We start from the raw sequence: 122,500 nt of genomic DNA, 5'->3' as shown, positions 1-122,500 counted from the left end.
TGGTGGCCGGATGTCTGGTGAAGAAATTGGGATTGACGACGTCGATGTTTCTGCGTTCGTCAAGAGGATCCGTCAATTCATCTAGAAGGTTCTGGCGCATGATGTTGTAGTTAAGTTGTTGTTGACCACGAACATTGAGGGTGAACCCACGCACTTTGCAGCACACTTTACCATTTTTCGTCTTGTATCCATAATTCTTTGGTCCTGCTGAGGTGAAATCGATGATGTAATCGCCATCGTCCAATTCGTTGGTCATTTCACCTAGAAAGTCTCCCAGAGGAATGTTGGGTTGGCCAGGCTTCAACGAGAAAATGACAGAGTCAGTGTCGAAGTATAAGACTTGTTGTTGTAGCTGCTCTAGATAGGAGTACAACTTTAAACGGGCCCAACAGGTAGTGAAGGCAGCAATGAAAATGTTGACACGTCCGTTGTCCGGCTGGTTTTCTCTTAGATTCGAATAGACCACTTCCAAGGAATCTTGTGAACAAATGCGGACCGTATGAATGTCTGTGAAGGTGTTTGACACTAGAGCAAAGAGATGAGCGGGTGTGGTGACTGCCTCAGTGGTTTTCTTGTGAAGATTTTCGCCAAACTTGCCCCAAAAGGAATTTAGCATTAACTTTGCCGTAGCTTTACGCCCTGGATTTTTTTCGATGAGGAGAGGATCTAAGGTGATGCCTTCTTTGTCGAAGTAGTCACGGACGTATTGCTGTTTCTGTTCCTCAGTCTGCGCCCATCCAGGATACCCGGCTGATTCTTGTTTTATTTTTAACCACGTGTTGACATAGTCAGCAAAGAGCCCTTCTTGACGTTGTTCTTCTGGAAAATGCCAGACCTCGTGGATGTGTACGATGCGGTACCCGACCTCTACTGCTTTGACGAGTTCAGGGGTGCACCACGTACCCCTAAGAAGTCGTTCTTCTGGCGAGTGAGGACAACGATGAGATTTTTCCAAGAGGTCCTTGGTCATCTCCTCTTCCATGCAGGTTCTGCAAAGAGGTAATGTCAGTTTACCACGATGTCGGAAGGGCAAGACGGGATGATACAAATGATAGGGAGAAATCACATCTACTTTTGCTACACCAAAGTACGCATGAATGTCTTGGTTCCCCGGGTTGGTGATGATGATGGGATGACCAATGGGATACTGTTGTGTCTTGTTAACCCACGGGTACAAGGAGGTCACGTCCACGTATTTGATTTGTTCACCCTGGGTCTCGTTGGCCACATGATGGAGGCGAACGGCGTTGGTACGTCCCCCAAAGAAGGCATCTCTTGGATTAAGAGGTTCGACCATCTCGTACGATGCTAGGAACTGTTTGAGATCTTCATTGCTTTTGACTTCACGATCCCAATCACATTCCCACATGATTTGAAGGTTGTACCCGTGCTGACGCAGAAGACGGTGTTTCTGTTGAGTGACTTCATACAATTCTTGGATGGTACGATCAGGATGGAATTTTGAATGTCGGTCACGATGATGGGGATGGCAACGAGGACAGCCGTGCCATAGACATCCGTGAAATTCATAGACAGTGTGAGTCTGTACATCGAGGCCATCTACCAGGAAGTGGAACACTCTCTGTTCGCCGCCATTGCTCGCATTTTGAATGCGGTCTGCTTGAGGCTCGTCGTTAGGGGAAGAGGGACTGTGACGACGAAGAAGGTGTTCCTGCCATGCTAGCCACTTGTACGCTTTTACGGATTGGTTGGAACGAGCTCCTTGCCATCCTTGCATGGGTTCTGTGGCTATGCTGTTGGGAGTCAGGAGTTTCTTCCGCCAGAACCGATTGCACGCAGACGCTATGGTTACACAGTTCTCGATGGGGTCAAATTCGGCATGTTGCTGGAATTCTTTTCTGAACTTTTGACATCCGGCTTTTAGGAGTTTGACATCTGACTCACAGTAGGCTCTCATTTCTGTTTTAAGATTGAAGATATAGTTGTTTCTGACCTTCTCTGCATACCACTGCTCAAATTGTGCCTTCTTTTTAGCCGACATGCCATCAGGATCATACATCTCAGCAGGAGGCATGGGTCCTTCATAGTCTTGATTTTCACGCGTGTTGAATTTGTGAGGAAAGAACCCTTTGACTAATTCTTGGATGCCAAAGGTAGAAGGGAAGTTAGCAAGAGGAAAGGGAAGGAAGCAGAGTGAATCTTTGAAGGTCAATCGGTCTGATTTGAAGGACAGCACTTTGGTGCCGACGGTGATCTGATCCGTGACTTCCCGATGCTTCGCGTAGCAATGTTGCAACAGGAACATCTCGTCATATCCTTTGAGGTTATGGAAGACACCAATCACGCTCCGATCGTCCCCGTCTTGATCAACAGCCAAAGATTCCAACCATTCAAAGAAAGGCTCTGTACAGTCTGCACCATAGAAGAATTCTATGTGGTCCTCTTCGTCGCTCTCAGCGCTAAGCAAGATGGGAGTTTGCACTCCCTCGTCGTCCACGGAGGCTTCATAGTCACAATAGACTTGGAGGGGTGGATCTCTCTGTACCCACACTCTGGTATCTGGATCTTCGGGATCGGGTTCTTCAAAATGACGCGTCCCCACTTCGTCGCGCGGCACCCGTTTCATTTTGGGATCATCCTCCTCTTCTGGAATGGTCTGGATGTAACATTGGTGAGAAGCGACGTGCACATGTTGTTCACAAATGGGGCATTCTCCCCAACCGCACTTGTGTTGTTTAGGTTTACTTCTAGATTTACCTGCATTCTCGACTTCATACGTCTTGCAACACTCGAGGCATTTTTTGTAGGTGAGACAGATAGAAGGAATATTTTTACTGTGACGATGAAGATGGTAAGAGTAACAGTCCTCACCAAAAAAGGATCGATGACACAGACGGCAAAGAGAAGAGGGTGAAGGGAATTTGCCCGGACCCAACGGTCGTTTAGCCTCTGTGAAATCCGGACAGTCCTTTCGATGACAAGATGGACACCATTTACCATCGCAGGGATGATGTGTAAAGTTGTCTTGATCGTACCCCCGATTACACTCATCACAGAAGTAACTCTTGGACAAAAAACCCGAGAACGAGTTACACCCATCGTAATGGTCATCTTCTTTGATGATACGAATGATCTTGTCCGATGGTGTGGGTCCCACGTAAACGAGCATGTGTGGTGGAGTGACCGATAAGACTTTTATTTGATATTCAGGGAGAACCGCTTGGAATTTTTGGAGTTCAGGAATGCCACATGGTCCCTCGGGTACCCCTGCCAACCGGTGGAGGGCCTTGGCTTCCCGCTGCTGGACAGGATAACCCTGTTTGAGATTATGGTAATGACGATCTCGGGTATTACCGTTTGCATCGATCAAGGCTTTCATGGTCACGATGGCCCGAGCACAACACAGTTCATCTCTGCTCTTCGTGGTGATGCGGGAATGTTTGACAATCCCACGTACAACTGCACTGCTCGGTTCGTAGCGTTTGCCATGTCCACTACCAGGTGCAGGGGTGCGTATGAACGTTGTCTCCATCGTGAATGAGTCATCTGCTTCGAAGGCTTGATTAGAATTGAGTTTGTTGGCCAGGGCTTGAAGGTAGGTGTCTAATCGTTCTGACCCCTCTTCAAATTCACTCACGGTAAACGTCGTCGATTGAAAGGCATGGGTGAATGCATCTGATTGCATGGTGAAATGCAACGTGTGATGAGGTCTGACGGTAGGGTCAGCAACGATCTGGTCAGCAATGGAACGTCGTAAAGCCTCCGTGATCTCTCGTCCCAAGTCGTCAGTGGGATTGGCATCCCTGTGTTGCTGGATGCGTGCCTCAAAACGCTGTTTATTGAGAACGTTCCTCCAGTTTCGTCTAGCACTCACTGGGCGAAGCTGGAAGTCCAACAATGGTGTGGCACCTCCTCCAATCATTATCTCATCCTGAGAGTCAATGTCACTATCATCAAAGGGACGCTTGTTTGAGTAATATTCGTCCATGAGGACATCATTAGAGGGGTCAAAGATCCACTGATCGTCATCTTGTCTCTTGTTGGAGTAATATTCGTCCATGAGGACATCGTTAGACGGGTCAAAAACCCACTAATCGTCATCGTTATCCAAGTAGGCATCGTCGAAGAGTCGTTTAGTTCCTAAGGGAACTGGCTTACGCCCCAGGGATCTACTTCGACGAGGTGCGATGACCAGGGGAAACGATCGCCGAGGGGATAGAGATCGGCTCCGGCGTAAAACACGCTGATGTGGCTGTGAAGTGAACATGACTGTCTCACGACTAGCAATGAAAGTGACTCAATGGTACACATGCACGACTTATCTTACTTAGATGATGTCATATCTGACCAATCATAACAAGATGTGACCAAATAAGGAAATGAGTATACACCAATCACCATCTAGTACTTTTACAAAGCACGCGGGAAACACGTTCATCCACCTATGTACTATCAAACATGTGAAACTATAGCATGTTGTAAAATTCTGTATCATAAACCGTGGGTACCACATTCAATAATAATAATAATAATAATAACATTAATGTTAAATAAAGGGTAACAAATCCCAGTAACTTACTTGTTTTGCCACAATATCTTCCATTACGAAAACAGATGTTAGCGCTCAATACACATCCGAGGAAGTAGAGTGAAGTAACGGGTCTCGGATGACACTTATATACCCTTCTATTCGCTCCAAAGCATCGTGGGACGGTGACCTCATCGGGAACCAATCCTAGACTTGCCCCAGTCCCTTCTCGGTCGAAGGGTTAAAATAGGGGTAAGGGGTACTCCCCTTTCCAAAGCATCGTGGGACCGTGACCTCATCGGGAACCAATCCTAGACTTGCCCCAGTCCCTTCTCGGTCGAAGGGCTAAAATAGGGGTAAGGGGTACTCCCCTTTCCAAAGCATCGTGGGACCGTGACCTCATCGGGAACCAATCCTAGACTTGCCCCACTCCCTTCTCGACCAAGTGATAAAATAGGGGTAAGGGGGTACTCCCTCTTAGTCGCATGGGAAAGGGGTACCCCCGAAAGTCAATAATCACACAGAATTGAAAAAGAAAAAAACTATTTTTTTAATCACTCGTTTGCATGTTTTGCAATGAAACTTTTGTACCAATACCAAAAAGCATGACATTCACTGATAGGACAATGATGAACAGTGTCATCGGCATGAAAACCGCAACTGGGTAACAATTTCTCTTGGGGAATGATGTGTCTGAGTTTTGTCGTATTTAGGACATCCTAAAGTTTCTAGATCGAGACAAGGAATGTTCAGTTTCATTAACAGATCTTTCTCCACATGGCCTCCCTTGTATCCCACCACTGTTCTCTCGCCATTACTGCAATCTTTGTACATCGAGTATATGTCCTTGATCAGTTCACTGAGGACTTCAGGTTTTTGGAAATGTTCGGCCTTGAGGGGTTGATAGGTCAATCCATGTATCTTCCTTCTCACAAAATTCACAGTTCGTTTGTCTTTGTTGCTCAAGTTCTTGTACGGTACGGGGATGAAGAAAGCATGGCGCCCGTGTTCTCCGTTCCAAGTGTAATAAGCTAATTCTCTGACGTGAAATGTCTTGTTGAGAAAGAAACCTTCTAAATCCAAAATGAAGCAGAGTTCATCCTGTAACACCTCCATGTTTAAAAATGAATGAATGTTCACTTGCAAATGGGTCTTTATGAAATAGTTTGACCAATCAAAGCTTGCCACGTCACTTTACTCGTCCCAGATCCAATTCCTTTCAGAGGAGCCTAACAACCCCCATCGTCGCCTTTCCATGACATCATTAATCAATCCTCCGTTCCTCTTCTTTTCCTGCTGATACGCGCGTTCTCGTTCCCGTTCCTCAAGATTTCCATTTCTCATTTTCTCTGCATACTGACGTTCCCTCTCTTGCCCTTCAGCATACTTTCTCTTTCTTTTTTCTTCTCTTTCTCGAATTTCGGCCTTCTTCCTCCCGAAGTCTCTTTGCTGGGGTATGAACAACTCGTGGGGTCGTGGATACTCTTCTTGGATGCTACCCCCTTCCATCCAAGCTTTGGCTTTGCCTCGGGGTTCTTGATCCAACCATTGGAAGAAATCGCACCAACGTTTGGGACATTTTAGATATAATCTGCCTGGATTCTTCTCTGACTGGGACAAGGACATGATCAATGGACGATGGCAGTAACACTTTATGATGTGTCCAGGTTTGGCCAGGTAGAAGTTGTGGAGTTGATGTTTGGCCGACTCTAAGTAATTCTCTACATTGTCCACACCGCAGCTGACAAAACAATTTTGGACGGGGCACTTGTAGTACTCCCAATGGCCGTACTGAGTGTTGGTCTCTTTCTTTTGTAAAGTATCGTTCGGATGCACAGGGCAAGAGTACAGGATCTCCGTGTTCCCTCGGATCGGTGGTGACGGATTTCTGAAGGTTTCTGTAGAGGTTTGAGCAGTACTAGAAGGGTCTTGTTTCCACTGCTGTGCGAGTCCGTCCAAAAAGACGTCAGGGTCAAAGATTTCCCCTTCCTCTAGGACTTGCACTTCCACTATTTCCCCATTCTCTACAACAGGCGGAACTTCGTGAAACGTCTTTTCAATGTCTATGGAGTGAAAGGAGAAAAAAATAAAATGTCATAACCCTAAAAGCGTATTCTCTCTAAGCATGGCTTTGAGTATGTGAGTCACTATGCGCACACGTCTGGGTTTGAGTTCTTGTCGTCTCCAATAATGTCGTCGTTTTTGCTCCTTCTTTTGTTCTCTTCGTTTCAGTGCAAAAGGTGTGTTTCGTTTTGCACAATCTTCCTCCAAAGTTAAATCCAAGAAATGTGTTTTTTTCGACAGATTTCCATTTGTGTAAAGGTTTCTGGCTTCCACTTTGAATAGGAAGGACACATTCCTTGATGACGAAGAAGATTGTTTCTTTAAAATACCCTTTAAGGGAGTGTCTTTCTTTAACCATTTATCCAAAGTGCGTTGACTGGTACCTTCGGGTTCCTGCTTGATCTTCTTGGTCTTTGGTTTCTTTTCTGCTTTCTCTTTCTTGACTACCCTCTTTCTCTTTTTGGTGGAAATCTGATAAGTAGCTGGTGAATATGGATTGCAAGAGTAATCTATCATGGCGTCTTCTTCTTTCTCTTGTTTTGGTAAGCACACACTTCCTTCACTCAACATGTAGCGAGTAGGAGATTCGTCTTCCATGTTTCTGGCAAGCTCGACTGACATAAGTTGTTCTGGCACTACCCTCAACTTGCGAATGATGTCAAGTGAGGGGTGAACGACTTATACCAGTGAGACAAACCAATCAGCGAATGCCACGTATCATGACGTGATTTCGAATCTGACCAATCACATCACTTCATGACCATATTAGGAAGGGTGGCGTGATCCGACCTTTGACTTTCACGTGATTCAGTACTTTTCCAACGCGTGATTTTCGGATCTGACCATTCACATCACTTCATGACCATATTAGGAAGGGTGGCGTAATCCGACCTTTGACTTTCACGTGATGAGGGTGTGCGGTGTGATCTGTGCTCTGACTTTCACGTGATTCAGTACTTTTACCTTTGACGTCATTTGCAGATCTGACCAGTCACAAACACTTCTGAAGTGTATACAAAGAGCGCATAGTTCTTTTTTTTTCAGTTGATCAAGTGACTCAAGAACCACAGGACCATCGACCCGTAATCATCATCATAATCTTCCACCCTTTGAAACCAAAACAATGTCTTATTACACTAATAGCAATGAAATCAAACTTCACGTGGATGCCATTTGTGAAGTGGACCTGCAACCCCTGGAAACCTTGGATCCAGAGTCACCCCCCGGAGATGTGATCCTCTTTGACATGTTGTTCTATAAACTGTTGGCAGATGATGAGTATTGGACAGAGACCCAATTGCTGACCCTGAGACCCGAATGGCAACAGCAAATCTTACCCCTGCTCAAGACGTGTCAACGCGAGGTGTTTCTCTTCACCTACGATTGGTTTCACGTTTACTACGTGAAAGAGAGGCAACACTTCATGGTGACCAGGGCGTCACCCCCAGTCTTGGACGTGGAGGGAACTTGTCTCTTGACCACCTCTCCTCTGAACTTCAACATGATAAAAGCCCTGAGCGAGCTCTTGGAACCCATTCGTTTCGGACAACAATTGGCCAATTGGACTCTGAGCAAACTGAACAAGAAAGTGAGTTTTGATGTGTGCTGTGATTACAAAGGTATGTGCGAAAAAATGAAAGATCTAGCTATTTCACTCGATCAAGAGGTCACTCGGTGGAAGGATCGTTTCTTCTTCGATGCCATGGACGCCGAGGATGAAGATCTTTGCGAGGACTGTAAAGAAAGCATGAGGGATGCTTTTTATGTAAATAAAGATAGGAACGATGCCTTGAACTGGCGACCTGGCCAAGGGAACTGTGTGTGGCGTAACTGTAGATATTACAAGCAAGATTGTATGGATTCCGAAACTATGTAAAATTATCTATAAGAAAGCGTAACGAGTCAATAAAGCAATCATTTTGAATCACCATGTCTGACGGTCAGTATTGGTCTAGTCGACTTTATTGGTCGAGGATATGCGAAAGATGCGAGCGTATCGTTAACAAATATGGAAAGGATATAGTCCTTCCTACAGATCCCGTTGACGATCCCTTGAGAGAATTCGAAGTCGTTGATGTGAGTAAAAACGTATTTCGTTTCGTGGTCTTTATCTTGTGGTTGAAACATCAATCTCAGTCATTTGAGTGGTTTCTGACCATTCGTGAACGTTACCCAGACCTCTGGAGGCAATGTCTTTACAGACTGGCGGTGCTATGAAGAGTAAAAAGAAAAAGAAGAATCCCTATGCAACTCTGTTGACGACCTATCGAGATCCGACCTCTCCTGGTAGTTTGGGGGGTGTGGCTCGTTTCGCACGAGCTCAAAAATTACCCGTCAGAAAAGTTCGAGAGACATTGGAGCGCGATTTGGATTATACCTTGCACAAACCCCGAAGACGACATTTTCCGACCCTCCCCGTGATGGTGTTTGGTATCGACGAACAATGGGTAGCAGATCTGATCGAAGTGATCAACATTGCCAAATCCAATCGTGGTTACAGATATCTGTTGACGGTGGTCGACGTGTTTTCCAAGTACGCCTGGGTTGAACCCATCAAGACCAAGAGTGGTCAAGACGTGACGATCGCATTTGAGAAGATTTTGAAACGAAGTCAAGGTCGAAAACCTCAGAATCTTCAAACGGACGACGGCAAAGAATTTTACAACAAATACTTCCAAGCCTTGATCACACGGAAAAACATTCATCATTTCTCTACCAGTGGAGACACCAAAGCCAGCGTCGTGGAACGATTCAATCGTACCTTGAAAGAAAGAATGTATCGATATTTTACCATCAAGAATACGTTGACGTTCTTACCCGTGTTGCAGGACTTGGTCGTGGGCTACAATCGATCGTATCATCGCAGCATCAAGATGGCCCCCGACAAAGTGACTGCAAGTAATCAAGAGGAAGTGTGGAACAACTTGTACGCCAAACGTTTGAACGCCAAGCATCTCAAGCCAAAGTTTAAAGTCAATGATCGCGTGAGACTCAATAAGAAGTTTAGAACCTTTAAGAAAGGCTACCTACCAGGCTGGACGGAAGAAGTGTTTATAGTATCCAGAGTCATCCCTGGAAGTGTGGTCACTTACAAAATCAAAGAGATGGATGACACACCTTTGGAAGGTACCTTTTATTCTCAAGACTTACAGAAAGTCACCGTATCGGACGACGATTTATATCGCGTGGAAAAAGTGCTGAAACGAAAAGGAAATAAATTGCTTGTACGTTGGAAAGGTTGGTCAGATAAATACGACAGTTGGATTGACAAGAAGGACGTGAAAAAGCTTTGAGGATGAATGAGGAGTTTTACATCACCTTGCCTAGTCACAGCAACCGCGCAGAGTTTGCACAGAACCAAAGCAATAATTTCAAGATTCGATTACCCCACCCCATCAGGTTGCAAGGGTCGAGTTGGAAAGTGGGGTTGATTAGCATCTCGTTACCAGATGTGAAAGTGCATCTCCCCAAGTTGGTCGAAGGCAACGAAATCCTGTTTACCATGGACTGGATCATGAAATACCCTTCTGGTTCGTTAAAGTTTGGTAGAGCTCACTATGACCCTAACGATCTCCGAACCGTGGTTGAGTACATTGATGGTGTTGGTTTCATGAAAAGTATGGTGACATTTTTTGAGCAGCGGCGCATCTTGAATTACCAAGGACCCCATCTCGGTAGTAGCTATACAGCATCCGATGGAAAGAGAATGTACGTGAAATTTCGTTGGGATGGAGACGATCTACTGACGGATAACAAAGCGACACACGTACGCTCCAATGGCTCGCCTGCATTGAAGATCAATAAGATGTTGGCTTTAAAGATGGGATGGTTGAAGGAGAGAAGCCCTGAAAAATATGACTTGGGACCCAATTTACGTCAAGAGTTTTTTACCGACACGGTACCCAACTTAGAAACGATGACACACGATCTGAAAAACGATAGGGGTGAGCCTCTGTTTTGGTTGATAGCAGAAGACCTTTTTCATCTGAGCATTACTTGCGATTGGCGCTTCACGAATCTCAACAAAGCCTTTCAAAACGTGGTGGGTTCGACATCACGTTCCTTGTTCATCTATTCCGACGTGGGAGGAAGTTCAATGGTTGGAAATCAAGTCACGGATCTGTTAAGAGAGGTCAATTACCGACGCACAGGGGATGGAAGTCACTATTTTGAACCGCTCCACGTTCAATATATTCCGTTGCGCAAGGCCCAGTTGGACATTATTGAGACGCAAGTGTCGGAGACAACGGGTGAACTGACCGAATTTGGTGAAGGAAACACGATTCTCACCCTTCACTTCAAACGAGCATGAAAGGTGGAAGTTTAACACGATTCAAACCTGACCCACAAGACGGAGGTGGCTTCGTTCAAGAACTGCTGAAAGCGAGTGTTATAGGAGGCCTGAAAGGGTTAAAAAGCGGTCGCGGCGTTCGAGATCGCATTCGAGAGGCGAAAGAGGGAGCAACACGGAGCGCTAAACAAGCAGTGAAACGTAAAGCTTACGAAGTCCTAGATAGAAACATCAAGCGGAAATTCAACGACATCTTCGGCGACTAATGAATCCCATCTACTCCAGAAGCTCGAGACTCGTCAAATCTAGAAAAGGGTTGTCAACGTCACGTCGTGAAGGGTTCTCAAAAAGCTCCAAACGTCAACGAAAGGTACAAAAAGGCGGATGGATTAGCCCTGAGGTCAGTAAACCTGTTGGCTACGATTGGGATCACATCTTAGCGAGAAGACAAAGAAGAAGAAGAAGAAGAAGAAGAGGAAGAAAATGACGGATACCTTGATGGACGGTGGGTTGTTACATCCGGGTTCCAAATCAGTCCTGAATCCTCAACTGAACCTGTTCACCGTTCCACCCACTGATCTCAGCATATCCAGTTATCGCATCGTACCCATTCAGACCTACACGACAGGCATCAACCCCGTGAAATTCCAAGTGGATCCTCAAGAAGATTACGTAGACCTCAGTCGAAGTTTCTTTGAGATTGAGTTGGCACTCAAACTGGCGAATGGTGATAACGTTGTGGAGGCCACGAGACTCTGGCCCACGAACAATTTGGCCCACACTTTGTTCAAGCAGATCAGTGTGAGACTCAATGGTACCTTGATCAGTCCTCAAACCGACACTTATCACTACAAAGCATACCTGGAAACATTGCTCAACTACAACAGAGATGATGGAGAAACCGTGCTAAAACCTCAAGGTTGGTACAATGCCCTTGATTTTCCAGCGCAATTGACTGTGCACAACACAAACACGGAAGGAGATGGGCATGAGGCTTTCCAAGCATTGCCCTCCAACCAACAAGCTTCAGTGCAACTCATGAAAGCAGAACAAGGCAATTACACGGATGGAAAACGACACGTGCTAAGGTTCACACCCCACATCGAGGTGTTCCACTTGAACAAATTGTTGGTACCTGGCGTGCAGATTGGAATCCAGATGTACTTCAATTCTCCCAATTTGTTCTTGAATGGTGTGAACGTAGCTGGAAGACTGACACACGAAGAGGTGAAAGTGAGAATGTACCTGTGTCAAGTAAGGCTCAACCCCAGTGTCTACCGAGAGCTGATGACGAAAATGAAGGTCAGCAGAACCATAGTGGCTTACCCGACCGTAAGAACTGAGATTAGGACCTTCAACATGCAAGGGAACCAGCAAAGATACGAGTGCAACAATTTATTTCAAGGCAGAATTCCTAACAGAGTCATCGTTGGACTCGTGCTTTCAGAAGCCTTCAATGGCACTGCGGCACGTGACCCATTCTGTTTTCAAAAGTTTGGTGTAAGTAACATCAGGCAACTGGTCAGAGGAGAAGAGTACCCTTCCGAGACCCTGGAACTAGTGCACAACGACGGTACCCAAGATCTGAGAGGTTACTATCGGTTCTTACAAGCCACAGGATGTTTGTGCAAACATCAAGGTAACATGGTCAGAAGCGAAGACTGGGGTCAAGGCAAGAATTGCACACTGTTTGTATTTGACAATGCAGCCAACGGATGTTTGGACAGTCCGGTGTTGAACCCCAAGCAGTCAGGAGAGTTACAGATTGTGCTGAACTTTGGTGCCCCACCAGGTAACAACATCACAGTCATCTTGTACGGAGAGTTTGAGAACCTCTTGGAAATAGACAAGAACAAAGCCGTGTTGTACGACATTTACCAACGCTAATGGAGAAAGTACCCCTTAATAACGTACAACTGGATCATTTGGCGACAGCGGATGCCATCTTGAAACCCTACTTTTACGGGACGGTGGCTTGCGATCGATTACCTCGTCGACCGATCAAGAAAGAACCTCGTGGGTACATTGTAAACACAGATCCGCATGATAGACCGGGCCGACACTGGCTGGCGCTTTGGACCCATAGTGGGAATGTGTGCGAGGTGATGGACAGCTACGCCCTACCTTTAGAGTCTTACGGGACAACAGAACCCCTGCAAGACTGGTTAGAAAGTCAATGGAAACATGTCAATTACAATGGACAGTCTCTGCAATCGATTTACAGTAAAAGTTGTGGTGATTACGCCTTGTTCTATTTAAAAGACAGAGCGAGAGGTCAAAGCATGAACGAGTTCTTGAGGCGTTTCTCGAAACATAATTATGTAGACAATGATCACAAAGTAGGCCAGATGTTAAAGAAGTTGGTCGAGAAAGAGTTAGAATGGGATAAAGTGTGTAACGTGAAACATGACCAAGACACTTCTCATTGCGGTGTGAGACATTTAGTGTAATGATTGTTGGTTTGACATTAAAATACGATTGAAAACGTGTTCTGTGTGATGATCTTGTAGTACAATGGTTAGTATTCTCGACTGTCACTTGATTCCTCGCGGGGTCAATTTTTCCATGTGGTAACAAAAGCTGCATGCCCATGCCCCTTTGGTCATTTGGACTCATGGAACGACGCAAGGCTTTTCGATTTCATACCCCTTCCAGTCTGTTGGTGGTGGGTCCTTCAGGGTGTGGCAAGACGGTGTTCACCACCAAACTTTTACTGAATAACCTCGACTTGTTTCATACCCCACCCTCCCAAATACATTATTGCTACGGGGTGTGGCAAGACGGGTTTCAACCCATGGAAAAACAGGGGATTAAGTTTCACGAAGGCGTTCCTGACACAGATCAATTGAAAACGTGGTTTCCTAAAGGCGGATTACTCGTACTGGACGATCTAATGGCTGAAGGAGGAAACGATAAACGGGTGTTGGATCTGTTCACCAAACATTCTCACCATCAGAACGTCACAGTGCTCTACTTGTGCCAAGACATGTTTCCGCCAGGGAAATATGCCAAGAGTATTTCCAGAAACGCACACTACATCGTTGCCTTCAAGAATCCACGAGATCAATTAGGCATGAGAAATTTATTGTTACAGGCGTTTCCCACTCAATGGCAAGTTTTACAAGACACGTTTCAACGTTTGACAGAACGTCCGTTCGGATACATGGTCTTGGATTTACATCCTGGCAGTTTGGACGATCAAAGGATTCTCAGCCACCTTTTAAAGGACGAAGGATGTATGCGATGTCACAAATTCATCGAGACATCGTGATGAGTCCTTCCCAAGATTCAATCACTACCGTATCTCTAATGAACGGATTCAAGAAAAGCGCCCAGTTGGTAAACAAAGATTTGCTGTACCGATTGGATGGGTTGTTTTCCTTTTACCATCGTCAGTGGTGGTGTCATCGCCAGATGTTTTACCACTTTAAGTGGTGCCACGGTTGTTTGAACGCTTTGGCATTGATCATCGTGGCAGCAGGCATCATCGTAGGATCCGTCTTGGAAAATAGTCTCCTGATTGCCTGTTTATCCGCAGCTGGAACTGTGATTAAGGGGTGGAACGACTTCAAAAAGTTTTCGTTCAAAATCGACATGTGTCGCTTTGCCTACACCACTTACGACAAAGCTTTGATCGAATTGAGAACCTACGTGCGAGGACTTCCGATGGAGGAGTTTGACGGATTCTTGATCAAGATGCAAACCTTGGATGACACAATCACTGATTTCACACCCCCTGTATCTGACAAGTGCGTGCAAGAATACGAACAACGATTTCGCTACGACCACGTCGATAAAAGCGGGAGCACTGACGTGTGAGTGGTAGTATGTGTCATGAAGAGCAAACGAACAGTTCGTAGAAAACCAAGGAGACGAAGGAAGGCACAAAAAGGGGGATTGTTACCATTGGCAGCTCTCATTCCAGCTTTAGTAGCAGCAGGAAAGGCGGCGGCTCTAGGAGGAATCTCTGGTGCAGCTGGTTACGGTGTGAAAAAGGGTTTGGAAGCTGCTTCGCGTAAACGTCGACGATGAAAAATAAACCAAAGACCAAGAAAAGAAGTAAACAGCGGACCAAGAAAAGAAGTAAACAGCGGGGTGGAGCACTGGCACGACGTAAACATCGATTGGTAGACAAGATCGCCGAAGGAGCCAGTATGTTCTTATCGGGACCCTCACCTACCTTTGCTACGCTGGCATTGAAATTAGCGGGTCAGGCAGCAAAAGGAATCAGAGACAATGTGAATCATTATAACAAGAGACAACGTGGTGGTGCACTGTTTACTGTTCTCAAGAATGCAGCCAAGATCGGGTACAAGCTCGGAAAGGACAAACGGTATAAGAGAATGGGTGTAAAGGGTATCACAGGCAGTTACAACAGACGTCCTGCACCTTGGGAAGTATGATTCGATTACGCAGACAACGCCCTTTCTTGGAGTCTATTCTCAAAGAGGCTAATCGGAACAGGAGACAGGAGATGTTAGAACATGCTAATGCAGATCAAATCAACGCCGTGAGCGAAATGGTTCTCAATCTACTACGAAACAGAATTCCCGTACACCCAATCACTATGGCGAAACTGCATCGCTATAAGACAACGCTACGCGAGGTGGGGAAACGCAGAAACTCAGTCAAGAGGCGAAGAGAACATCTCAAGGAACAAAAAGGTAGCGGATTCTGGCAAGGTTTGAACGGTGTGTTCCAAGCATGTCGATGTTAAACACCCGAGATGCCCACGGTTATCCACTGCAAGGTTACGACTTCGTCCCCAAACCCAAAGACACCTTGAGCGAATTGGTCAAGTTATTACAACAAGCCAACGAAAGAGTGGAACAATTGAAAGACAATGTGCAGTACTGGAAGAGGAAGTACGAAAACCTCAATCAAGAGTATTTAGCTTTTAAGTTTGAGGACTTGTGTGAAAGGTGTCATACTATCAGAGACACCACAGCACCCGGAGATACTATTACTCTGTGTGCGAATTGCAGTCGAGATAAAGACACAACAGCCCATTTGACGTTCAAACTCGAGAAGAAAGAGACTGAACTCCGTTACTGGCAAGACAGCTACGAAACGCTACTCCAACAACATTTCGAGAATGACAGAAGAAGTCATGATGGTACCCACGAAAGAGTTTGACCAATTGGTTCAGTATTACAAAGGAGAAATCACCGATAATGCCTTGTTGAACAAAGCAGGACGTTTGGCCGCCGAAAGTCACGTGATACTCCGCGATAAATCGATTCCAGATTCGATTGCCATCAAGAAAATTAAACCTCTAGCTCGTCAACGAGGTCGTTTAACCAAACGTATCAGACATATTGGTCCTTTGCCTAGCAATAGTGCTGATGTCGGCGAAGAGGAAGATGAGGAGGAAGGAGCCCTGGTGAAAGGTCCGTTGGAAACCATGTTCAAACAATTGATTAAGAACGCTTCTCTAGGTACGAAGACACCAAAGATCAAGGAAGAAGCTACACCGTCTACGTCAGGTGTTAAAAGGAGGCCACCCGCTTCTAAAACACCCATTCCTCCACCTGACTCGGAACTGGGAACGCTCCTACGAAAAGCCGACATTCTCCTGGGTAAAGACAAGCGCAAAGGCAAGGGCAAACGTAAAAACGAGGCCGAACGTTTAAAACCTACAAGTGGTTGGGAAGACTGGGCCAAAGGAAAGAAACTGAGAAGAAATCTAAAACACGATTATGACTCGTACTAGCAAGACCCGACGTAGTACACGCATCAAGACCCGACGACTTATTAAGCAACGCGGGAGTGGTGTCGACATTCAGAAATGGCTGGGCAAGACGGGAATCGAATTTCACTGGCCTGGGTACCAGTACATGGGACCTGGGACCAAATTGGCCAAGAGACTGAAACGGGGCGATCCAGGCATCAATCGTTTGGACAAGATCGCTAAACAACACGATATCGATTACAGTCACGCTAAGAATTTGCAAGACAAGTGGAAAGCGGATACAAAGATGATCAAGGCCATCGATAAGTTACCCGGTAGCAAAACAATGACGGAAAGGATTGTGAAGAGAATCATGCAGGCGAAGAAAAAGTTAAAGTTGTAATCAATTTCTCCCTTTGGAGTTCGTGTTATTCAAATAAACGTTATAAAGACTCAGACGCGTTGTGTTGATGCCTTGTTTTGTTTCTGTTTTGCTTTGATGCGTTAATGAAGAAAACACTTTTAGTCCGAATTAAATCTTGTTACCTGAAAATGTCCTTAGGTCTATAGTTATCATTTTACAAAATATGTGGATTTACCACGGGAGTAAAAGCTTTAAGTTAAAGCGATAACATCATTTGTTAACAGACAATTATTTTGAGTGTTTACGTACGTAAAACGAAAAGTATTTTGAACTTCAATTAACTTTAGTCCCTGTGTGGTTTGATTTCTTTGCTCTCTACAAAAAACAAAGAGGTGCTAATTTTTTTCATGCAAATTCAGCATTTCCAAGTTTCTTGCTTGGAGTGAAACAATGCCATATAAGAGTCAAGCGACGCGCATCGCATCACTCTGCATCTTTGTATGTGTATAGAGCGCCGTTTTATATAATGGCCGTCAAATTTGAAAACGATTACGTTATGCTCTCTCAAGAACGTGCGGAGCATATCACCGAAAGGCACGTGGATTTGGACAAGGAATTCGGAGCCTCCAAATTCCGGCGGTCTTTTAATCTCACGTCAACTCTGGCCTTTCTAACGCGGAAAACTTTCCTCGATAGTGACGATTACGAAATTATCGAGGAAGGCTACAAGGTAGGTCATGGGTACTATTACATGTACGTCTTCAATATGAAGAAAGTGATCGGAGTCTGTCCGTGGGGTTTTCCTACGAACGAGATTTGCGTGTACTTCTCTTGGAAGGAGGCGTGCGGAGATAAATTCCGCATCATTACGGCGTATCCGTTTTCCCGTACGTATCACGTCTTCTTGAAGCGGAGAAAGTTAGGTATACCGACCTTCTAAAATCCTAGATACTTTATGTAAGTAAAAATCAAATTTATTTTTGATACAACTTTGCATGTTAGGATGACTTTGAACGGCAGGCCTGTAATTTTTGGCTAATGCTTCGATGGTCTAGTGGTTAAGTGGTTATTTATTTTTATTTTTCTTATACATAGTGTAAATAGTTTTACCCCTAGCGAGCTGGCGCGTCTTTGGACGGATCGCTTAGCCCGCGGGACAAAGTTCGATTAGGGAAGGGTCGGGACTTTGAGTTTTTGTACATAGTTTTTGGTAGATAGTTCCCGGCCACAAAGAGTCGAGGTGGCGCCTCGATGATACCCACCCCGGGAGTGCCGATCGGTCCGGGATTTCATCCACGAGCCAGGGTAACCAACCCTCGGGGAGTGCCCCACTTATCGACACGCTCGGGGTTTAGTGCTCTCCTTAAGAGAGGGGGACTGGGGAAGCCACTGTTTTTAATTCATTCTGATTTCTTTCCTCTGATTGGATACCGGTGTGTCGCCATGGAAATCCGTGAGACCGATCCCAGTCCTCCGTCGAGGTTGGTGGGCTGTTTTCCAACATGGCCGACTTTCGTGAGCGCCGCCATCTTGAATTCTTAATTCGGCTCCTGATTAGCTGAAATTTGTGGCGGCCATCTTGGAATTGGAAAACAATAGCATCCATTGTTCTTAATTCGGCTCCTGATTGGCTGAAATTTGTGGCGGCCATCTTGGATGTGGAAAACAATAGCATCCATTGTTCTCCAAACAATAGCCTATTGTCTTTCTCGGCTCCTGATTGGTTACCGCACATATGAGCGTCCATTACTACTTATGTATTTTCCATGCTCCTTGAATTTTTTGTCCGCCTCGACTTTGCATTCAGTGCACCAGTTTTTCCCAGGTTTGTAGTTTAGAAAAGATTTTCCCACCTGGTCAAAGACCAGGTACAGGCGGTTTGGGATCGGTATTTTGGCCAGCTATGCCCCCATGACGATGGACATGAACATCGTTTGTCGTTTCGATTCATCTCGTTCCTGTGCTTCAGACAAATCAAGGATCCTGATGGAATCCCCACGGTCCTTGCTAAAATTTTTCCAGCTCGTCTGAGCGAAGTCGAATCACTGCAATTGTCTTTTTCTTCTCCCATTTTTCCTTCTTTTACACATCGTTTGTCGTCCGTTTCCGGCGTCACGCATCGTATGATTAATAAAAACAAATAAAAATATACTACGCCGTCGGCTCGTAGCATGACACGGGTTTTAAGACTTGTAAACTTTTTTGGTAAAGCTCAAAACAAAATGGTAAATCAACAGAATACCGGTAACTTAATAAACTTTGTGTCTGAAAAGTCTTAAGTTTTCCTTTTATCTGCTTTCTTTTCCTTTTACAGATTTCTATGAACTTTTCAATTTTTTTTTTCGTAAATTTTGCGTGACACCGGTTGTTTCTCATGTTTTCCTTTAAATTTTTTCGCGGGAAATTGACGCGCGGCTGCCAAAAAATGCATCAATTTGCGCATGCCCGACGTTTGACCGCTGTGTTGCTCCCGTCAATCAAGCTGACGCGAGCACGTGCTGAAGATCATGCCATTTTTAAGTTAGTCACGCACTGATCACGTGCTGTTGTATTCGGCGCGCGGGCAACAACTGTGCAATTGTATCCCGGTCGGGATACATTTGAACTTGATCAGAGGCACGTGACCAAGAATCAACAAATCACAGTGCTCGTTCTGTTGAGTGAAAGTCTGGGTATATAAAAATGATTATTATTCAAGATAAATAATGATAATTGAACTGAGTGGAGTGCAATTTGGTCTGAAATCATACGCGTGATTTCAAAATCGAACGAGCGCGCAGCGCGAGTTCGATTTGAAAGCACAAGTATGATTTCAGACCAAAATTGCACTCCACTCAGTTCAATTGCCACTTTATTAGATCCATTTTGAAATCGCACAATTTTATCGCCTTAATTTTTAGAGTTTTGGTGTATTGTTCCAGTAGCCGATTTGTTAAAAAAAAGTGGAACCGGAAACGCCTTTACGTCTCATTTAGTATGCAAAACGATGTCATGTGACGAAAACTCATCCGAGCATGACAAAGAAACAAGCGGTTCAGTCTGCTTCAGGTATAAAAGTTCAATTCTCGTCGCCTGAATCAATGATGGAAGCTCTTTCCTTCTTCTGTGGTTGAGGCTGAGACTTTTCATTGTCTTTGGAGAAGGAATTTGAAGGTGCATCCTGCGTAATTCTGCGATGGATTTCTTTTGAGTTGTTAAACTCCCTCGAGTGCACGATGCCCAGTGGATGGTACGTTTTTTTTTTTCATACCGTTTAATGGCATGATTTTAAGGGAGTCCAGTTCGTTATCACCTCCGTTTCTTTTTGTGACCTCGGCGAAGGACTCAATACTCAGGACCTTGTCAAGTTCTTGCGGCGCCATGCGTTTCAAGATATTTCCAAGATGGCGGGACTAACACCAGCTTCGTAAGACGTTCATTCATTCACTGTTTTGTGGAGCGGGGCGTATTTTGACTATGTTTATTCACAGCGACAGAGTTGAGCTCTTTTGTTGCTTCGTTTGAAACTACCAGAAACCTGGAAACATCTACCTTCTTGAGATGGCCCTGAATTTGTTGTTGTGTGGTTTTCGTTTGTTTATGTTTTACTGGACTCGGTATCATACGGATTTTGAGCAGATGTTAAAGAAAAATCGCCAAAATATTCGTCAAAATGGACACTGAAAGTTGGAAACTTCCATTAAAGTAGGTGTTCAGCCTGAAGGAGCTGATAATCGTCATTTAGAAACTGCAATTAATTACATTCGTCAAGTTTTTTGGAAAAAAAACACAATAACAACAAAGTTTTGGCAATACTAGTTGCTAAATTCTCCACACAATGGCTTTTTACCTTTCATTTTCTTGAAATTTTATTGTTTACTTTAAACTAATATTGAAATCTGATTTGTTGTTTTGTTTTACTGTCCCATTCTCAATGGCTGAGAAAAAGATGCGATTTAGCGCAAAAAATAGTGCGATTCGTGAATAAATCGCACCATTGAGAGCCAATCAGATTGCAAGGATAACCAGTGATTTCAAAATGGATTTAATAAAGCCAAGAAATGAATTTAGAAGCCAGAAAACATGTAAAATTTCAAAGGCGTGCGGTGTTCAAGTTAATTATTCACGCTAAAGCGTAATTTGAATATTAATTTTTGACGACAGCATTGCAGTCATAGCTTTATCTGTCCTATATGATTATCAAATTACCAGAAATTCACCAATAAGCATTTCACCATACCGAAGGAACCTAAGAAACAAAATGAGGAACTCTCCATAAAAAATATGCAAAGCAACGCATTTAGAAGGGATTAATAAGTAAGTAATTAGCAAGTGCTTTTCACGCAGCTGGTGAGAGTCGCAAGCAAACGTGACCAAATTTAGAAAACACGCCGGCAGTTTCTACAACAAAAAGTCGTTCACCGCAATTGGCCTCAGTGTGCGTGAATCGCCCGGGAAGAAACTTTCAACAAACGCCAATGTTATGAAGACTTTAATAAGCTAATCGTTCGATCGATCAACGAATAATTATAAACCATTTTTCCACAGTGTTTACTAAACATACTAAACAAGCGAACATTCTCGAGTTAATCTTCACTAAGCAAGGTTTGTTATGTCTCTCTAACCCCTGATGTTCCTCATCGGTACCTCTTAAACAGTGTGTGGACTTTTTTCCCCTTTTTAGGCCAAAAGAGGTAATATAAAGGACCTTCCAAAACTCGCGCACGCACAGAGCAAGTGGCGCACGTACAGACGTTGTACGCACAAGCACGTGACAACCAAACCTTCTCGGCTCGATGGGCCACCAAATTAAATTCTTTAAGGTATGGGGCTCCGGTGCGCGGAAGCTCCGCTATTATTACATGATCTGCCTAATGTACTTCGTGCACGTGACACTCGCGCGAACGACGTCTTCTATTCGAAGTTTTGTTATGTACTAAGTATAGCATTCTTTTTTATATCATAAACAGGTTAATAATACACACGAAAAAAATTACTCGATTCTGATTGGCTAAGAGCAGTGCAGTTCAAGTGTAACACCAGTGCAAATTACACATCGAAATTCTGGATTATGATTGACTGAAAGAAAACAGGAACTTTTCAAAGAAAATGATATCACGTAAAATGATGACGAACATTTTGTGCTGAAACTTTGAAAAAGGTTTTCTCAAATGAGAAAAAAATGGCTTCAAGAAAGATCTTCCGGCACTTCCTCAGCGCGAATTTTTTCATGTTTATATTATTAATAAGTAATCATACGGTTTTTCTCGTTCAATCTGGAGTTAATTTGCAATTGTGAGTTTTTTAAAAAGCTGAAATTACACTCGCCGAAGCGGCTCGTGCAATTTCAGCTTTTTAAAAAACTCACTCGTGCAAATTAATTCCAAATTGAACTCGAAACCGTATGATTACCTATACAAATTAGCTACGAGTCTCCGGGATGTTCTAACGTTTACAGCGCTTAAGATAGTTGGTTGGTGAAAGTTTGGATAATGCTCTCCACTGGATAAATCACTATGTATTTAGTGCTGGGATGGCAAAGTTTGTGTCGTCAACCTTTCTCCAGCGATTTACCCGTTGGATGGCGTTATCCACACTCAGAAAGGGTGCCGTTTAGGCATTATGCAAGATATTCAGCCTTCTGTCCAGGAAGTAGCAAATGTTTATCATGCCAGATCGGATGAGAATTTTGCAAACAATCTGTAGTGGAAATGCTATACACGGTTTCCTTAGCAATCGATTTGATGGGTGTTACTAAACTTTTTGAATAAAATGAAACTTGTCAACACTATATTTCTTCAGTCAAATGACGTGTCTTCTCCATATAGTCACGATCCTCCGTCAATCGCTCTACGTCACCACGTCAAAATTAACATAATCCTTGTCATCATCAACTTCCAAATTCACATATGTCTGCAAATCAAAGAATAGATAGATAAAGAGATTAGACCTTCGACCTTTATGTGTCTCTGCTGATCAGTGTAACGGTTAAGGGAGTCAATGTTGCGAATTGTATTCAGTGAATTGCAGGCTCAAACTCCAAATAAACGAACTATTTAATGAACCAGCCACGTAATCCGGAAAATACAATAAACGACTAATCACAATGGCTAAAAACGGTGAAGAAGCTAGACTCAAAACTCCAAAAACAGCGACAAGGCTGGGCTAAAATCTAAAACACGGCAAGAAAATACAACAAAGATGAAAATCTGCAAAATTACGACAGCGAAGGTAAAATGTACGCGCGAGCACATTCTGAGCCACGATTGGCTAGTTAAAATCACCTGAAGTTACGCGCGCGGACAAGAACTCGTACTAAGGCGAGAGGGGTGAGTTCAGAGTTCATAAAGCTCAAAACAGTCAACAGAAGTGATGATACAATTGTATCGTTCTTCTCTGACTGCCAATGCTTCATTCTGGGCCGAAATTCGTCAGTTATTTCAAACTGTTTCGGATAGAGTGGTCGAATTTTTGTTCCTGATTCAGGCCGAAGCTTCTTATTTGTTTAACACCTAACATCGATGTGCAAATGGGCAAGCAATCGTTGTTTTTGACAGGCCGCGTTAAGACTAAAGTACGTTGTTAGTGATTTGGTAGCATAATGTCACCTCAGGCCCAGTGAAAATTGGCCGCGAACATCTAGCTCGACTTTGTCTTGGTAGATATGCTTCATATTTATCCCCTCCTCTCTTACCCCCCAAAAGGAAAGGTTTATAGACACTGTGGATAAAAGCCACACAAATTGCTCAATAAGACCACAGCTTTAACAGTGAGTGTCCATTTCTGCTGTGTGTGCTACACTGACACATGTTAAAGAACTTTACAAACCTTGTGGTCATCCAGAAGTCTTCTGACCGCAGAGCAAAGCCATCGGAACGTTGGTCTCTTCTGAGGTTTTTCTTCCCAAGAATCGGTCATGATGGAGCACCTGTAAAGCAGTTATGTATACACGTTATTTGCCGGCCGGGAGGTCCATATTGGGAAAAACTGCGCCCAAGGGCATGGCTTTTACCAATACGGGCCGAGCAAGGCCGGCAAATAACGTGTCTATTTTCTCTCTACGGTATTGCTTTGAAAGCAACTTTTGTGTTCAATTTTAATTAAAACCGTTGAGTTCAAATCTGGCGTACGCCTGCGTTTGACATTCGGGCAAAAAAGCCGGTAGCGTTTGCAGAGATTGTAGGGCTGATTTTAAATAAAAGTGACGCAGTGTGGGGAAAAAGTACGTTTAAAAAGGTTAGTTTTCGGCCGAAAATGTCGCTTATGTGAGAAAAATAGATGCTAATGAAAAAGAAACGCGCGGCTTGAAAAATCGAAAATGGCTTTATTTGCTGCTTTCTTTGACTCTTTGTAGATTTTTTACATTATACGCTGTTTTATGGTGTAACAAAAAGCTCGAAACGTTGCCAAACTTGGGAATTTCGGAGTGGTCCGTAACCAGGGTCCGGATAGGATAATCCGGACCGCTGGAGCGCGCGCGATTAACCAATCAGATTCAAGGATTTTGGACCCGGACCGCTGTGAAGCTGGAAGACAAAATAAAGTGTATTATTACGACTGTATTGCCTTTCTCTCGTTCTCTTAAGAAGGATTTGCGACCTATTTCTGGGTTGATTTCGAAAGCGTACTGAAACAATTTTAGATGGATTTGGAAATCTCAGACTAATGGTTTTAGAGCCAACCGCATTTGGACAGAAAACACTGAGGATGAAGATGGAGTAGAATGTGCATGGTAACACTCGAACACGCTGGTTTGCAGTTTTTATTTCATTTTTCCTGGTTTTCCCATAATTATAGTTCAGTCAGTGAGACGAAACGACCCTCGCTCCTAAAACGAACTTTAACAGTGAGTGTTTAACACTGTCAGTATCAGCATTATCGCATTTCGTTTCTTTTCTTTTCTTTTGGTGCGTTTTGCATTTTTACTGATTCTTTTTCTTAAAGATTTACCACTTGTCAAATTTGTTACTGAAATTCCTCTTTGCTATTTTGTATTTACTATCTGTATTAATTTTACTATTTTGTAATGAATAAGTTTGCGATAAAAACTGAACTAAAACCCACAATAAAAATGATTTAAAAAGAGCTACTGTTCTTCAATGTTAACTAAAAAAAAAAATTTATCTAAAAACTTTAACTTTATCAGTTGTTTGATCAAAAGAACCAAATTTAAAGTATAACAATTACACTTCTTTCGTATAATTTTTGGTTCTTATAGCAAACATTTGTTCCAATCAGCCACGTTTTCTCTCCCGTCTATTTTGCGGCTTCCTCTTCATCCATGCCCTTGTTGTGACGTTGTGAATTCATAGCCTTGATACTCTTTTTCATTTTATTTCGATGTCCAGCCAACTTAATTCCTATTTCGTTTAAATCCCCTTCATTCAGCTGAGCGACCTTGTTGAGGGTGTTGACGCCATTAGCTTGGAATGTTTCCAAATACTTCTCCATGTTGATGTATTTTAGCCAGTCGTCCACGGACTGAAATTCTGGTAAATTGACCTCGATAGATCTGAAAGTAATAAAAACAGGTAAAATTATAAAGAAACGACTTGACTGGGCGTCGTCGTTGTTTTATTGTTGTTATTGTGTCCTTGTCGTTATAATGGCTTTGATAGTGACTGACTAGCCTGCGAACGCAGACGTATTTCCGGCTGTCGCTTGTCTCCGCCGAAAATAGGGTCCGCGAACCCGAGCCAGGAAACGATTTCTGTGAGATAATGACTTTTGTTTCTCTTTGGCCAATCAGATTCCATGATAGAATGAAACTCGAGAGCTCCTCGCGCAGTAGTTCTGGGGCTACTTGAGCTAAACTGTGATTGGCTTAAAATTCCTGCGTCACAGAAACCGTTTCCTGGCTCGGGTTCGCAGACGTTATTTTCGGCGGAGACAAGCCACAGCCGGAAATACGTCTACGTTCGCAGGCTAGTGACTGACATGTAATACCAGTAGGCACTGTTATTGTAACAAGAACGAATCTAATAGTGACATTTAGCACCAAGGTTTTCAGCGGAAATCTCAAACGGCAAACCGCTAGAAGTCACTTAACTAAGCGCTGCGGTCACGTTTGGAGTTCTCTACGGGGGTTTTCGACGCCGAGAAGTAGATTTGCGCGTAAGTGATTTACCTGAACATTTTTTTTATCCCGAATTTCTGTTTATACCACGTCGTCAGTAAGAAATGTAGTAAGCCAGTAGTACATGCTTAGATATAATTTTTAGCCGATGAGTAAAAACAGGACTTTCTGTTGCCATTTGAAAATCAAACACTGCTGTTGTCTGGAAATTGAACATGGCGGCATCTTCAAGTGAAATTATTCTTTATGTTTTTGTAACTAAACAGATAGAAGTCACAAACGTCTAACGCCAAACCGGCGCCTAACCCGAAACTGCCGTTTGCTGTTTGCCGTTTACATGGAAACGTTGGCATAGCGTTAAATGTCTCTAATATTTCCAGAACTACCCTAGCTTTAGTTTAACCGACTCAAATTGAGATCAGTGCAGGGTAAATAGTTATCAAAGGAGATTTTCTAAGGGTCTTAGAAGTGCGACCTCTCTTCCAGTACGCAAGGAAAACAGTGACGAGAACAGTGAAGCGTTTTATAGTATAAATTTGGTGATTACTGTATTTTTATGTCTCTCTTTATTCATTATTTTTTAATGCATTATGGCCAAGGTTGAAGTTAAAAGTTAAGTCTTCGTCATGGCAGTGGCCGATCAGGCCGGAGTTTATTCCGGTTTCTGATGCACCACTACTCCCCCACGGATGGGATGCGAGCCCATCACAGGGCCACCTCCAGTGTAAAATTCATATATTCATATTAAATAGTACTTACGTATCTGGGAGAGACGATGAGACATAATCCTTTAGAAGTTCTGGGGATCGAATTAGTGCATCAAAGCGACTAACGATCTCAGAAAACTTGGGTCGTTTACTTTTGTCTTTTCCCCAGCAATCCAACATTAAGGAATACAGAACTTTCGGGCAGCCCTTGCGATAGGAAATAACCAAGAAAATTAATTAGTTAATTCACAAACCGGAATTGAAGTACATAAAAGTAGTTATACAAAAACTTACAAGAAATCATCAGTTCAAAATCTGATGTAATTGGACGCATAAAGTAGGGATTCATGGGCCATTGGAAAAAACCTCTTTTTTTGTGGTGGATTCTCATTAATTTGTGGTGGATTACATCGACGTCGATAACGTCAGGATCGAGGTGTGACTCATGAATAAACTAAGCTAATTTGTGCAACAAATTATTCAGGGACACTTTTAAGGATAGACTACCTGGTGTAACTCATCCAAATCAGCAGTCCTTAGATTTTTGCTTTCAGTTATTTCTATATTGGAAGCAAACATGTAGTCCTTTTGCAACCAAAAAAAAACGATAACTTCAACACTAGCAGCACTTCATATGCGATGCGTAAAATTTAAAATTTTAGAAATCGCAAAGAAAGCGTAAAACAGTGGAGGTACAGTCGTGCCCTTTCTACACGTCCCTGACTAACTTCAGCGTTTACACACCCATCAAATGTTAAAAATTGCAAAACAAACGTTAACCAATTTTCCGCACCTGAGGAGACTGCAATCTGTATCCAAATTGTACTCTGTTGATAACCTGTTTAAAAAGCACGATAAACGAGTTAAAGAAGCTACGCATCTTGGAAAGTATAGCCTAAAATTCTCACGTTCGTCGTTTGCAATCCGTGGTAATCCTTAACCATCCTTGTTCCTCGAGCTGTATTGTTAATTGTTATTATCTCTTTGATGTTTTGTATCTTAGTAAACTACTATATTTTCAGGTTCCCTTCAATTTAAAAGTACTTTTGTACGTGGCCAAAATAACTCAAAATGGTGTGACTGAGTTCCTTTCAAAGACTTCAAAGCGCTATTTAAGGTTTTAAATAGTCTGGTCCTTATTGATTACTAACTACTTACTAACCGAGAATGAGGTTTTTACGGGAAAATCTCAGACCGAGACCTTGCCGTATCGACCGAGCGACCGGCAAGGTTTGAGATTTTCCGAGCTTTAAGATCTTCTCGTAAAGACTGAACGATCGAAGTTAATAAGAAGTTTATTATATGGCTTTTTGCTTGGTTCAGTTTTTGCAGACTCGTAATCGGCCCGTTGGCATTACGGGAGAATAATGCCCTAATATTAGCCAATCAGAGGGTGTTATATCGGCTACAAACGCAAGTCATATAATAAATTTCTGTAATGACCATAGCCTTCATAAACACACAGCACCTTGTTCCAGTGAAACCAAGATAGGAGACATTATTTCAAGTTTAAGCTGTGACGTTTCATTAATACTTGAGTATGTTAAAGTGTGGAATCGACTATAGTAAAACTCCAGAATAACGTATTGCTCTGTCTACAGCAAAGACTTTAAAATCAACATTGGTAACGGATTAATAAGTAGTAACTTATCTTCTCACGCTCATTGAAATGGGAAGGAATACGTTTCTAAATAGTCCGAGTTTTATACTGTTAAACAACAACTACAGTCAATAAGTCACTAAGTAAGTGGCCAGTCAGTCAGTCAGTCAGTCAGTGACTCAACCAGTCATCAGTCAGTCCATAAGCGTACGGGTAATTTTTTCCAGGGGTAGCGGTGAATCACTTTCACGTGCAAACAATTTTCGCAAGTTGCCCAAATTTCTACAAAACAATCGAGTACAAATGAGGGCCACAGGATTCACGAACATTGGCCTGAATATGCAGTGAAAAAAATTTTACATTTCAATCCAGAGTGAGAGCCAGTTCTTGTATATGAATCTATCATATAGACCACCTTAAGACACTACTGTCTCTGTCATTGCGAGGGCCGAAAATATCGATAATACGATCCATGTCATTGTTTAGTTCAGAGTTGGCCGTATTCCTTTTAATGTTAATCAGTGCGGATGTTACTGACACGCTGTTGCCCCATATGTTGTTGCGGTGGTCGGTTTTCATTCTGCGCAACGCACTGAATGATCCGCGCTCTGCAGAACATGATGCAGCAGGTATCACCACAATAATATTCACCACATTGGAAAAATCTGACAACATATCAAATATTTCGTTCTCATGCTTTGTCTGCAGTATTTCTGAAACAGTTGTGAGTGGAACCAGCGCTCACGACGAAAACTCGCGTATATTTTCTGCTCGGCTTCCAGAATCTCACCGTCGATTCCGTAAAATTTAGCGATGTGGGGGAAGCTTTCTTTATCAGGCGTTTCCCTGTGACATATATCTCCCAAAGCACACAGTATTTCCTGGTCGTTTCCACTGAACCTGATCTCAAGCTCAGAAAGCAACTTATCGAGGGACCCATAAATGCTTAAAAGTTAAGTTGGCATTGAGAATGAAAAAAATTCCGGATTCTTACAAAAATAAAGCTTTTGTCCAGTGACAATTTGAGACACGAAAAAATAAGGGGTGTTAAGAAAATGCTGATTCGCACTATTTTTGAGTATTAAGTCTCACCTTATTGTATACTGTTACCAGTATTGTTATTCTCTGTTTGTCAGTAGCATTGTAATGTTTCGAAACAAATGGAAGCGTTTTAAAAACCCGTTGCCCAAATTTCTCTTGTTGCTCCAGCTCTCAGCTAGAGAGTCCGTCAACCAGTCAGTCAGTCAGTCAGTCAGTGAGTCAGTCAGTCAGTCAGTCAGTCAGTAAACCAGTCATCAGTCAGCCACTCAGCTAGAGAGTCAGTCAACCAGTCAGCCGGCGTGTCAGACAGTCAGACGGTCGCCGGGCCAGTCAGTCAGCCAGCCAGCTAGCCATTCCGTCAGCTATTTAGTCAGACAGTTAGTCACTCAGGGATTCAGTCATTTAGCAAGTTAGTGAGTGAATGAGTTTGTAATTGAGTCAATGAGCCTGGGCGACAAGAATTCCCTTCACAACGCTATCTCCTCGTTTCAAGAATTTGTTGCAGCGAGGTTACACATCACTTACATCGTAGTTGTTCCATTCTCCATAAGGTCTATCACAGAAAGTCATGATCTCCCAGAGCAAAACACCAAAACTCCACACGTCACTAGCAGAGCTGAACGTTCGATGTTTAAGCGCCTCGGGTGCGGTCCAACGAACTGGAATTTTACCTCCCTTTGGGGTAATCAAAAGAAACACGATTTAATGTTAAGATGCGAAATACAGTATTTACTAAGGAGCGTGCGAGAAAAACAACTTATCACCGACGAAAGCAAGAAACAGTTACTGTTCGGGTTTCAGAAAGGCTTATACAAGTCAATCCCGCAGAAAGGCAGTTTAAAGGTCATTACTCTTGACAGAATCAGGCATTATACTGTTAGGTAGTTGTCTCATTTTCTTATGTGCGTGATTTATTCAACAGCAAATGTGGAAAGTTTCTTTTAAACAATTAAAGTGGCCACGACGAGGAAGCTTGATGATCTCATTAACACCCCCATGTTTCCTTTTTTCTTTTTAGGCAGTTGATGTAGGGTCTTCTCGAGGTTTTCCACTGCATTACAACAATCCAATACAAATATTACTACAATAATTACAAGAAAATATATGGAAGATCATATATCTGAACTGCGGAGAAAGATTATGATGAACGTGTGACTGATAATAGCAGTTATATAAATACACACAACTTGATCCGTTGTGAAATCATAGCCTGAAAAAAATTCAGGCTTGAATGGGATTCGAGCCATGACCTCTGCAATACCGCTACAGTACTCTACCAACTGAACTATCTAGCCAACTCGGTTTCGCGGTTTTGGTTGAAAGACTTGAGCATGTACCTGAGTCTCGTAATCCAGTGGCTCTTGATCGTCTTGAGCATGTAACTCTCTTGAAAGACCAAAATCAGACACCTTGCACAACATGTTTTCACCAACAAGCACATTACGAGCTGCGAGATCCTAAACCACAGGAAACATTTAAAACAGTTAAGTGAGTTTAATTGATAAATTAGGCTTAGATTAAACTTTGACTGAGGGATATCAACATTAATTTGCCCAACTATATCACCATGCTACGTACATGATACGACGATTGCGCTCGCCCCCCCCCCCTCTCCCCCGCCCCTTCGCCTGTTAATTTTGTTTTTCTGATATGCGCAATACAGACTTAACCTTTTATCAAGTATTAAAACAATCCAGTCTACCTTGGAGACTCACAAAATCCTTCAAGGCACTCAGATAATGACTGCAACTTTTTCGTGATGTAAAAATGGTGATAATATTGAAAGAGGCTCCCTAACTATTTTACGTCTGTGTCGGTTCAAATGGCCCATCAGGCAGTTTATCCCAGTTTCCGTAGCATGTAGCGACTAGGAGTATTTCTACTATCACCTGGGGTGTAAGTCCTCTGGGGATGTTGGTCCATTGCAGGGCTACCCCCAACATTAAATTAACCGGTACCTATTTACACACTTGTGTGGGGAGAGGCACTGTAAGAGTAAACTGTCTTGCGCAAGAACACATCGCAATGACCTCGGCCAGGACTGGAACCAGGAACGCTCGATCAAACACCAGCGCGCTTACCATTAGGCCACCGCACCGCCCATTCCATGGGTACTAGCAATTTAGCTAAGTCGATCGCAGGACTGATAGTTATTAGTACACTATCTTTACCATGTATATACTTACCCGATGAATAAAGTTCATATCGGAAAGATACACCATTCCACAGGCCACGCCCCTAGCCATTCCTATCAACTGAAGGCTCGTCAACTGTCCTTTACGTTTCTACAAAGAAGAAATTCGACTTTTCTATCAGTTCATTTATTAGTCACTTTGAGGTCTTTCAGAGGAGACGTAAGTCTAATCTTATTTACTTCTTTTTAACTGTTTAAAGTTCCATCTCACCCAAACAAAGAGGATTGGACTTCCCCGGAATTTATGTGATGCAACAAAAATACCCAGCAAAGACACAAACATGAGAAAGATCTTCAGTAAATGTACCTGTAAGAAGTGATCTAGTGAACCACTCTCCAGGAATTCTGTGAGAATCATCATCGGCCTGCCTACAAATGCAAATTGATTATAAACTGATTAAATAAATAAATAAATAATAAAGCTAATCAAGAGAAGATCAAGGTACGATCTCTTGGAGTAGTTTGATTTATTTATCGATTGTTTAAAAGTTTGATTGATTTACTCATTGATTGGTTGACTGACCGCTTGATTGGTTGGTTGGTTGGTTGAATTGAACTATTTTTTGACTTGTGGATTGGGCCTGAGAAGAAGCTAAAGAGGACAGGATAGCCCGTAGGCAGAGAGACTGCACCCAAGTTCTTAACTTGGAGAACGGACAAATGAAGATGATTCATCTGGGACAGATGTACGCCTCCTTTGCACCAATTTTCTCGCCCAACATGTCGGGTTTTCTTAAGGGACACTCCTGCGCTACAGCGTTGATCAAATTAACAGATGATTGGAGACGCGCACTTGATGAAAAAAAAGAAGTGGGTGTAGTTGCTATCGATCTCTCAAAGGCCTTCGACTGCATTTGCCACAATCTGCTGCTAGCAAAGTTAAAAGCGTATGGCTTGCAAGAACCAGCCCTACAACTTTTAAGATCATTTTTGCATGACCGTAAACAAAGGGTAATATGCAATAATACGTGTTCTAGCTGGTCACTTTTACAGTGCGGCGTCCCGCAGGGAAGTCTCCTTAGCCCCTTACTGCTTAACATCTTTATGAACGACATGAACGAATCTGTTTCCGTCTCTTCCCTCCGCCTCTACGCGGATGATACAACCGAATATATGGCGGACGAAAGTCCTCTTGTGCTTCAACACGTCTTAAATCAAGACATGGAAAAACTATCTACCTGGCTTAACTACAACTATCTTCAAGCCAACGGGGACAAGACACAAGCAATGATTCTTGGGAATTCAACATACAATTACGATTTGGAGTTTGATGGTACCTTAATCGATATCAAAGAACATTTAAAGATCCTTGGAGTATGTCTGGACAATAAGTTATCTTTCAAAGAACACACAAATGTAATGCTGAAAAGAGTATACGCTAAGATTGCCGCACTTCGTCGCCTCAAGCGCTTAGTACCCATAGATATTTTATTACTTTTATACAGGAGCTTTATAATACCGCATTTTGAGTATTGTAATTCTTTACTGATTGGTATAGGTAAAACGCTCAACAAAAAAGTGGAAGACGCTAACTACTACGGTCTACGAACAGTAATGAACACGGGGAAAACTTCTAATTATGAGTCATTACTCAAACTGCTGGGCATGAGAACGCTAGAACATAGACGTATTGAACAATCTCTGTTAATATTTTTTAAGTGTTTTAAAGAAAATGGCCCACGTTATATCACCAACTTATTCAAGCCCCGGGTCACGCCATACAATCTTAGAAGCAGCGGGCTAAACGTAGAACAACACCCTTACAATAGTAGATTCTTCCACGGCTCGTATTCTTATATCATCTCTAGAATTTGGAATCAGTTACCGCCGGCAGCAAAAAATGCAGCAAACGTTCCAGCTTTTATCAATCATCTTAATACAATAAACTTTGGTGGCTGCCAATGCAGTTCTTGTCTTAAATGATTCCTTTACATGTTGTATTTTTATCGTTTTTTAATATTGTATTTTCAACGCATATTTTTTAAGATATTAATAGTATGATAATTTTGTATTTTTTAATATATAGTTTTTAAATCTTTTTTTTAACATGTATGTCAAACACTTTTATCATGAGCCCCTGGCTCAGGAGACTTGGGCAACCACTCCCCGTGTTCTTGACGTAAAATAAATTACCTTGCCTTACCTTACCTTACATTTTGACATGCATAACAAAAGAAGAGAGGGAGGGGTGGGAAATTGCAGCAGGTTTCATTTTCCTTGAATTATAAGAACATACAGGTGATACATAGTTGATACATATTATGAACCTAGTAAATGGCCCAACTCACCATGACTCTATAGCTCACCGGTTAGAGCACCCGGTCGGTATCTGGGAGGTCATCATTTCGAATTGATTTTGGGACTCAGATTCTTACGTTGTTTCACGCACCCCATGCTTTAAAAATTTACATCTTTCTCTCTCTATATGCCACTTACTTTGGGTAACAACTCCTATGAGTCCGATAACATTTGGATGATCAAACTGACACATGATGGATGCTTCTGACAAGAAGTCCTTTTGGTTTTTCTCGCTGGAACCGGGCTGGAATGAAAGAGAAGACCAGAGTTGTAACATCAGTTTAACTTGTATTGTTTTTTACATATATTCTTACGAGCCTTGTTTTGAGTACAGGAATAATCTTTTGCACTTTAGTTGTTTGAGTGTTTAACAACTCAGCTTTTAGTTTTGCTACAAAATTCTACCAAAGGATTAAAGCAGCAAAGAGATCAACTTGCCCTCAAGACTTTGACAGCGACAATCTTCTTGCCTTCTCGAGTCTTAAGTATGCCTTTGTACACGTCTGCAAACTCTCCTGAAATACAAAACATGAGGATAAGCAATCGAAACATGGACGGGCAAAATAACTGAGATACCTGGCTATGGCTCGAACCCGGACAGCGCAATCCGGAGACTAGCGCACTAACCATGAGGCCATCACGCCTCCTTCGCCATTATGTGGACGACCCAGTAATGGCTTACAGTGTATAACAGCTCAGCCAATCAGGCTGCAGCATTTGCATTAGTGTACTAGTAAAATAGGCCATTTTCGATAAATTAGAATTCTAACTTGGCTCGGAGGCTTGGCGGAATAAAACAAAACAAATCACATCGAAGTCGAGGAATGAATAATTTAAAATTTATTTTGTTTTATTTCCTCATGCCTCGGATCCAAGTTAGCATTTTATTATATCGAAATTGGCCTATTGTATTAAGGAGTAATATCTACCTTGTCCAATCATTCCCTCTAGTTTAGAGTCACTTCTGTCGAGTTCATTCGTAAACTTCGATATCAGTTCCATTAAATCCAGATAGTTTCCAGGGTCGATATACTGGTTTCGCTGATCCATAGGATTCGTAGTTTGTAATTCACTTCCTTTAAACAAAATATTGCAGGCAATATTGACGTTTGCTAAGAGTTACAACACTTGTATGCAGTTTCGTTGACAATGCTCATCTGCTACAATATTGTTATCTCGAGCGAATGTGTTCGGAGTGGAAAGAAATTAATGGAACTTAACACGAGAAAGCTTCCAGAAAGTCTTCTTATTTTCCTTAATGGCAACATCTCGTTTTATACAGTGAGGCAAATTTATACATTAATAGTCGATTCTTTAGCACCTAACACGGGTTAACCGGTACAGACGTCTCAATTGCGTTATATAGAATATGGACGTTTTTGAACCTACCTATTTCAATGCTTTTCATATAGGCTCTCTCTACACTCTTTCGCCCTTTCCTAGTAGTATACACATTGAAGCATTAAGTTGACACATAGATATAAGTTAGTCTCATTTATTTGGATAAGCAACGATAATTGATTGGTGGTTAGAGAGGTAAGTTGGTTGGTTAAGGTAGATAAGTGGGTAGGTGGGTAGGTAAGCACGCAGGTTGGTAGGTAAGTTGGTTGGTTAAGGTAGATGAGTGAGTGCGTAGGTAGGTAGACAAGTAGGTATGGTAGGAAGGTAAGTAAGTGAGTAGGAAGGTAGATACGTTAGGTAGATACGTTTCATCTACGTAGATACGTTAGGTAATTAGATAGGTAAGTAGATAGGTAGATTGATGTACATGTATTGCGAGGGAAGGTAGACCAGTAGATGTCTTGACCTGAACTTTAATAAATCAATTTAATGACTGGAACAAATCCACAAGGTACTTATTTACGAGACTCACCTTCTGCGGAGAATAATAATGACAACAAGTATTATTAAAAGAATTAACGCCAGTCCTCCAACTCCAGCACTGAATGCAATTATCTTAAATGCCTTCGATTCATCTGTGGTAATATAACAGCCAGAAATGATGAAGTATTAATCACTGGTCATCAATCGTGCGATAAAAGTTACATCAACCCTAATCAGCCAATAAGTCAAGCTGAAGCCAAAGTCCATGTCAGGATCCATGGCAATCTTTAATAAAGCTTTCTTACTTTGAAGTGCGATATCCATGGCATTTCTAAGAGTTTTTACTTTAGGTGATTTGTTTTTGTTCTAGTTTCAACAAGACTAAAGGGGAAAATGATAAACGTGAAATCGTTTACAAGAAAGAGCAGGAATAATTATGTTAATCTTAACTTGATAATTATTTAATTTTTAACAAACCGGAACCAGTTCTAAGTGTAAAGGTCTTTGTCCCAGCAGGTCCTTTACCGATGTTGTTCACTGCAAATACCTGAGGAAAAAAAAGGACCAAAGTGGTTTAATTTAAAACTTTTATGGTTTGTTTGTTTGGCCGTTTTCGTTTGCCTGCTTGTCTGCTTGTTTTTCTTAGCATAAAACTTCAAGATAACATCTAATTGCTGGCGTGTTAAACTGCTTACCCAAACTACGAATTCAAATTTTACCTACCTGAAATTCATAAGTTTTTCCCGCCATTAGAGTTTCAAACTGCAATTCAGTTTCCTGTGTAGTTCTTGACTGTTTATCTGAAGAATCATCCTCTCTTGCGTATGTCACTTGATAATGTTTAATGACGCCATTCTTTTCTTCTAAAATCCATGACAAAATAACGGCATCTTCCGGTTGTGCAACCGATACTTCGGGTTTTCCAGGAGCTATAATGTGTAAAATAAACCAATCAAGAACATCAAGTTCCAAGCGTGATCTCTTAAACCTTGGCCACAGCAAATTATTGCTGCACGCCACACAAAATTTATTTGCTCCCGATTGGTCGAGAGCGTACAATTAATGCAAAATCGTACAGTCGTAAGCTATATACAGAAACAGCTTTTTTAAAGTTTCTTTGGTGACTAAGCGCACCGTATTTTCTAAATTTCAATCCCGATCAGGAATAAACGTCGATTTAAAATATGCGTGTGTCCAGGCACTAGCATTTATTTGGAGAAGGCCTTGTGGAAATAATTTTCGTTAATTAACAGCCCTCACAGCGAAGGTAGATAAAGTCTGAATACGAGCCAAGTGGCCTTGTAGCACTCCTTGTAGCACGAAGCGACAAGGAGTATTTCTACTCCTCCCTGGATGGGATGCTAGTCCATCGCAGGGTTACCCCCAGTATTTAATTCGCCGCTACCCATTTGTACACCTGGGTAGAGAGAGGCACTGTGAGAGTAAAGTGTCTTGCCCGAGAACACAACACAACCCCGACCACTCGATCCGAAGACGAGCGCACTGACCATGAGGCCACACACCTCCCACTAACAGTCCATCACGATGATTCTGTAATGTTGCGTTCAGTTGGTCCTGTGGTATATCTCAAACCTTGAGAAACGTTTGGGTTGAACCAAAAAAAATCAAATTAATAGCAATCATCTGTGTTAGATGATTTACAGAGGAGATGATTATTATCTTACAGCATATTGTATATTTTCCACAAACTCAAAAACTTACTCGATCCATTAGTCCTTACGGAGATTGCTGTAAAGTTTCCTTCAACTCCGTGTCTTCGTTTCGCCACCTCACTCACTCTGTTTTTGGCGCGAATCTTAAAAGTGTAATTCCCAAATGACGACAGGGTCGTTACCATTACATGGGTCACGTTTAAACCTTCCTTACGTGGTAAGTAAGTGACAACACTTTTGCACTCTTTATCAACACACTCGTTGTCGTCGTCATTGACACATGGCTTTCGACCATCGACGTCATAATGCACGTGAGTCTGGGCACCGATTATTGCAGGCGGTAGCCATCTTAACTCCACTGCACTTTGGTTAACGAATGTAACGTTAATGTTCCTCGGGATTGTGGGTAAAACTAAAAGGGAAAAGATTCTTCAGTTTATTATTAGGTAGTTAATAAGACCTTAACAAACAAAGTGAATGCTTTTGATCAACAGAGACCATGGCATGTTTACAGCATTACACAACAAGTTAACTTATGTCCCAATCCACAAATCGTCGGCCATCACAAATGTATTGTAACGGTAACAAGGTGGCAGTTCCAAAGAAAAAACACAATGTTGAATTGATCACTGATTAAGTGAATTAAGTGAATTCCAGAATTCTATATAATAGAATAAAAACATTGAATATTGAGTCCCATTCATATTTTTTTAAGGAAAATTGCGGCATTTCTTACCAGTGCAGTTAAGGCCCGCCTGATCGTTGTATACTCCCACGGGGCAATCTAAAACAGAAATTAGCCAAATTCAGGCAAGTGTAGCTGGTAAGCAAGATTCTTTATTGCACTGAGTTATGAGTATGATTCATATAGCTTGCGCGTCGGGTAATGGTGGCACAGTATAAAGTGTTCTTTGTTTCCATTGTTGCTGTTGTTGTTGCTTTATTACTGCATTTGTACCAGTCTACGTATAATCACTGACGCGTTAGCCATTCCCTCTTCAGGAATTTTAAACCTCATATTGATTTTGTTACGGCTTTGTGTGGGAACAAGAACATTTCAATGATCAATTAGGGTACGTTTATTTAATACTCTGACGAAGGATAAAGGTACTGAGGGGTAGCTAGGGGCAAAAATATGGTACGTTCTTACATGTAATATCTTCCGAATATGCCACTTGGATTGTAATTTCCATATTTCCACAAATTTGCTTGGTCAGCACATGGAGATGATTTGATGAGGGAAAGGGGCACTCTGAATATTTTCTCGCTATGAACAGGGGGCGGGGGCAGCCTAGAAAATTGAAAGGCTAACCAGAGGCGTTCCGAAAATGTTTATGCTTCCAATTTCTATATCTTCATTCCCACTCATCGTATTAAATTAACTTTCCCTGAGAGATATCCTTCACTATGTATTCATGAAAAGGAAAGACGTAAACTATATTTGATCTCAGCAATGCAGTCTGAGAGATGCAACTGCAGTTCCATGACTCATTTTTTCATTAAGTATGGGAAAAGCATACCTTCGCATGTCCCTTTATTATTCTGCATATCTTCTTTACAGATACATCTTCCTTCAAGTCCAGTGGTGTTCCACTCGCCATTACTTTCACAGTGAACGCACAAACTGCCTGATACTTGAACGGTATCTTTGTCACAGTTTCCTTTAACTCGAACGGGTTGCGAATCATTTGCTGGAGCTACAGTTCGTGGTAGTGACATCAAACTGTTACTGAGTGTTTCATCTGGGCAAACGTTGTAAGTCACTTTAACAGAGAAGAGAGTACTACAGGCTCCATAATTATGGAATGCTAAAATAACATGTTTTTCTTTAACAAGGACGCTTATTGTTTCAGAAGTGATTTTATCGGTAGTCTGATTAATTTCTGCTATTCTTTTATAGGCCACTGAGTTACTGAGAGGGTCAGGATAGAGACCTTGGTCTGCAATTAATTGGTCTGACTGGTGTACGAATAAGTCAAAAACATTCACGCAGTAATGTCCTCCATTTGGGGGGAAGTTAGAACAACTTGAGATGTAGTACTGCACAGTGACATCGATCCTGTGAGCTTCACTGACTGCGATTTGATCACTTAACAGCCAATAGTTTGGCTGGGGATCAGACTGTTTTAAGTCAACATCACATGCTCTATATCTTGTAGGGGTGTTGATAGCAGTCACTCTTTGCCACTGAAAAAGAAAACAGTAAAAATTAACAAAAAATCAATCAGCCAATAAAAACAGAAAATCAAATACCTGTCATAGCATTTACCTATGTAGTAAAACCCAAATGATTTTTTCACAGTTTGCCTTAACCATTCAGCAGAAGGTTGAGCATAAGTGCTTGTGCAACAGTGGGACAAGGAGGTTTACTGCTCTGGGAGGCGATTAGAAATAAAGGGAAAGGCATTTATTTAACAATTACTTCATGAGTGCGCGTTGGATAGGAAAGAGCGCCGACTTGGCTATATTCTTTTCATATCCAACAAGCGCGAGTGGAACAACGGTTTTATTAAAACAACCTCAAAATATAGACAATCATGAACATAAAATAAAAAATAAGAACGACCCAAAAAATTACGCGTACGTTAAACATATTTGTAGAGCACGGTATAAATGCTCATATATATTACCAATGATGACAAAGCTAGTGGAAGTCTTGAATTGCATTATCCAATGATCCAGATTTTTATAATAAAGGACATAATGACAAAGGTTAACTTTCAAACTTACCCCACCTAATTGCCCAGGCTGCTGTTTAATAATCCAATGCCAGTCTTGTTTATCTGTATTTTCTAGTTCTCTTTGAATTGCTGACACCAAAGTTATAAACGTCAAGGTGGGTAAAAAAGCAATCCAAATATGCTGCATGTTGATCACTCAGCTAAATGAAAAGATGAACAATTTTAAGTTTGGAGGCGGTTGCTTTAAACAAGATCAAACGTCCAGATACCAGTTGTAAAGGGTTAATAACGCTATCTACCGAAGAAAGCACTATCACAGGAAAGTGCAGTTTGTCCTACAAACACTTATCCATGGGATGTAAATATCGCTAGATAATGCCTCAACTCTCACTCTGTCACTATCTTGTTTAATATGCGGTCACCGGGCTGTCATAGAAATGAAATTATCATCATCGTTGTCCACTGTACAATCACTATACCGTCATGATTATTGCTGAAGACGTCCTTGGCATTAGTGTAAATGAGAAAGTAAAAAGGAATTCAACTGTCTTGAAGAACCCAAGGAATACCCCTAGCTGAAGTCTTTAATAAATCTATTCTTTCTGGGATCTACCCAGCAAAATTCAAGCTCGCTAAGATTGTTCCAGTCTTTAAAAGTGATACTCTTCCTGAAAACTACCCTGAATACATTATAAGTTGTTTATCGACATAAAAGCTGATCCTAAAGTTTAAATCGCGGCACCGTTAGTAATTGTAATTTTTTTTCCAAACTTAACGTGTTCACAAACTGAAACAATGTACAAATATAATACTACACGACGAAAACTATACGTCCTTTGTTGTCTCATTACTCGTCCACAAAATGGTGGGAGGGGAGGGGGGGGGGGGGGTGATTATTTTAAATAGTCCAATAAACCTCCTGAATCAACTTCTTAAAACAAGTACAATACGTAACTCTGACACCAGATAATCTACAAATGAGTGCTTCTCTGTAAAATTTTCAAGAACAGCGAAGATGAAAATAACCTTACAAGTAAATCACGTAAATCTTTGTATTTTAGGAATACACGTACGTATTTTGAACGAGCTTGTGCAGCTCTTAGACGCGACGTGTGTAAAAAAAGTATTGTACTGTATCGTATTGTGTTGTGTTGTGTTGTGTTGTGTTGTGTTGTGTTGTGTTGTGTTGTGTTGTGTTGTGTTGTGTTGTGTTGTGTTGTGTTGTGTTGTGCGGTATTGTATTGTATTGTAAGAATTGGTGTCTCAGTCTGGAATTCCATTCCACTTTCAGTGAAATTACTAATCAAATCTTAATTCCGAGATAAAATGAAAAAGCTCTCTCCTTGATGTGTTAAAACGTGAATATGACTATAGTGAGGTCTCCCAACTGATACAGAAATTTTCTAAAGCAACATAGTTTATTGATAGTAGTATTCTAATCGCCTATGTATGTGCACATTACATGGTTACTTTGTTTTCGGTTACCTGTAGTTTTTGTACCTCTTGTAATTTTGTTGTAAATACTATCGTTACTTTTTTCTTCCTTTCCTTTTTAATATCAACTCTTGCCCCCGCCTCGATTACTTTTGGAACTAGTTGCGGGAGGCAGGCAATTGTAACTTTATGTAAGAAAACAAAATAAAATTAAAGTTTAAAGCTCAAAGTTCATGGCCAAACATATGCAAAAAAAGAGACAGCAGGCATAAATAAGCAGAACTATAAGCTGACCCATAGGCTCGATTGCAGCCGCTCTCTGGAGTCCGGTCTACGTATACGTTCCTCTCTGGGAAGAGGGGAGGAGCGCGGGCTCGGGCTCCTTTCGCGGCTCGTAATTTAATCTATTAGTAAAGCTAATAACTCAGGCACCGACTCTAGCATCGCTACACTATAGCTAGTCAGCGGGCATTTGTGACATTCCTTACATAAGGGACTGTACAATAATTACTTGGAGGAGGGGCATAGGAGAAAATGACAACAAGAGAGGGGGGGTTGGATGTAAAATTTAATACATACAGGAGGGGCATTACTTTTTCATTCCTTTTTTCAAACTGGAAAAATAGTGGAAGAGTTATTTGCATTGAGTTCAAATATAAATACTAACATTGGAATAAAACTGCCAAATTTATCAACTCTAAGGTGTTCTGATCTATGAACTGTTGTTTTCCTATCTGACATGCAGTAGGAAAGGAATGCCTCTGTTATATGGGAGGAGACTTTTTTCAAGGGGGGGGGGGTAGCCTTAATATTATCATTATGTGGGGGGGGGCTGAAATTAATTTTTCTTAAATGAGAGGGGGGTATGACTTAATTTTGGGGCATATTTCACCCATTTCCCAGCTCCCCCCACTTCCAGGTAATTACTGCACAGTCCCTAAGATAGACAAGGGATAGATTATGAGAAAAATATATAGAATTTTATAAAGAAATAGCGCGCGTAGAACGACAAATAAGTAAAAACTAAATAAGTAAATAAAAAAATGGCTACAGAAAACTGGGGAGAGTACCTGTCCACAGGGTAGGGGCTCCTGTCCTCTTCCTGTGTCTCTTTCATTCATAGAAAACCAAGATAGTGGCGTTCAAACTCTTCAAGTAGACCGAAAAACATGGGACTGTAAACATTCTACAGTCTACATAAGTTTCTGATTTCGTTATTCAATACGTTGCGTCAAAGACATGCGTATACACGATTTCCCTGGTTTTACACGGCATATAGTTTCGTGTCTAAACAAATTGGAAGTGCTCGAGCACTGATGATTTATTGACTTGCCAGACGGAATTTGCTTGTTTTACAACAGTTCTACACCATAAATTTATTTGCATCGCAAACCTTCAGATCCTGTCCAAGGGGCGATTTAAAGAAAAGGAAAGGCTTAAATTCTCCCGCTCAAACCATCATTTAAATTACTGTGAATGAAAACTTTTCGCACTTAACTGCCTGTAGACATCAACATGTAGGGGCGTTTACACTGGCCCGTGAACGCCAGTTTATTTATTTTTAATTATTATTTTTTCTTTAATTAGCTTTTTGGGTTATTTCTTTATTTTATTTTACACATTTTTCTCATAATTTTTATATAATTTTCCATGTTTCGGGATGTGCCGGAATGTTCCATGTTCCTGGTTTTATCGACGGCCCTATTAACACGCCGTTTTATCAATATCATCAGTAGTTTCGCTCACACTCACAGATATAAAACGACCTATGCATGACCGAAGCGCTATCGTGAGCTGTCGTCTTATCATTCGCGCCTTTGGTTGAAAAATGTTATACATGTATTATACGGTTTTTCTTGTTGTTGTTATAAGTACACAAAGCAGAACCTGTGTTCAGACGCCTAAAACGTCTTGTGTTTTACGCGGAAAAGGGACTTTGTTTCGATGAAATAAAGGAAATAATAATCGTCTGGACACAGAGTAAGACCGAAAAAGAAATATCTGTCTTTTCACCTGAAAACCCTAACTTGGAAGACGTTCGTTCACTAGTACTACTGCAGATATCTTTGACTAAGCGGCCTTGAAATGAGACCTGTAATTTATTGAACCTTTGTATTTTACGGCATTTAATATACTGTAATTCAAGTTATTTCCGTCATGATAAATTCAGTGACGTAATGCAAGCATCGTTGCCAATCAACAATGGAAAGTCATTGCTGAATGTAAATTGTCGCCGAAATTTAAGCTGAACTGAAATCTCACTCCAACCCTCAACCTGCTCTATCAACATCACGAGCGAAAGAAAGAATATTATAATGGACAAACATTCGTGAACAACAAAATAAATGTGTAAATGAAACAAATTAACTTCACGTTAGCGCCATTGTTATATAGTATTAACGTTCGTTCTGACCCGCGCATAAGCGGACGCTAAGCAACGATATCAGAACTCTGTTTCATGTTCCAGATTTATTTTAGGAACTGACTCTTTATGAGATCACACAGCTCTACTTGAAGGCAAAAGCCCTCCGAAGCTGAAATTGACTGAGCGGGTGATAACTTCCTCATGGCAACGAACAGTGTTGCGGCGCAGTATTTTCCTTCACTGCACGGCATTAATTCATCTACTAGTCGGCTACCAGCTGCCAAACAATGGTCATTTATATGTCAGAAGGAACATTAGTTCCCAGCAAACGAAAACCATGCAGCAAACCGAAATAATCAACTTTTCCCAAATGTCAACTGTTTAACTCATGTTATCACTTACAGAATGCATGCATGCCACAACAAGTTATATACTCACCAATTTGTGATCGACCAACAGTGCTGATTCATCGAAAGATTCTTTGAAAGAGTAACCCAAAGTCAGACAACACGAACCTAGCGTAGAGACTGTATTACTTCTACGGTTGACCTGATCTGCGCGAACTAAATAGAGAGATATGCAGTAAATATGCAGATATCAAATACTAATAATTTGAAAAAGGATGATGTCACTGTCAAAACTAAAGATCAGTTTGCGTGACTACATGGTACCCACCAGTGTGTCGGTTTTAGCGTGGCTGAAGAAAGTATTACAGTTTGAAAATGTGCCCTGTGCCCTGAAAACGTATAGCGGTGGACTGAGCAAAAGTTTTGTATGGCGTGACTTTGATCTGTACGGGCAAACAGCTCGCATATATTGTCCTAAAACAAAGCTGTCTCAAAGATTTGCATGTTACTATTTACGTCAGTTAACCAAGGAGAACGAGCATGGGTTCCCCGTGTTTCAGTGGTTGACTGAGGCGAAAAGATGTTTACTGTTGCAGTTTTCACGGTATTTTTATACAGAGCGCGCAGTGGTCGAAAAAACTGGCTAGAGTTTTGAAAAACATGAAGTTGGAATAGAGGTGTCACGTCCAGAGCGTTCATTCTCTCACTGAGTTTCCTTCATCAACATTTGTGTAAGACTTGACTTTCCTTGACGACAAAGAGTGAAACATTCAAATGTGCCGTCAAAATGTTCAACCTAACTAAGGATTGCGTGCTAAACTCCCGTCAAAATATGAGTAATTATGACGACAACCCTATGACCCGGGAAAAAATACAAACAAATTGAAACGAAATTCACCACTGACACCTGGCATATAGCAGACACTTTGAACCCGTTTAAGCTTTTATCGTTGACGGAAGTGAAGTAAAACACAGTTCTTCATTGCTGGGTTTTAAACTTCATAATTTGCCTGTTTGCGTGTGCAGTAAATGTTTGACTTCGTTCCGAGGCTCATTAACTGAGGGCAAACTTTTCATTAAGGGTTTATTTAAGCCTCCAATTTCGTAGAAAATGTCATGTAACCATGGAAACATGGTCAAAAAGAGATTTGTGGGGAAGAAACCACACCGACTAAGCGAATGTGATTAAACATTTTGTCAGGAACTGATCAGTGAGGACAATCAGGGTATTTTTATTATTCACTGAGGGTGAGAGTAACAAGAGAGTTGAAAACAAACGACACGTGAGCTATAAAAAAGTTGCCACCTTTTAGTAGGTCTAAAATTTTCAGTAGTAATTTTCATAGAACCAATATAAAGATTTCGTTCGCAGCCAAAAATAGAATGCTAGTTCTAAAAATATCAAAAATACCTCATCCTTTTTTCTAGAAGTCTTTTGAACACATTATCCTACCCGCCTCCTACAATGTTTTTATGATTAATAAAAACCATATACATGTATACAGTATGAGTGAGCATAATATATAGATTTAGCCAACCTTAAAAAGCGCGGAGCTGCCATAAAACATTTATTTTAATACTCAACACAATAACCTTATTTCATCAAAAAGCATTTAACCAAACCGAATGAATTGAACTGACAAACAAAACAAGGAAATCTCCATAAACAAAATAGGCAAATCACTCCATGCAAGTCTCTTTTAGCAACTGTTGTGTGCTTTTTTAAAGGAGAAGGTCACTCCAAAAAGCTTACTTCTTTTGTCTTCTCCTATAGCAAGTAAACATTCAGTTTTTCCATTGACCTAAGTTTCAGCCTCTGAAGTGCCCGCTATCCTAAAGAATTTCGTCTCGAAAGAAGCGACTTCGGAGGCCTCCATTTTTAAGCTGCCTGGCAGCCAGGCCGCGGTTATGTAACCTCATTCCGTCCGACTCGAAATTGGAGGGAAGGAGAAAAACCTGCAACTGACTTGGCATCCTTCACAAGGTCAGCAAAATGTATTTCTTCAGCTAACGATTATCCACTTCGCTATCTGTAAATGCTACCATTTCGGAGTTTGGAGCATGTTTGACTCAAAATGGTATGGCTCAAGAACAGCCATAACCCAGAGTGGTAGTTAAAAGGCTCATTCGAAGCCATTTAGACAAAATCTCTTGGACGGATTGACGTCACGAAAACGCGGCCTGGCTGCTGAGTACTATTCAAAATGGCGGCAACGATGTTCGAATTTTGGGCTTCTTTGGAGACGAATTTCATAAGAAAAACCTGCACTTTAGAGGCTGAAACTTCGGTGAGTTGCTAAAGTTGGTGCAAGACTTTTATTAGTGTTGACAAAAAAATATACGTTTTTTGGATTGACCACCTCCTTTAAAAAGCATTAATTTTTCAACAAAAAATCGCCGAATAAAAGAATTTTAAAGAAAATTCGTTTAATTAACAATTATTCACCGAAGTGGAGGTAAATATCCATCACTTTCACCGACACTGAGGTGAATAATTCTTTTAGTATATACCACACAAGCTGAATAATTAGCGGACCAAAACGTGATTTTATGTGTGACAAGCGGTCGGAAGTTTTAAAATCTCTCGCGCCGGCTGCTCGGAGGTGAATAGTACTTGCTAATCATCTCCGAGTTAACCAATCAGAGCGCCCGAAAAACACTATTCACTTGTGTAGTATATACCAATATTGATTATTATTCAAGATAAAGCCAAGAAATGAATTTAGAAGCCGGAAACATGCAAAATTTCAAAGACGCGCGGTGTTCAAGTTAACTATTCACGCTAAAGCGCAATTTGAATATTAATTTTTGCTGACAGCATTGCAGTCATAGCTTTATCTGTCCTATGCGATTATCAAATTACCAGAAATTCACCAATAATCATTTCACCATACCGAAGGAATTGAAGAAACAAAATGAGGAACTCTCCATAAAAAATATGCAAAGAAATGCATTTAGAAGGGATTAATAAGTAGATAAGTCCTTTTCACGCAGCTGGTGAGAGTCGTAAGCAAACGTGACCAGTTTTAGAAAACACGACGGCAGTTTCTACAACAAAAAGTCGCTCACCCGGCAATTCGCCTCAGTCTGCGTGAATTGCCCGGGGAAGAAACTTTCAACAAACGCCAACGTTGTGAAGACTGTAATGAGCCACTCTTTTGATAGATCAACGAATAAACCAATTTCCCACAGTGTTACCGTTTTGTAATTCTAGTAAACATACGAAACAAGCGAACATTCTCGAGTTGATCTTCACTAGGCAAGGTTTTTATGACTGTCTAACCCCTGATGTTCCTCATCGGTACCTCTTAAACACTGTTTGGAGTTTCTTTTTTTCCCTTTTTAGGCCAAAAGAGGTAATATAAAGGACCTTCAAAAACTCGCGCGCGCGCAGAGCAAGTGGCGCATGTACAGACGTTGTACCAACAAGCATGTGACAACCAAAACTTCTCGGTTCGATGGGTCATCAAATTTTCTAAGGTATATGGGGCTCCGGCGGGCGAGAGCCACTATTATTACATGATCTGCCTAACGTACTTCGTGTGACACTCACGCGAACGACGTCTTCTATTCGACGTTTTGTTATGTACTAAGTACAGCATTCTTTTTTATATCATAAACACGTAAATTAGCCACGAGTCTCCGGGATTTTCTAACTTTCACAGCACTTAAAATAGCTGGTTAGTCAAAGTTTGGATAATCCTCTCCACTGGATAAATCACTATGTATTTAGTGCTGGAATAGCAAAGTTTGTGTCGTCAACCTTTCTCCAGTGATTTACCCGTTGGATAGCGTTATCCCCACTCGGAAAGGGTGCTGTTTAGGCATTATGCAATATATCGAGCCTTCCGTCCAGGAAGTAGCAAATGTTTATCATGCCAGATCGGATGAGAATTTTGCAAACAATCTGTAGTGGAAAAGCTATACACGGTTTCCTTAGCAATCGATTTGATGGGTGTTATTAAACTTTTTGAATAAAATGAAACTTGTCAACACTATATTTCTTCAGTCAAATGACGTGTCTTCTCCAAAAATTCACGATCCTCCGTCAATCGCTCTACGTCACCACGTCAAAATTAACATAGTCCTTGTCATCATAAACGTCCAAATTCACATATGTCTGCAAATCAAAGAATAGATAGATAAAGAGATTAGACCATCGACCTTTATGTGTCTCTGCTGATCAGTGTAACGGTTAAGGGAGTCAAAACCAGTGAAGATACAATTGTATCGTTCTTCTCTGACTGCCAATTTTTGTTCCTGATTCAGGCCGAAGCTTCTTATTTGTTTACCACCTAACATTGGTGTGCAAATGGGAACGCAAACGTTGTTTTTGACAGGCCGCGTCAAGACTAAAGTACGTTGTTAGTGATTTGGTAGCAACATGTCACCTCAGGCCCAGTGAAAATTAAATTGGCCGCGAATATCTAGCTCGACTTTGTCTTGGTAGATATGCTTCATATTTACACCCTCCTCTCTTACTCCCCGGAAGGAAAGGTTTATAGACACGGTGGATAAAAGCCACACAAATTGCTCAATAGGACAACAACTTAGACAGTGTCGGAGTGTCCATTTCTACTGTGTGTGCTACACTGACAAATATTAAAACACTTTACAAACCTTGTAGTCATCCAGAAGTCTTCTGATCGCAGAGCAAAGCCATCGGAACGTTGGTCTCTTTTGAGGTTTTTCTTCCCAACACTCGGTCATGATGGAGTAACTGTAAAGCATTTATGAATATACGTTATCTGCCGGCCTTGTTCGGTCCGTATTGGGAAAATATGCGCCCGAGGGCATGGTTATTACCAATACGGACCGAACAAGGCCGGCAAATAAAGTGTTTATTTTCTCTCTACGGTATTGCTTTGAAAGCAACTTTTGTGTTCAATTTTAATTACAACAGTTGAGTTCAAATCTGGCGTACGCCTGCGTTTGACATTTCGGGCACAAAACGCCGGTAGTGTTTGCAGAGATTGTAAGGCTGATTTTAAATAAAAGTGACACAGTGTAGGGAAATAGTACGTTTAAGAAAGGTTAGCTTTTGGCCGAAAATGTCGCTTATGTAACAAAAATAGATGCTAATGAAAAAGAAACGCACGGCTTGAAAAATCGAAAATGGCTTTATTTACTGCTTTCTTTGACTCTTTGTAGAATGTTTACATTATACGCTGTTTTATGGTATAACAAAAAGCTCGAAACGTTGCCAAACTTGGGAAATTTCAGAGCGGTCCGTAACCGGGGTCCTCACAGGATAATCCGGATCGCTGGAGCGCGCGCAATTAGCCAATCAGATTCAAGGATTTTGGAACCCGGACCGCTCTGAAGCTGGAAGACAAACTAAAGTGTATTATTACGACTGCATTGCCTTTCTCTCGTTCTCTTAAGAAGGATTTGCGACCTATTTCTGGGTTGATTTCGAAAGCGTACTGAAACAACTTTAGATGGATTTGGAAATCTCAGACTAATGGTTTTAGAGCCAACCGCATTTGGAGAGAAAACACTGAGGATGGAGATGGAGTAGAATGTGCATGGTAACACTCGAACACGCTGGTTTGCAGTTTTCATTTCATTTTTCCTGGTTTTCCCATAATTATAGTTCAGTCAGTGAGATGCAATGGAAGCCACTCACAGTTCAGCAGAGATGTGTCTTGGTCTAGGCATTCGGTATCCTGTCTGCAATAAGCCAGCCACTTGTCGAGAAGGTACACCAGGATATGGTGATTCACCTTAAAACATTAAAACATACTTGATAACATTCAACACTTTAATGACTCATCCCAAGGGAAGCAGTTGACTTTGCTTCCCAAGAATATCAATGCCTGAGACTTAAGGAAATCAAAATGAAATGGTTTCGGTTGAGTCCATGAGTGAACAAAGAAATTAGTATTCATGAATCTAATGCAAAATGGTGGTCGTCAGTCAGTATTCGATGGCAAGAGTGCTCTCTTACCCTTACAGTTTCCTTATGTAGCCTACTAAGAGGCTTTTGGCGGGAAACACTTTTCCTATCAAAATGGTAAATGTGGTTCAGAGATATCATGCACGAATTACACTGGAGGGTATTTTACCTGTCACCAAACATTTATCACAGCAGTCTAGTTGTGTCCTCACTTTCTCTTAGCTTGTTGCGATGCATTATCATTCGAGACAATTTAAATATCCTTTTTAGTTATTCATCTACTTTGTCAAGAATCAGTTTACTATACAAGATTATTCTTTTCCTATTAAAAGTAGACTGAAGTATTGAGAGCAAAAGTAATATACTATATATAAAGCTATGGTTTTTTTAAGCATCCCCTGACAATTTAAACTGCACAAAACGGTAGGATGTGAACGGCGAAGCTGTGTTTACTGGCCTTCTGACAAATATTTTACTTACCAACAGTAAACACCTCCCACATTACTATACCGTAGGACCATCTGTAAAGCACAAAGTTTGTGATTTCAGTTTAAGCCTTGCCACTTTTCAACATAATGCGGTGTTCTGCATCATCATTGATCGATATCACGGCTGCTCTTTTTAGAGTTCGTTACATTACATACGTAGCTAACAATATGCTTTATTTTTATGGATGTATTTTCCGCAAACAAAGAGTATTACGGGTTGGTGGAAGTATGTATGCCATTCTATAACACTTCTAATAACATTTTTATAACGCAGACAGTGACGAAAACATCTTCAAACGTTCGGTATAGACGCACTACAAAGGTTACGCTCTTTTTCATGAAGTGTGGTCAACAAAACTTTCACATGATGAAATTTGTAAGGTTGTTTACAGTAACTGGTTATTAGATAATAAAAAAAGCATGAGGGCTGGTAAAATATGACGGCTTTATTAAATCAAGGCTTGAACTTACACGTCACTCATAGTTGTAGATTCACCATAGAAAAGTGACTCTGGGGGCATCCACTTAACTGGGAGACGCGCCTTAAAAAAAACAAAAGAACAAACAAAATAAATAAATAACGAGGTCGATCATCAACAGAACGAACGAACAGCGGAAACTGAGGGAAGGAATGAAATAATAACTGAACTATAAGGAATTGATCAATTGATCGTAAAGTCAATCAATTGATTGATTGATTGATTGATTGATTGATTGATTGATTGATTCATTCATTCATTCATTAAATTATTTAGCTGCATCTGGGCTTAGTTTTGAGCGGTTTATTTTTGCAATTACCTGAGTTCGTCTCGTGTAAACATCTTTCTCCAAACCACGCGCCAGTCCAAAGTCGGAAATTTTGCAGACTTTGTTCTCACCTACTAATACATTGCGGGCGGCCAAGTCACGATGGACAACCTGAAACACAGAGCAACATGAATCTCTTTCAAGATCAGCTACTCATTTCTCCTGAATATCAGGCACTTGTCTGGTTAACGCCAACACTGATCCTAGTATTGTAACTATATTTATATATTGAAATAAGCGAACTGCATGTGATCCTAGCATTGATCCATAATCTGATAATAATGTGAATTTTCGAGGATGCTTGCAGACTTATTGACTAAAAAAAATGTACTGAAAACATCAAATGACAGACGTCCTCTCCGTCTAAATCTCTCCAGTGTTAACTATGTTATCTGCTAGTGTTGCTTCGTGTTTGGTTTTGCTTTTCTAGCTAGCCTTCTGGTGAAATATTGTATTATTTCACGTTTCCTTCTGTAGAGAGTTTTTACTAGCGTGGCCAACGATCATGCAAATTTATTAGAACAAAAGAAAGTGACTACATAAGAAAAGAGTAAAACTCCCACAGGATTGGTTTGGTTCACCAACATGGCCGCCGTTTCATTATTTGGGGATATAAATATGGCTGCAGTGACGTCATGTGAAAACACTCTATTGGAAGGAAAATTGAAATGACTACTTCATCGTTTATACTACTAGATAAGCGGTGTACCTTCATTGTTGACAGATAGTTCATACCATCAGCTATCATCCAAGCAAAAGATAACAGATCTTTTTCAGTGAGTCTGGAATTTGGTCTTTTCTCCCCGGTATTGTACGTGTCCTCGTGTCCTCTGCTCTTGCGCAGGTATCCCAGTAAATCACCGTATGGTAAATACTCCAAAACAATCAACATCGGCTCTGGAATTATAAAACAATGCAAAACTAAAACGACACTCACGTGAAGTTAAAGTTTGCTAATTAATTCACCGATGAAATCTCATGGCGATAACTTAAGATTGGGAAACAAATCCTACAGTTTATGATGATCATAATCTAATGAAAGAGCGGTGGTGTTATCATGAATTCATGTAGGCGACATAATAAAACAAACATCACTTTCTAGGTAGGCCTAGTATACTCGTAATGTTACATCAAAATCATGTCATTCAGGGATTTCTTGTAAAATACTATTGGCTAAGAGCCTTGCAACACAACTCATTCATCTTCCGGCAAACAGTAATTCAAACAATATTTCTTTAAACGCAGTAGCACCCTCACTTTGGAAAGAAAAATAACAAGAAGAAATGCTTGCATTAAAAGAAAAAAAAAACATACAGCAAACTGAGATTAGCATGAAGGTACCTTTCTCAATGCAGCAACCAATCAGTCGAACAACATGAGGATGAGGCTGCAAAGATTTCATGACGCCTAGTTCACTGAGCATGTCTTGTAAGTCCTTCGGTGAAGCATTGTCTAGATCAAGTGTAAAAAGTTCTCATGAGAAACAGGGTCGGTTGTTACTTGCGTCAACGGCAAATTCGGATCAAGGGAGAGCAAATCCTGTTTCCCCTTATCTGTCAACTGACTTCTTTAGTATAATCCCGAAAAAAAGCAAAAATTATCCTACGGCTACTCCAAAATAATTCTAAGCACACTTCAATGCCATCAACGCAAACAATACGTATTAGCTGGAGCACTGAGGATACTGCGGGTGATCACGCTAATAGCTGAAATTTGAGCAAAAATTAGGCTTGTGGATAATTATCAAATTAAAACTCATCAACTGAAAAAGCAAAATGTATAGCTACCTTTTAGGCTTTTTACCGCAACTTCTGAATGCGAAGCTCCGTAGATTGCCTTGGACACCTGACCAAAGTTCCCAGTCCCAAGCAGTCTCACTAACGTTACTTGGTCACGGTCGAGGTTAAAACCATCACAGATGTCATCGATATTTTGGTATGCCGCCATTGACAACATTGTAATATCTAGAGAAATGATTTGTAAACTGTCATAAGCGTTACTAGTAGGTTTTCCTTCCCATACTGCACGTCTACAAAACGCCAACACCAAGCAGTTCTAACGACCAAATCGAGGATATCAGTTCCAGTAAAGGCTGGTTTTCACTAGCGACGGAGTCGAATTTGGAGTTGTAATCAGTAGCGTAGAGCAATATGATCTAGTAAAAATCAAGCTGGCGGAGTCGGAAGCAGAACACCGATTCTGCTTATGACTTTGTCGCTTATGACCTAGTGAAAACTACATTGTCGGAGTCGAAAGCAGAAGTGGAAGAATAAGCCAATCACAATGCTGAATTCCAGGACTTGTGACTGGTTTGTCCTTACGCTTCTGCTTCCGACTCCCACACTCTAGTTTTCACTGAATCATAAGCGACAGAGTAGTAAACGGAATCGGAAGAAATGGAAACGTTCTGATTCTTCCAACTCCGATTCTTTTGAGCCAAGAGATTATCAAGGTAAGAGAGTGAAACCCCCATATAGGTCCTCTAACTAAGGTAATCCCTCTTAAGTTATTTTTAGACATGGTACCCAGTTCTTTCGAGGAATTTACTCGCGCGTTGCGTGGATGTTCTCGTGGAGGATTTGTTTATGCTTCGTTTCCTTTGTTGTCTTTTAGGAATCAAGATACATAAATGACTTTTCCCCAAATTTCCCGCCAGTTTCGAGAAATTCGCTTGGGCCGTTCAAGATCACGCATCGCGCAAGCTTCGTCCTCTGAGGAACTGGGTATCATGTCTAAAAATAACTTAAGAGGGATTACCGTGGGTAGAAGACCTATATGGGGAATTCACTCTCTTACCTTGATAATCTCTTGGTCGAGCTTATGAGTCCGCTTACCACTCCGATTTTCACAAGGTCGTAGTCTCTTACGACTCCGACGCTGGTGAAAACCAGCCAACTTTACATCGCCGAAATCTTAATTTAATATTTCTGTAACACTCCAGAAACGGAAAAGGAAATGTTTCAGAGATATTATCCAGCACATTTTCAGTAAATTAATCTAATGACACCACCAATGGAGAATGCTGAAAACGCAGTAAACTAATTATTTGCTCCTTATATTACGTTCAACAATGCGTCCGCTAAGATCGAGTCTTACCATCGTACACTCTGACTCCTGATAAAGTTGTTACTGACAATTTGTTTTGCTTTACTTTCTCTTGACGGCGCCTCCTGTTTCATTCAAGTAAGCAACAAAAGTTACAAACAATCAGTATCCAATATTTATTTTAATTGTAAGTGACTGACGAGAGAAGTAGCCCAAAATGATCCTTCATTATGAAAGCCTGCCATCTAATATACTGACAACGACCAATGTCAACATTATGTAGGTAAGACGTCACTCTAAGGTGACAAAACAGTTACTAAAGCAGTTTCTGTTTGAGTGTCGTAAAGTATAATGCTTTTCAGTGCACTTACTACGCTACACGATCGACCTATAAAAAGAATAGTGCAACTTTTTCATCCAATCAGAAGTAAAACCGAGACCAATCGTCACTCATTCGCACACGTTTTCCCGCGTCTTACTTCGAGTTTTTATTGGTTCAATGCATTTTCGAATTCTGTGTCCTTTGTGATTGGCTAGAGTGACAACTTTGGTTTGCTTTTACGACACTCGCTTGAAAACTGCTTTGCTAGAGAATGCTTTATCTCCAGTAGCACATAAGCATGTTATAATCAGCGATAAAATCGGAAATGTCATTCGATTCCATCATTGATTATTAAATGCTTATGTGTTACCAAACCTTTGCTTATAGTTACCAGCAACCTACCTTTTGAAGATTTTGTAGCAAGCGAAAGAAACGATCAAAACTATCAATAACACAACAACTCCGACAAATCCGTAAATAATGTTTAGATACATTGCAGTCTTGGAGTCTGCTGTAAGGAAAAGACATAGCAAAAAAGTTTCAGTAAATTAACCCCTATACTTATTTATCTCATCAGACATTTTGGGTGGAGTTGGTTTCCGGTAGGAACGAAAGGGGAGGGACTCAGTACAAGAACAGATTCCGTTGGAAACCACACTGAGAATACCATGATCAGAATCAGAATCTTTTTATCAAAACACCAACTTACTTTGCATTTTTTTCGTGGATCATTTGTGATTATATCAAACATTACCTGCTACATTTTTTATCGTATATTCCTGTTACTCAAAGGCATGTCAATTACCTTCAGTTGCTGGAGCTGTTGTAGTAGGTGAAATTGCACAAGACACAGGTAAATACATAGGTAATAATTTGGCGCTAATGATAACCTAAGATACAGAAAAAATTGACAGGAAGAATCAGGTACTATTTCAGAAAAGAGGCCGAGGGTTTCATCAGGTTTCCAAACCCGAGAAACATTTGAAACCACGAGGCCGCAGGCCGAGCTCGAGTGGTTTTATTGTTTTCGAGCGTTTGGAAACCTGATGAAACTAGAAGCACGAGTTTTGGAAATTACTTCTCCAAAAAAGAAAATTAGTTTAAATTATCGTTTGAATAAGTTTTCTCAATTCAAATATTATATTTGAGATGTGAAAATGTAATTCTATCACCTAATTGATGCTCTGGGACAATTTTTTGAATATTCATCAATGTCACGTTGTTACCTAGCTGTTTGTCAGTTCTCAGCGAACACGTTACTTCGCAAAGCAAATGGCAGAGTGCAGATTTAGACCTCCTAAAACTCGCGAAGAAGAGGAAAAGTGTGTGGCCAGCGCTATTCCAAGGTAACGTGTGCGTCTAGTCTGTTAAATGCTGGGGTAGATAATAAATTAGCACGCTTTAGAACTGGGAATTTCTAACGTTAGTGCCGTTTTAGGTCGGAAGTGTACAGAAAGGTTGAAAGCGAACCAAAACACGAGGTCGCCACCATTGAGCGAGAATTTAAATTTAGAAAAAGAATGGCCCTTTCTGTTTTGGGGAGTTTAATAACTGTACCGTTGCATTTAACGTCAGCAGTAAATAATTTAGGTTAAAGTTTGTTTTGTAAAATGTGTGATTAGATAAAGTTGTTTATCGTCATGTGTTTTCCTTGCTTTATCAATATGCAGATTAAGAAAATTTGCATCCGTGTTTGAAATTATTTCAAACACAGCCGTGGTTTTCAACTCGTTTTTCATTGGGTTTCTAAACCCACCCACCTGACCAGAATAAGATGCTCTGGTTGGGTAAGAGCTGCATGAGCAATTAATGAGTTTGAGAATGATAAAGAAAGAATTAGTTAGAATGCAATTAACTTTAACGTCTTCGATCCATTTGTGGTAACAGCCAGAAATTACAGACATGTATTCAGCGTTCATCATTCGTGGGATAAGAGATATATCAACCAGTCAGCTTATAACTAAAGCTGAAAACAAAGTCTGTGGCGACCTTAAGCGTTGAAAAAGCTTTCTTTTCCTGTTCCTGTTTACGGTGACGTGAGTTACCCCCAGCTTTTGTAGGAGTTTTTACTTTAGGTGATTCATTTTTGTGCTAGTCTTCACAAGACTAGAAGGGAAATGATCAACGTAAAATCACCCACTTGAAAGAGCAGGAACATATTAAGTTAATCTTAACTTGATAATTGTTTAATTATTCAATTTAACAAACGAACCAGCTCTTAGTGTAAAAGTCTTCGCTCCAGTAGGTCCTTTACCGATGTTGTTCATTGCAAATACCTGAGGAAAAAAGACCAAAGCGCCTTACTTAGAACTTTTACGGGTTTTAATATTTTTGGCTTTTGGTTGTTTGTTTGTTTATTTGTCTGCTCACTTTCTTAGCATAAAACTCCAAAATAACATTTAATTGTTGACAAGGAAAACTGCTTTTCCAAACTACGAGTTCAAATCATTGTACCCACCTGGAATTCATAAGTTTTACCCGCCATTAGATTGTCAAACTGCAGTTCAGTTTCCTGTGTAGTTCTTGACTTGATATCTGAAGAATCATCCTGTCTCATGGATGTCACGTGATAACCTTTAATGACGCCATTCTTCGCTAGTAACGTCCATGACATAACAACGGCTTCTTCCGGTTGTTCAACCGATACTTCGGGTTTACCAGGAACTATATTGTGTAAAATAAACCAATTAACAACATCAAGTTCCAAGCGTAATCTCTAAAACCTTGAGCACAACAATTTTAGCACAATTGACAAATTTACCTTCTTACGTCGAGAGCACAACAATGAATCTCACATAGTACTCTCAATATACAGAGGCTTCTATTAAGTTTGTACGGTAACCAAGCGTACCGTATTTACTAAATTTAAACGCCGATTACAAATATTGGCGAGTCGAGGGGAACAGTTTTAATTTATATTATAACTCGTACACGTCACATTACTACACTTTTCGTGATGCTGTAATGTTGCATACACTTGCATTAAAACCGACCTCTAGTATATCTTTCAAAGCAGTTCTTTCACTTATCTGAGTGAGATCTATGTATAGGTAGGGCAATAAATACTATTAATTAATGTGACAGCATAGTCCACATATTGTAAAACTCCAAAACTTACTTGATCCATTAGTCCTTACGAAGATTACCGCATAGTTTCCTTCAACTCCATGTCTTCGTTTCGCCACTTCACTCACTCTGTTTTTAGCGTAGATTTTAAAAGTGTAATTCACAAATGTGTAAAGGTTTGTTATCGTCACCTCTGCCATGTCTAAATCTTCCTTATATGGTAAGTAAATGACATCATTTCCGCACTCTTTATCAACACACTTGTTGTCGTCGTCATTGTCACATGGCTTACGACAATCGACGTCATAGTACACATGAGCTCGGTCACCGGTTATAGCAGGTGGCAGCCATCTTAACTCCACTGCACTTTGGTTAACGAATACAAGGGTAATGTTCCTCGGGACTGTTGGCAGAACTAAAAGCCAGAAAATTCACCCATTGATTAGCTTGTATTTCATATTCCAAATGAATAAACAAAGCATCCTAGAATTAACACTCGAAAGAGCTGATGCTGTAAGTAACAACACTTTCGCACGCCTCATCTAAATACCCTTTGTCGTCGTCATCCTCACATGACATACGACAATCGACGTCATAGTACACGTGAGTCTGGTCTCCGGTTATTGCAGGCGGCAGCCATCTTAACTCCACTGCACTTTGGTAAACGAATGTAACGTTAATTCCCCTTGGTATTGTTGGCAAAACTAAAAGCGAAAAGTGGCTAGTATTGTTGGTATTGTTGATACTAATGAGTAAGCAACTACGGCATGCAAAAATTACCTTGGTGTTTAAAATACAATTTGTGAAGAAAGGGTAGCTAAGAGTCTGTATTGGTGTTTATAATTCATCATAGAAAAAGCTAACTGTTCCCCAAAATTCACAAATTGAGGACAATCCTATGCATGCAGATGCAATCTCAAGACAGCAAAGTAGTAGTTCCTACTGAATCTTATGATTCAGACTGAAATGAAAGGGTACAATGGGTATTTTGAGGTAGACAAGCTGTTGAATAGAAAGATGGCCCCATTCACAACGTACCGTAGAATTACTAAAGCAACGGATCCCGTTATTTTCGGATTCAGCAGGCAAATGGGGCTTCTACTTTCGGGTGACCTCTTACTTTACGGGATACCATAACTTTCGGGGAACTGTTTTTTTTCGAGAAGGATGCGGGGAGGGGGAGGGGGAGGGGGGGGGGGGGGCGGTGTTAACTTTTCGAATTCCACGGCGTTTCAAATTAAAATTAAGGCATTTCTTACCAGTACAATTAAGGCCTGTCTGGTCGTTGTATTTTCCATTTGGACATTCTAAAACAAGAATGCAACAACTGAGGTAAGAACAGCAGAAAGGGGAATGATATTTATTGTACAGCATTGAACTTGTTAACCAAAAAACTTTCAATGATTGCTACCAGTTACAAGTTCCACAGTGTTTTCACTGCATTTGCAATAGAGCGAAACAGTACAAGCTGGTTTTCCATGACCTTCTTGAAAAGAGATACTTAGCTCAATAAACGTCTTGCTTCAGTATTCCTAAAAGGAATAAAGAAACAAAAAAGCCATCCAAGAAAATAAAAGATGATATATTTGACCACAACAGTCAATCTCATGTACATTTTCAGGCTGAGTATGGTAAATGCAACAACGTTACCTTTGCATATCCCGTCATTATTCTGCATGCCTTCTTTACAAATGCATCTTCCTTTAAGTCCAGTGGTGTTCCACTCGCCATTACTTTTACAGTGAACGTACAAACTACCAGATACTTGAACAGTATCTTTGCCACAGTTTCCTTCAACTCGAGTGGGTTCTGAATCATTTGCTGGCCCTACAGTCTTTGGCAGTGACACCAAACTGTTCCTGAATGTTTCATCTGGGCAAACGTTATAAGTGACTTTAACAGAGAACAGTGTACTACAGGCTCCATAATTATGGAATGCTAAAATAACATGTTTTTCTTTAACAAGGACGCTTATTGTTTCAGAAGTTTCTTTATCGGTAGCCTGATTAATTCCTGCTATTCTTTTATACGCCACTGAGTTACTGAGAGGGTCAGGATAGAGACCTTGGTCTGCAATAAACTGGTCTGACTGGTGTACGAATAAGTCAAAAACATTCACGCAGTAATGTCCTCCATTTGAGGGGAAGTTAGAACAACTTGAGATGTAGTACTGGACAGTGACATCGATCCTGTTAGCTTCACTGACTGCGATTTGATCACTTAACAGCCAATAGTTTGGCTGGGGATCAGACTGTTTTAAGTCAACATCACATGCTCTATATCTTTGTAGAGGGATAGTCACTCTTTGCCACTGAAAATAAAACAGTAAAAAATTAACAAACAATCAATCAGCCAATAAAAACAGAAAATCAAATACTTGTCATAGCATTTACCTATGCAGTAAAACCCAAATGATTTTTTCACAGTTTGCCTTAACCATTCAGCAGAAGGTTGATTGTAAGCGCTTGTGGATAGGAGGCGATTGGAAATAAAGGGAAAGGCATTTATTTAATCCGGCATTACTTCACGAGTGCGCGTTGGATAGGAGAGAGCGCCGCGTTGGCTATATTCAGTTTCATATCCAGCAAGCGCGAGTGGAACAACTGTTTTATTAAAACGCCCTCAAAATATAGGTAATTAACATAAAATAAACATAAGAACGACCCCAAAAAATTACGCGTACGTTTACCATATTTGTAGAGCACGGTATAAATGCTTATATACCAGAGATGACAAAGCTAATGGAACTCTTGAACTGCTTTATCCAATGATCCAGTTTTTAATAATCAAGGATATCATGCTTAGGTTTAACTTTCAAACTTACCCCCAATACCCCAGCCTTCTGTTTAATAATCCAACCCCAGTCGTGTTTATCTGTATTTTCTAGTTCCCTTTGAATTGCTGACACCAAAGCTACAAACGTCAAGGTGGGTAAAAAGGCAATCCAAATATGCCGCATGTTGATCACTCATAACTAAAAAATGAGACGACGAATAATTTTAAGTTTGGAGTCGGTTGCTTTAAACAAGATCAAAAGTCTAGATACCAGTTGTTCAAAGGGTTAATAACACTATCCACCGGAGAAATCACAGGAATGTGTAGTTTGTTATCCACGATATATCCGGTGGATAGCGTTGGTCACCCTGGGATGTAACTATCGCTAGATAATGCCTTAACACCCACTCTGTCACTATCTTATTTGATACGAGATCACTGGGCTGTCATAGAAATGAAACTATCATTATCGTTGTACACTGTACAGTCACTAAACCATCATGATTACTGCTGAAAACGTCGTTGGCATTGGTGTAAATGAGAAAGTAAAAAGGAATTCAACTGTCTTGAGGAACCCAAGCAATACCCCTAGCTGGAATATTTAATCAGTCTATTCTTTCTGGGATCCACCTAGCAAAATTCAAGCTCGCTAACATTGTTCCAGTCTTTAAAAATGATGTTCTTCCTGAAAACTATCGACCTATTTCATTGTCATCCATTTATAATCGAATATTTCAAAAGTTTATATATAACCGACTTATTAAATTTATACACAAGAATAATATACTTTAATATACTTTATAACTTCCCATATGGGTTTTGAAGCAAACATGACACACAACATGCAATACTAGATATTGTTAATACTATATACGGCAATATGGACAGCAGAAAGTATACATGTGGTATCTTAATTGATCTTAAAAAAGGCGTTTGACACAGTTAACCGTAGCATCCTATTGGCTAAACTTGAAAATTATGCTATAACTGAGACCAATATTGGTGCATGAGGTTACCGCCAAAAGACACAGTTCAAACGATTGTTAGTCTTATAAAAACGTGCATCGCGCTTGATTATCTTTCGGAACACCTGAGAACATGAAATCCTCTTATTTCTTAAAGCCAAGTGCTTTCCAAAGTCATTCTTAGTTTTCCAGCATTCGTGCTACTTGATGTATAGCCCAATAAACCTCCTGAATCAACTTCTCAAAACCAGTACAATACCTAACTCTAAGAACAGATCATGATCCGAGGTAAAGAAACTTTCTCCTTGATGTGTTAAAACGTGAATATGACTATAGTGAAGTCTCCCAACTGGGATACAGAAATTTTCTAAACCAACATAGTTTATTGATAATAGTATTGTAATCGCTTATGTATGTGCACATTACACTGTAACTTTGTTTTCGGTTACCTGTAGTTTTTGTGCCTTTTGTAATTTTGTTGTAAATATTATCGTTACTTTTTTCTTCCTCTCCTTTTTAACATCAACTCTTGCTCCCGCCTCGATTAGTTTTGGAACTAGTTGCGGGAGGCAGGCAATTGTAACTTTATGTAAGAAAACATAATAAAATTAAAGTTTAAAGCTCAAAGTTCATTGCCAAACATATGCAAAAAAAGATACGGCAGGCATAAATAAGCAGAACTATAGGCTGACCCATAGGTTCGATTGCAGCCGCTGTCTAGAGTCCGGTATACGTATACGTTCCGCTCCGGGAAGAGGGGAGGAGCGCGGGCCGCGGGCTCGTAATTTAGTCTGTTCATAAAGCTAATAACTCAGGCACCGACTCTACAATCGTGGACAAAAGTCCTTGGGACACTTATGTAATGTAACGGATTATCTGTGTTTTAGAACTGAAGTATGAAGAAAACGCTGCTATATCCTTTATAAACGGGTTGCTGTCCCCCCTCCCCACCCAACACAATATTGACAATCAGTTGAAATTGCACGTACTAGTTTTCAACATTGAATGGGGGGTGGGGGGCGAGGTTAGGCAGGTGAAGTTGTATTCGCGCCTGGCGTGTACGCAAAAGCGCCAAAAGTGCAAATTTGTCCCAAGACTTTTGTCCATGATTGTCTGAATTTCAGTTGAGACATAAAATGTCACTTTTCAGCGATTTTCCGCAGTCTAAATGTGTTTTCTCCCGACTCTGTGAATAGATCTTAATACAAAGATTATTTTTGAGCTATTTTGTGGTTCATTTAAGCTTTTTTTTTTTTTTCTTTTCAATTTTTCCCAACGCAACGCGTGGCGTAAATCGGAATTTGTTCTATCTCATACTCGCGCGTGCGGTATTTGAAAGGACACACATGGTTAACGCTCAAGGCAGCAACGAGCATAAGGCATTATAGATTATTGTGTATACGACAAGAATTTCTGTCGAACAGCGAGTAAAAGTCTTTTTTTTTTTTCGAAGGAAAACGGACGATTTTCACCCCGGGAAGTCGCGCGGAAATGTCAAATGTCGAAGTCATCTGTATCATGAATATGATACATGCAGTAGGCGGGCATCCTAAACTATAATTTCGTCCAAAGGGTACCGAACCAAATATTAGCAAGTTGTTCCCGACAGTGGAAGTCATTTCCTTTATTTATTTACGAAACAATACTGTGTGACATTTTTTTAGTGTTGTGGACACTCCTTATTTGCATAACTCAACAGTTCTCAGCAACAGTACTCACTTTAAAACCTTAAAATCTACCGACTTATTTCCGAAAGCTCTCATTTAAGACATGTCGAAGTGAAGTGTATTTGGCAATCGATCTTTCTACACCTTTATAGCTGGTAAAAACTTAATTTTGAGCTCTGCAAGCACGGTACTCACTTTCCATTTGTTAAGAATTGTTAAAGTCAATTCTTCCATACTGAATCAAGTGAGTACCGTTGTATTTACTGCCAGCGTGCTGTGACGTGACTTTTGTGGAGCAATTCCGAAACAGTACCATAAATCTCGTGTTGAAAAGTAGTTTCGCTGGTTTTCTTACTTAGTTGATACTTAACATTGACGAAACACTGTTTTTCTTCGCCACTGAGTACTGTGCGATGACCAATAAACGGTGACGTCACTACAAAGAGCATAGTGCCTCAGTATACTTAAACGCGCTGTAATAACTGTTAAGGTGATCACTAAGATTGAATTAAATACCAAATTTGTCGTTTAAGTGCTTGAAGTATCTGCAAAACTGTACATTATAATGTAAACAATTCGTTACGTATCCAAATCAAGCGACGCCGTTAACACTGCCATCACATACAAAAGTTTCTAGATTATTTGAGATCAACACCCTTCCCGATCGGTCCAAAACCACTGAAAAATACGGAAAAGCTGTCTAAAAGTTCTTAGAAATGCCTTTCTCATCTCAGATGTTCACAATCTCGGGTTCTAAATGCATTTAGGGTTAAAAAACATCCTGATTGTGCATATTTCCACGAGACGCGAAAATCAGACAATCGTGGACAAAAGTCCTTGGGACACTTATGTAATGTAATGGATTATCTGTGTTTTAGAACTGAAGTATGAAGAAAACGCTGCTATATCCTTTATAAACGGGTTGCTGTCCCCCCTCCCCACTCAACACAATGTTGACAATCAGTTGAAATTGCACGTACTAGTTTTCAACATTGTCTGGGGGGTGGGGGGCGAGGTTAGGCAGGTGAAGTTGTATTCGCGCCTGGCGTGTACGCAAAAGCGCCAAAAGTGCAAATTTGTCCCAAGACTTTAGTCCATGATTGTAGCATCGCTACACTACAGCTAGTCAGCGGCCATTTGTGACATTCCTTACATAAGATAGACAAGAGATAGACTATGAGAAAAATATGTAAAATTAGATAAAGAAATAGCGTAAAAAGACAAATAAGTAAAAGGTAAGTAAATAAATAAATAAATAAATAAATAAAAATATTATCTGGTTTCAGCTCCGAATTTGCCAAAAAAAAAAAAGGAAAAAATGGCTACCGAAAACTGGGGAGAGTACCTGTCCCCAGGGTAGGGGCTTCTGTCCTCTTCCTGTGTTTCTTTCATTCATAGGAAACCAAGATAGTGGCGTTCAAACTCTTCAAGTAGACCGAAAAACATGGGACTGTAAACAGTCTACAGTCTTCATAAGTTTCTGATTTCGTTATTCAATAAACTGCGTCAAAGACATGCGTATACAAGATTTCCCATGGTTATACACGGCATATAGTTTCTTGTCTAAACTAATTCGAAGTACTCGAGTACTGATGATTTATTGACTTGCCAGATGGAATTTGCTTGTTTTACAACAGCTCTACACCATAAATTTACTTGCATGGCAAACCTTCAGATTCTGTCCGAGGGGCGATTTAAAGAAAAGGAAAGGCTTAAATTCTCCCACTCAAACCATCGTTTAAATTACTCTGAATGAAAACTTTTCGCACTTAACTGCCTGTAGACATGAACATGTAGGGGTGTTTACACTGGCCCGTGAACACCAGTTCATTTATTTTTAATTATTATTTTTTCTTTAATTAGCTTTTTGGGTTATTTCTTTATTTAATTTTACACATTTTTCTCATAATTTTTATATAATTTTCCACGTTCCGGGACGTGCCGGAATATTCCATGTTTCTGGTTTTATCGACGCCGTTTTATCAATATCATCAGTAGTTTCGCTCACACTCAGACATGAAACGACCAAAGCATGAACGAAGCGCTATCGTGAGCTGTCGTCTTACCACTCGCGCCTTTGGTGATTTGAAAAATGTTATACATGTATTATACGGTTTTTTTTTTTGTTATAAGTACACAAAGCAGAACCTGTGTTCAGACGCCTAAAACGTCTTGTGTTTTACGCGGAAAAGGGACTTTGTTTCGATGAAATAAAGGAAATAATAATCGTCTGGACGTAGGGTAAGACCGAAAAAGAAATATCTGTCTTGAACCAATACTAATTCACCTGATTTTGCTCAACAGATGAAAACCCTAACTTGGAAGACGTTCGTTCACTAGTACTGCTGCAGATGTCTTTGACTAAGCGGCCTTGAAATAAGACCTGTAATTTATTGAACCTTTGTATTCAAGTTTTACGGCATTTAATATACAGTAATTCAAGTTATTTCCGTCATGATAAATTCAGTGACGTAATGCAAGCATCGTCGCCTAAACAACAGTGGAAAGTCATTGCTGAATGTAAATTGTCGCCGAAATTTAAGCTGAACTGAAATCTCACTCCAACACTCAACCTACTCTATCAACATCACGAGCAAAAGAGAGAATATTATCATGGACAAACATTCGTGAACAACAAAATAAATTTGTAAACGAAACAAATTAACTTCACGTTAGCGCCATTGTTATATAGTATTAACGTTCGTTCTGACCCGCGCATACGCGGACGCTAAGCAATGATATCAGAACTCTGTTTCATGTTCCAGTTTTATTTTAGGAACTGACTCTTTATGAGATCTCACAGCTCTACTTGAAAGGCAAAAGCCCTCCGAAGCTGAAATTGTCTGAGCGGGCGATAACTTCCTCATGGCAGCGAACAGTGTTGTAGCGCGGTATTTCTTTTACTGCACGGCATTAATTCATCTACTAGTCGGCTACTAGCTGCCAAACAATGGTCGTTTATATGTCAGAAGGAACATTAGTTCACAGCAAACCAAAACCATGTAGCAAACCGAAATAATAAACTTTTCGCAAATGTCAACTGTTTAACCCATGTTATCACTTACAGAATGCATGCATGCCACAACAAGTTATATACTCACCAATTCGTGATCGACCAACAGTGCTGATTCATCGAACGATTCTTTGAAAGAGTAACCCAAATTCAGACAACACGAACCTAGCGTAGAGACTGTATTACTTCTACGGTTGACCAGATCTGCGCGAACTAAATAGAGAGATATGCAATAAGTATGCAGATATCAAATACTAATAATTTGACAAAGGATGATGTCACTGTCAAAACTGAAGATCAGTTTGCGTGACTACATGGTACCCACCAGTGTCGCGGTTTTAGCGTGGCTGAAGAAAGTATTACAGTTTGAAAATGTGCCCTATGCCCTGAAAACGTATAGCGGTGGACTGAGCAAAAGTTTTGTATGGCGTGACTTTGATCTGTACGGGCAAACAGCCCGCATATATTGTCCTAAAACAAAGCTGTCTCAAAGATTTGCATGTTACCATTTACGTCAGTTAACCAAGGAGAACGAGCATGGGTTCCCCGTGTTTCACTGGTTGACTGAAGCGAAAAGATGTTTACTGTTGCAGTTTTCACGGTATTTTTATACAGAGCGCGCAGTGGTCGAAAAAACTGGTTAGAGTTTTGAAAAACATGGCGTTGGTGTCACGTCCAGAGCTTTGATTCTCTCACTGAGTTTCCTTCATCAACATTTGTGTAAGACTTAACTTTCCTTGACGACAAAGAGTGAAACATTCAAATGTGCCGTCAAAATGTTCAACCTAACTATTTTTTTGTTGTTGTTTTTTGTTGTTTTTTTTTTCTTTAACCACCAAGCGCAACCATGGCATCATTTAATTATTGCAACAACGTTTTGATTGATTAAATCATTGAAACGTGAAAGAGTGCTCTAATTCTTCTATATGGGCGAAAATTCTTTTTTTTTTTTTTTTAATGTTATTGCCTTACAGAACACAGAATAAATGATTACAGTACTATATACTACTTGGGAATAACTACTTACAGAGCTGACATTAACTATTGTACTAGACGACACTTATTATTCTTACAATACTATACTTACAATGTTCACACTAATAGTGTTTACAGCACCTTTTAATCCACAAAAATAAATCTAACACATTACAATAAAAAGAAAAAAAAAACAATGAAGATGGTACAAAAGGGAAGAAAACGAAACAAGTGTTTCAAGTGTATTGTTAGGTTGATTACGTATAGCATTACTAGTATGTGAGAGCGAAGATAAAGAGCAGATTGCTGTGAAAAGCTCGTAGGTGACAGCGTATGTACGAGATAGTTGGCAAAGTTGATAGCTGCAAACGCTTCAGAGGAAGTGATGCTATCTATCAGTAGGTATATATTCTGCAAGAGGTTCCCATTTTTCCAGATCGCCGCTTTTTGTCTCCAACTCGAGCCTTGATTTCAGAAAGCGTAGATAATGGTCAAAGTTAGGGGACATTTCTTTAGATTTGGCTAGCCAGATATGACGTCGAGCTAAAAGAAGGCAATAGTTAATTTGAAGTGCAAATTTTGACGTTTCCGGTTTCAGACCAAAAGCTGTAATGTTTAATAGGGTGGAGGTTTTGGGCATTAGTTTTATACTTTGCAGCCATTCTGATACTCTTTTCCAAAAGTTAGATGTCTCGTGACATGTCCAGAAGAGATGCATTAATGACTCTGGGCCCTCTTGACAGAAGGTGCAATTATCATTTGCCTTAGGCCCAATTTTATATAGAAAGTCATTAGTTGCTAGACGTCTGTGTAAAAATTTAAACTGGAATTCGATCAGTTTGGTACTCCTGGTGCATCGTGATGTCAAAAGGTATGCTGAGCTCCAGTCGAGATTTTCATTTCTTGAGTAGTTACAATCTAGAAGCCATTTCATTTGGCTGTTTTTTGGAACTTCGCCTTTGATTCTTGTCAGAATTTTGTATACGAGTGAGCTTACTTTTTTAGCCTCTAAAAGCTTAGTGCAAAAAGGCTTGTACTCATGATTATTATCATGATCATCCACTTCTTTGCGGAGGGTCTTTACAGCCGATATTATCCCGTAATATTTAAGAGGAGAGACACTTAAGCTGTATTTTAATTGAAAATCATTCAAAGAGAGAAAGTTGCTGCTCCCTGGTTGTTGTAAATGTTTCACTTTTGTAATTCCTTTTGCACACCAGTCCTTAAAGAATATTGGTTTGTTTGCTATTCTAATTAGAGAGTTGTCCCATAGGCTTTGTTCTTGAAACTGCACCTGGGATTTTATTTGTTGTACGAAGTTGACCTCCGCCCAGACCTCCAAAATTTCTTTGAGAAATGCATCCGTAGCTTTAACAGACGTTGTGGTGTCTTTAACATTGAGATTGCCAGCAAAAATATTTTCACGACCATAGTGTTTTAGAGCCAAATCAAAAAAAATTTTCCATTTTGCGTTATTGGTGGTATCTAGGTATTTCTTGATCCATGTTGTTTTTAGAGCTTTGTTAAAAGAAATAAGATCAATCATCTTTAGGCCTCCATCACAATAATCATTTATCATAATTTTGCGTTTGATTTTGTCTCCCTTTCCGTTCCAAAGAAACTGATAAAACAGCTTGTTGATCTGATTTAAAGCATTGTAATTCGATGGCAAATGAGATAGCAAATAAACTAACTGCGACGCGGCTAACGATTTCAAAAGAGTAATTCTTCCCAGCAAGGTCAGTCTACGGTACTTCCAACAGCTAAGGATTTTCCTTATCTTTTCCACCTTTTCATTATAGTTTAGCAGAGGAGCTATTTCAGCCTCGACTGATAGCCACAGTCCTAATGTTTTAACTTTGGATTCCGGCCACTTTAATTCCTTTCCTGGCAGAGAAAGTTTGTCGTTTCCAATACTAAAACCGATCCAAAGGGCTTCCGTTTTCTTCTCATTGAGTTTCAGACCGGAGGCTTTACTAAATTCATCTAACATGCTAAGGGCAGAGAGAAGAGCTTGTTCTGACCCGTCTAAAATCAGTGTAGTATCGTCGGCATATTGGCTAATTTTAATTTCATTGTTGTTAACACATATACCTTTTATGTTCACATTGTTTCTGATTGCTTTGGCCAATACTTCCCCTGAAAGGATAAATAAATAAGGAGATAGGGGACAACCTTGTCTAACACCTCTTTGGATCTGAAAGAAATTACTGGACCAGCCGTTATTCATAACACAGCTTTCCGTTTTACAGTAAAGAGCCTTTATCCACTTAATGATCGATGGACCAAAACCAAAGTAGCGCATGCTTTCGTAGATGAAAGACCACTCTAGTCAGTCAAAAGCTTTTTCGAAATCGATAAAAAGTAATAAGCCTGGAATATTATTTTCTGCGGCATAGCGAATGATACTGTCTATGAGCCGGATGTTTTCTCCAATAAATCTACCTTTCATAAACCCTGTCTGATCCTTGTTAATAAGTCTTGGGAGAACTGATTTAATACGATTTGCAATAGCTTTTGCAGCAATCTTATAGTCAGTATTCAGGAGAGTTATTGGACGCCAATTTTTAACGAAATAGAGTTCCGCGTCTTTTTTGGGAATTAGTTTAATGATACCACGCCTTTGTGTTATAGAGAGGCAGCCAGATTCTAAAGCGCAATTAAGCGCGGAGATCAAGAGGGAGGAGATATCTTTCCAGAAAACTTTATAAAATTCGGCTGGGAGACCGTCTGAACCAGGCGTCTTGCCCGAGTCCATGCTTTTTACAGCTTCAGCACATGCCTTTTCAGACAAAGGACCCTCGCAGCTCTCTTGTTCCTCGAGCCCTAACACAGTTTCATTAACTTGTTGAAAGAAAAGTGACTGGGGGCCGTCATCTTCCTTGGAAGTATAAAGTATAAAATTGCTACGTCGGAAGTGACAAATTCAGTGTCGTTATTTTTCAATTGACTTATTGTTCCTTGTTTAAAATGTCGACTTTCAAGGTTCAGAAAGTACTTGGTATTCTTTTCCCCTTCATTATACCATTGAGACTTTGAACGAAGGATTGCACCTTTGGTCCGATATTCTATTATTTTTTCGAGGTCCCTCTTTAGGGTGCTAAGTTTTTCTATAACATTCTAGCTTGGAGGTTCACTACTGTTTCCGTTGTCAAGTTGTTTTTCTAAAATCGCGATTGACTTTACTAGATCCTCTTCTCTTTTCGTTCTTTCTGATTTTTTTGATGCCGCGTAAGAAATTGATTTCTCTCTCATTTTCAGTTTTACCATTTCCCAAAGTAAGATAGGGTTGACCGTCTCATCATTTTCATATTCGCTTACTGTATTTTCTATTGCCGCCTTGATTTTATCTAGGTAGCAAGTTTCTGATAGTAAAGAAGTATTCAGCTTCCAAAAGCCATTTCCTCTGGGGTTTGAGTGTAAAGATAAACTTAGAGTAATCATGGAATGATCAGTTTTGAACCCTGGGATAATGTCTGCCTGAGTGATATTGCAAATGGAAGTTTGGCTTACTAGAAAAAAGTCCAATCTACAGTGTATGTCGGATAGCCGTTGGCGCCAGGTGTACCTCTTGGCTTCCGGATTGAGAATTCTCCATATGTCGGACAAATCAAGGCTTTCACAGAAATCTTGAACTACTTTCAAGGCGTTCTTATGTGTTCTAGGAAGGCCACCTTTCTTGTCTTTAACTAAGTCAAGAACTAAATTGAAATCACCTCCGATTATAATTTCTTCACAGTGAAAGCTGGATAAGTGACTAAAAACAGCCTGAAAGAAATCTGGGTCGTCCTCGTTAGGTGCATATACATTAACTAGAGTTAGAAGTTTACTGTTTGTTTCGATATCACATATTACGAAACGGCCATTCGGATCCACAAAAGCCTTTAGAATCTTCAAGTTGAAGTAGTTATTAGAAAGAATACCGACTCCCGCTTTGTTGCTGGGGCAGCAACTGAAGAGCGTTTTGTAACCCCATTCGCTAGTCCATATGTCCCTTGTGTTTTCAGTACAGTGGGCCTCTTGCAGCATATATATTGAAAAGTTTTTTGATCTGAGCCAATTAAACAACTCTCTTCTCTTAGTATTGTTCCCTATTCCCCTGACATTAAGTGACGCTATTTTCAGATTCATTGTTTTACAACGAATCGAAAAATTTTCATTCGGCTATTTTGCATAAATATCAGATTAGCATATAGGCTGTTTAGCTTCGCTCTGTTTTTAAGAAAAGTATTGCTTTTGGTCTGGAGTTTAGAGCATAACAAGTGAGGTATTGTGCGAGGACGGAAGAAAAGAAAAAAATACATTGTGCACCTATGTAGACAACAAGTCGATTGAAAAATATTTGACTCAGAACGACAACAGTGAAGATAACCGAACTTAAAATAATGTTTACATGGTATAAAAGAGAATGACAATAAACACGCAACAAAAAATAAAAATGAACAGTTTGTGGGGGGAGTCGATTAATCATTAATATTTAGATGCCCTTTCCTGACTTTACCTTAATATTTCAAAAGATACGGGTTCTTGATCTGCTACATATTGTCCAGGTCTTCCTTGCAAAAAATCCGGGTTGGTGATCCACTTGGAGAGGTCTTGACAAATATTTTACCATCTAAAGTCCAGACGCTTATTAGTGTTCCCTCTCTCCGTCGCTTGTTTGCCTCTTCCACCACTCTACGCCGAAACGCGGTTAAGTTCTCGTTAATGAAAATTCGCTGTTGCCCAGAGGAGGGATAACTAGGAAAGAGGTCGGAGACTTTAACTTGTTTTAGCTTTGTGCGCTCTCTGTAAATCGCTGATTTGACCTTGTGACTGCAGAACTTTGCGATTATTACCTTGCCGTAGTTGAGCTTGTGAGATATCTCAATATCTTTAGGTTTTACGGAGATGTTGAGAGCGTTTGCTACTTTGATTACCACCTCTTCTGTGTTGGAGTAAGCGTCTTGTGGTATACCATGAAATTCTAATGAATTTTTGCGAGTATACTGCTCTAGATTGTCAAGTTCTTCGCTGAGTCTTCCAGATTCCTCGTTCTGTTTTACTAACTCCTGTCTAGCGTTCTTTAGCTGCTTATCTGTGGAAGCTAGGGAATCTTTTAAAGCTTTGTTTTCGTCCTTTGCCTTCTGGATCGAGTCTTTTAAGTCTTTAAGCTCCCTCTCGTTGAAATTAGCACTTGCTTTCAGCTCTTCGATTTCCTTCTTTAACGCTTTATTTTCCTGACTGATGGAAAAAATTGTTGCTTGATTGCCGATAAGAATTTTCTTTATCTCCAGCAGGCTCGGCTCGTCTTCATCTGCGTCAAGGGTTACAGTGGTTCCCTTGCAGGCTTCTTCGAAGTTCTCGTCCGCCATGTTTGGTTTCTTCGAAGTGTTCGGGCTTTTTTCGGTTGAGCCGCGTTCTCCACGTTTGTGCTTCCTGGTGTCGGGCATTTGACTCGAATTAGTCAAAGAACAAGTGCTTACAATTCGAAATGATTTACTTGGATCGGTTCTTACTGCATGGAGGGCGTGTGTTTATGGCGTTCTACGCTAGCACATGAGAAGTACGTCTTGACGCCATGATTTCCCAGTCCCTGTCTCTGTTCAACCTAACTAAGGATTGCGTGCTAAACTCCCGTCAAAATATGAGTAATTATGACGACAACCTTATGACCCGGGAAAAAATACAAACAAATTGAAACGAAATTCACCACTGACACCTGGTATATAGCAGACACTTTGAACCCGTTTAAGCTTTTATCGATGACGGAAGTGAAGTAAAACACAGTTCTTCCTTGCTGGGTTTTAAACTTCATAATTTGCCTGTTTGCGTGTGCAGTAAATGTTTGGCTTCGTTCCGAGGCTCATTAACTGAGGGCAAACTTTTTATTAAGGGTTTAAGCCTCCAATTTCGTAGAAAATGTCATGTAACCATGGAAACATGGTTAAAAAGAGATTTGTGGGGAAGAAATGACACCGACTAAGCGGAATGTGATTAAATATTGTGTCAGGAACTGATCAGTGAGGACAATCAGGGTATTTTTATTATTCACTGAGGGTGAGAGTAACAAGAGAGTTGAAACCAAACGACACGTGAGCTATAACAAAGTTACCACCTTTTAGTAGGTCTAAAATTTTCAGTAGTAATTTTCATAGAACCAATATAAAGATTTCGTTCGAAGCCAAAAATAGAATGCTAGTTCTAAAAATATCAAAAATACCTGTCTTTTTTCCAGAAATCTTTTGAACACATTATCCTACCCGCCTCCTACAATGTTTTTATGATTAATAAAAACCATATACATGTATACAGCATGAGTGAGCATAATATATAGATTTAGCCAACCTTAAAAAGCGCGGAGCTGCCATAAAACACTTATTTTAATACTCAACACAATAACCTTATTTCATCAAAAAGCATTTAACCAAACCGAATAAATTGAACTGACAAACAAAACAAGGAAATCTCCATAAACAAAATAAGCAAATCACTCCATGCAAGTCTCTTTTAGCAACTGTTGTGTGCTTTTTTAAAGGAGAAGGTCACTCCAAAAAGCTTACTTCTTTTGTCTTCTCCTATAGCAAGTAAACATTCAGCTTTTCCATTGACCTAAGTTTCAGCCTCTGAAGTGCCCGCTATCCTGAAGAATTTCGTCTCGAAAGAAGCGACTTCGGAGGCCTCCATTTTTAAGTTGCCTGGCAGCCAGGCCGTGGTTATGTAACCTCACTGATTCCGACCGACTCGAAATTGGAGGGAAGGAGAAAAACCTGCAACTGACTTGGCATCATGTGAAGTATATATGAAATAATTCATATTTGAACTGCGGTAGTAGATGAAAGTGAAGTATGATCATGGCAGTAAATTTTCCAATTTAAGCAACTGGAAAGAAGAAGCCTGAAAAAAATCAGGGCTTCAACGGGATTCGAACCCATGACCTCCGCGATACCGGTGCGATGCTCTACCAACTGAGCTATGAAGCCACACATTGGGACCGAGGTCAATTAATTGAGTTCATATCTTCCCGTGAGTGAAATGAAAATTTACTGCGATGATCATACTTCACTTTCATCTACTACCGCAGTTCATATATGAATTATTTCATATATACTTCACATCATTTCACTCACGGGAAGATATGAACTCAATTAATTGACCTCGCTCCCAATGTGTGGCTTCATAGCTCAGTTGGTAGAGCATCGCACCGGTATCGCGGAGGTCATGGGTTCGAATCCCGTTGAAGCCCTGATTTTTTTTTTCAGGCTTCTTCTTTCCAGTTGCTTAAATTGGAAAATTTACTGCGATGATCATACTTCACTTTGACTTGGCATCCTTCACAAGGTCCGCAAAATCTATTTCTCCAGCTAGCGATTATCCACTTCGCTATCTGTAAATGCTACCATTTCGGAGTTTGGAGCATGTTTGGCTCAAAATGATATGGCTCAAGAACAGCCATAACCCAGAGTGGTAGTTAAAAGGATCATTCGAAGCCATTTAGACAAAATCTCTTGGGCGGATTGACGTCACGAAAACGCGGCTTTGCTGCTGAGTACTGTTCAAAATGGCGGCAACGATGTTCGAATTTTGGGCTTCTTTGGAGACGAATTTCATAAGAAAAACCTGCACTTTAGAGGCTGAAACTTCGGTGAGTTGCTGAAGTTGGTGCAAGACTTTTATTAGTGTTGACAAAAAAATATAGGTTTTTTGGATTGACCACCTCCTTTAAAAAGCATTAATTTTTCAACAAAAAATCGCCGAATAAAAGAATTTCAAAGAAAATTCCTTTGATTAACAATTATTCACCGAAGTGGAGATAAATATCCATCACTTTCACCGACACTGAGGTGAATAATTGTTTTAGTATATACCACACAAGCTGAATAATTAGCGGACCAAAACGTTATTTTATGTGTGACAAGCGGTCGGAAGTTTTAAAATCTCTCGCGCCGGCTGCTCGGAGGTGAATAGTACTTGCTAATCACCTCCGAGTTAACCAATCAGAGCGCCCGAAAAGCACTATTCACTTGTGTGGTATGTACTGATATTGATTATTATTCAAGATAAAGCCAAGAAATGAATTTAGAAGGGGGAAACATGCAAAATTTCAAAGACGCGCGGTGTTCAAGTTAATTATTCACGCTAAAGCGCAATTTGAATATTAATTTTTGCTGACAGCATTGCAGTCATAGCTTTATCTGTCCTATCTGATTATCAAATTACCACAAATTCACCAATAATCATTTCACCATACCGAAGGAATTGAAGAAACAAAATGAGGAACTCTCCATAAAAAATATGCAAAGAAATGCATTTAGAAGGGATTAATAAGTAGATAAGTCCTTTTCACGCAGCTGGTGAGAGTCGTAAGCAAACGTGACCAGTTTTAGAAAACACGACGGCAGTTTCTACAACAAAAAGTCGTTCACCGCAATTCGCCTCAGTCTGCCTGAATCGCCCGGGGAAGAAACTTCCAACAAACGCCAACGTTGTGAAGACTGTAATGAGCCACTCTTTCGATAGATCAACGAATAAACCAATTTCCCACAGTGTTACCGTTTTGTAATTTTAGTAACCATACGAAACAAGCGAACATTCTCGAGTTGATCTTCACTAGGCAAGGTTTTTATGTCTCTCTAACCTCTGATGTTCCTCATCAGTACCTCTTAAACACTGTTTGGAGTTTCTTTTTTTCCCTTTTTAGGCCAAAAGAGGTAATATAAAGGACCTTCAAAAACTCGCGCGCGCGCAGAGCAAGTGGCGCACGTACAGACGTTGTACCAACAAGCATGTGACAACCAAAACTTCTCGGCTCGATGGGTCATCAAATTTTCTAAGGTATATGGGGCTCCGGCGGGCGAGAGCCACTATTATTACATGATCTGCCTAACGTACTTCGTGTGACACTCGCGCAAACGACGTCTTCTATTCGATGTTTTGTTATGTACTAAGTATAGCATTCTTTTTTATATCATAAACACGTAAATTAGCCACGAGTCTCCGGGATATTCTAACTTTCACAGCACTTGAAATAGCTGGTTGGTCAAAGTTTGGATAATGCTGTCCACTGGATAAATCACTATGTATTTAGTGCTGGGATAGCAAAGTTTGTGTCGTCAACCTTTCTCCAGTGATTTACCCGTTGGATAGCGTTATCCCCACTCGGAAAGGGTGCCGCTAAGGCATTATGCAAGATATCGAGCCTTCTGTCCAGGAAGTAGCAAATGTTTATCATGCCAGATCGGATGAGAATTTTGCAAACAATCTGTAGTGGAAAAGCTATACACGGTTTCCTTAGCAATCGATTTGATGGGTGTTATTAAACTTTTTGAATAAAATGAAACTTGTCAACACTATATTTCTTCAGTCAAATGACGTGTCTTCTCCAAAAATTCACGATCCTCCGTCAATCGCTCTACGTCACCACGTCAAAATTAACATAGTCCTTGTCATCATAAACGTCCAAATTCACATATGTCTGCAAATCAAAGAATAGATAGATAAAGAGATTAGACCTTCGACCTTTATGTGTCTCTGCTGATCAGTGTAACGGTTAAGGGAGTCAATGTTGGGAATTGTAGTGATTCAGTGAGTTGTAGGCTCAAACTGCAAATAAACGAACTATTTAATGAACCAGCCACGTAATCCGGAACATACAATAAACGACTAATCACAGTGGCTAAAAACGGTGAAGAAACTAGACTCAAAACTCCAAAAACAGCGGCAAGGCTGGACTAAAATCCTAAACACGGCAAGAAAATATAGCAAAGATGAAAATCTGCAAAATTACGACAGCGAAGTTCAAATGTATGCGCGAGCACATTCTGAGCCACGATTGGCTAGTTAAAATCACCTGAAGTTACGCGCGCGGACAAAAACTCGTACTAAGGCGAGAGGGGTGAGTTCAGAGTTCACAAAGTTTAAAACAGTCAACACCAGTGATGATACAGTTGTATCGTTCTTCTCTGACTGCCAGTGTTTCATTTTGGGCCGAAATCCGTCAGTTATTTCAAACTGTTTCGGATAGAGTGGTCGAGTTTTTGTTCCTGATTCAGGCCGAAGCTGCTTATTTGTTTACCACCTAACATTGATGTGCAAACGGGCACGCAATCGTTGTTTTTGACAGGCCGCGTTAAGACTAAAGTACGTTGTTAGTGATTTGGTAGCAACATGTTACCTCAGGCCCAGTGAAAATTGGCCGCGAATATCTAGCTCGACTTTGTCTTGGTAGATATGCTTCATATTTATCCCCTCCTCCCTTACTCCCCAAAATGAAAGGTTTATAGACACTGTGGGTAAAAGCCACACAAATTGCTCAATAGGACAACAACTTAGACAGTGTCGAAGTGTCCATTTCTACTGTGTGTGCTACACTGACACATATTAAAACACTTAACAAACCCTGTGGTCATCCAGAAGTCTTCTGACCGCAGAGCAAAGCCATCGGAACGTTGGTCTCTTTTGAGGTTTTTCTTCCCAGCACTCGGTCATGATGGAGTACCTGTAAAGCAGTTATGAATATACGTTATCTGCCGGCCTTGTTCGGTCCGTATTGGGAAAATATGCGCCCGAGGGCATGGTTATTACCAATACGGATCGAACAAGGCCGGCAAATAAAGTGTTTATTTTTTCTCTACGGTATTGCTTTGAAAGCAACTTTTGAGTTCAATTTTAATTACAACCGTTGAGTTCAAATCTGACGTACGCCTGCGTTTGACATTTCGGGCACAAAACGCCGGTAGTGTTTGCAGAGATTGTAGGGCTGATTTTAAATAAAAGTGACACAGTGTAGGGAAATAGTACGTTTAACAAGGTTAGTTTTTGGCCGAAAGTGTCGCTTATGTGACAAAAATTGATGCTAACGAAAAAGAAACGCACAGCTTGAAAAATCGAAAATGGCTTTATTTGCTGCTTTCTTTGACTCTTTGTAGAATGTTTACATTATACGCTGTTTTATGGTATAACAAAAAGCTCGAAACGTTGCCAAACTTGGGAAATTTCAGAGCGGTCCGTAACCGGGGTCCTCACAGGATAATCCGGATCGCTGGAGCGCGCGCTATTAGCCAATCAGATTCAAGGATTTTGGAACCCGGACCGCTCTGAAGCTGGAAGACAAAATAAAGTGTATTATTACAACTGCATTGCCTCTCTCTCTCATTCTCTCAAGAAGGATTTGCGACATATTTCTGGGTTGATTTCGGAAAGCCTACTGAAACAATTTTAGATGGATTTGGAAATCTCACACTAATGGTTTGAGAGCCAACCGCATTTGGACATAAAACACTGAGGATGAAGATGGAGTAGAATGTGCATGGTAACACTCGAACACGCTGGTTTGCAGTTTTCATTTCATTTTTCCTGGTTTTCCCGTAATTATAGTTCAGTCAGTGAGATGCAATGGAAGCCACTCACAGTTCAGCAGAGATGTGTCTTGGTCTAGGCATTCGGTATCCTGTCTGCAACAAGCCAGCCACTTGTCGAGAAGGTACACCAGGATATGGTGATTCACCTTAAAACATTAAAACATACTTGATCTGATAACATTTGACACTTTAATGACTCATCCCAAGGAAAGCAATTACAAGCGGAGCAATTAACTCTGTTTCCCAAGAATATCAATGTCTGAGACTTAAGGAAAACAAAATGAAATGGTTTTGTTTGAGTCCATGAGTAAACAAATTAATGAGTATACATGGATCTAATGCAAAATGGTGGTCGTCAGTCAGCATTCGATGGCAATTGTGCTCTCTTACCCTTACAGTTTCCTTATGTTGCTTACTTTGACGCTTTTGGCGGGAAACACTTTTCCTATCAAAACGGTAAATGCGGTTCAGAGATATCATGCACGAATTACACTGGAGGGTATTTTACCTGTAACCAAACATTCATCACAGCAGTCTAGTTGTGTTTTCACTTTGTCTTAGCTTGTTGCGATGCATTATCCTTCGAGACAATTCAAATATCCGTTTTAGTTATTCATCTACTTTGTCAAGAATCAGTTTACTATACAAGATTATTCTTTTCCTATTAAAAGTAGACTAAAGTATTGAGAGCAAAAATAATATACTATATATCAAGCTATGGTCTTTTTAAGCATCCCCTGACAATTTAAACTGCACAAACGGTAGGATGTGAACGGCGATGCTGTGTTTACTGGCCTTCTGACAAATATTTTACTTACCAACCGTAAACACCTCCCACATTACTATACCGTAGGACCATCTGTAAAGCACAAATTTTGTGATTTCAGTTTAAGTCTTCCCACTTTTCAACATAATGCGGTGTTCTGCATCATCATTGATCGATATTACGGCTGCTCTTTTTAGAGTTCGTTACATTACATACGAAGCTAACAGTATGCTTTACTTTTATGGGTGTATTTTCCACAAACAAAGACGTTAGTGGAATTATGTATGCCATTCTATAACACTTCTTATAACATTCTTATAACGCAGACAGTGACGAAAACCTCTTCAACCGTTCGGTATAGACGCATTACAAAGGTTACGCTCTGTTTCATGAAGTGTGGTCAACAAAACTTTCACATGATGAAATTTGTAAGGTTGTTTAACTGGTTATTAGATAATAAATAAAGCATGAGGGCTAGTAAAATATGACGGCTTTATTAATCAAGGCTTGAACTTACACGTCACTCATAGTTGTAGATTCACCATAGAAAAGTGACTCTGGAGGCATCCACTTAACTGGGAGACGCGCCTTAAAACAAAACAAAAGAACAAACAAAATAAATAAATAACGAGGTACCGACGATCAACAGAACGAACTAACGAACAACGGAACCTGAGGGAAGGAATGATACAATAACTGAACTATAAGGAATTGATCAATTGATCGTAAAGTCAATCAATTGATTGATTGATTCATTCATTAAATTATTTAGCTGCATCTGAGCTTAGTTTTAAACGGTTTATTTTTCCAATCACCTGAGTTCGTCTCGTGTAAACATCTTTCTCCAAACCACGCGCCAATCCAAAGTCAGAAATTTTGCAGACTTTGTTCTCACCTACTAATACATTGCGGGCGGCCAAGTCACGATGAACAACCTGAAACACAGAGCAACATTAATCTCTTTCAAGATCAGCTACTCATTTCTCCTGAATATCGATCAGGCACGTGTCTTGTTAACGTCAACACTGATCCGAGTATTGTAACTATATTTACATATTGAAATTAGTGAACTGCATGTGATCCTAATATTGATCCACAATCTGATGATAATGTGAGTTTCCGAGTATGCTTGCAGACGTATTGACTAAAAATATTCACTGACAACATTAAATGTCGGACGTCCTCTCTGTCTAAATCTCTCCAATGTTAACTATGTTATCTGCTAGTGTTGCTTTGTGTTTGTTTTTGCTTTTCAAGCTAGACTACTGGTAAAATATTGTATCATTTCACGTTTCCTTCTGTAGAGAGTTGTTACTAGCGTGGACAACGATCATGCAAATCTATCAGAACAAAAGAAAGTGACTACATAAGAAAGAGTAAAACTCCCATAGGATTGGTTTGGTTCACCAACATGGCCGCCGTTTCATTATTTTGGGATACCAAAATGGCTGCAGTGACGTCATGTGAAAACACTCTATTGGAAGGAAACTTGAAATGATTACTTCATCGTTTATACTACTAGATAAGCGGTGTACCTTCATTGCTGCCAGATAGTTCATACCATCAGCTATCATCCAAGCAAAAGATAACAGATCTTTTTCAGTGAGTCTGGAATTTGGTCTTTTCTCCCCGGTATTGTACGTGTCCTCATGTCATCTGCTCTTGCGCAGGTATCCCAGTAAATCACCGTATGGTAAATACTCCAAAACAATCAAGATCGGCTCTGGAATGATAAAACAATGCAAAGCTAAAACGACGCTCACCTGAAAGTTAATGTATGCTAATTAATTCACCGATGAAATCTCGTGGCGATAACTTATGATTGGGAAACAAATCCTACAGTTTATGATGATAATAATCTAGTGACAGAGGGGTGGTGATATTATGAATTCATGTAGGCGACGTAATAAAACAAACATCACTTTCTAGGTAGGCCTTGTATACTCTTAATATTACATCGGAATCACGTCATTCAGGGATTTCTTGTAAAATACTATTGGCTATGTGAACCCTCCAACACAACTTATTCATCTTTCAGTAATTCAAACAATATTTCTCAAAACGCAGTAGCACCCTCCCTTTAGAAAGAAAAATAACAAGAAGAAATGCTTACATTAAAAATAAAACAACCAGCAAACTGAGATTAGCATGAATGTACCTTTCTCAATGCAGCAACCAATCAGTCGAACAACATGAGGATGAGGCTGCAAAGATTTCATGACGTCTAGTTCACTGAGCATGTCTTGTAAGTCCTTCGGTGAAGCATTGTCTAGATCACGTGTAAAAAGTTCTTATGAGTAAGAGGGTTGGTTGCTGCTTGAGTAAACGACAAATTTGGATCAAGGGAGAGCAAATCCTGTTTCCACTGATCTGTCAACTAACTTCTTTCGTATAATCCCGAAAAAAAGAAAAAAATTATCCTACGGCTACTCTAAAACTATTCTAAGGACACTTCAATGCCATCAAGGCAAGCAATACGTATTGGCTAGAGCACTGAGGATACTGCGAGTGATGCCGTTAATAGCTGAAATTTGATATAAAAAATTAGACTTATTGCTAATTATCAAATTAAAATTCATCAACTGAAAAAAGCAAAATGTATAGCTACCTTTGAAACTTTTTACCGCAACTTCTGAATGCGAAGCTCCGTAGATTGCCTTGGACACCTGACCAAAGTTCCCAGTCCCGAGCAGTCTCACTAACGTTATTTGGTCACGGTCGAGATTAAAACCATCACAGATGTCATCGATATTTTGGTATGCCGCCATTGACAACATCGTAATATCTAAAGAAAACATTGACGCCTTTTGAAATATCAGCAAGAATAAGCCTTTTTCCTTTTGGAAGTAAATGATTTGTAACTGTCATAAACGTCAACCAGCGGGTATTTCTTCCCATACTGAACGTCAACAAACGCCAACACCAAGCAGATCTAACGACCAAATAGAGGATATCAGTTCACCGTTAAAGGCTGGTTTTCACTCGCGACGGAGTCGAATTTGGAGTCGTAATCAGAAACGAAGAGCGATACGGTCTAGTGAAAATCAAAGTGACGGAGTTGGAAGCAGAACACCAATTCTGCTGATGACTTTGTCTCTTATTACCTAATGAAAAATACATTGTCGGAGTCGGAAGTACAAGTGGAAGAATAAGCCAATCACAATGCTGAATACCAGGTCTTGTGACTGGTTTATCCTTACGCTTCTGCCTCCGACTCCCACACTCTAGTTTTCACTGAATCATAAGCGACGGAGTCGTAGACGGAATCGGAAGAAATGGAAACGTTCTGACTCTTCCGACTCCGATTCTATCGAGCCAAGAGATTATCAAGGTGCTGGTCGAGCTTTTGACTCCGCTTACCACTCCGATTTTCGATTTTCACTAGGTCGTACTCTGTTACGACTCCGACGCTACTGAAAACCAGCCAATTTATCATCGCTGAAATCTTAATTTAATATTTCTGTAACACTCCGGAGACGGAAAAGGAAATATTTCAGAGATACTATCCAGCACATTTTCAGTAAATTGATCTAATGAAGTCACACATGGAGAATGCTGATAACGAAGTAAACTAGTTATTTGCTCCCTATATTACGTTCAACAGCGCATCCGCTAAGATGGAGTCTTACCATCGTACACTCTGACTCCTGATCCAGTTGTTACTGGCAATTTGTTTTGTTTTTCTTTCTTTTGACGGCGCCTCCTGTTTTATTCAAGTAAGCAACGAAAGTTTCATACAATGAGTACCCAATATTTTATTTTAATTGTAAGTGACTGACGAGAGAAGTAGCTCGAAATGATCCTCCATTATGAAAACCTGCTATCTAATATATTGAAAACGACCAATGTCAGCAACAATGTAGGTAAAGGTGACAAAACAGTTACTAGAGCGGTTACTGTTTGAGTGTCGAAAAGCATAATTGCTTTGCACTTACTACGCTACACGATCGACCTATAAAAAGACTAGTGCAACTTTTTCATCCAATCATAAGTAAAACAGAAACCAATCGTCATTCATTCGCACACGTTTTCCCGCGTCTTACTTCGAGTTTTTATTGGTTCATTGCATTTTCGAATTCTGTGTCCTCTGTGATTGGCTAGAGTGACTACTTTAGTTTGGTTTTACGACATTCGGTTGAAAACTGCTTTACTAAAGAATACTTTATCGCTACTACCAAATAAGCATGTTATAATCAGCGATAAAATCCGAAATATCATTCCACTCCATCATTGATTTTTCCATGCTTATGTGTTACCAACCCTTTGCTTATACTTACTAGCAACCTACCTTTTGAAGATTTTGTAGCAGACGAAAGAAACGATCAAAACTATGAATAACCCAACAAGTCCGGCAATTCCGTAAATAATGTTTAGGTACATTGCAGTCTTGGAGTCTGCTGTAAGGAAGAGATATACCACAAATCTTTTCATAATGCACCGACATATTTTGCCACTTTTTAATTTTGTGAATCACTGGTGATCATATCACATATTACTTGCTATATTGTTTTATCGTATATTCCTGGTACTGAAAGGCATGCCAATTACCTTCAGTACGAGACAGGTATATACATAGGTAATAATTTGGCGCTAATGACAACCATGAACTATAGGAATTAGTAACGCCAGTGCTCCACCTCCAATACCGAGACCAATTAACTTCAACGTCTTCGATCCATCTGTGGTAACAGCCATAAATTACAGACATGTATTCAGTGTTCATCAGCCGTGGGATAAAAGATATATAATCAGCTTATAACTAAAGCTGCATGAAATCAAAGTCTATGGCGACCTTAAGCGTTGAAAAAGCTTTCTTTTCCTGTTCCTGTTTACGGTGAAGTGAAATACACACAGCTTTTGTAAGAGTTTTTACTTTAGGTGATTCATTTTTGTGCCAGTCTTCACAAGACATTTACTTGAAAGAGCAGGAACAAATTATATTAATCTTAATTTAACAATTCGACAAACGAACCAGCTCTCAGTGTAAAAGTCTTCGCTCCAGTAGGTCCTCTGCCGATGTTGTTCATTGCAAATACCTGAGGAAAAAAGACCAAAGTGCCTTATTTGGAACTTTACGGGTTTTATTTTTTGTCTTTTGGTTGCTTGTTTGTTTATTTGTCTGCTCGCTTTCCTAGCATAAAACTCCAAAATAACACTTCATTGCTGACTCGGTAAACTGCTTTTCCAAACTACTAGTTCAAATTGTACCCACCTGGAATTCATAAGTTTTTCCCGCCATTAGATTGTCAAACTGCAGTTCAGTTTCCTCCGTAGTTCTTGACTCGATATCTGAAGAATCATCCTCTCTCACGGATGTCACGTGATAACCTTTAATGACGCCATTCTTCGCTAGTAACGACCATGACACAACAACGGCCTCTTCCGGTTGTTCAACCGATACTTCGGGTTTACCAGGAACTATGTTGTTTAAAATAAACCAATTAAGAACATCAGGTTCCAAGCGTGATCCCTGAAACCTTGAGCACAGCAATTTTAGCACGGTCAGTAAATTTACCTCCTTCAGACTGGTCGAGAGCAGAACAATCAATCTCACATAGTAATCTCAATACAGAGTCGTCTATTAAGTTTCTATGGTAAGCAAGCGTACAGTATGTACTAAATTAAATGCCAGATCTCACATACACGCCGATTTCAAACATGGGCGAGACGAGGGGAACAGTTTTAATTTATATTATAACTCGTTCACGTCACATTATTACGCTTGCCGTGATACTGTAATGTTGCATCGGCACTTGCAGTAAAACCGACCTGTAGTATATCATTTAAGGCAGTTCTTTCACTTGGGAAACTTTAAGTTCAAAGCAAAGCAAATCAAATTGATGACAATCTTAAGATGTCTTATCTGAGTGAGGTCTATGTATAGGCCTAGCTAGGACAACAACATTAATTAATGTGACAGTATAATGCACATATTGTCAAAATCACAAACTTACTTGATCCATAAGTTCGTACGGTAATTGTCGTGAACTTTCTTTCGATTCTATGTCTTCGTTCTGCCACCTCACTCACTCTGTTTTTAGCGTAGATTTTAAAAGTGTAATTCACAAATGACGAAAGGCTCGTTAACATCACATGCGTCACGTTCAAACCTTCCTTATATGGTAAGTAAGTGACAACACTTTTGCACGCCTCATCTAAACACTCTTTGTCGTCGTCATTCTTACATGGCTTACGACATTCGACGTCATAGTACACGTGAGTCTGGTCTCCGGTTATTGCAGGCGGCAGCCATCGTAACTCCACTGCACTTTGGTTAACGAATTTAACGTCAATTCCCCTTGGGATTGTTGGTAAAACTAAAAGCGAAAAGAGGCTAGCATGTCAAGATACTAATGAGTAAGCAACTAAGGCATGCCAAAATTTCCCTGGTGTTTAAAACACACTTCATGAAGAAAGAGTAGCTAAGAGTATGTATTGGTGCTTTTAATTCGTCATAGACAAAGTTAACTGTTCTCCTAACTTTACAGATTGGGGACATTCCCAGAGGCATTCTCAAGTAGTTCCTACTGAACTTTATGATTGATGCTGAAATCAAAGGGTACAATGGGTGAATTGATGGATACGGTGTAAGGTATTCGAGAAAAAATGCTGCTGAATAGGAAAACGTTCCCACTCAAATGTACCGTAGAATTACAAAAGTAAAGGATCTCGTTATTTTCGGACTCAGCAGGCAAAAGGGGCCGCTACTTTCGATTGACTCACTTTCGAGGAGCCGTTATTTTCGGGGATTGGTGAGGGCGGGGGGGGGGGGGGATGGGTGAGAACTGTTACTCTCGGAATTCTACGGTATTTCAAATTCAAATTAAGGCATTTCTTACCAGTACAATTAAGACCCGTCTGGTCGTTGTATTTTTCATTTGGACAAGCTAAAACAAGAATGCACCAACTGAGATAAGAACAGCAGAAAGGGAAATAATATCTATTTTACAGCATTGCACTTGTTGGCCAAGAAACATTTCAATGATTGCTATCAGTTACAAGTTCCACAAAGATTTCACTGCATTTGCAATAAAGCGGAATAGTACAAGCTGGGTTCCCTTGATCTTCTTGAAAAGAGATGGAGCTCAGTATTCCTAAAACGAAAGTAGAAACAAGAAAGCCATCCAAGAAAATAAACGATAATATATTTGACCACAACAGTCAATCTCATGTACATTTTCAGGCCGAGTATGGTAAATGCCACGACGTTACCTTTGCATATCCCTTCATTATTCTGCATGTCTTCTTTACAAATACATCTTCCTTTAAGTCTAGTGGTGTTCCACTCGCCATTACTTTCACAGTGAACGTACAAACTGCCAGATACTTGAACGGCATCTTTGATACAGCTTCCTTCAACTCGAATGCGTTCTGAGTCATTTGCTGGCGCTACAGTCCTTGGTAGTGACACGAAACTGCTTCTGAGTGTTTCATCAGGGCAAACGTTGTAAGTGACTTTAACAGAGAAGAGAGTACTACAAGCTCCATAATGATGGAATGCTAAAATAACATGTTTTTCTTTAACAAGGACGCTAATTGTTTCAGAAGTTATTTTATCGGTAGTCTGATTAATTTCTGCTATTCTTTTATACGCCACTGAGCTATTGAGAGGGTCAGGATAGAGACCTGGGTCTGCAATAAACTGGTCTGATTGGTGTACGAGTAAGTCAAAAACATTTACGCAGTAATGTCCTCCATTGTTGGGAAATTTAGAACAACTTCTGATGAAGTACCGGACGGTGATATCGATCCTGTTAGCTTCACTGACTGTGATTTGATCACTTAAAAGCCAATTGTTTGGCTGGGGATCAGACTGTTTTAAGTCAACAACACATGCACTATATCTTGGAGGGGTGCCGCGAGCAGTCAGTCTTGCCCACTGAAAAAATTAACAAACGATCAGTCAGCCAATAAAAACAGAAAATCAAATACCTGTCATAGCATTTACCTATGTCGTAAAACTCAAATGATTTTGTTCACAGTTTGTCTTAACCATTCAGCAGAAGGTTGATTATAAGCACTTGTGGATAGGAGGTGATTGGAAATAAAGGAAAAGGCATTTATTTAACAATTACTTCACGAGTGCGCGTTGGATAGGACAGAGCGTCGAGTTGGCTATATTTATCTCATATCCAACAAGCGCGAGTGGAACAATTGTTTTCTTAAAACGCCCTCAAAATATAGACTATTGACATAAAAAAAAAAAAGAACGACCCCAAAAAATTACGCGTACGTTTACCATATTTGTAGAGCACGGTATAAATGCTCATATATATTGCCAGTGATGGCAAAGCCAGTGGAAGTCTTGAATTGCATTATCCAATGATCCAGATTTTAATAATAAAGGACATCATGGCAAAGGTTAACTCTCAAACTTACCCCTAATACCCCAGGCTGCTGTTTAATAATCCAATACCAGTCGTATTTATCTGTATTTTCTAGTTCCCTTTGAATTGCTGACACCAAAGCTACAAACGTCAAGGTGGGTAAGAAAGCAGTCCAAATATGCTGCATGTTGATCACTCATAACTAAAAAATGAGACGACGAATAATTTTAAGTTTGGAGGTGGTTGCTTTAACCAAGATCAAAAGTCCAGATACCAGTTGTTCAAAGGGTTAATAACGCTATCCACCGAAGAAATCACCATCACAGGAAAGTGCAGTTTGTTCTGCTAACACTTATCCACGATGTATGCGGTGGATAGCGTTAGTCACTCTGGGTTGTACATATCGCTAGATTATGCCTTAACTCTCACTCTGTCACTATCTTATTTGATGGGAAGTCACCGGGCTGTGATCATAGAGATGAAATTATCATTATCGTTGTACATTGTACAATCACTATACCATCATGATTATTGCTGAAAACGGCGTTGACGTTAGTGTAAATGAGAAAGTAAAAAGGAATTCAACTGTCTTGAAGAACCCAAGCAATATCCCTAGCTGAAATATTTAATCAATCTTTTCTTTCTGGGATCTACCCAGCAAAATTTAAGCTCGCTAAAATTGTTCCAGTCTTTAAAATGATGCTCTTCCTGAAAACTATCGACCTATTTAATTGTTGTCGACTTATAATCAAATATTTCAAAAGTTTATATATAACCGACTTATTAAATTTATTGGCAAAAATAATACACTTTAATATACTTTATAACTTCCAATATGGGTTTTGAAGCAAACATAGCACACAACATGTAATACCAGATATTGTTAATACTATATACCGCAATATGGACAGCAGAAAGTATACATGTGGTATCTTAATTGATCTTAAAAAGGCGTTTGACACAGTTAACCGTAGCATCCTATTAGCTAAACTTGAAAATTATGCTATAACTGAGAGCAATATTGGTGCATGGGGTTTCCGCCAAAAAACACAGTTCAAACGATTCCTAGTCTTATAAAAACGTGCATCGCGCTTGATTCTCTTTCGGAGCACCTGAGAACATGAAATCCTCTCATTTCTTAAAGCTAAGTGCTTTCCAAAGTCATTCTTACTTTTCCAGCATTTGTGCTACTTAATGTGTGAAATCAATACAAAAAATAGCCCAATAAACCTCCTGAATCAACTTCTTAAAACCAGTACAATACGTAACTCTAAGACCAGATCATGATCCGAGATAAAATAAAGAAACTTTCTCCTTGATGTGTTAAAACGTGAATATGACTATAGCGAAGTCTCCCAACTGATAGAAAAATTTTCTAAACTAATAGTTTATTGATAATAGTATTCTAATCGCCTATGTATGTGCACATTACACTGTTACTTTGCTTTCGGTTACCTGTAGTTTTTGTACCTTTTGTAATTTTGTTGTAAATATTATCGTTACTTTTTTCTTCCTTTCCTTTTTAACATCAACTCTTGCCCCCGCCTCAATTAGTTTTGGAACTAGTTGCGGGAGGCAGGCAATTGTAACTTTATGTAAGAAAACAAAATAAAACTAAAGTTTAAAGCTCAAAGTTCATTGCCAAACATATGCAAAAAAAGATACAGCGGGCATAAATAAGCAGAACTATAGGCTGACCCATCGGTTGGATTGCAGCCGCGGTCTAGAGGCCGGTATACGTATACGTTCCGCTCCGGGAAGAGGGGAGGAGCGCGGGCCGTGGGCTCGTAATTTAGTCTGTTCATAAAGCTAAAAACTCAGGCACCGACTCTAGCATCGCTACACTACAGATAGTCAGCGGCCATTTGTGACATTCCTTACATAAGATACACAAGAGATAGTTTATGAGAAAAATATATAAAATAAAAAAAAAAAAATAGCGTAGAAAGACAAATAAGTAAAAACAAATGAAAACATGGCTCCCGAAAACTGGGGAGAGTACCTGTCCCCAGGGTAGGGGCTTCTGTCCTCTTCCCATATTTCTTTCATTCATAGAAAACCAAGATAGTAGCGTCCCAATTCTCCAAGTAGACCGAAAAACATGGGACTGTAAACAGTCTACAGTCTTCATAAGTTTCTGATTTCGTTACTCAATAAACTGCGTCAAAGAATGCGTATACAAGATTTCCCATGGTTATGCACGGCATATAGTTTCTTGTCTAAACTAATTCGAAGTACTCGAGTACTGATGATTTATTGACTTGCCAGATGGAATTTGCTTGTTTTACAACAGCTCTACACCATAAATTTACTTGCATCGCAAACCTTCAGATTCTGTCCAAGGGGCGATTTAAAGAAAAGGAAAGGCTTAAATTCTCCCACTCAAAACATCGTTTAAATTACTCTGAATGAAAACTTTTCGCACTTAACTGCCTGTAGACATGAACATGTAGGGGCGTTTACACTGGCCCGTGAACACCAGTTCATTTATTTTTAATTATCTTTTTTTTTTCTTTAATTAGCTTTTTCGGTTATTTCTTTATTTAATTTTACACATTTTTCTCATAATTTTTAAATAATTTTCCATGTTCCGGGATGTGCCGAAATGTTCCATGTTCCTGGTTTTATCGACGGCCCTATTAACAGACCGTTTTATCAATATCATCAGTAGTTTCGCTCACACTCACAGATATAAAACGACCAAAACATGAACGAAGCGCTATCGTGAGCTGTCGTCTTATCATTCGCGCCTATGGTGATTTGAAAAATGTTATACATGTATTATACGGTTTTTTTTTTGTTATAAGTACACAAAGCAGAACCTGTGTTCAGACGCCTAAAACGTCTTGTGTTTTACGCGGAAAAGGGACTTTGTTTCGATGAAATAAAGGAAATAATAATCGTCTGGACGCAGGGTAACAGCGAAAAAGAAATACCTGTCTTGAACCAATACAAATTCACCTGATTTTGCTCAACAGATGAAAACCCTAACTTGGAAGACGTTCGTTCACTAGTACTACTGCAGATATCTTTGACTAAGTGGCCTTGAAATAAGACCTGTAATTTATTGGACCTTTGTATTTTACGGCATTTAATATACTGTAATTCAAGTTATTAACCGCGCGGCCATGGGCCGAGCGCGGTTCATGTTCTACCCTTGGTTTATTATTTTTTTTAACCGCGCGGCCATGGGCCGAGCGCGCTTCATGGTTTACCCGTGGTTTTTTTAACCGCGCGGCCATGGGCCGAGCGCGGTTCATGGTTTACCCGTGGTTTTCTTTTTTTTCGACTTCTGTGCGAGCAGACCCAAGCTTCCACTCGGCCAAATTTTGAGTCACGCAACCTGTGATGTTTACTCGCAAAAAGCTGTTGAAACATTTTAAATAAATCTCATCTTTCGCGGGAAAAAATTAAAACCCAGCGCTCGTCAAAAATTATATTTTTTCACCAGAAATTTAGCTCGGAACATATACATATTTATATACCTTTGAATCGTCGATGAAATGACCTTTTCCGGATATTTTTTCCTTCGGGGTCAACCGAAACCTCCGATTACAAAATCACGCCGAACCTACACGTTGCAAAAAAATCTCTTCGAAACCCTGACTTCCAAGCGATATAACACTTCAGCGTTAATAGCTACCACACATCGGCAGACGGTAAATCTATTCCTTAACAATCCAGCTTTATCGTGTTAAAATATCAGCGAAATCGAACAAAACCAGAATTAATTCGAATTTTTTTGTGACCTCACTCCCCAGACTTGACCTAACAAAGGAAGCCACGGTCGCCCATAGCAACCGAAAAACACGAACATAACAAAGCCGACGTTTCGGCCAAAAAACTCCACAATTATCGCCTGAGAGCTTAAACTTGACAGGGAACATCTTTTTCGAACTTTTTTCAACTGATTTAGACGAAAGACTGGCCTCGGCGGGCTACAAAAAAGACCAAGAGAAAAACAGAACAAGACAGCAGAACAAGCCGATAATATTTCATCGCGTGGCTTTCGGCACGAAAACGAAAATACAGCTTATTTCTGGATAAATTCAGCCTTAGAAGCCAGCAACCGGTCCCAAATTACTTTCTGTATCCTTACAAATGTCCTGACTTCCATCTCCGAAAGATTTGCCCCAATTTTGAGCAAATAAACACTTCGTCGACGGTGACCGCCATTACGGTGGCTTGCATACTAAATTAGCTAACTTGACAAAATTCTCCCGTGGGGGGGATATGACGAAAAGAGCTGAAAAACAGCCTGTAATTGGCTAATGATGAGATCATCCCACTGTCTAAATTTGGTGAGAATCGAAAGTAACGTCAATTTTCTGTCACGTTTTCAATCTGTGGTCACTGGAGTGACCAAAATCGATACATCGGTCGGGATAGAGTTTTATTAAATTATATGACTTGTGTGACTACTTTACTAGCCCTTTGCTCGTGGAAAACACCAATTAAATTTAATCATGACTTTTAAGAAAGAAAGCTGTTGTTAATAGTGTTATTATCGTGTCATTTATATCGTTCATGCCCATACATATCCCGAAGAAAGTTCTACAAAGATTAAGACCATTAGGTCATCGGAGATTTGTCAATGGCTACCACTGATGGTGCAGTAATACAGTTTGTGTTGATCAAGTGATGTGATGTCTACAGTAAGAAAAGAATCATCAATGACTGCTTTGGAATGTGCACTGCGTTCCGACGGTAGTGCTAAGCGAACAGTTAAATTTTAAAAGCGCGGTTATAAGATCTAACAGATCTTCTTGTTTTTTCGCAGTTTTGTCTGCGACCAGACCCAAGCTTCCACTCGGCCAATTTTGAGTCACGCAACCTGTGATGTTTACTCGCCAAAAGCTGTTGAAACATTAATAAATCTCTTCTCCGATACTGACTTTCGCGGGAAAAAATTAAAAACCCAGCGTTCGTCAAAAATTATATTTTTTCACCAGAAATTTAGCTCGGAACATATACATATTTATATACCTTTGAATCGTCGATGAAATGACCTTTTCCGGATATTTTTTCCTTCGGGGTCAACCGAAACCTCAGATTACAAAATCACGCCGAACCCACATGTTGCAAAAAAATCTCTTCAAAACCCTGACTTCGAAGCGATATAACACTTCAGCATTAATAGCTACCACACATCGGCAGGCGGTAAATCTATTCGTTAACAATCCAACTTTATCGTGTTAAAATTTCAGCGAAATCGAACAAAACCAGAATTAATTAGAATTTTTTTGTGACCTCGCTTCCCAGACTTGTCCTAACAAAGGAAGCAACGGTCGCCCATAGCAACCGAAAAACACGAACATAACAAAGCCGACGTTTCGGCCAAAAAACTCCACAATTATCGCCTGAGAGTTTAAACTTGAATGGGAACATCTTTTTCGAACCTTTTTCAACTGATTTAGACGAAAGACTGGCCTCGGCGGGCTACAAAAACGACAAAGAGAAAAAACAGAACAAGACAGCAGAACAAACCGATAATATTTCATCGCGTGGCTTTCGACACGAAAACGAAAATACAGCTTACTTCTGGATAAATTCAGCCTTAGAAGCCAGCAACCGGTCCCAAATTACTTTCTGTATCCTTACAAATGTCCTGACTTCCATCTCCGAAAGATTTTGCCCCAATTTTGAGCAAATAAACATTTCGCCGGCGGCGACCGCCATTACGGTGGCTTGCATACTAAATTAGCTAACTTAACAAAATTCTCCCGAGCGGGGGGGGGGGGATACGACAAATTTGGTGAGAATCAAAAGTAACGCCAATTTTCTGTCACGTTTTCAATCTGTGGTCACTGGAGTGACCAAAATCGATACATCGGTCGGGATAGGGTTTTTTTATGACTTGTGTGACTACTTTGCTAGCCCTTTACTCGTGGAAAACACCAATTAAATTTAATCATGACTTTTAAGAAAGAAAGCTGTTGTTAATAGTGTTATTATTGTGTCGTTGATATCGTTCATGCCCATACATATCCCGAAGAAAGTTCTAGATTAAGACCATTCAGTCATCGGAGATTTGTCAAAGGCTACCACTGATGGTGCAATAATACAGTTTGTGTTGATCAAGTGATGTGATGTCTACAGTAAGAAAAGAATCATCAATGACTGCTTTGGAATGTGCACTGCGTTCCGACGGTAGTGCTAAGCGAACAGTTAAATTTTAAAAGCGCGGTTATAAGATCTAACAGATCTTCTTGTTTTTTCGCAGTTTTGTCTGCGACCAGACCCAAGCTTCCACTCGGCCAATTTTGAGTCACGCAACCTGTGATGTTTACTCGCCAAAAGCTGTTGAAACATTAATAAATCTCTTCTCCGATACTGACTTTCGCGGGAAAAAATTAAAAACCCAGCGTTCGTCAAAAATTATATTTTTTCACCAGAAATTTAGCTCGGAACATATACATATTTATATACCTTTGAATCGTCGATGAAATGACCTTTTCCGGATATTTTTTCCTTCGGGGTCAACAAAAACCTCCGATTACAAAATCACGCCGAACCCACACGTTGCAAAAAAATCTCTTCAAAACCCTGACTTCGAAGCGATATAACACTTCACCGTTAATAGCTACCGCACATCGGCAGACGGTAAATCTATTCGTTAACAATCCAGCTTTATCGTGTTAAAATTTCAGCGAAATCGAACAAAACCAGAATTAATTAGAATTTTTTTGTGACCTCACTCCCCAGACTTGACCTAACAAAGGAAGCCACGGTCGCCCATAGCAACCGAAAAACACGAACATAACAAAGCCGAACGTTTCGGCCAAAAAGCTCCAGAATTATCGCCTGAGAGCTTAAACTTGAATGGGAACATCTTTTTCGAACTTTTTTCAACTGATTTAGACGAAAGACTGGCCTCGGCGGGCTACAAGAAAGACCAAGAGAAAAACAGAACAAGACAGCAGAACAAGCCGACAACATTTCATCGCACGGCTTTCGGCACGAAAACGAAAACACATCTTACTTCTGGACAAATTCAGCCTTAGAAGCCAGCAACCGGCTCCAGATTACTTTCTGTATCCTTAAAAATGTCCTGACTTCCATCTCCGAAAGATTTTGCCCCGATGTTGAGCAAATAAACATTTCGTCGACGGTGACCGCCATTACGGTGGCTTGCATACTAAATTAGCTAACTTGACAAAATTCTCCCGAGGGGGGGATACGAGGAAAAGAGCTGAAAGATGGCCTATAATTGGCTAATGATGAGATCATCGAAAGTAACGCCAATTTTCTGTCACGTTTTCAATCTGTGGTCACTGGAGTGACCAAAATCGATACATCGGTCGGGATAGAGTTTTATTATTAAATTATATCACTTGTGTGACTACTTTGCTAGCCCTTTGCTCGTGGAAAACACCAATTAAATTTAATCATGACTTTTAAGAAAGAAAGCTGTTGTTAATAGTGTTATTATCGTGTCATTTATATCGTTCATGCCCATACATATCCCGAAGAAAGTTCTACAAAGATTAAGACCATTAGGTCATCGGAGATTTGTCAATGGCTACCACCGATGGTGCAATAATACAGTTTGTGTTGATCAAGTGATGTGATGTCTACAGTAAGAAAAGAATCATCAATGACTACTTTGGAATGTGCACTCCGTTCCGACGGTAGTGCTAAGCAAACAGTTAAATTTTAAAAGCGCTGTTATAAGATCTAACAGATCTTCTTGTTAATTTTTTTTTGTCGGAGACCAGACGCAGATCTCCACTCGGCCAACTTTGAATTACGCAGTCTGTAATGTTTACTCGCCAAACCTTGTTTCTTCAGGGTCAGCAACAATGTCAGATTACAAAATCACGCCGAACCTACACGTTGCAAAAAAAATCTCTTCAAAACCCTGACATCGAAGCGATATATCACTTTAGCGTTAATAGTTTCCACACATCGGCAGAAGGTAAATCTATTCCTTAACAATCCAGCTTTATCGTGCTAAAATTTCAGCGAAATCGAACAAAACCAGAATTAATTAGAATTTTTTGTGACCTCACTCCCCAGACTTGACCTAACTAAGGGAGCCACGGTCGCCCATAGCAACCGAAAAACACGAACATAACAAAGCCGACGTTTCGGCCAAAAAACTCCAGAATAATCGCCTGAGAGCTTAAACTTAAATGGGAACATCTTTTTTCAAACTTTTTTAAACTCATTTAGACGAAAGAATGGCCTCGGCGGGCTACAAAAATGACTAAGAGAAAAAACAGAACAAGACAGCAGAACAAACCGATAATATTTCACCGCGTGGCTTTCGGCACGAAAGCGAAAATACAGCTTACTTCTGGATAAATTCAGCCTTAGAAGCCACCAACTGGTCCCATATTACTTTCTGTATCCTTACAAATGTCCTGACTTCCATCTCCGAAAGACTTTGCCCCAATTTTGAGCAAATAAACATTTCGTCGACAGCGACCGCCATTACGGTTGCTTGCATACTAAATTAGCTAACTTGACAAAATTCTCCCGAGGGGGGAGGATGTGAGGAAAAGAGCTGAAAAATGGCCTGTAATTCTTCCCACTGTCCAAATTTGGTGAGAATCGAAAGTAACGCCAATTTTCTGTCACGTTTTCAATCTGTAGCCACTAGAGTGACTAAAGTCGATACATCGGTCGGGATAGTTTCATTATTAAATTACATGACTTGTGTGACTACTTTGCTAGCCCTTTACTCGTGGAAAACACCAATCAAATTTAATCATGTCTTTAAAGAAAGAAAGCTGTTGTTAATAGTGTTATTATCGTGTGGTTCATATCGTTCATGCCCATACATATCCCGAAGAAAGTTCTAGATTAGGACCATTACGTCATCGGAGATTTGTCAACGGTTACCACTGATGGTGCAATAATACAGTTTGTGTTGATCAAGTGATGTGATGTCTACAGTAAGAAAAGAATCATCAATGACTGCTTTGAAATGTGCACTACGTTCCGACGGTAGTGCTAAGCAAACAGTTAAATTTTAAAAGCGCGGTTATAAGATCTAAAAGATCTTCTTGTTTCCGTCATGATCAATTCAGTGACGTAATGCAAGCATCGTCTCCTAAACAACAATGGAAAGTCATTGCTGAATGTAAATTGTCGCCGAAATTTAAGCTGAACTGAAATCTCACTCCAACCCTCAACCTGCTCTATCAACATCACGAGCAAAAGAGAGAATATTATAATGGACAAACATTAGTGAACAACAAAATAAATTTTTAAATGAAACAAATTAACTTTACGTTAGCGCCATTGTTATATAGTATTAACGTTCGTTCTGACCCGCGCATAAGCGGACGCTAAGCAACGATATCAGAACTCTGTTTCATGTTCCAGATTTAGTTTAGGAACCGACTCTTTATGAGATCTCACAGCTCTACTTGAAGGCAAAAGCCCTCCGAAGCTGAAATTGACTGAGCGGGTGATAACTTCCTCATGGCAACGAACAGTGTTGTGGCGCAGTATTTTCTTTTACTGCACGGCATTAATTCATCTACTAGTCGGCTACTAGCTGCCAAACAATGGTCATTTATATGTCAGAAGGAACATTAGTTCCCAGCAAACCAAAACCATGCAGCAAACCGAAATAATCAACTTTTCGCAAATGTCAACTCTTTAACTCATGTTATCACTTACAGAATGCATGCATGCCACAACAAGTTATATACTCACCAATTCGTGATCGACCAACAGTGCTGATTCATCAAACGATTCTTTGAAAGAGTAGCCTGAAGTCAGACAACACGAACCTAGCGTAGAGATTGTATTACTTCTACGGTTGACCTGGTCTGCGCGAACTAAATAGAGAGATATGCAATAAATATGCAGATATCAAATACGAATAATTTGACAAAGGATGATGTCACTGTCAAAACTGAAGATCAGTTTGCGTGACTACATGGTACCCACCAGTGTCGCGGTTTTAGCGTGGCCGAAGAAAGTATTACAGTTTGAAAATGTGCCCTGTGCCCTGAAAACGTACATCGGTGGACTGAGCAAAAGTTTTGTATGGCGTGACTTTGATCTGCACGGGCAAACAGCCCGCATATATTGTCCTAAAACAAAGCTGTCTCAAAGATTTACATGTTACTATTTACGTCAGTTAACCAAGGAGAACGAGCATGGCTTCCCCGTGTTTCACTGGTTGACTGAGGGGAAAAGATGTTTACTGTTGCAGTTTTCACAGTATTTTTATACAGAGTGCGCAGTGGTCGAAAAAACTGGTTAGAGTTTTGAAAAACATGGTGTTGGAATAGAGGTGTCACGTCCAGAGCGTTGATTCTCTCACTGAGTTTCCTTCATCAACATTTGCGTAAGACTTAACTTTTCTTGACGACGAAGAATGAAACATTCAAATGTGCCGTCAAAAAGTTCAACCTAACTACGGATTGCGTGTTAAACTCCCGTCAAAATATGAATAGTTATGACGACAACCTTATGACCCGGGAAAAAATACAAAGAGACAAAAACAAATTGAAACGAAATCCACCACTCACACCTTGGTATAAAGGAGACACTTTGAACCCGTTTAAGCTTTTATCATTGACGGAAGTGAAGTAAAACACAGTTCTTCATTGTTGGGTTTTAAACTTCATAATTTGCCTGTTTGCGTGTGCAGTAAATGTTAGATTTTGTTCCGAGGCTCATTAACTGAGGGCAAACTTTTTTTTAAGGGTTTAAGCCTCCAATTTCGTAGCAAATGTCATGTAACCATGGAAACAAGCTTTACAAGAGATCTGTGGGGAAGGATCGACACCGACTAAGCGGAATGTGATCAAACATTCGTGTCAGGAACTGATCAGTGAGGACAATCAGGGTATCTTTATTTATTCACTGAGGGTGAGAGTAACAAGAGAGTTGTAAACAAACGACACGTGAGCTATAACAAAGTTGCTACCTTTTACTAGGTCTAAAATTTTCAGTTGTAATTTTCATAGAACCAATATAAAGATTTCGTTCGAAGCCAAAAATAGAATGCTAATTCTAAAAATATCAAAAATACCTCTGCCTTTTTTCTAGAAATCTTTTGAACACATTATCCTACCCGCCTCCTACAATGTTTTTATGATTAATAAAAACCATATACCAGTATACAGCATGAGTGAGCATAATATATAGATTTAGCGAACCCTGAAAAGCGCGGAGTTGCCATAAAACACTAATCATTTTAATACTCAGCACAATAACCTTATTTCATCAAAAAGCATTTAACCAAACCGAATGAATTGAACAAGCAAAACAAGGAAATCTCCACAAACAATATGCGAAAATCACTCCATGCAAGTCTCTTTTAGCAACTGTTGTTCGCTTTTTTAAAGGAGAAGGTCACTCCAAAAAGCCTACTTCTTTTGCCTCCTCCTATAGCAAGTAAACATTCAGCTTTTTTACTGACCTAAGTTTAAGCTTCTGAAGTGCCCGCTATCCTGAAGAATTTCGTCTCGAAAGAAGCGGCTTCGGAGGCCTCCATTTTGAACTTGCCTGGCAGTCAGGCCGTGTTTATGTAGCCTCATTTCGTCCGACTCGAAATTGGAGGGAAGGAGAAAAACCTGCAACTGACTTGGCATCCTTCACAAGGTCAGCAAGATCTATTTCTTCCCTAGCGATTATCTACTTCGCTCTTTTAAATGCTACCATTTCGGAATTTGGAGCATGTTTGGCTCAAAATGATATGGCTCAAGAACAGCCATAACCCAGAGTGGAAGTTAAAAAGCTCATTCGAAGCCATTTGGACCAAATCTCTTGGACGGATTGACGTCACGAAAACGCAGCCTGGCTGCTGAATACTTTTCAAAATGGCGGCAACGATGTTCGAATTTTGGGCTTCTTCGGAGACGAATTTCACAAGAAAAACCTGCACTTTAGAGGCTGAAACTTCGGTGAGTTGCTGATTGTGAGGTGCAAGATTTTTATTAGTGTTGACAAAAAAATATACGATTTTTGGATTGACCTTCTTCTTTAAAACGCATTAATTTCATAAATTCGCCGAATAAAAGAATTTTTAAAAAAATTCGTTTAATATTGATTATTATTCAAGATAAAGCCAAGAAATGAATTTAGAAGCCGGAAAACATGCAAAATGTCAAAGACGTGCGGTGTTCAAGTTAATTATTCACGCTGAAGCGTAACTTGAAAACCCGACCGATTTGACAATACCATCATGGCTATACTGACCAATCACGTTCAAAGGACCAGACTTATAACATCATCGACTGAAAAACACTATTCACTTGACTCTGAAGATGACTTCCGCTCAGGTTGTCGAAACGTCAGTCACCAACAACAGTTCTTTTCAGAACTACACTCACCCGGACGATCACTCTATACGAACTAATGTTAATTGTTGCCGACAGCATTGCAGTCATAGCTTTATCTGTCCTATATGATCATCAAATTACCAGAAGTTCACCAATAAGCATTTCACCATACCGAGAGTCTACCGAGGGAATTGAAGAAACAAAATGAGGAACTCTCCATAAAAAATATGCAAAGAAATGCATTTAGAAGGGATTAATAAGTAGATGAGTGCTTTTCACGCAGCTGGTGAGAGTCGTAAGCAAACGTGACAAGTTTTAGAAAACACGACGGCAAGTTCTACAACAAAAAGTCGCTCACCGCAATTCGCCTCAGTCTGCGTGAATCGTCCGGGAAGAAACTTTCAACAAACGCCAATGTTGTGAAGACTGTAATGAGCCAATCTTTCGATCGATCAACGAATAAACCATTTCTCCACAGTGTTTACTAAACATACTAAACAAGCGAACATTCTCGAGTTAATCTTCACTAGGGAAGGTTTTTTATGTCTCCCTAACCCCTGATGTTCCTCATCGGTACCTCTTAAACAGTGTGTGGACTTTTTTTTTCCCTTTTCAGGCCAAAAGAGGTAATATAAAGGACCTTCCAAAACTCGTGCACGCAAAGAGCAAGTGGCGCACGTACAGACGTTGTACGGACAAGCACGTGACAACCAAAACTTCTCGGCTCGATGGGCTACCAAATTCTCTAAGGTATGGGGCTCCGGCGCGCGGAAGCTCCGCTATTATTACATGATCTGCCTAATGTACTTCGTGCACGTGACACTCGCGCGAACGACGTCTTCTATTCGAAGTTTTGTTATGTACTAAGTATAGCATTCTTTTTTATATCATAAACAGGTTAATAATACACACGAAAAAAATTACCCGATTCTGATTGGCTAACAGCAGTGCAGTTCAAGTGTAACACCAGTGCAAATTACACATCGAAATTCTGGATTATGATTGACTGAAAGAAAACAGGAACTTTTCAAAGAAAATGATATCACGTAAAATGATGACGAACATTTTGTGCTGAAACTTTGAAAAAAGTTTTCTCAAATGAGAGAAAAATGGCTTCAAGAAAGATCTTCCGGCACTTCCTCAGCGCGAATTTTTTCATGTTTATATTATTAATAAGTAATCATTTGGTTTTTCTCGTTCAATCTGGAGTTAATTTGTAATTGTGAGTTTTTCAAAAAGCTGAAATTACACTCGCCGAAGCGGCTCGTGCAATTTCATCTTTTTGAAAAACTCACTCGTGCAAATTAATTCCAAATTGAACTCGAAACCGTATGATTACCTATACAAATTAGCTACGAGTCTCCGGGATGTTCTAACTTTTACAGCGCTTAAGATAGCGGGTTGGTGAAAGTTTGGATAATGCTCTCCACTGGATAAATCACTATGTATTTAGTGCTGGGATGGCAAAGTTTGTGTCGTCAACCTTTCTCCAGTGATTTACCCGTTGGATGGCGTTATCCACACTCAGAAAGGGTGCCGTTTAGGCATTATGCAATATATTCAGCCTTCTGTCCAGGAAGTAGCAAATGTTTATCATGCCAGATCGGATGAGAGTTTTGCAAACAATCTGTAGTGGAAATGCTATACACGGTTTCCTTAGCAATCGATTTGATGGGTGTTACTAAACTTTTTGAATAAAATGAAACTTGTCAACACTATATTTCTTCAGTCAAATGACGTGTCTTCTCCATATAGTCACGATCCTCCGTCAATCGTTCTACGTCACCACGTCAAAATTAACATAATCCTTGTCATCATAAACTTTCAAATTCACATATGTCTGCAAATCAAAGAATAGATAGATAAAGAGATTAGACCTTCGACCTTTACGTGTCTCTGCTGATCAGTGTAATGGTTAAGGGAGTCAATGTTGCGAATTGTATTCAGTGAATTGTAGGCTCAAACTCCAAATAAACGAACTATTTAATGAACCAGCCACGTAATCCGGAAAATACAATAAACGACTAATCACAATGGCTAAAAACGGTGAAGAAGCTAGACTCAAAACTCCAAAAACAGCGACAAGGCTGGACTAAAATCTAAAACACGGCAAGAAAATACAGCAAAGATGAAAATCTGCAAAATTACGACAGCGAAGTTAAAATGTACGCGCGAGCACATTCTGAGCCACGATTGGCTAGTTAAAATCACCTGAAGTTACGCGCGCGGACAAGAACTCGTACTAAGGCGAGAGGGGTGAGTTCAGAGTTCATAAAGCTCAAAACAGTCAACAGAAGTGATGATACAATTGTATCGTTCTTCTCTGACTGCCAATGCTTCATTCTGGGCCGAAATTCGTCAGTTATTTCAAACTGTTTCGGATAGAGTGGTCGAATTTTTGTTCCTGATTCAGGCCGAAGCTTCTTATTTGTTTAACACCTAACATTGATGTGCAAATGGGCAAGCAATCGTTGTTTTTGACAGGCCGCGTTAAGACTAAAGTACGTTGTTAGTGATTTGGTAGCATAATGTCACCTCAGGCCCAGTGAAAATTGGCCGCGAACATCTAGCTCGACTTTGTCTTGGTAGATATGCTTCATATTTATCCCCTCCTCTCTTACCCCCCAAAAGGAAAGGTTTAAGACACTGTGGATAAAAACCACACAAATTGCTCAATAAGACCACAGCTTTAACAGTGAGTGTCCATTTCTGCTGTGTGTGCTACACTGACACATGTTAAAGAACTTTACAAACCTTGTGGTCATCCAGAAGTCTTCTGACCGCAGAGCAAAGCCATCGGAACGTTGGTCTCTTCTGAGGTTTTTCTTCCCAAGAATCGGTCATGATGGAGCAAACTTACAGTTGCAAACTTACAATTTCAATCATTTTTTTTTTATTTACAGCAATGATGAAAACTTTCTCCTTGGCTATCTAATTGCTAGAGAAACATTTCATACTGATATATTAAAACGAGTAAGCACCCCTTTTAATTTCAGACAATGCTCACGAGAACTTTTTAAAATCCCAGTCTTAAAACATCATTAACTTTTCACCATATTGGTCTTCAAGACCTAACTCGAAAAACAAAGGCAAAGCATTTGTCTGATTGTGTCCTTCACCGCTTGTCTGACTTCATCTAGTTTCCAACAGTAGAAAATCGGGTTTAATGTATACATAACTGTAAAGCAGTTATGTATACACGTTATTTGCCGGCCGGGAGGTCCATATTGGGAAAAACTGCGCCCAAGGGCATGGCTTTTACCAATACGGGCCGAGCAAGGCCGGCAAATAACGTGTCTATTTTCTCTCTACGGTATTGCTTTGAAAGCAACTTTTGTGTTCAATTTCAATTAAAACCGTTGAGTTCAAATCTGGCGTACGCCTGCGTTTGACATTCGGGCAAAAAAGCTGGTAGCGTTTGCAGAGATTGTAGGGCTGATTTTAAATAAAAGTGACACAGTGTGGGGAAAAAGTACGTTTAAAAAGGTTGGTTTTCGGCCAAAAATGTCGCTTATGTGAGAAAAATAGATGCTAATGAAAAAGAAACGCACGGCTTGAAAAATCGAAAATGGCTTTATTTGCTGCTTTCTTTGACTCTTTGTAGATTTTTTACATTATACGCTGTTTTATGGTGTAACAAAAAGCTCGAAACGTTGCCAAACTTGGGAATTTCGGAGTGGTCCGTAACCAGGGTCCGGATAGGATAATCAGGACCGCTGGAGCGCGCGCGATTAACCAATCAGATTCAAGGATTTTGGACCCGGACCGCTGTGAAGCTGGAAGAAAAAATAAAGTGTATTATTACGACTGCATTGCTTTTCTCTCGTTCTCTTAAGAAGGATTTGCGACCTATTTCTGGGTTGATTTCGAAAGCGTACTGAAACAATTTTAGATGGATTTGGAAATCTCAGACTAATGGTTTTAGAGCCAACCGCATTTGGACAGAAAACACTGAGGATGAAGATGGAGTAGAATGTGCATTGTAACACTCGAACACGCTGGTTTGCAGTTTTCATTTCATTTTTCCTGGTTTTCCTATAATTATAGTTCAGTCAGTGAGACGAAACGACCCTCGCTCCTAAAACGAACTTTAACAGTGAGTGTTTAACACTGTCAGTATCAGCATTATCGCATTTCGTTTCTTTTCTTTTCTTTTGGTGCGTTTTGCATTTCTACTGATTCTTTTTCTTAAAGATTTACCACTTGTCAAATTTGTTACTGAAATTCCTCTTTGCTATTTTGTATTTACTATCTGTATTAATTTTACTATTTTGTAATGAATAAGTTTGCGATAAAAACTGAACTAAAATCCACAATAAAAATGATTTTAAAAGAGCTACTGTTCTTCAATGTTAACTAAAAAAAAAAATTTATCTAAAAACTTTAACTTTATCAGTTGTTTGATCAAAAGAACCAAATTTAAAGTATAACAATTACACTTCTTTCGTATAATTTTTGGTTCTTATAGCAAACATTTGTTCCAATCAGCCACGTTTTCTCTCCCGTCTATTTTGCGGCTTCCTCTTCATCCATGCCCTTGTTGTGACGTTGTGAATTCATAGCCTTGATACTCTTTTTCATTTTATTTCGATGTCCAGCCAACTTAATTCCTATTTCGTTTAAATCTCCTTCATTCAGCTGAGCGACCTTGTTGAGGGTGTTGACGCCATTAGCTTGGAATGTTTCCAAATACTTCTCCATGTTGATATATTTTAGCCAGTCGTCCACGGACTGAAATTCTGGTAAATTGACCTCGATAGATCTGAAAGTAATAAAAACAGGTAAAATTATAAAAAAACGACTTGACTGGGCGTCGTCGTTGTTTTATTGTTGTTATTGTGTCCTTGTCGTTATAATGGCTTTTATAGTGACTGACTAGCCTGCGAACGCAGACGTATTTCCGGCTGTCGCTTGTCTCCGCCGAAAATAGGGTCCGCGAACCCGAGCCAGGAAACGATTTCTGTGAGGTAATGACTTTTGTTTCTCTTTGGCCAACCAGATTCCATGATAGAATGAAACTCGAGTGCTCCTCGCGCAGTAGTTCTGGGGCTACTTGAGCTAAACTGTGATTGGCTTAAAATTCCTGCGTCACAGAAACCGTTTCCTGGCTCGGGTTCGCAGACGTTATTTTCGGCGGAGACAAGCCACAGCCGGAAATACGTCTGCGTTCGCAGGCTAGTGACTGACATGTAATACCAGTAGGCACTGTTATTGTAACAAGAACGAATCTAATAGTGACATTTAGCACCAAGGTTTTCAGCGGAAATCTCAAACGGCAAACCGCTAGAAGTCACTTAACTAAGCGCTGCGGTCACGTTTGGAGTTCTCTACGCGGGTTTTCGACGCCGAGAAGTAGGTTTGCACGTAAGTGATTTACCTGAACATTTTTTTTATCCCGAATTTCTGTTTATACCACGTCGTCAGTAAGAAATTTAGTAAGCCAGTAGTACATGCTTAGATATAATTTTTAGCCGATGAGTGAAAACGGGACTTTCTGTTGCCATTTGAAAATCAAACACTGCTGTTGTCTGGAAATTGAACATGGCGGCATCTTCAAGTGAAATTATTCTTTATGTTTTCGTAACTAAACTGATAGAAGTCACAAACGTCTAACGCCAAACCGGCGCCTAACCCGAAACTGCCGTTTGCTGTTTGCCGTTTACATGGAAACCTTGGCATAGTGTTAAATGTCTCTAATATTTCCAGAACCACCCTAGCTTTAGTATCTTCATTAACCGACTCAAATTGAGATCAGTGCAGGGTAAATAGTTATCAAAGGAGATTTTCTAAGGGTTTTAGAAGTGGGACCTCTCTTCCAGTACGCAAGGAAAACAGTGACGAGAACAGTGAAGTGTTTCATAGTACAAATTTGGTGATTACTGTATTTTTATGTCTTTCTTTATTCATTTATTTTTTAATGCATCATGGCCAAGGTTGAAGTTAAAAGTTAAGTCTTCGTCATGGCAGTGGCCGATCAGGCCGGAGTTTATTCCGGTTTCTGATGCACCACTACTCTCCCACGGATGGGATGCGAGTCTATCACAGGGCCACCTCCAGTATTAAATTCATATATTCATATTAAATAGTACTTACGTATCTGGGAGAGACGATGAGACATAATCCTTTAGAAGTTCTGGGGATCGAATTAGTTCATCAAAGCGACTAACGATCTCAGAAAACTTGGGTCGTTTACTTTTGTCTTTCCCCCAGCAATCCAACATTAAGGAATACAGAACTTTCGGGCAGCCCTTGCGATAGGAAATAACCAAGCAAATTAATTAGTTAATTCACAGACCGGAATTGAAGTACATAAAAGTAGTTATACAAAAACTTACAAGAAATCATCAGTCCAAAATCTGATATAATTGGACGCATAAAGTAGGGATACATGGGCCATTGGAAAAAACCTCTTTTTTGTGGTGGATTCTCATTAATTTGTGGTGGATTACATCGACGTTGATAACGTCAGGATCGAGGTGTGGCTCATGAATAGAATAAGCTAAATTTGTACAACAAATTATTCAGGGACACTTTTAAGGATAGATTGCCTGGTGTAACTCATCCAAATCAGCAGTCCTTAGATTTTTGCTTTCAGTTATTTCTATATTGGCAGCAAACATGTAGTCCTTTTACAACCAAAAAAAGAAAAAAAAAAAAAAACGATCACTTCAACACTAGCAGCACTTCATATGCGATGCGTAAAATTTAAAATTTTAGAAATAGCAAGACAGTGGAGGTACAGTCGTGCCCTTTCTACACGTCCCTGACTAACTTCAGCGTTTACACACCCATCAAATGTTAAAAATTGCAAAACAAACGTTAACCAATTTTCCGCACCTGAGGAGATTGCAATCTGTATCCAAATTGTACTCTGTTGATAACCTGTTTAAAAAACACGATAAACGAGTTAAAGAAGCTACGCATCTTGGAAAGTATAGCCTAAAATTCTCACGTTCGTCGTTTGCAATCCGTGGTAATCCTTAACCATCCTTGTTCCTCGAGCTGTATTGTTAATTATTATTATCTCTTTGATGTTTTGTATCTTAGTAAACTACTATATTTTCAGGTTCCCTTCAATTTAAACGGTACTTTTGTACCTGGCCAAAATAACCCAAAATGCCGTGACTGAGTTCCTTTCAAAGACTTCAAAGCGCTATTTAAGGTTTTAAACAGTCTGATCCTTATTGACTACTAACTACTTACTAACCGAGAATGAGGTTTTTACGGGAAATTCTCAGACCGAGACCTTACCGTACTGACCGAGCGACCGGCAAGGTTTGAGATTTTCCGAGGTTTGAGATCTTCTCGTAAAGACTAAACGATCGAGGTTAATAAGTAGTTAATTATACGGCTTTTTGCTTGGTTCAGTTTTTGCAGACCCGTAATCGGCCCGTTGGCATTACGGGAGAATAATGCCCTAGTATTAGCCAATCAGAGCGTGTTATATCGGCCACAAACGCAAGTCATATAATGAATTTCTGTAATGACCATAGCCTTCATAAACACGCAGCACCTTGCTCCAGTGAAACCAAGATAGGATACATTATTAATTCTTGAGTATGTTAAAGTGTCGAATCAGCTATAGTAGAACTCCAGAATAACGTATTGCTCTGTCTGCAGCAAAGACTTTAAAATCAACATGGGTAACGGATTAATAAGTAGTAACTTATCTTCTCACGCTCATTGAAATGGGAAGGAATACGTTTCTAAATAGTCCGAGTTTTATACTGTTAAACAACAACTACAGTGAATAAGTCACTAAGTAAGTGCCCAGTCAGTCAGTCAGTCAGTCAGTCAGTCAGTCAGTTAGTCAACCAGTCATCAGTCAGTCCATAGGCGTACCGGCAATTTTTTCCAGGGGTAGCGGTGAATCACTTTCACATGCAAAAAATTTTCGTAAGTTGCCCAAATTTCTCCAAAACAATCGAGTACAAATGAGGGTCACAGGATTCACTAACATTGGCCTGAATATGTAGTGAAAATAATCTTACATTTCAATCCACGGTGAGAATCAGTTCTTGTATATGAATCTGTCATATAGACCACGTTAAGACATTACCATCTCTGCCATTGCGGGGGCCGAAAATATCAATAATACGATCCATGTCATTGTTTAGTTCAGAGTTGGCCGTATTCCTTTTAATGTAAATCAGTGCGGATGTTACTGACACGCTGTTGCCCCATATGTTGTTGCGGTGGTAGGTTTTCATTCTACGCAACGCACTGAATGATCTGCGATCTGCAGAACATGATGCAGCAGGTATCACCACAATAATATTCACCACATTGGAAAAATCTGGCAACATATCAAACTTTTCGTTCTCATGCGTTCTCTGCAGTATTTCTGAAACAGTTGTGAGTGGAACCCGCGCTCACGACGAAAACTCGCGTATATTTTCTGCTCAGCTTCCAGAATCTCACCGTCGATTTCGTAAAATTTAGCGATGCGGGGGAAGCTTTCTTTATCAGGCGTTTCCCTGTGACACATATCTCCCAAAGCACAGAGTATTTCCTGGTCGTTTCCACTGAACCTGATCTCAAGCTCAGAAAGCACATTATCGAGGGACCCATAAATGCTTAAAAGTTAAGTTGACATTGAGAATGAAAAAAATTCCGGATTCTTACAAAAATAAAGCTTTTGTCCAGTGACAATTTGAGATACGAAAAAATAAGGGGTGTTAAGAAAATGCTGATTCGCACTATTTTTGAGTATTAAGTCTCACGTTATTGTATATTGGTTACCAGTATTGTTATTCCCTGTTTGTCAGTAGCATTGTAATGTGTCGAAACAAATGAAAGCGTTTTTAAAACTCGTGGCCAAATTTCTCTTGTTGCCCCAAAAAACTGACTTGCCCAAATTGTCAAGGGAGGGGTGGGGGGGGGGGGGGGAGGGAAAGAAGGCTGCAGCACCCCAAGCCCCTCCGGGCGTACAACTATGATCATGAGTTAGTCACTCAGCTAGAGGGTCCGTCAACCAGTCAGTCAGTCAGTGAAACAGTCATCAGTCAGTCACTCAGCTAGAGAGTCAGTCAACCAGTCAGCCAGCCTGTCAGACAGTCAGACGGTCGCCGGGCCAGTCAGCCAGCCAGCCAGCCAGCCATTCCGTCAGCTATTTAGTCAGACAGTTAGTCACCCAGGGATTCAGTCATTTAGCAAGTTAGCGAGTGAGTGAGTTTATAATTGAGTCAATGAGCCTGGGCGACAAGAATTCCCTTCACGACGCTATCTCTTCGTTTCAAGAATTTGTTGCAGCGAGGTTACACATCACTTACATCGTAGTTGTTCCATTCTCCGTAAGGTCTATCACAGAAAGTCATGATCTCCCAGAGCAAAACACCAAAACTCCACACGTCACTAGCAGAGCTGAACGTTCGATGTTTAAGCGCCTCGGGTGCGGTCCAACGAACTGGAATTTTACCTCCCTTTGGGGTAATCAAAAGAAACACGATTTAATGTTAAGATGCGAAATACAGTATTTACTAAGGAGCGTGCGAGCAAAACAACTTATCACCGACGAAAGCAAGAAACACTTACTGTTCGGGTTTCAGAAAGGCTTATACAAGTCAATCCCGCAGAAAGGCAGTTTAAAGATCATTACTCTTGACAGAATCAGGCATTATACTGTTAGGTAGTTGTCTCATTTTCTAATGTGCGTGATTTATTCAACAGCAAATGTGGAAAACTTCTTTTAAACTATTAAAGTGGCCACGACGAGGAAACTTGATGATCTCATTAACACCCCCATCTTTCTTTTTTTCTTTTTTCTTTTTAGGCAGTTGATGTAGGGTCTTCTCGAGGTTTTCCACTGCATTACAACAATCCAATACAAATATTACTACAATAATTACAAGAAAATATATGGAAGATCATATATCTGAACTGCGGAGAAAGATTATGATGAACGTGTGATTGATAATAGCAGTTATATAAATACACACAACTTGAGCCGTTGTGAAATCATAGCCTGAAAAAAATTCAGGCTCGAACGGGATTCGAGCCATGACCTCTGCAATACCGCTACAGTACTCTACCAACTGAACTATCTAGCCAACTCGGTTTCGCGGTTTTGATTGAAAAACTTGAGCATGTACCTGAGTCTCGTAATCCAGTGGCTCTTGATCGTCTTGAGCATGTAACTCTCTTGAAAGACCAAAATCAGACACCTTGCACAACATGTTTTCACCAACAAGCACATTACGAGCTGCGAGATCCTAAACCACAGGAAACATTTAAAACAGTTAAGTGAGTTTAATTGATAAATTAGGCTTAGATTAAACTTTGACTGAGGGATATCAACATTAATTTACCCAACTATACCACCATGCTACGTACATGATACGACGATTGCGCTCGCCCCCCCCCCCCCTCCCCCGCCCCATCGCCTGTTAATTTTGTTTTTCTGATATGCGCAATACAGACCTAACCTTTTATCAAGTATTAAAACAATCCAGTCTACCTTGGAGACTCACAAAATCCTTCAAGGCACTCAGATAATGAGTGCAACTTTTTCGTGATGTAAAAATGGTGATAATATTGAAAGAGGCTCCCTGACTATTTTACGTCTGTGTCGGTTCAAATGGCCCATCAGGCAGTTTATCCCAGTTTCCGTAGCATGTAGCGACTAGAAGTATTTCTACTATCCCCTGGGGTGTAAGTCCCTTGGGGATGTTGGTCCATTGCAGGGCTACCCCCAACATTAAATTAACCGGTACCCATTTACACACTTGTGTGGGGAGAGGCACTGTAAGAGTAAACTGTCTTGCGCAAGAACACATCGCAATGACCTCGGCCAGGACTGGAACCAGGAACGCTCGATCAAACACCAGCGCGCTTACCATTAGGCCACCGCACCGCCCAATCCACGGGTACTAGCAATTTAGCTAAGTCGATCGCAGGACTGATAGTTATTAGTACACTATCTTTACCATGTATATACTTACCCGATGAATAAAGTTCATATCGGAAAGATACACCATTCCACAGGCCACGCCCCTAGCCATTCCTATCAACTGAAGGCTCGTCAACTGTCCTTTACGTTTCTACAAAGAAGAAATTCGACTTTTCTATTAGTTCATTTATTAGTCACTTTGAGGTCTTTCAGAGGAGACGTAAGTCTAATCTTATTTACTTCTTTTTAACTGTTTAAAGTTCCATCTCACCCAAACAAAGAGGATTGGACTTTCCGGGAATTTATGTGATGCAACAAAAATACCCAGCAAAAACACAAACATGAGAAAGATCTTCAGTAAATGTACCTGTAAGAAGTGATCTAATGAACCACTCTCCAGGAATTCTGTGAGAATCATCATCGGCCTGCCTACAAATGCAAATTGATTATAAACTGATTAAATAAGTAAATAAATAAATAAATGAATGAATGAATGAATGAATATGTAATAAAGTTAATCAAGAGAAGATCAAGGTATGATCTCTTAAAGTAATTTGATTTATTTATCGATTGTTTAAAAGTTTGATATATTTATTCATTGATTGGTTGACTGACCGCTTGATTGGTTGGTTGGCTGATTGATTGATCGAATGATTGATTGATTGACGGATTGATTGATTGATTGATTGATTGAATGACTGATTGATGGACTGACGGACAGACGGATTAACTTGACCTATTTCTTCACTTGCGGATTGGGCCTGAGAAGAAGCTAAAGAGGACAGGATAGCCTGTAGGCAGAGTGACTGCAGCCAATTTTTTAACTTGGAGAACGGACAAATGATGATGATTCATCTGGGACATTCTGACAAGCATAACAAAAGAAGAGAGGGAGGGGTGGGAAATTGCAGCAGGTTTCATTTTCCTTTAATTATAAGAACATACAGGTGATACATAGTTGATACATACTATGAACCTCGGTCGGCATCTGCGAGGTCATCATTTCGAATTGATGTTGGGACTCAGATTCTTACGTAGTTTCACGCTCCCGATGTTTTAAAAATTTACATCTTTCTCTCTACATATACCACTTACTTTGTGTAACAACTCCTATGAGTCCGATAACATTTGGATGATCAAACTGACACATGATGGATGCTTCTGACAAGAGGTCCTTTTGGTTTTTCTCGCTGGAACCGGGCTGGAATGAAAGAGAAGACCAGCGTTGTAACATCAGTTTAACTTTTATTGTTTTTTACATATATTCTTACGGGCCTTGTTTTGAGTACAGGAATAATCTTTTGCACTTTAGTTGTTTGAGTGTTTAACAACTCAGCTTTTAGTTTTGCTACAAAATTCTACCAAAGGATTAAAGCAGCAAACGTAAAGAGATCAACTTACCCTCAAGACTTTGACAGCGACAATCTTCTTGCCTTCTCGAGTCTTAAGTATGCCTTTGTACACGTCTGCAAACTCTCCTGAAATACAAAACATGAGGATAAGCAATCGAAACAGTGACGGGCAAAATAACTGAGATACCTGGCTATGGCTCGAACCCGGACAGCGCAATCCGGAGACTAGCGCACTAACCATGAGGCCATCACGCCTCCTTCGCCATTATGTGGACGACCCAGTAATGGCTTACAGTGTATAACAGCTCAGCCAATCAGGCTGCAGCATTTGCATTAGTGTACTAGTAAAATAGGCCAATTTCGATAAATTAGAATTCTAACTTGGCTCGGAGGCTTGGCGGAATAAAACAAAACAAATCACATCGAAGTCGAGGAATGAATAATTTAAAATTTATTTTGTTTTATTTCCTCATGCCTCGGATCCAAGTTAGCATTTTATTATACCGAAATCGGCCTATTGTATTAAGGAGTAATATCTACCTTGTCCAATCATTCCCTCTAGTTTAGTGTCACTTCTGTCGAGTTCATTCGTAAACTTCGATATCAGTTCCATTAAATCCAGATAGTTTCCAGGGTCGATATACTGGTTTCGCTGATCCATGGGATTCGTAGTTTGTAATTCACTTCCTTTAAACAAAATATTGCAGGCAATATTGACGTTTACTAAGAGTTACAACACTTGTATGCAGTTTCGTTGACAATGCTCATCTGCTACAATATTGTTATCTCGAGCGAATGTGTTCGGAGTGGAAAGAAATTAATGGAACTTAACACGAGAAAGCTTCCAGAAAGTCTTCTTATTTTCCTTAATGGCAACATCTCGTTTTATACAGTGAGGCAAATTTATACATTAATAGTCGATTCTTTAGCACCTAACACGGGTTAACCGGTACAGACGTCTTAATTGCGTTATATAGAATATGGACGTTTTTGAACCTACCTATTTCAATGCTTTTCATATAGGCTTTCTCTACACTCTTTCGCCCCTTCCTAGTAGTATACACATTGAAGCATTAAGTTGACACATAGATATAAGTTAGTCTCATTTATTTGGATAAGCAACGATAATTGATTGGTGGTTAGAGAGGTAGGTTGGTTGGTTAAGGTAGATAAGTGGGTGGGTGGGTAGGTAAGCACGCAGGTTGGTAGGTAAGTTGGTTGGTTAAGGTAGATGAGTGAGTGCGTAGGTAGGTAGACAAGTAGGTATGGTAGGAAGGTAAGTAAGTGAGTAGGAAGGTAGATACGTTAGGTAGATACGTTTCATCTACGTAGATACGTTAGGTAATTAGATAGGTAAGTTGATAGGTAGATTGATGTATTACGAGGGAAGGTGGACCAGTAGATGTCTCGACCTGAACTTTAATAAATCAATTTAATGACTGGAACAAATCTACAAGGTACTTATTTACGAGACTCACCTTCTGCGGAGAATAATAATGACAACAAGTATTATTAAAAGAATTAACGCCAGTCCTCCAACTCCAGCACTGAATGCAATTATCTTAAACGCCTTCGATCCATCTGTGATAATATAACAGCCAGAAATGTTGAAGTGTTAATCACTGGTCATCAATCGTGCGATAAAAGGTATATCAACCCTAATCAGCCAATAAGTCAAGCTGAAGTCAAAGTCCATGTCAGAATCAATGGCAATCTTTAATAAAGCTTTCTTACTTTGAAGTGCGATGTATATGGCATTTCTAAGAGTTTTTACGTTAGGTGATTTGTTTTTGTTCTAGTTTCAACGAGACTAGAGGGGAAAATGATAAACGTGAAATCGTTTACAAGAAAGAGCAGGAATAATTGCATTAATCTTAACTTGATAATTATTTAATTTTTAACAAACCGGAATCAGTTCTAAGTGTAAAGGTCTTTGTCCCAGCAGGTCCTTTACCGATGTTGTTCACTGCAAATACCTGAGGAAAAAAAAAGACCAAAGTGCTTTAATTTAAATCTTTTGTGGTTTGTTTGTTTGACCGTTTTTGTTTGCCTGCTTGTCTGCTTGCTTTTCTTAGGATAAAACTTCAAGATAGCATCTAATTGTTGGCGTGCCAAACTGCTTACTCAAACTACGGATTCAAATTTTACCTACCTGGAATTCATAAGTTTTTCCCGCCATTAAATTTTCAAACTGCAATTTAGTTTCCTGTGTAGTTCTTGACTCGTTATCTGAAGAATCATCCTCTCTTGCGTATGTCACGTGATAATCTTTAATGACGCCATTCTTTTCTTCTAAAATCCATGACAAAATAACGGCATCTTCCGGTTGTGCAACCGATACTTCGGGTTTTCCAGGAACCATAATGTGTAAAATAAACCAATCAAGAACATCGAGTTCCAAACGTGATCTGTTAAACCTTGGCCACAGCAAATTATAGCTGCACGCCACACAAAATTTATTTGCTTCTGATTGGTCGAGAGCATACAATTAATGCAAAATCGTACAGTCGTAAGCTATATACAGAAAGAGCTTTTTTAAAAGTTTCTATGGTGACCAAGCGCACCGTATTTTCTAAATTTAAAGCCCGATCACGAATAAACACCGATTTAAAATATGCATGTGTCCAAGCACTAGCATTTATTTGGAGAAGGCCTTGTGGAAATAATTTTCGTTAATTAACAACCCTCACAGGGAAGGTAGATAAAGTCTGACTACGAACCAAGTGGCCCATCAGGCCGTTGCTTATCTCGGGGTTCTGTAGCACGAAGCGACAAAGACTATTTCTAATCCCCCCTTGATGGGATGCTAGTCCATCGCAGGGTTACCCCCAGCATTTAATTCGCCGCTACCCTTTTGTACACCTGGGTAGAGAGAGGCACTGTGAGAGTAAAGTGTCTTGCCTAAGAACACAACACAATGTCCCTGGTCAGGGCTCGAACCCCGACCGCACGATCTGAGGACGAGCGTACTAACCACGAGGCCACAGCACCTCCCACTAACAGTCCTTCATGATTATTCTGTAATGTTACGTTCAGTTGGTGCTGTGGTAGATATTAAGCCCTGAGAAACGTTTGGGTTGAACCAAAGCAAATCAAATTAATAGCAATCATCTGTGTTAGATGATTTACAGAGGAGATGAATATTATCTTACAGCATATTGTAAATTTACCACAAACTCAAAAACTCACTTGATCCGTTAGTCCTTACGGTGATTGCTGCAAAGTTTCCTTCAACTCCATGTCTTCGTTTCGCCACGTCACTCACTCTGTTTTTAGCGTAGATTTTAAAAGTATAATTTACAAATGAAGAAAGGTTCGTTACCATCACATGGGTCACATTTAAAACGTCCTTATAGGGTAAGTTTCCACACTTTTCATCAACACACTCGTTGTCGTCTGCATCCTCGCATGGCCTAGAGCAATCGACGTCATAGTACACAAGTGTCCAGTTACCGGTTATTGCAGGCGGGAGCCATCTTAACTCCACTGCACTTTGGTTGATGAATGCAACGCTAATGCTTCTCGGGACGGTTGGAAGAACTAAAAGCAGCAAAAATCGACCTTTTTATTATTTAGTATTTCAGGATGCTAGCGAGTAAGGAAACAAGGCATCCTAAAATTAACACTGGAAAGAGCCGTGATGCTTAAATACACCTAAATTCCAAATTATGGACAATCCCAGATGCATTCTGAAGATTGTAAAGTAATAATTCTGACGAAATTTAAACATTCATGTTGAAAGTAAAGGCACAATTAATGTGTGAATTGATGCTAAAATTGTAATGAGTTCTAGATTTCTGACTGAGATCTGAGTCCATCCAAAAGGTATCACAAATTAATTTTGTAGCATTTCTTACCCGTACAAATAAGGCCCGTCTGGTCATTGTATTTTCCATTTGGACAAGTTAAAACAAGAATGCACCAACTGAGATAAGAGCAGAAAGGGAAATAATATTTATTGTACAGCATTGTACTTATTCACCTAGGAACCTTTCAGTGATTGCTACCATGCAGTTGCAAGTTCCACAGTGTTTTCGCTGCATTTTAAATAGAGCGAAATAGAACACGCTAGTTTCTGTGGTTCTTCCTAAAAAGAGAGACTGAGCTCAATGATGGGGTTGCTTCAATATTCCTAAAAGGAAAGGGGAAACAAAAAATCCAATAAAAGGTAATGTATGTGACCGCAACAGTCAATCTCTTGTACATTTTCAAGTTAATCGAGTTTAAATCGTAAATGCAGCAACATTACCTTCGCATATCCCTCCATTATTCTCCATATCTTCTTTACAAATACATCTTCCTTCAAGTTCAGTGGTGTTCCACTCGCCATTACTTTGACAGTGAACGTACAAACTGCCAGGTACTTGAACAGCATCTTTGATACAGTTTCCTTTAACTCGAATGGTGTCAGAATCATTTGCTGGCGCTACAGTCCTTGGTAGTGACACCAAATTGCTTCTGAGTGTTTCAGCAGGGCAAATGTTATAAGTGACTTTGACAGAGAACAGAGTACTACAGGCTCCATAATTATGGAATGCCAAGATAGTATACTGTCCCTTAACAAGAACGTTTATTGTTTCGGAATTTCTCGAATTGATAGCCTGTTTAATTTCTGCCACTCTTTCATACGCTGTTGTGTCAATGAGAGGGTCAGGATATTCAGTTAATTCTTCAATAAACTGGTCTGACTGGTTTACGTACAAGTCAAAAACATTTACGCACTGAGAACAACTTGTGATTCGGTAAGTGACAGTGATATCGATCCTGTTTGCTTTTCCGACTGTGATTTGATCACTCAGCAGCCATTTGTTTGACTGTTGAGAGTTACAAGCTGTATATCGTGTAGGGTTAGTCCGTCTGTCCCACTGCAAATAAAGAATTAGTGACAAATCAACCAACAATCAATGGGTCATTAAAACTCAAAATCAAATACTGGTTATGCTATTTGTCTCCCGGCGGGCCTCCAATATAAAAGGACGGGGGTGCTCGAAGGAAATTTTAAAAAATCGCCACCAAGATTCTGTTTTGTGGACATGGCTTAGAGTTTTTTCACCCCTAAGTGGTACAAATTCTAACATTAAAACAACATATACTGACACTGACTTTTTTCGGTTCCATTCCCTAAAAAGTAGAATATAAAAGCAGAGACCGACACAACGTAGGATGATTTTTTTGAAGGTGCACTATATTTCGGCTGGTCAGGCACAATGAGAATTTTACATTGGGACGTATTTTTTTGTAGAATATTTTCGTAATACCGGAAATGCGTAAAACTAATTGACAGTGTAAATTAACGATATGCATATGGTAAAATAAAATAATGAAAAAAGATAATAAAAGGAAACAATTAATACGTTTCTTCGCGGATGTTCAGACCATCGGGATCAATTGTTCTGCCTTTTTGAATTAAAAAAGCTTCCTGGCCTTACGGATAGTGTCTCGGTTGGAAAATATTTTTTCGATGGGGATTAATTGCATGTCGTTAGCAGTGTGGGAAAAAAGTACCACAAAAGCTCCTGCTTTTGAGGCTTTACAACCTAAGAGGTGCCAAACCTTTTTTAACCCCTAAAATGTACGACGAACACCCCCATCCTTTTTATATGGGAGTTCCCCCCCCCCCCCTCGGGATTTGTCAATGCAGTAAAACCCAAATACTGTGTTCCCAGTTATTCTTACTGGACTGTAGCCCGTGTACATCCGCCCCCTCCCCTCAAAAAAATCTTGGAGAGTTTTTTTGAGGGGAGGAGACGGATGTACACAAGCTAACTGAACCGTTCATCGGATAGCCTACGTAGCTTGGTGGTTTTTAAGCAATTTGCTCGCGCTCAAATTGCTTAAAAAATTGCTTAAACCGCCAAGGTTCTTCATCGGACGGTTAATAACTGAGCGCTCGTGGAACAGTGGGCGACACGCTATTTGCCATGGGAAAGGACTGGCTTAAATTAAAGTTCGTCATCATGTTAAAGGTTAGCGTTTAAACTTACCCCTGATACTCCAGACGGCTTACTAACCCAATTCCAACTGTGTTCGTCTGTGTTTTCTAGTATCAGTTGAACTGATGACGCTAATGCTACAAACGTCAAGGTGATCAAAACTGCGGTCCAAAACTTCTGCATGTTGATCAGTCACAACTTATAAATAAGAGGAAATAAAAAATTTAGTTTGGCAGCTATTGCCACAAAATTGACATTCTCAATATGGCGGACGACTGACGAGGTTCGAAGAGCGAGATATATTCAGAACTACCGCGTTTACAGCTTTTATACAGTTTGTATATATTTACATTTTTATTTTTGAAAGATTAAATGCTTCGAATGTGAATAGAAGACGTGATAAACGTGTCTTCATCTTATTCTTCTCATTACTCCAACACATTCCCGGCCTCGGCGAGTCAAATTTCCCGGAGTAGCTGTCTGGAATAACAACAAAGATCAGAAATTGCAAATATATCTAAACTATTTCTGTCGACAATAGGCTCGCTCTCGGAAAACTGTTGGCTTCTCGAAACAGCTGATGTCCAAGGAAAAATATCTGAGCATATTTTCGCGCCAAATGGAGGTTATTGTGGTTATTATCCTTCAAATATTTTTTCGCAACAGGCAAATTGCGTTGTTCAATTTTTTTCTCTAAGCCCGCTTGTTTACAGGAAAGTTTTCACGGACGAGTACTAACCATACAGGTATTTTCCTGGGACGGGCACTCGTCTGTAAATAATTTGGTTGGATGGACGCGGTTTGCGGGAAACAAAAGAATACAGACAAATGTATGGAAAATTAAAATAATCAACTAAGCGTTTTCTAGCCAAGCTACATCCTTCAAACTTGGTGAATACAATCTTCTACCTGGTATTTTAACGTTACGATTCACAAATTGTGTAAAGTTCAATTTTGGAAAAAGTTATTTGCCATCGGATACCCATACCGTGAAACACTGTAATTTCTGCCAGCTTTCCCTATCCGTCAAGATGGCGTCGAAAACCGTGATAAGGCCTATTAGATCTGTAGTTTATTGTACCTTACATTTTGTAGCATTTAACGTACTGTACTATAAACTTAATTACTGGTCCCGAAGGAAACAGCAAGATTTTGTCTTCCCGAGAATCTCGATGTTAGCTGTTGCCGCGTGACCATAAATCAACCAATAACAGTGCGCATTAGAATCACCCAAACCCCAGCTATTTAACAATTCAAGCTATTTCCGTCATGGTAAATTTACTGGCATAATGCAAGCTAAGTTTTCGCGGTGAAAAGTCATTGCTGAATGTGGTAACTGACATACAGTGAAACCTGTATTTAGCGGAACCCTTGGGGCCCTCACTAGTGTCCGCTTAATACAGGGATCCGCTCAAAACAGGTTCTAATATGTTTTACAATAATAGTTAATTCTTAAATCTTTTGTAACACAGTGTAACACACTGTAAAATCAAACACTGCTCAAAGGAGAATGTCCAGTCAGTCAATGTATCAATCTGGAATAATCACTTAGCTTTAAAACGACATCGCTGAACAATGTTAAAAGAGTCTCAGCTGGACCTTTAAAGTAAAAAGCTCTTGAAGTGTCCGCTTATCGCAGGTTTTGTGCAACAAAATGGTTTAATATTGGTGTCCGCGTCCGCTTAACAGCGGTGTCCGCTGAATGCAGGTTTATTTTAAAGTAAATATGGGAGGAAAATTTTGGGACTTAAGCTGGTGACTACTTAATAGAGGGTTTCCGCTTAATATAGGGTCATTAATACAGGTTTTGCTGTATGAAGCATTGTCGCCGAAATTTAAGCTGAACTAAAGTTCAAGTTATTTCCGCCATGATGAATTCAGTGACATAATGCAAGCATCGTCGCCTACACAAAAGTGAAAAGTCATTGCTGAATGTGGTAACTGTGTGATAGATGATGAATTGTCGCCGAATTTAAGCTGAACTGAAATCTCATTCCGGCCTTATATCAGCTCTATCAACATCGCTAGGAAAGGAGCGAATATTGTAATAGACAAACATTTATGAAGAGCAAAACATATTTGCAAATTAAACAAACAAATTAACTCCACTTTAGCGCCATCGTTACACGGTATTAACATTCGTTCTGACGCGGGCATAAGCGGACACTAAGCAATGATATCAGAACTCTGTTTCATGTTCCAGATTTATTTTAGGAACGGACTCTTTATGAGATCTCACAGCTGTACTCAAAGGGCAAAAGCCCTCCAAAGCTGAAATTGACTGAGCGGGCGATAACTTCCGCATGGCAACGAACAGTGTTGTGGCGCAGTATTTTCTCTTATTGCACGGCATTAATTCATCGATTTACTGGTCAGCTACTGGCAGCCATAAGATGATCAGTTGGATGTGAGAAGGTACATCAGTTCCCATGTACTGAAAGTCTGATGGTATGTTTTGACGAAGATTACACTCGACTGAAAGCGATTACATTTCGCAAATGTCAACTGTTTAACTCACGTTATCACTCACGGAATGGATGCATTTCGTTACACGTTATATACTTACCAGTTCGTGATCGACAAACAATCTTGATTCATCGAAAGAATCTTTGAAAGAGTAGCCCAAGGTCAGACAACACGAACATAGGGTAGAGACTGCATTGCTTCTACGGTTGACCTGGTCTGCGCCAACTAAATAGAGATATGCAATAAGTATGTAGATATCAAATACTTATAATTTGACAAAGAATGATGTCACTGTCAAAACTGAAAAGATCAGTTTACGTGACTACATAGTACCCACCAGTGTCGCGGTTTTAGTGTGGCTGGAAAAAGTCTTCCAGTTTGAAAATGTGTCCTGACTTAGCCATTGTTTGGGAAAGCTTATAGCGGTGGACTGTGCAAAAGTTTTGCATGGCGTGACTCTGATCTGTGGGGCAAACAGTCAGCAGATATTGTCCTAAAACAAAGCTCTCTCAAAGATTTGCATGTTATTACGTTAATTAACGAAGGAGAACGAGCAAGGGTTCCCTGCTTTTCTCTGGTTGAAAAGGCAAAAAAGATGTTTGCTGTTGTAGTTTTCACAGTATTTTATACAGAGCGCGCAGCGGTCAAAAAAGCTGGTTAGAGTCTTGAACAACATGGCGTTGGAAAAGAGGTGTCACCTCCAGAACGTTGACTCTCACAGAGTTTCGTTCATCAACATTTGTGTAAGACTTAACTTTCCTTGACGAAGAAAAGTGAAACATTCAAATGTGCCGTCAAAAAGTTCAACCTAACTAAGGATTGCATGCTAAATTTCCGTCAAAATATGAGTAATTATGACGACAACGTTATGACCCGGGAAAAAATACAAACAAATTGAAACGAAATTCACCACTAACACCTGGTATATGGCAGACACTTTGAACCCGTTTAAGCTTTTATCATTGACGGCAGTGAAGTAAAACACAGTTCTTCATTGTTGGCTTTTAAACTTCATAATTTGCCTGTTTGCGTGTGCAGTAATGTTTGATTTCGTTCCGAAGTTCATGAACTGAGGGCAAACTTTTTATTAAGGGTTTAAGCCTCCAATTGCGTAGAAAATGTAATGTAACCACGGAAACATGGTTTACAAGAGATTTGTGGGGAAGGATCGACACCGACTAAGCGGAATGTGATTAAACATTCGTGTCAGGAACTGATCAGTGAGGACAATCAGGGTATTTTTATTATTCACTGAGGGTGAGAGTAACAAGAGAGTTGAAAACAAATGACACGTGAGCTATAACAAAGTTGCCACCTTTTACCAGGTCTAAAACTTTCAGTTGTAATTTTCATAGAACCAATATAAAGATTTCGTTCGAAGCCAAAAATAGAATGCTAATTCTAAAAATATCAAAAATACCTCTGTCTTTTTTCTAGAAATCTTTTGAACACATCATCCTACCCGCCTCCTACAAAGTTTTTATGATAAATAAAAACCATACACATGTATACAGCATGCTGAGTTAGTGAGCATAATATATAGATTTAGCCAACCCTAAAAAGCGCGGAGCTGCCATAAAACACCAATCATTTTGATACTCAACACAATAGCCTTATTTCATCAAAAAGCATTTAACCAAACCGAATGAATTGAACAAACAAAACAAGGAAATCTCCATAAACAAAATACGCAAATCACTCCATGCAAGTCTCTTTTAGCAACTGTTGTGCGCTTTTTTAAAGGAGAAGGTCACCCCAAAAAGATTACTTCTTTTGTCTTCTCCTATAGCAAGTAAACATTCAGCTTTTCCATTGACCTAAGTTTCAGCCTTTGAAGTGCCCGCTATTCTGAAGAATTTCGTCTCGAAAGAAGCGACTTCGGGGACCTCCAGTTTGAAGTTGCCTGGCAGCCAGGCCGTGTTTATGTAACCTCATTCCGTCCGACTCGAAATTGGAGGGAAGGAGAAAACCTGCAACTGACTTGGCATCCTTCACAAAGTCAGCAAAATCTATTTCTTCCCTAGCAATTATCCACTTCGCTATCGATGTAAATGTTAC

General features: G+C 40.1%; 11 protein-coding genes and 1 pseudogene across 14 annotated transcripts in view; 4 read left to right on the top strand and 8 right to left on the bottom strand.

Moving 5' to 3' along the window:
- LOC149116275 (uncharacterized) overlaps nucleotides 1-4,021 on the bottom strand; it is a 4,179-nt gene extending 158 nt beyond the window's left edge. The window contains exon 1 of the mRNA XM_089277498.1: nucleotides 1-4,021. This exon is cut by the window's left edge and continues 158 nt beyond it. Within this exon, the coding sequence (XP_089133624.1) occupies nucleotides 1-4,021 (4,021 nt within the window).
- A 4,572-nt stretch (nucleotides 4,022-8,593) lies between these two features.
- LOC110057975 (uncharacterized) lies at nucleotides 8,594-9,846 on the top strand. Its single transcript, XM_020764578.2, has one exon. It carries the CDS (start codon nucleotides 8,743-8,745, stop codon nucleotides 9,844-9,846), a length of 1,104 nt encoding a protein of 367 aa, XP_020620237.2. The 5' UTR covers nucleotides 8,594-8,742.
- Nucleotides 9,847-11,327: 1,481 nt separating this feature from the next.
- Nucleotides 11,328-13,255, top strand: LOC110066560 (uncharacterized protein F54H12.2-like; annotated as a pseudogene).
- On the top strand, nucleotides 13,250-14,115 carry LOC149116274 (uncharacterized). The gene has a single exon (XM_089283606.1). The coding sequence runs from the start codon at nucleotides 13,429-13,431 to the stop codon at nucleotides 14,113-14,115; it is 687 nt and encodes a 228-aa protein (XP_089139732.1). The 5' UTR covers nucleotides 13,250-13,428.
- Nucleotides 14,116-14,153: 38 nt separating this feature from the next.
- Nucleotides 14,154-14,908, top strand: LOC149116273 (uncharacterized). Its single transcript, XM_089283607.1, has one exon. It carries the CDS (start codon nucleotides 14,154-14,156, stop codon nucleotides 14,661-14,663), a length of 510 nt encoding a protein of 169 aa, XP_089139733.1. The 3' UTR covers nucleotides 14,664-14,908.
- A 6,425-nt stretch (nucleotides 14,909-21,333) lies between these two features.
- LOC149116272 (angiopoietin-1 receptor-like) lies at nucleotides 21,334-23,797 on the bottom strand (the record flags this gene model as incomplete). The annotated part of the gene is made up of 2 exons (XM_089277479.1): nucleotides 21,334-22,771; nucleotides 23,687-23,797. Coding segments are annotated over 2 exons (174 nt in total), but the record flags the coding sequence as incomplete, so codon positions are not given.
- An 809-nt stretch (nucleotides 23,798-24,606) lies between these two features.
- LOC149116271 (ephrin type-B receptor 1-B-like) lies at nucleotides 24,607-44,314 on the bottom strand. Its single transcript, XM_089283610.1, has 19 exons — nucleotides 44,190-44,314; nucleotides 40,002-40,152; nucleotides 38,792-39,458; nucleotides 38,008-38,055; nucleotides 37,321-37,683; nucleotides 36,322-36,527; nucleotides 36,076-36,145; nucleotides 35,648-35,750; nucleotides 35,164-35,213; nucleotides 34,704-34,850; nucleotides 34,213-34,289; nucleotides 33,913-34,018; nucleotides 31,784-31,845; nucleotides 31,469-31,567; nucleotides 30,620-30,739; nucleotides 29,808-29,957; nucleotides 27,435-27,479; nucleotides 26,694-26,848; nucleotides 24,607-25,370 (listed from the first exon to the last, which is right to left on the bottom strand). Exons 2-19 carry the CDS (start codon nucleotides 40,137-40,139, stop codon nucleotides 25,115-25,117), a joined length of 2,862 nt encoding a protein of 953 aa, XP_089139736.1. The 5' UTR covers nucleotides 40,140-40,152; nucleotides 44,190-44,314; the 3' UTR covers nucleotides 24,607-25,114.
- Nucleotides 44,315-45,308: 994 nt separating this feature from the next.
- Nucleotides 45,309-66,626, bottom strand: LOC110063701 (ephrin type-A receptor 4-like). 2 transcript variants are annotated; one of them, XM_089283586.1, is made up of 18 exons: nucleotides 66,234-66,626; nucleotides 60,550-60,699; nucleotides 59,376-60,036; nucleotides 58,985-59,032; nucleotides 57,778-58,140; nucleotides 57,118-57,323; nucleotides 56,872-56,935; nucleotides 55,062-55,170; nucleotides 54,389-54,462; nucleotides 53,080-53,256; nucleotides 52,634-52,744; nucleotides 52,002-52,189; nucleotides 51,284-51,403; nucleotides 50,957-51,027; nucleotides 50,478-50,518; nucleotides 49,728-49,824; nucleotides 48,719-48,818; nucleotides 45,309-48,218 (listed from the first exon to the last, which is right to left on the bottom strand). In XM_089283586.1, the coding sequence occupies exons 2-18, from the start codon at nucleotides 60,682-60,684 to the stop codon at nucleotides 48,156-48,158; spliced, it is 2,628 nt and encodes an 875-aa protein (XP_089139712.1). In that variant the 5' UTR covers nucleotides 60,685-60,699; nucleotides 66,234-66,626; the 3' UTR covers nucleotides 45,309-48,155. The 2 variants fall into 2 exon arrangements, with proteins under 2 accessions (XP_089139712.1, XP_089139713.1); XM_089283587.1 differs by having other exon boundaries at nucleotides 55,062-55,167.
- A 5,020-nt stretch (nucleotides 66,627-71,646) lies between these two features.
- Nucleotides 71,647-72,690, bottom strand: LOC149116270 (uncharacterized). Its single transcript, XM_089278668.1, has one exon. It carries the CDS (start codon nucleotides 72,550-72,552, stop codon nucleotides 71,656-71,658), a length of 897 nt encoding a protein of 298 aa, XP_089134794.1. The 5' UTR covers nucleotides 72,553-72,690; the 3' UTR covers nucleotides 71,647-71,655.
- A 2,946-nt stretch (nucleotides 72,691-75,636) lies between these two features.
- LOC149116269 (tyrosine-protein kinase receptor Tie-1-like) lies at nucleotides 75,637-80,831 on the bottom strand. Its single transcript, XM_089283585.1, has 7 exons — nucleotides 80,761-80,831; nucleotides 80,041-80,160; nucleotides 79,743-79,813; nucleotides 79,278-79,318; nucleotides 78,509-78,605; nucleotides 77,498-77,597; nucleotides 75,637-76,574 (listed from the first exon to the last, which is right to left on the bottom strand). The coding sequence occupies exons 1-7, from the start codon at nucleotides 80,797-80,799 to the stop codon at nucleotides 76,512-76,514; spliced, it is 531 nt and encodes a 176-aa protein (XP_089139711.1). The 5' UTR covers nucleotides 80,800-80,831; the 3' UTR covers nucleotides 75,637-76,511.
- LOC149116268 (ephrin type-B receptor 1-like) lies at nucleotides 80,761-87,739 on the bottom strand. Of its 3 annotated transcripts, XM_089283603.1 has the most exons (12): nucleotides 87,605-87,739; nucleotides 86,438-87,104; nucleotides 86,065-86,112; nucleotides 85,180-85,542; nucleotides 84,438-84,643; nucleotides 84,198-84,261; nucleotides 83,514-83,622; nucleotides 82,855-82,928; nucleotides 81,834-82,010; nucleotides 81,384-81,494; nucleotides 80,905-80,948; nucleotides 80,761-80,837 (listed from the first exon to the last, which is right to left on the bottom strand). In XM_089283603.1, the coding sequence occupies exons 1-12, from the start codon at nucleotides 87,737-87,739 to the stop codon at nucleotides 80,796-80,798; spliced, it is 2,040 nt and encodes a 679-aa protein (XP_089139729.1). In that variant the 3' UTR covers nucleotides 80,761-80,795. The 3 variants fall into 3 exon arrangements, with proteins under 3 accessions (XP_089139729.1, XP_089139730.1, XP_089139731.1); XM_089283604.1 differs by lacking the exon at nucleotides 80,761-80,837 and having other exon boundaries at nucleotides 80,861-80,948; XM_089283605.1 differs by lacking the exons at nucleotides 80,761-80,837; nucleotides 80,905-80,948; nucleotides 81,384-81,494; nucleotides 81,834-82,010 and adding an exon at nucleotides 82,057-82,157.
- Nucleotides 87,740-103,357: 15,618 nt separating this feature from the next.
- On the bottom strand, nucleotides 103,358-120,848 carry LOC149116267 (ephrin type-B receptor 1-B-like). Its single transcript, XM_089283612.1, has 20 exons — nucleotides 120,780-120,848; nucleotides 120,543-120,667; nucleotides 118,028-118,174; nucleotides 116,295-116,908; nucleotides 115,901-115,950; nucleotides 115,233-115,583; nucleotides 114,196-114,401; nucleotides 113,950-114,019; nucleotides 113,522-113,624; nucleotides 113,044-113,093; nucleotides 112,584-112,730; nucleotides 112,093-112,169; nucleotides 111,787-111,892; nucleotides 111,059-111,120; nucleotides 110,744-110,842; nucleotides 109,895-110,014; nucleotides 109,076-109,225; nucleotides 106,641-106,685; nucleotides 105,897-106,051; nucleotides 103,358-104,565 (listed from the first exon to the last, which is right to left on the bottom strand). The coding sequence occupies exons 3-20, from the start codon at nucleotides 118,157-118,159 to the stop codon at nucleotides 104,310-104,312; spliced, it is 2,793 nt and encodes a 930-aa protein (XP_089139738.1). The 5' UTR covers nucleotides 118,160-118,174; nucleotides 120,543-120,667; nucleotides 120,780-120,848; the 3' UTR covers nucleotides 103,358-104,309.
- Between the last annotated feature and the right edge of the window lie 1,652 nt (nucleotides 120,849-122,500).

Source organism: Orbicella faveolata, unplaced genomic scaffold (genome assembly GCF_042242905.1).
Source record: "Orbicella faveolata isolate gen_17 unplaced genomic scaffold, um_ofav_v1 contig_12, whole genome shotgun sequence".
In the NCBI taxonomy this organism is placed as follows: domain Eukaryota; kingdom Metazoa; phylum Cnidaria; class Anthozoa; order Scleractinia; family Merulinidae; genus Orbicella; species Orbicella faveolata.
This window is presented reverse-complemented; position numbering and strand designations above follow the sequence as displayed.

What these genes read in the sequence shown, in the direction of transcription:
- LOC149116270 (XM_089278668.1), bottom strand. Translation starts at nt 72,552, where the DNA reads ATGCCCGACACCAGGAAGCACAAACGTGGAGAACGCGGCTCAACCGAA.
- LOC110063701 (XM_089283586.1), bottom strand. Translation starts at nt 60,684, where the DNA reads ATGCGGCATATTTGGATTGCCTTTTTACCCACCTTGACGTTTGTAGCT. An exon ending in TAATGACGGGATATGCAAAG is followed by an intron (nt 59,033 to 59,375) that starts GTAACGTTGTTG and finishes TTCTTGTTTTAG; the next exon opens with AATGTCCAAATGGAAAATAC. An exon ending in GACTTCTGGATGACTACAAG is followed by an intron (nt 48,219 to 48,718) that starts GTTTGTAAAGTG and finishes TTTGATTTGCAG; the next exon opens with ACATATGTGAATTTGGACGT.
- LOC149116273 (XM_089283607.1), top strand. Translation starts at nt 14,154, where the DNA reads ATGAACGGATTCAAGAAAAGCGCCCAGTTGGTAAACAAAGATTTGCTG.
- LOC149116274 (XM_089283606.1), top strand. Translation starts at nt 13,429, where the DNA reads ATGCCCATGCCCCTTTGGTCATTTGGACTCATGGAACGACGCAAGGCT.
- LOC110057975 (XM_020764578.2), top strand. Translation starts at nt 8,743, where the DNA reads ATGTCTTTACAGACTGGCGGTGCTATGAAGAGTAAAAAGAAAAAGAAG.
- LOC149116271 (XM_089283610.1), bottom strand. Translation starts at nt 40,139, where the DNA reads ATGCAGCATATTTGGATTGCTTTTTTACCCACCTTGACGTTTATAACT. An exon ending in CGTAAGGACTAATGGATCGA is followed by an intron (nt 36,528 to 37,320) that starts GTAAGTTTTTGA and finishes TACACATTATAG; the next exon opens with CTCCTGGAAAACCCGAAGTA. An exon ending in CACTGGATTACGAGACTCAG is followed by an intron (nt 29,958 to 30,619) that starts GTACATGCTCAA and finishes ATTACCCCAAAG; the next exon opens with GGAGGTAAAATTCCAGTTCG.
- LOC149116267 (XM_089283612.1), bottom strand. Translation starts at nt 118,159, where the DNA reads ATGCAGAAGTTTTGGACCGCAGTTTTGATCACCTTGACGTTTGTAGCA. An exon ending in CGTAAGGACTAACGGATCAA is followed by an intron (nt 114,402 to 115,232) that starts GTGAGTTTTTGA and finishes TACACATTATGG; the next exon opens with TTCCTGGAAAACCCGAAGTA. An exon ending in CACTGGATTACGAGACTCAG is followed by an intron (nt 109,226 to 109,894) that starts GTACATGCTCAA and finishes ATTACCCCAAAG; the next exon opens with GGAGGTAAAATTCCAGTTCG.
- LOC149116268 (XM_089283603.1), bottom strand. Translation starts at nt 87,739, where the DNA reads ATGCAGCATATTTGGACTGCTTTCTTACCCACCTTGACGTTTGTAGCT. An exon ending in CGTACGAACTTATGGATCAA is followed by an intron (nt 84,644 to 85,179) that starts GTAAGTTTGTGA and finishes TAAACAACATAG; the next exon opens with TTCCTGGTAAACCCGAAGTA. An exon ending in ATTTACCATACGGTGATTTA is followed by an intron (nt 80,838 to 80,904) that starts CTGGGATACCTG and finishes AAAGACCAAATT; the next exon opens with CCAGACTCACTGAAAAAGAT.
- LOC149116269 (XM_089283585.1), bottom strand. Translation starts at nt 80,799, where the DNA reads ATGATAGCTGATGGTATGAACTATCTGGCAGCAATGAAG. An exon ending in ACTATCTGGCAGCAATGAAG is followed by an intron (nt 80,161 to 80,760) that starts GTACACCGCTTA and finishes TCTGTGTTTCAG; the next exon opens with GTTGTTCATCGTGACTTGGC. An exon ending in TTTACACGAGACGAACTCAG is followed by an intron (nt 79,814 to 80,040) that starts GTGATTGGAAAA and finishes TTTTGTTTTAAG; the next exon opens with GCGCGTCTCCCAGTTAAGTG.